This window comes from Corvus moneduloides, chromosome 6 (assembly GCF_009650955.1).
Source record: "Corvus moneduloides isolate bCorMon1 chromosome 6, bCorMon1.pri, whole genome shotgun sequence".
Classification (NCBI taxonomy): Eukaryota; Metazoa; Chordata; class Aves; order Passeriformes; family Corvidae; genus Corvus; species Corvus moneduloides.
In genome coordinates, this window is record NC_045481.1 from 7,758,898 (window position 1) to 7,903,076 (window position 144,179).

General features: G+C 42.3%; 1 protein-coding gene across 1 annotated transcript; it reads left to right on the forward strand.

The window, feature by feature from the left end:
• Positions 1–55,978: 55,978 nt before the first annotated feature.
• On the forward strand, positions 55,979–116,402 carry NUDT14 (nudix hydrolase 14). The gene is made up of 5 exons (XM_032112254.1): positions 55,979–56,271; positions 84,033–84,076; positions 98,392–98,456; positions 103,244–103,481; positions 114,372–116,402. The coding sequence occupies exons 1-5, from the start codon at positions 56,191–56,193 to the stop codon at positions 114,610–114,612; spliced, it is 669 nt and encodes a 222-aa protein (XP_031968145.1). The 5' UTR covers positions 55,979–56,190; the 3' UTR covers positions 114,613–116,402.
• Positions 116,403–144,179: the final 27,777 nt, after the last annotated feature.

The window sequence follows — 144,179 nt, forward strand, 5'->3', positions numbered from 1 at the left end:
TATTATTGTAGAGGAAAATAATATCGATGGAAAAAAAAATCAGGAAGGTCTATGCCAGACACATAAAGCCGAGGTGTTCATGTTTTGCAAATTGTTTCTTCTCCTGCCTACTCATAGATAATGGAGTTTTTGACATCGAGCCACAGAAAAACAGAAAAAAAATGTTGCCTGCCTTGGCCAACCTATTGAAAGAAATCATCTCCTCTTTCCAGTTTGTTTCCATTCCCCTCATTAATCCTTCTTTCCTGCCCAGCTTAACTCTCCCATCCTGTTATCTTCGCTCCAAGACAAGGCTGATGCCTACCATAACAAATTCCTCTGAGAGACCTGGCAAAAAGAGAACATGACAAGAATCTGCAGGCAGATAGAAACCTGAATGGCTACCCTTAAGCTATATTGATATTTCTGTAGTGATATATACAGGGATTGCAGTAAAAACCTAGAGCTTTGGCTCACTAGGGCCAGTTACTTGTTTTTAGATGTGGCTGCTAATTGTTCTTTCAAAGGAAAATGAAAAGTCCCAGTATTACACCAAGCTCTGGTGTACTGCTATAAAGAGGAATTTTTTCTTGACCTTACAAATCAGCAAGATATGTCATGTTATTCTGATATTCTGGTATCCAAATACCTACAGATATTATCAATCAATATCAAATAAGAGAGTCCTACTCAAAACCCAGAGTAACAAATATGTGTATGAGACTATGTAATTGGGTCATATGTTGTCCTTTAAAAATGTTGTTTTCCCTTCATTTTGGAAAGGTTGAAATAAATGATCTGTCTCTGACCTAGCAAAGGGAAATGAAATAAGAACAGCTGGGTAGGTCAAGAAGGAGATGAGTCATGTTACAGTCAACTCATCAGGAAGGGCCAGAAATCTGGACTACAGGAATTAGGACAGCTGAGTGGGAGTAAAGCAATTGCAAGTGTATCAGGCTCTTATCCAAATCCCTTAAAATGGCCTTTGGTTCTCGCAAAGTCAGCAGAAAACTGGCAATACATTTTTGGAAATGCTTGACAAAAGTGGAAAAGAAATTGCTTTTAACACAATGCTCAGTGGAAAATGTCAGTACTTCATTTGAAAATATGGGCTGCTGTCTTAAAATCTGGAAGGTTTTAGCAGAGAAATTGTTGTGGCAAAATATAAATTAATTTAGGTGAAATCAACAATCTATCAGAAATGTCAGAAGATTTCTCAACCTGACTTGATGTAGACTTTTTGGATTTCTAATCCCTGAAATATATTGTACAGTCCTAAATCAATACACTGAAATACTGGCAAGCATCACCAACAATACATATGCTTTCATTTTACTATTAGTGGCATTAATGTTAGAAAGAGCAAACTGTGCTCTTTTATATGTATCTGATTACTTCCATTTACAAATATGGATTTGCTCTAATAGTGTTCTTGTAGAACAGGACACACCCTGCAATGTTTCACACTTTTCCCCCTATAAATCATGCCTAAACTCCTTCCCAAGGCCAAAACTGGCTGTATAACTTTTAATCACTTCCACTATTTCTGCTTCTTATCCACTCACTTGATTCCACAGTGTCCCAAGGTTATGAATGTCCTAGTGATGTCTCAAACCCAAACCAAGCCACTGTGGATGAGTCAAAAAAGCTCTGAGTCCCCAAGACCACAGATAATGCTCTAAATACAACTGTGAAGCAAGAGTAAAAGTAAAAGAACTGAAAAACTTTTTTTAGGTCAATGAAGATCAGGTAAAATTGGAGGCAAGCAAAGGCAGGCAAACAGTTTTTAGATTAAGCACATGGGTTTTTTGCTCTATGATTTTGCCTCAGGTTCATTTTGGAGTTTATAAGTTTTTATTTTTTTAATTATAGCTCCAGTGTATGAGGTTTGATTGGAATTTGGGGGGTTCTTTTCTTTTTTTTTTCCCCTGGGTAAAAAGAATATCAAAATAGGATAAGTGCTCAGACAAACTGGCAGGAAATATTTTCTGAAACCAAGAGGAGCAAAGATGAAGATGAAAGTACCAGCTATTCACATTGTCCTTCTAGTCACTCCGGTGCTGAGGGTAGATGTTTTTTCATGAGGAACAGGAAGGAATGCAAATTCTCTGCAGGACCAAGGACTGGCACTGTGTTGCCCAGTACAAGAACTCCCAGTAGCTCACTGCTAAATAGCTGCATGGTGGGATGTATTCAGGCATCCCACAGCATCAAGAGAGCAATGAGTGCTTCAGAGAGCGACTGTTGTGGAGTCTTCATCCTTGGAGGCACTCCAGACTCAGCCAGGTATGATCCTGAGCAACCTGATTTGGCTTTGAAGTTGCATCTGACTTTGAAGTTGGCTGTGCTGCGAGTGGGCGTGTGACCAGGTGACACTGAGAGGTCCCTTCCACTCTAAGATGTTCTGTGATTCTCTCTAAAGCTGCTCTAATTAGTTCCCTGTGCAGCCAGGGGGACACAAAGCAAGACGGTGATAATGCTTTAGCACAGACTCTGTAGCCAGCAACACCAGTAGTGTCTCTCTTTGCAAGGGTGAAGACAAGATGGGAGCATTGCTGAAGTAATGATGATCTAACGACATAAACAAGGCAGTTGTTTGGAAGGTGAGATAGCATCTCTTTATTAAGACAGCTGATAACGGTGGAAAAACAAAGATAAGGTTTGGGGAATGTGAGCTTTTTTCAGGTCTGCTTTTTTCATGTCAGGTCATCTTCAGTTGATCTTGTAAATAATCATAATTACTGCATTGCTGAACTGTGGAGAGATGGTGATTCTATGCATATAATTACTTGAAAAAGTGAGGAATGTGAGATTAGGCTTTAAAATGTGCATTAAGGAGACATACAGACTGATGGAAAAGGAAATTTGAGTTTGTTTTGAAATAAAATACAGTGTAAAGGGAAATTCTACAAGCTGGATTTTTAACTTAATTTCAAAAGTAATTTTAATTTTCATGTCCTTGGGATACTCCAGTTCACACAGACTGCAAAACTACAGTTTGGTTCATTGGAAATGGTGGTATCTGGTGAAGAGAACCTCTTGTCTGGGACAGCAGAGGACATTTCAGGTCAGAACAAGTTCTTTGCTAGCAGTGGTGGCCTTCAAAGAGCTCCCGAGAGATGCACTTGCCTCATGTCAGCCCTGTGAGTCACTCTTTTACACAAGTAATAAATGCATCCAGATTATATACACTTAATGCAAGAAGCCAGGCCTTTTATCTTGTTTTGTTAGAGATGTCTTATTTCCTCAACTGTTAAACATGAAGACATCTCCCCAGTGCTGCGTGGCAGCCATGTGTATCCTGCATTCAGAGAGCTGTCTGACCCAGTCAGGGCAGTAGTTCAGACAGATCCAAACCTCCCATAGTTTTGCCCTTAGATAACCCCCTAGATTACTTGTGAAAAAGTCCCTGCCATTCAGCAGCAGAATATATTATTTGTTTAGTGTTTGAGGAGAACCCCAAAGCTTCCTTTCCCCTCATTCCGTACAGCTCAGCATCTCTCTTCTGCTGCCTCTCATTCTGTGTGGATTAACTTGAGGGTGAAGTTATCTTGACAGGGTCCTGGGGGGCCTCTTGGGCCTTGTTTCCAAGTGTTGGTATTTTTAAAGAATTCAAGGTTATATGAGGGGTGGGCTATGTATGTCCAAAATAAGGCAGGGATTCTGAGAAAAGTCGAGATGTGCTGGTTGGAAAAGGCACAAAGGACCCACATCCAAAGCCCAGCGGATCAATGGAAGGATGTGCAACGCCCTAATCTGATGGAGCATGGGGCAATGAGATGCTCAGAAGCTGAAGCCTTTGATACCTGAGCCCTGTAGCAAAGATTCCCTGGATGCCACGAAGGTGAATTGAGGTTAGCAGGGAGCAGATAAATACAGGAGGGCGCAGACTTCCATGCACCTGATGAGGGAGCACAGTTTGCTTTCATCTAAGCGGGGCCCTGTGTTTTCTAAACACTTCAGATGCTGCGTTCTTGTTTTGGTTTGGTTTTCATTATTAAAAATGCAGCAAATGAAACCCCCAGAGAAGAAGCTGGAGAGAGAGCTGCTCCCACATTTTCACCTCTAGGTGGATTGCTTGACCCTGCCCACAGTCCCACCTCTAGGGAGTAGCAAAAACATAAATCCCTGTGGGACACGGGAAGATACGGGTTTTACGTACCAGCAGAGTGTGCCTCAGGAAAAGGCATGAAATCATTGCCAAAGAATTCCAGCGTTTATGTGCAGCTCCAAAGTAATCATCTTCTGTTTATTGCCTGGGTAAAACTCTTTATTTCTTGGGGGCTGCATATTTGAGTTCCTACCTATCACAGACAAAACAGGCATTTTGTTCTTGCAGCTGCACTCTATATACTCAGAAGTTCCCTGTGCTCTCTCAGATTTTTCCCTTATTTTCTCTTTATTGGCATAATTTCCCTCACTGAAGAACTATAGCAACATATTTTTTGCACAGGAAACAATGACGTGTACCAGGGCTACCATGAACATCCTGTTATCTGTAAGCAATGCTCCCTATGCTTATTTTTCACTAAGAATATTACCAAATTTTCAGACCAAAATGGCTTGAAAACTCATTAGTTTACACGAAGCTGTCCAGACTCATCAGGCCTGATATTTCTCTGAGTATAAGCCTCTGAAATCCATCCTGAGTGAATTATGTCTGCAGGGCATCAAAGGCCCTGTAGGGAGGGATGGAAGTTCCCTATAACTCTCAGCTCATGATTTAGGCAATGACACCAGTGCCAGGTGCCCTGCCTGAGGAGAGCAGAGTCAGCAGCACAAACCACTCTATTCCCTGTGTACATCTATTGCATGTTCCAGTAATGCACCAGGTGCACGTTTTCTGCAAAGCAACAGCTGATGGAGAACATCTTTTTGACACCTCCAGAGACTCCAAATCTTTAAGAACATCGTCTCTTCAGTATGAGATGAGAAGCAGCATCTCAACTGATGTGATTTTTGACTATCTAGCCTAGCTTGTGACTGTCAGCCCTTGGGTTCCAAGGCAAGGAACACTCAGGCTAGGCACATTGTTCATGTCCTAGACACAGACACCCTCAGTCCTAGAAATGGCAAATGAGTTGAGGATGTTACAGACAGAAAATCTGTTCCTGGGTGCCACAGCATACCTGATCAAGGGTCAGCACAAAACACAGTTGACTGGAGAGATTTACTTGAGCAAGAAACCCTGGTATTTCTTATCACAAGCAAGTTGTGTTTGGATAGAACTTTAAAAACCATCTATGTGGTTAGTGCCTCCTGCACAGCCACAGTATAGTCCATCCCCACACGGGCTCGTGCACACCATTGGCATGACTCTAGCTGTCCGAGAAGTTTGCTGATTAATCTCTGCATGCCAGCTAATGAGAAGCCACTGGCTGGGTGCAGGTGGTGGGTGCATTGGCTCAGACCACAGCACTCAGGATGACTTGGATCAGCCTTTCAGCAGTGTGCTATGGTGGGAACCCTGTAAAACACTTTGGCAAACATGAGTGTGCACTGTGTGAATGTTACAGCCACCAAACCTGTTGTGGGTCCCTGTGACTAACCAGAACTCTACTAAGATTTTAGCAGGAATTAAATTTTGTAGGATCTCCTAGGGGCATGTGGGAAAGGCATCTTTCCTATAATTCCTTAGACCTTGGGGGAAACTGAGACCTAATCCTACGTAGTTATTGTATAGGATTTTGCTAGAAGAAGGTACAGAGGTTTCATACTTGAGCACTAGAGCTAAGGAGAGCTGAGCTAAATATCCAATCTTCCACAGATGCTGACTCACAGGTTCTAAAGATGTGCTGGGGACTGCTGAATGGCACCATCTCTTCTCTGGTTATACCCAGGAGTCTGTCAGGAATGACATGACATCCCCTGTCTGCCCTTCTCTGCCTTCTCCTTCATCCTTCACCTTCCCAGCCCAGTGCTTGCTGCCTGCAGCTGGCAGTCCCAGGAGCTGGGGCACAGCCTCCATGCTTCATGGCTGCACTCCTGGACATGCTCCTGCTTTTAGGGGGCTGCAAAAGGCTGCTGTACCAAATTCATGTCTCTTGCAGTCTCACTCTTCGGCTGTGCCGCTTCCAAAGCACAAAGAAAGGTTTGTTAACACAGCACCAGCTACTGTGATTTTCAAAAATCACACCTTTTGCCTTGTGCTGGGAAATCTGTGGGCATTGGGGTGAGATATATGCACACATACACACGTATTGTGTGTGTGCATGTTATAGAGGTTCTGCATATCTATGTATATATGGATCTGTATCAACTTACATGTATGTGTACATGCACAGGTTAAGCCTTATCTGTAGAACAGGGTAATATGCCCTCTTTTTTTTTGAAAACCAAACATTTATTGCTGACTTGTCAAGCATATTCCTTTTTGTTGTTTTTTTTAACTTGGCCAGTTCTTAGAGTACAATAGTACATTGGCCATCTGTGCAGAGGAGAAGAGGGGTTTAATGAATAGACAAAGCAGGGAATGATTGACTGATTGGGACTGTTTCCCAGTCTCATTCATACCAGCCATACAATGGAATCACTCCCCATTTACACCGCCAGAAGTGAAAGGAGAATCACGTCTGTTTTGAGTTCATTCCTCAGAAGCTCAGATCATCCTCCTGGGCAAAAGACTTTAAAGCACGTGCTGCTGAAGCCAGGCTATCTGGTTTATTCAGAACATGCCCCAGCCTTTTATATGTGCTAGTAAAATTAGCTTCTCCTCGGCCCCTCTGATGGTGTCACGCAGCAGACGTGGCCTTTGTATAGGGCTAGGACAGTTTGTGTCCGGACAAACTTGTTTATGCAACCCAGTATGCCCCTTCCTTTTTTTTGTCCCCATGTATAATGACAAAGTTCTAGGCATGTGGGCAGATCACTTACTTTCCCCTTTTGTCAGAGTACAAATTTACAACAGCCTGTTTGCATACCGTGCTCTGGATTTTAATCAAGTTCACTGTAAGGAGAGATAATAAAAATGAGAACCATGATTACTTCACAGTTGATTTCATTTGAATAAAGAGCTGCTCAATGACAGATGGTTTCTAGAGCTGCTCTATATGTGAGCTGCCATGATGTTGAATAGTAAGGAGAACAAGAAAGTATGCTGCTGTGGTCTTTGGGTCCTTACTTTGTCTTATCTATATTCATGTTTTATTCAGAGAGGAAATTAGACTCCACACCATTTTTTATTCAGAAGAGAAGGTTGGAAAGGGATAATACACAGTATGCAAACCTGCCAGCTTCTCTCGGATCAGGTCCACATCCCTCTACTGTGCCAATACAGCTTTAACAGTATTCTCCACCAGCAAAATGCCTTATTGTGAGTGTAGCTCATATCAGGGGAACTGCGCTTTTGGCAGTGTGACTTGTTCCACCTGCAGCCCAGAGCCAAATGTGTTATCCCAGAACAGCAAAGCAAGGGGTTTTGTTTGTAAAGACCTGTGTGAGGAAGGGGTGTCTCTATGCACTGCCTGATGTGGCTACACCAGTGACTGCAGCACAGAGAGCTGAGTCTGTTTCCACTGGCTTTGAATTTGGCTACTTCTGTGGGTTACTTTTGCCATATGTAGTACAGTGTTTCACAAAACTGCTGAGGACTTTGTTCTCAGAGTTTTACTCTGTGGCAGAAATGCCCCTCTGGCATATATTAAGGGAGTATATATAGCCTGTACAAACCAAAGATGCTTGGTGACATATCCTTGTATGAATGAGTGGTTTTTCATCAGCAATTTACAGCAATTTTAATCCCTCCCTCATTGCATGCTTACCTGATCCCACCTGCATTATTCTGAGCTGAAATGGAAAATTATTGACTTGATGAATTAAAATGCTAAGATTGCTTTGCATTTGGAACAAGTTTTCCAGAAAAGGCAAAAATCTACAGTTTCTAGGAACCAATGAAGAGCTAGGAATGTCAAAATTTGTCAGGAGCGGGAATAGCTTTTCTTAGACCACCTGCTGTGCTTGGAAGACTTGGACAAGTTTTTAAGGACACCACTGAGTTTCACAAAGTTCCAGTCTTCAAAAACAGGTACAGGTTGAAAAGTACTGCTTTGAAATCTGTTAATACACCAGGAAGAGATACCGCTTGAGATGAAAGGTAGCTGGTGCCTGTGGCTTGTTGGTGTCAGAAGGGACTGCTACTAAAAGTGGATTCCCGAAGGGCATTAGCCCATGTGGTTCAGAGGGAAAGAGACAGGTAATTTATCACCTCAGGAACACAGAGGTATTTGCTGAGAATAGTTACTGAGGGATTAGAACATGCCATAAAACCACCGTCTTTACTGCATCCACAAATTTTGCATCCAATAACGATTAAAGCCAAGAGGTAAATATTTCAGCTCCTCGGGCCTCATTAATGGGAGTCTTTCCAGTGGCTTTTAAATGCTTTGAATTGTGCTCACATAGAGCACATTCATCTTGTAAGCTTTTGGACTAAACTTTTTTGGCTGTTGAGTCATGGGTTCAGCTAGTGACCACCTGTGACTCTTGAGATCACTGTGATTACTAGCTTAGGCAAATGCACTTGTCTTCCATTCCTCCTTCCTGTCTCCATTTATCCTACCGGGGTATTCACCTGTTGTGTACTGTCTAAATCCTTGATTAGGAGGTCTCCGGGTCAGGGCTTGTCTTTGTTTCCTTTGTTAGATCTCTTCTACATTAATCCCTTTCACATTGGCAGTATATGAAAGGTGGATTCCTCACAAATTCTTATGAAGTGCCCAATTAATAAGAGCAAGAGCATGTTAAGAGCACAGCATGGAGACAATGCTCCATTCAGATGCTGCATGAAATCTTGATGCTGATACTGTCACTTGAGTGAAGTCTGTCCAGGGCTGGGAAGAATCCCATTATAAGCACTAGGAAAGGATTATTAACAGAGCTGGACATATTTTATTTATTTACTTGGAATCTGGTGGGTGTGTGTATAATAAAATAATAATAACTGCTTTCTTTGTTTTTCACTATGCACCATTTTTACAGATTTTAGAAATTCAGATACAAATTGATCCTGAGTAAAAAAAAGAAAATTTGGTCTAAACATTAGCCCATGAACCTGAGCATAATCTGGGGCTTCATTCTGCTTTACACCTTCTCTAGAAACGTACCACAACACATAATTTTATGGTCATTTGGAGAAACAAGCATCCTCTTCTGGGATAGCTCTGTGTTTCTAAGGGACTCATCAGTTCCCATGTGCCAAAGGATTAGTGAAGGTTGGACATCAGACCCAAAACATGAGTAGAACAGAATATCTAAGAGGATCAGTGATCTAGTGAATAGCAACCTAGGAAACAACATCCCTGCCCACAGCAGTGGGGTTGGAACTAGATGATCTTCCAACTCAAAGCATTCCATGACTCTGACAAGCAGGAATATTGTGGCAGACAGGCACTAAATAAAAGAGGGTTGTATTAGGCTGAGAGATGAGCTGGGAGCAAGATGGCTCTTTGGGGCCGGTGACAACAGGGAATTGGAAAGGGCAAACTGACCATGAGGACAAGCAAGATGAAGGTTCTAGTATTCCTGGTTGAGAGAAAAACCTGGGTTTTACATGAAATGCCAAATTAAATAAGGTGCTGAGCTACAATATTTGCTTTTACAACAGATGGCTACAAATTCCCATAACGAGGCTCACATCCAAGGTGGGTCCGGTGGGCCCTTACTGAGAGGGCTCAGAAACCTGGCTCTGCTTCCAGGATGCTTCCCCTTGCAGGGCTCCAGGCTTCCTTCTTCCCTCAGTCCACATCTCCACACACACAAAGGCCAGAAAGCACAGCCACGCATGGAGTGCCTTGAGTTTCTGACTCTGCCATGGCAGTGCCTCAAACAAACATTCCCACGGTGCACCTCCGGCTGTGGGTGCGAGGTGATGAAGGCATGCCTCTGTGCGCTCCCAAAAGGGCTCCCAAAGATACTGGGTGCTCCTTTTGCCATTCATTGCCCTATAGAGCAGCCTTTAGGCCGCTCTGAATGGTAACAGGTGCTTCTGGCCCCATTGTGCCGTCCCAGCTGTCAGGGATTTCTGGGGACCAGTGAGTGAGATTGTGTAGGAGTTGCTTTAGTGGCTCTTTGCCATTCAGGAATTCTTTTTCGCCAAGGGAATCCTCCAACAGCTGTTTGGGCTGGCTTGGTGACAGCTTTGTGCTGCCGGAGCTGGGCAAAGCAGCCCCAGCTGGGCCAACTATCTGGCTCCTTGCATGTAACTTGCTTATTTAGGCCTGTCGCCCTGTTTTGTAGGTAATCGCTGCTACTGGTGGTGAATGCAGCAAGCTGCTGAAGCCGGTGGCCTTTGCCAAGGAGCAAAATACCGACTGATGTAATTGGAATGTGAGATCTGCAACGCTTGAAAATTCTGCCAGAAAGTAGTTAAATGGAGATGGCATCTCATTAAAGGGAAGAATGGGGTCTCTGTGCATGTGTTCTCTCCTTAGACTGGGCAAAGGAACCCCAGCAAGTTTCTACTGCAAAAGATAAGCATTTGAAAGAGAGGATGGGAAAGAACTGGATCTGTGGGTGCAATGGGTAGGTGCAGAGCTACTGTATTCAAGGATGTCACATCCAGGTGCAGCAAATGAAGGCCTGTCTGAAGGCTTACGAACAAAGATAAGCTTTGCCATGCCATGGTTTTGGTTGTGCATGTGACCTGAATGTCTGTCCTCATGCCTTTGTGCTACTGCCTATTCAGGAGCCACGAGGAGCAAATCATAAGGCCAGCTAGCGACTGTCTCCATATCTACTGAGTCACGATTGGCAACACACGCCCCGAGGATCAGCTGTTTGATTATCCAGAGAGCATGTGGCTTTACTCAGCTGCTCCAGGCAAAAAAAGCCAAGAAGGACAACTGACTGATTGTCAAGGAGTGTGGACAATGAGGCAGGAGCGGGAATCCATGTGACTGGTTTCTGAGTACGGTCCTTCAGCACCCAGTCAAAACAGAATGGGCCTGGGCTGGCTGATGAGCTGCATATGTAAAAATATTTGTCCTTATTCAAAACGGAGTGGGACAACATATACTGTGAATGGAACAATGCATGCAAGCATTTGGAAATCCAAGATGTGCCTTGCAGCTAAATCATATGAAATGACATTATCTCCCCCAGTGTATTGTTGGTTGGGTAATCAGGTCCCAACAAAGCTGCAAAGAAAATAAAAGTGGCACAAAACAAACTCCTTGCTAATGAGCAAGCAATTTGTCTGCTCCTAAATATGTAAATACTGAAGCAGATTAAGCAACAGTAGCTTTAAAATAGGTATTTTTCTGTTCATTTATCTGTATTTTGTAGCCTAATGGATTAAAGTGTAAAGCTGACAGGCTGCTTTAAAGAGATGTTCCTTGGGGGACATTAAAAAGTCTTTATGCATGACACTAGACAAAACACCCACAGCACTGTCTTTGCTCTGAGTGAAAAATCAGCACTTTTTTGTCTGCTTTTTATAACCAGCTGTTAAAGAATACTCTTTATTTTGGTAACTAGACAAAGGAAGGATGTGCAATAGAGTTAGACATCACCTAGGAATTACAGTATTTGCCATTATTTGAAATACATTTCCCTCAGGACCATTCACTTCCCTCACCTCTGTTGCACACTGTTACAGAATTATTTGGCCTGGGTTCATCTGAAATAATGCCTTGAAGGGACTTTCCCAAGGGAGGAGCAGTAAATGTGATCCCAGACTGCTCAGCTATTTCCTTCTGGACCTTAGTGAAGACACTGCCTGCAGTTGGTGCTCCTGAGGGATGCCAGGCTGGATGGGCCAAGCAGGTTTGGACAGCATTCCAAAGCTTATCTAGAAAAGAATGGAGCCCCAACACATCTCCATGTCTGGTGGGGAGCAGGAGGAGGCATGTGGTGTCCAGCCTGTGTGGACTGTTCCGTCCAGCTTCCCACAGGAGGGGAGAGAGGCTGGCTGGGTTTGGAGCCTGGGCTTGCAGGTATTCCAACGCAGGGGTAAACTTCATTTGCACCCAGAGGCAGCACGTGGTGGGGTTGGAGGGAGGGAGGATGGGCTCTCCCTGAGGTGATATCCTCCCTGCAAGGGACTCTCCAGGGTTCTTAAGCGTAGGCTGCAGAAATCTTTTTTATTCGTAGATACATGTTGCTCTTCCTTAAAACAGAACAATTGCCTTTTTTATTTTTCCCCTCTCCCTCCCTCCCTACCTTAAAACCTTCTTCTCCCATGAAGACTTTATCCAAAGATAAAAGATTCCTCATTTTATTAAAAAGAGCCCTTCTGGGTATGAGCCATTGCACCAAATTAAAAATAAACCTGGAAAATATTGGCAATAATAATAATAAAGAGCTTGTATGGTGTTAGAAAACACTCTCTGAACATATTAAAATAGGAAAGCAAGGGAGAGCTTTTCTAAAATGGATCTGCAAGGATCTCTTTGGGCAAAGCCTGAGCATTGCTGGCCCAGCTCCTCCTCCTCCAGTCCTACTCCAGTGCTGTACAGGGTCCTCCCACATCTCCTGGCTCTTCCCCATCACACAGGGACTCCTTTGCCACATGAACTGGCGTGCCAGACCCATCCCATTGCCCCCACACCAGGAAATGTGGTGGTTCTGTGCGTAAATATTGGTGTGCATTTACCCTGCTCCAAAGCTAGAGCATAGCACAGATTAGGAAGAACAGCTCCACACTCCTCTGAAAGTCTGTGTCATCACAAGCTGCTACTGAAGGGAGAGGGACAGCTATTTGTTAACTTTTTGCAGTGCTTTTTGTCAGCTTGAGCATGAGTAATGTCAGCTCACTGATACTTTTCATGCTTTAATAAAACACATCCAACACTTGTGGGAACAGCACGCATCTACATATTTTTCCTTCAGTCTCAACCACCCTAAAGACCAGCAGTACCAAACACTAGGCAGTTACCACGACTGACCTACAGTCACTGGTGATGATGGACCAGATAGGAGAGAGAGAATATTGTTTTCTCAACACCACTTTTGTCTCACACTTTAAACCCCCATCAAAGAATTTCATACATATTTCTCTACGTATTTCAACTTGTTGTAGGGGCTGGACTTGGATTGCCTTTTTAGTTAATTGCTACTTCACTTTATATTTTATCTAAAATACACCAGTTCTAAGAAGTTCTACTCGAACTTTGTCTCAGGTACTGCACAAATGTCAGCTATGTTTTCATTTGCTCCTTTACTTCCTTTTTTTCTTTTGTTAGGATTTTCCTCCAGGCCATTCCTTCTTGAGGTTCAGAATCCTCGAACCTCTGTTCCAGCTCCTGCACTTTCCAGCTCAGCATCCTACTATGATTCATGATGCAGTTCCAAAATGCACACATTCCTTACAGCTGAGATAAGAATCACTGGGGTTTTCTTTGAGGAGCTCGTCTACCTTTGGCCTCACATGAAAATGCTGCCCTTCATAGGAAATAAATTTGCACCGCTTTGATTCACAAATTCATCTCCCCTGTCCTTGTGGACCTAATCCTGTAATTGGATCCAGACACAGAAGCTACATGTACACTGGTAAATTAAACATGGGCAGCAGCACTCCCGGGCACTGCAGCCAGTGGGAAAAGGCAGTGCCTGTGCTAGTGAACTGCCTGGTTAAAGCTGGTCACATGGCAACCACCCACTGGAAGTGGACCCTGGACTGGTCTAAGTGCTGTGCCTGAGAACAGAGTTAGAATGGGCAAATGGCCAGAGAAGTCATGGAGGCCCCATCCCTGGGAGTGTTCAAGGCCAGGCTGGATGTGGTTTTGAGAAACCTGGTCTGGTGGAAGGTGTCCCTGCCCATGGCATGAGATGATCTTTAAGGTCCCTTCCAACCCAAACCATTCTAGGATTCTAGGATTCTACGAAATTCATGTCAGGAATGCTCTAACAGTCTGCTAGTACAGGCACAGCCCGGCACTGCCATGCCATATCTGAATTTACAAGTGCTGCTGCCTGAGTCTCTTGCTACAGAGCCCGTGCTGTGTGAGCAGTCCATAATGATCAGCTCACTACTTTATCTGAGTGAGTGGTAGTTTTGTGGTGCAAACCACGTCTGCTGGATATTACAGCACACCACTGGTGTCTCAACTGCATGTGAAGGTGTATTTGTCTTAAGTATTTTAAGATACACCATGAAGCTTAAGCCATTGCTAAGCCACACATATTATCTGGATGCATAGGTAGGCAGGTAGGCAGGTATGTAGATAGCTAGATAGATTGACAGATCAGGATTCTTCATCCTTTGGCTCTTCTCCAAAGTCTAATTAGAGAAGATGATGTGGAAGGGACTTCAAAGGGATCTCAGTCTCACTGCAGAGCATTGACATAACCCTTACACAAGGCTCCCCATGAGTCCAGGTGCCCCGGGACCTTCTCTCTGACAGTGACCTGCAGTAGGCTTGTAGAGTCCAAAGCAGGGCACGATGCAGTAATCCTCCTGTGGGCATGGCCTCCTCACAGCTTTTGGCAGTCAACAACTCCCTCAACTTCTGCATTAGTAGACTCTAAAGGAATTTTTCATCATGAATGTTTCTGTTCCTTTTCTGAAACCAGTTATATTCTTGGCCTCCGTAACACCCTGGGCAAGGAGTTCCACCAATCCATTAGATGTGGTATGAAGCAGTATTTCTTCTTACTTGAGTTTGCTGCTTGATCATTTCTTTGCATGTGTCTCAGTTCTTCTATTGTAAGACCAGCTGTCTTTATTTACCTTTTCTATGCCATTTGGGATGTAAAACATTTTTTTCTCAGATGTTGCCTTTCATCATCACTTTTTTCCCCCATAAGGTAGATTCCTTTCTACTTGTTCAGCCTTTGCATAGAAGTTATTTCTCCATAAATATCACACCATATTCTGTCACAGTTACAGATGTAATACAGTTCTGCTCTGTGCTATTGAGATGGGGGAGCCAGACTATTTGAATGTACTTGGATTGGAGTAATGGCTTAATAACATCCTTTTTTTTTCCCCTTTATTCTCTTTCCTGTAATTATCAACATCCCATTTGCCTTTTTGATCGCTACTGAGCACTCACTAGTGGTGTGAAATCTCACAGTACTGTCCCCAGTGACCCCAGTTTCCCTTTCCTGATTGGTAATTGGTATATTAGAAGCCCTCATTACCTATGTAATATTCAGATTGTTTTTCTCTGCAGTGCATTACCTTGCTTTTTCCAACACTGAATTCCTTTTCTGTTTTATCATCTGGCCACTCAGTAATGCCAACTTCTTCTGCAATTTTTTGCTGCCAGCAGTAGTTTTGACAGGCAGGACCTACCAGATTTGGTGGAAACACCCAAAGCAGACTCTTTATGGCACCCTTAATTCCTCTCTTTTAAAAAAAGTGAGTTCACAGAGGAGCCCTTCATTTCTCTGCAGACTCTCTCCAACCTACATGCCACTGCTGTTGTCCTAACAGAAATCTTGACGTTGACTTGCCATTCTTCTCCAGTTGAGGTTGAGCTAATGAATTAAATCTCTTACACAAGTTGCTGGGAATGGGACTGGACTTCTCCTACTCCTGAAGCCGTGTTCTATCGCCTCCCTGCAGCAGTTTTCATCTCCACACATCAAAGTACTTGCAAAGATGGGGGAGTATCAATGTCTCCAGGTGACAGCCAGGGAAACTGATACCCCTTTTAGCAGTAACAGTATGCAGTGTTCTAGAGTGGCCTGAATGCTATTTGTTGAATAAATTAGTTAATGAGTAACAGCAATAGTTGCTAATTAACATACTCAATGAATATTTATGCTGGCACCTTGCCAGTTGTACATCTTATACAATGTGTCTTTCACTCTCACTTTCCCCTTATTTATTTCATACTGTGAGCTCCCATCGGAAACGACCTATCCTGGCTCTGCCTCCCCAGCATCTGCCACAAGGAAAGTCAACGTCTTCCCACCCTGCAATGGCCAATTACAACCAAATGTAAGCCTCAAAAATCATCCCCAGCCTCACTCTTTCCCTGCTCCCCATTGCAGCAGTCCAGTCGATCAACGGCTCCTCCACAACACCCCTAGGATTTAAAGGGTCAAATTGTGCAGAGGAAAGAAGATCCCAGCTCATGGAATAAGAAAGAACCAACAAGTGACCTGAAGGATAAATTAGGTGTTGGTGTCACCTCTCCTTTTTAGATGTCCAACACACTTTTGGTCCTGTGAAGAGCATCCTACAGGCACGAAACCCAAAGCCTGATGGCTTTTATCCAGTACTTTCCTTAAGGATTAGACCCTAACCATTAGCTCTGTATTAACCTTGCCAGTTGCTAAAAAGTGAAGGCTGACTTTGAACAGCAAAACAACTAATGCTGGTTGTGAAGAGTCACAGAAAATCTCGCTCTACCAGTGACTGCGATCTGACATTAGCAAATGATGAAATAGCAAATAAAAGTTTCATGATAACAAACGCTAACTCACTCTTACAGGGAAAAAAACCTCACCCTAATAATGTCTATGCAGTAATGGACATTACATTAGTTACTTCCTCTCAGGAAAGACACTGCAATCAGTGTGGATAGTGCTGCTAAGTACATAATTCAGGGTCTAGCAGCACTTAGAAAGCAAAACTGAGCATCAGGAACTATCAGGAAAGAAACAACAACAAAAAAAAAGACACCTGTTCTCATCCCTGTGTTGCTGTGTACACTGATGGTGTGTACCCCTGCAGGCAGGGCTGCTCTCTGTACCCAGAAAAAAACAGAGCAGGGCCAGAAATGTTCACAGGAGATCAAGAGGGGTGATCAAAGCTATGGAAAGTCTTCAAAATAAAGAAGCATGAAATGGGCTGGGACTTCTCAGCTGGGAAAGAGACCACTGGGACAGCAGATGAGAAAGGTGTGTGAAATCAGAAATGGTCTGGAGAATGTGATAAAGATGTATCTCTCATAGTGTGAGGACTGGGGAGACTTTACATGATTGAGTGTCAGGTTTAAATCAAACATGCCCAGTGCATAAGCACTTTGTGACACCCTTTGCCACAGGATGTCATGGAGGCCAAAGGTATAAATGGGTTCAAAAAGCAATTAGAAAATTCTTGAAAGAAAAGTCCATCAAAGGGCCCTAGACTGCAGAGATGAAGATACAGCTCTGGATCAGGAAGTCCCTAAACTCCAGACTGCCAGAAGTTGGAAGGATGAAGTGGAGGAAATATCTCTGTACTTGCCCTGCTCCTGTGCTCTTTTGCTGAGCATTTGCTACAGGCTGGTCAGAGACAGGATACAGTCTAGGTGACCCCTCAGCCTGACTCAGCACTGCCCCTCCTGCAGCCTGGCTCCTTTCCAGCTGGGCTAATTCACATGATGGCTGCTCAGAGGCTGCATTTCTTCATGTCCTGCTGTCATGTGTAACTTGGGTGTCCTGGGTTGCAGTGCATTCTATTGCCATCCTCAGGAGCTGTTGAAATCAGGTGGGGCAGTGTTTCCTTGCCTCCTCCCCCCAGACTATCTTTCTGTTAATGGCCCATCATTGTCCTGCCACCTGACTCAGAGATAACTCCCTCCGGACTATCTTCTGTTAATGAGCCTAATCAACACTTGGCCTCATGACTCATTACCCCATTGTGAGATGCTCCACCCAGAGGGAGGAACCAAGCATTCCACCCTGGATATAATCTGAGATTCTGAACACCAGAGACAACCTTTCCACTGGATTTCCAGAGGACAGGAGCTATACAGCCACACTGGACCTTCTGAGGAGGAGCAGACCATTTCTACAGGCTCACTGCTTCAGAGGACTGCAGCCACCATTCTACCGGACTGCTACCACCACCCTGACTAACAGGGACTCAGGTTGTATCCTGACTCTGTCAGTTTGAACCAGTGTGTTCTGCTTTTTTTTTTTTTTTTTTTTTTTTTTTTTTTTAATTTTATCTCCTATTAAATTGTTATTCTGACTTGGTGCCTTCCGCTGGTTTGTTTTCAAACTAGTACATTGGGTTATCCAGAACACAGGATTTTCTCTGCCAGCCGAGACAGACCCTCACTGGGATCAAGGCAAAGGGACACAAGTTGTCAGACACAATGATCAGGAGCTGAGAAACTTGGTACTACGATGTCAAGGGTCGTGATGGAGCTGCAAAAGAAAAGCAGTGACAAAGAGCTAAAACAGGCCTGCCACAACCTGACCAGCATTCTGGCAGGACCTCATCAGGGCATGGGAAGCTGCACTCGGAATCATTTCTTCTGAGACAGTCCCCATCACAAACCGGTGCTATATGGAGTGGGAATATGGATGTGTAAGGGATTTTGGATCCATGCCATGCCCAGAACTTACACAGTTTCTGCCAGCTTCGGGTATAACAGGGTGTGTATATATATATATATATATATATATATATATATATATATATATATATATATATAAAACAGGTATAACTACCAGGGTATAACAGCTCTGGGTTTTGCTCTGGAGTTCCTCACTAAACAAAGGAGGGGGCGAGTGTTGCTCCAGGCTCTCACCAGGTCCTTCTCTGAGACTTCCCAGCCTTCCCATGGCAGATGCATAGAGCTGCAGGAGGTTCAGATAAGGCCTCACTCCAAAATTAAAAAAAACAAAACACAAAAACCCACCAAAAAACCAAACTGCTTGAGTACCCAGGTAATGAGCAGCACCTGTGCACCTCAAGGCACACAGCACTTCCCAGCCAAGCACACAGAGCTGCTCCCCGTGCTGGAGATGGAGGTGATGCCTGCATTTCAGCATTTTGCAGTATTAGGGTGTAAAAGAGTGCAGAAAATCCCTCCTTTGGCTCACTTTGCAAAACTACAGCGTTTGGGAACACTGTGCTGCAGATAAGTAGTTTAAGTGCATTGTAGCAGGGCGGCTGTTTTTGAATTACTAAAAATCTCAGCACACAAGCTTTGTCTGTGATAAGCCTAATCTTCTCATCATTATCATCCTAGAAATCACGCTGGAGGTCTCTATAATCTGACTTCATTTTGCATTAACCATAATTGTGAGAACTCGCTTTCTGCGTGCATGTTTGGGCAGAGACTGTTTGCCAATGACTTTATACAATTATTTTACTCCCAGAACTATGCCAGAATTAATTTCTTTTCCTTGATTTAAAAAAAAAAAAAAAAAAAGGAATGATCCCAGAGGAAAGAAGAAAATAAGGTGAGAAGAAAGTCCTTGCTGTACAGCATGACTCTGAAGTGTACAACAGTGGCACAAATTGCAAAGTTAGAGATACCAAATAACCAGGCTTCACAGTCAGCTCGGTATGCTCTACTTCAGTGCCCATTGCTGTGACAGCTGAGGTCCCCACACACTCTGCAGACTCTCAGGAGTTTTCCTTACCTCTAGGGACTGATCCTATTCCTTTCAAACCAACATGAGACCTTGTAGGAGGGGTGGGCCAGGGGCAGGGTCTGGGTTGGGAGCTGCAGGGGAAGCTCTCTGGAGTCAGTCAGGAGCTACAGGGATCAAAGAACAGAGCCAGTATTTGCAGCTGCAAAGCAGACCTGATGCTGATCCCAAACCTTTTAGATCCCAGTCTGATATGAGAAAATAAATGTTCATAGTCTTTCAATTAAGCACCTTATCAGCAATGTTAAAGAATCTGGAGTGACGGGCTGCTAAGGAGGAGAGACTCATCAGGAGGGGTTTATAAAGGGGAACACCTAAGAACATGAAACCAAAGGTATTATTATGGCTAATGAAACAAAGGCATTTGATTAATTACTGACATTGCAGAAGTACATTTTTGAAAGTGATTACTATAACTAGAGATGTTGAACGTGATAAGATGCACTAAACAACTTACAATAGGGCAGGGGAAGATTTATGAGATTCCCCCGCACCTTGACTGCAACAAAGTTCATCAAATCCCAGGAGTTCACAGGAAGAGATCTGAAGAGCTGTGAATCTCCTGCAAGGCCCTGGAGAGCCACATTAACTAACCAGGACTGTCAGTGATCCTGATAAAATACTGGGAGTCATCTAGAAGGGGTAGAGAGCAGCAGTGCCCCTGGGCTGGTGGTCTGTTCCCAGTACAGGGGGTATGGTGGTTTGGCCCTGACCAGAATGTCCAGGGAATTTTCTAACAGGGGGCATGTGAAGAAATCGTGGTGCTCAGGCTTTGATGTGCCACTTCTTCCTGGTGGCCCTCATGGAGCAGTTTGGAGGTGGCAGGGGCATTCTGCCATGGAGGGGTAAAACTGGGTTTTCCTGAAGGGCTTACCATGGGAGGAATTCCAGCAGACATGAACTTTTCTGCTGGTGCTTTCAACCATCCTGGCCATGTTGGAGTCATAAAGCTTCCCTCTCCTTTTACTTTGCCTTCCAGCACTTGGCCCTGGACAGTTTCCTTGGGGAACACAATTATTCATGAGCCTCTTCCTCTGCAGGGGAGGGAGTACATCCCACCTCCATTTTCCACTGCAACCCCAAGGAGATGGGGACAAACTGGCCCAGGGAGGGGAAGCCCTCTTGAAGACGGGCTCTTGTAGCATTCTGCTTCTGGATCAGGATATCTCTAAGAGCTGGAGCTACTTGCATTATAGAGACAGGTGACGGAAAATAGGGAATTTTTCATCAACACCTTATACGTTGCCAGTCCCTGCACCTGGGTCAGATTAGTCACTGGTGGCTGGCAGAGCAGGCTGGGGATTATCTGCTCTCTGCTGCCCTGCTGTTATCCTCTTCCTCAGACACAAGCCCCTGGCTGCTCTCTGAGAGCACCAACACAGCCAAAACTCAGGTTACACATTGCATGTTAATTTGTAAGCTAATTTTGCTCTCTGGGCTCTGTTCGTGCTCTGGCTCCAAGTTGCTGCTCACAGTCAGAACTAGCCATGCATATTTAGACAGTGACGGTAAGGAGGGCAGAGCTCAGGACAGGCAGGCAGCTGGGACTTTAACATTTCCACCTGCACTGAGTTGAGGATATTACCTAGAAACACTGCTCCTCTCTGCATTCTGCATGGAAATATGACTTCATTGATTACAGGGGTGCAAACAGTCCCTGAAATGGCAAACAAATGGTGATCACAGAAAGAAAGACTAGTTACATAAAATGAAAAAAAAAGAGTCAGATATAAGAAGGCAAGTTGCAACAGTGAACACTGGGGACTTGTCCAAGGGCCAAGAACTAACCCAGTGTTCGTAGGTGCTCTTGGACTATTGTAATGTAAAGATTTGGAGCCAGATTCTCTGTCAGGGTAAGGAAGCAATGAAGTAAATTGCACTAATGTGATTTACAGCAACAGAGACTCTGCCACTAAAAGCACAGATCCCTCCAGAAGAGCAAGGGGCATCTTCGATGAGTCGCTGCATGACAGCAACTCCTTACGCACTGGAAAAATATCTCAGTGATTTCACTGGCAGATACATGCCCAAAGGGATGTTTCAAAAGGTGAAAAAAAATAACAATATCCTTAAGCTACCTATAACAATTGCTAATTTCCAGCTACTTTCTCTTTTAATCATCGAGACTGGTGTATGTTGACATTGCTCTATCATTGCTGTTAATCAGATTTGACTATCTCTGTTTAACTACCACCTTCATACGCCCCATGGCACTTTCTTGCATTTGTATGACAGCTCCATTACCTTACCCGTGTTGCCCCGCACTGACACCGAGGGTAATTGAACACCTCCAGATAGAGGTGCTAATAAAAAAACCCATTTGCAGATGGCCTGAACGCGGCGGTGTGGGAGGGAGGGAGGGAGATCCCGGGTCCTGCCCTTGCCAGCAGAGGTCACTGCAGAATGGGAGTGTGAACGCTCACCCGGGAACCATTTCAAGCCAAATACCTAAAAGAGTTTCTCTATTCCCAGGTAGAGCCCACACGCATTCAGTATTTAAAAAAAAAAAAAAAAAAAAAAAAAAAAAGAGGCTTGTGAGATCTGAATCCAAACAGTGCCAAAGCCTCCAAGTAGCTCAATGGATCTCCCTGAGCTCAAGTGACCAGACAGAACGTTTTTCCAACCCTCACTTCTCCCAGTCGGCCAGATCACACTGGTTTTAGATGAGGGATTCCCACTATAACCAAAAATGGTACATTTTCTGAACATAGCAATACATTTTAATATCTTTGGTAGCAGATTGGCTACTGTTGATAGCAGATATATTGTGTGAAAATAAAAGGGGGCTTTTTTTTTTTACTTATTCTTGTTCTTTATCTCAGTTTCGGAGGCACTGACATTGAATGCTGTAATCTCAGTGAGATTGAATCCTGATTACCCAGTATGGAAATATTTCTCCCATTCATGCCTCTCGGGTACATAAACACACTGTGAATATGGACCATATGGGCTTCCCAGTGCACCCAGGGTCACACAAGGGTTGCCAGAGTAAGGACTGACGGCTCTTGGCATGGAAGATCAACTGCTGTTCATGCAGTTTTGTGGTGGGAGCTTTCATGATGGTCATCTGAACTGCTGTATAACCCTGATACAAAATCATCTCCCATGAGCTCCTCTCCATCTTCAGATGTTGCAGAGGAGATTTCAGGAAGTCATCCACTCTAGATTTAAAGGAGAAACTGAGAATCCAACTTTACTAAGTGGCAGGTAATTACCTTCAATTTTTTTACTTGCCTTCTGTTCTGGATGTATCTAGCATCAACAACCAACCACTAGATTTTATTATGGGTTTATTTTCTGCTTGGAACATCTGTTGTATTTTCCCCATGCTCATACTTGTAGACCACAAGCAAGTCACCCCTCAGCCTTCCTTCAAACAGAAGAATTCCACTGAGTTCTCAGTCTCCTACCATAAAGTTTTCCAGATCTCAGGCTGCTCATGTACCTTTCCCTGATGCCCTTCCAACCTGTCAACATCTCTTTTGAAGTGTGGACTTGAAAACAGGGCAGAGAGTTCCCCTGGTTGCCTGGTGCTGTTGTGCACAGAAATAAATCCAGGTCGTGGCTCGTCCTGTGCATATTCAGGACATTCTGCACAGCAGCATCACACGAGGAGATGACATTCACCTGGTTGCTGACCGTCACCCCTACATCTTTCCAGCTCCCCTGTGGTGCAATGGATGGAGCCCTCTCCCAAGGGATCTTTGACCTCCCAGCACTGTAATGAAAGGCCAGCCTGGAGCTCAGGGAAGAAAATGGCTCCCCTGATCCTTGGACCATTTGGCTTAGGACCAACCCCAGGTTTAAGTTAGAGCCCCAAGGGAGACTCCCCAGCTGCAGCAGCACAAAAAGGATGGAGCTGGGAGCAAGGGTGGAGCCTGCATTCCTCAATCTAAAAGGAGACTTTTAGTCTATTCCTCACCTCCCTTTCTTTGAAATGTCTCTCAAGAGATGGTTAGAGAACAAAGGCAAGGAATGAATAAAACACACATTATCAGTAGTTTGCATGAGTCCTGCAGGGAAAGGTGGCAAGCTCCCTCCTTTTCTCCTCCCTTTCTAGTTCCTTGCTCACCACAGTGACTCTCCCAGCTCTGGCTTGGAGTGGCTTTCTGGCTTGGCATCCTCCTTGCTATTCTTTGCAGATCTCTCCTCAGAGACACCGGAGATGCTGGCTCCCTCCTCAGAGGGCCTCACTCCTTTGCTGCTGCTTATTGACATCCCAGTTAAAATTGCCCCCATTGGAATGACACAAATGGCAGTAGCAGAGGAAAACACACAAGAATGGGGACAAAATGCTACACAATGATAAATGAAAAGCCATAACTGCTGTGGGGTGGTGCACACCACTGACTCACTGGGGAGCAAAGCAGAGCCCTATCACTCACTGCCATCAGGAAAACCTGGAAGGACTAATCTTATACCTTTGAACAATGACATTTTAAAAATGAATATATTCTTTCTTTTCTGTCTCTTGAAGCATATTTTTGAGAACTACATTGTCCAGTGCTGTGCCACAATCTTTTTAATAGAATTTTAATGGAAATTACTTCCTTTCCAACCCATAGAGCTTTACACACAGTTTCTCCAAGTGTTACACCATTACTGCCACGCAATGGAAAACCAACCCCTACAGATCATACAAATTGCTCAGAGTTACTTGAATAGGCCAGAAAATCTTTCAGATGCATTCTTTTATTAGCTATTAGGGGGGTTGTGCCTTTTCCAAGCAAGTTCTACAGAAGATGAGCATTTGCAGTCTGCAATACGTCAGCATAGCTTCATGAATGATGTAAAGCCAAATCTGAATAATGCCACTGCTGTTAATTTGCATGGCTGCTTAATGTCATCACAGAAAAACTGGATAGGGATGGACTGTCAGTTGTTTTTTGTGGTGCATGAACTGGGTTCCAAACAAGAAGTGGTAGTTTTGCATGCAATAGATAGCAGATCTATGGAATTGCTTGCCAAAGGATGTTGAGGATGATAAAAGTTTGTAAGGGTTCAACCAGTGACTGGACAAGTTCACAGCAGAGCAATGCACTGAGGTTACTAAAGAGAGAAAACACACCTTGCTCAGGGAGTTCCTGACCTGAGAACAGCTGATGCTAGTAGAGGAATGTATCTTAGAGGTTCTGCTCTTCTTTCCTCTTCCCAAGGCATCTGTTTATGATAGCAGTCCAAAGCTGGATGCCAAGCTAGAGGGACCTGGACATGACCTGGTACAGCTGCTCTTCTGGTCTTATGTTTGTGGTACAGACACTGCTGATAAGGAGGCTGTAGCTCATGGAATCAGAGAATGGTTTGGGTTGGAAAGGACCTAAAGGATCACCTCGTTCCAAACACCCTGCTGTGGGCAGGGACACCTTCAACTAGACCAGGTCAGTCAAACCCATTTCCTGAAGTGTTTAGCTTTTAAGAGAAATATGACTTGGATATTTGTATTTATTTCGACCATTGCAGTATGCTTTGGGTTATACATGGCTTTCAAGAAGCAGTTATGGCACTTTCACTTATATTTTCTGTGGATAAGTTGTGTCTTCTTTATTCACATTCTCACAAGAAAATCAAAACAGTAAAAAAAAATTAAAAATAAAGAAATCAAGTACACGTGTTATTTTGACCCAAAACAAGTCCATGACAGCTTAGTACACACAGACATTTCAACAGGCATGTTGGCTTTATAATCCCTTTTTTTTGGCGTCAGCATAAGTGATGAAAGGTAGCCATGTGTCCAGATAACTCCATATGAGTGATTAGAAAACCTGGTCATTTTTCCCATGGCACAGGCCCCTACCTGCATTTTCAAAGACAGCTTTCATCCCAGATGCTTGATGAATGCCAGCTTGTTGCAGTATTAGCAGTAATGTCATATACCTGTGAATGTGCAGCCCAGCCCTGCAAGAAGCAAGTGCCAGGGAAGAGGATGAAAAGCAGACCCTAAAAGCCTGAATACTCCAGATGGGCAAGCTGTCCCCAGGGAATGGCTCTCCTCTTGTTTCTATCAGCAAGCAGAGGGAAACAGTTAAAAGAAACAGGCCTTGTTTGCATTAATATTTAGAGTGTTTTGCCCAAAATGTAGCTAAATAATGAATCTGAAGGTACTAAACACTGTTGTGTGAAGCTGGAGCTCAGAGGAAACAGAGGAAGAGAGGTGGCAGGAAGGCATCTTGGGGGAGCAGAGACTCTACTTGGCCCTGTGTGCCATCAAGGTCTTTCTGGAGGATTCCACAGAGATCAGACTGTGACACCATGACAAACCTGACAGCAACCTCAGGAGGAAACACTGATGCTAAATTAAGAGCCTCTGGAGAACTTTCAGTGAAGCAGGTAAGGGCTGCAGCTCAGCTGACAAAATCCAGCAAGGGCTTGTCTATCCAGCAAGCCAGAATCATGTGCTGAACCAACCACTGAAAGCAGGAAAGGCATCACTTCCCTGAAGGGATGGACATCACCTGGACTTCCCTAACACTGCTCAACAGGACAGTGGAGGAATAAGCTCTAAATCAACATCACTGTATCGGATGTTCAAACTGCAGGTGGAGAAATGAGCTCCAGAGCTACTGACAAGATGTTGCTGGGGGTGGGAAGCAGCGATTCTCACTGAGCAGCCACAGATTAGATCTAGATGCAGACGCAGATATTGTTGGTTTATTAATGCTCCTGCTCTCAAACTGGGTGGCAAGTCCCCCGGGGGGCTGGAGTGCAGAAGGTTGAATAGTTTACCTCTGTGAGGGAGAAAGCAAGGCTGAGGCAAATTCCCCGCACTTCTTCCCTCTGTGTTACTGCTTGGATCAACCAGAGTGGCTCTTCCAGGATGCCAAGCCCCACAGGCCACATCCGATGCCCACATGGAGCCCCTGGCTCTGCACAGCCTGTCCTTCCCCAGCCAGGGACATGCCCAGCTGCTCCCACCATGGCCCTGGAATTGGCCTGGCTACATTCCCAACCCTGCGCCAAACAATCCGCAGCTATTCCTCCTGCTCTCCCAAATTAGGGTATTTTCCCTGAGGACTGCTGTGTGACTGTCAGCTTTTCCAAGCTGAGGCTATGCAAGCTTTGCATTTCCTCTTCTTTCCTCATACACTAACCCAAGCTTTGTCTGTAGGAAGCCTTCTCTCCTAAAAGCACCTGGTGAATATCCTAGTATTCCTAGGCTTCCAGGCTAGGGCTCAGGCTGGTGGCAGCCATTATACCTGACGAAATCATCAGGCATGCCAGTGCCAGCTGACAGGCTGCAATATCAGGGTACACAACAGCAATTTATAATAATGAATAATGTATGAAAACTGACCAAAGATTAAGGTTCCATGTCTGATGCTTAGGTGTTCCCACTGCAGAGAAAAGGTGATCTACACTAATAAGCAATCCTGATCCTCCTGATTCTCTGTCACATGTTTTATTTCTGTTCATGCAGGTATTTGAGTTCATTCCTCTGGTGAAAGAGGTGGGTCCTGGCTCTTGCTCAGGAGGGTGTACTGCCACAGCAGTGTCCTTGTCTGTGCCCAGGGCAGAGGCAGAGAGCCAGTCCTTGCCACCTGGACACTTCTGGACAAGGAGTATGGACACCCATTTGTCAGTGGTGTCCCAATCCTCCTTCAATTTCTGGATCATCTGGGAGAGCATCAGTGCAGAAGAGGTGTGAGAGTGGGTCAGAATAAAGGGATTTTTTTTGGTTCCAGGGACTGGATGCTGGCTGAGGTCCTGCCAGAGCCCATGGGTCTTCTATCATGGCCAAATGATTGGGCAGGAGGTGCCACTGGGATTATCTGATGGGAAACTGAGGCCAGAGGTGGGCTTAGTGACCAATGAACAGCCCAGTTCACCAGGGGCACAGCATTGGAAGTGCGTAAGTCTTATAATAAGAAAGATCACCCAATGATGGGGGAAAGGGAGGAAGATATTCTGCCTTAGCCTCTCCTGAAGATCACCACAAATTTGAGTCCTGAGTGTAGGCTGGAAGAAGGCTCTTAATTTTGTGATGAGGAATGCAGAGTGGATTTGATGCTGGAGAACTCACCACTGGAAAGCTGGTGACTTTCCATAAACAACCCCAATCAGCCAAGCCTGACGCCGCTTCACAAAGATCTGAATTTCATTCTAAGCAGATATATTTGTTTTGGAAAGGTGTCTGTAAAGCTGAATGTGGTGCAAGTATGCTGCTGGCGGTGAATTTTCTGGCACAGTCCCTCTTGGCATGCAGCAAAGTTACCAGTCCAGCCCCCCATTCATGCTGGGCCTGAATCACCAGCATGTTGCTGCAGCTTTGTGCTGGTACCATTCCAGAAAAATGAGTGAGAGGCTCCAGAGAGTTCCTGAGCAATGCCATGTCCTGCCTGCATGGCAAAGTCCGTGGCAAAGCTGCCTGCCAGTGGCTGGTTCTTTGCAGGACTATTGCTGCAGGCATGTCAGCATCATCTCAGTGTCATTTGCCACCTGCCTGCCTGTGCCTCGTTTCCCCTCCTGGTCCTACACCAGGTTGGGTGGGCAGGGAGCAGACAGTGAAAGGGATAAGTGGCTCCTGTGCTTTCTCCACAAAGCAGGAACTGTGTCCCAGCTGTGCTGCAGAGTGGTGATGACAGGGAGGCCACAGTGGAAATCGAGGAGAGCCACAGAACCCTGATAAGGTTGGCATCTGACCCGTGCTCAAGGTTAGCAGAGCCCTGCCTTGCTAGAGGAAAGAGTCAAGTGGCTTCGAGTTAGAGGTGTGCCTTGTACACACAGGCAAAGAATCATTTTGAAGCTAAAACCCTCAAAAAAGGCTTGTAATAATGGGATTTAGCTCTCACCACTGTCACAACTTCCACGTGTCACCCAAAAATGTTATTTCTCCATGTTTCAGTTCCTTCCCTGTGGAACAGAGAAATCTTCCATCTCCTGCCCTTTGCTGCTCCTGCCTATTTAAACTACAACTTGTTCAGGCCAAGCATCATTTCTCACAAGGTGTACACACAACAACATATTCCAGTGCATATCACATACACCTAGGAATAAAAACAAAAACTTAGGACTCCTGTGAAACTGACAGGTCTGGATAAGGGACATGCTCGCCCTGCAGGCTGTGTCTACCAAGTGGCTGCATATGTGGCCAGCACTTTGAGAGACATTAACGTGATGTTTCCTTATGCCCTCAGTCTCTTGGACTTCGTGTGCTGCCAGACATCCATGGCTACAGCAAGTCTCCCTAATCACTGGCTGCTGGCAAATACACAATCAGTCACCAGCCACTTTTGAAGTGTGCCAGACACATCGTGGAATATGTGCTCCTCTCAACCCATCTGCACAACAGGCTACAGATGCCAGCTGCTTTTCTTGGAGTGACATGGATGGGAGAGAAAGAAGGGGAAAGGAGAAAACGGAGTAACTGAAAACCACATTCTCCACACTTCTTTTAACCCATTTCCCTCTTGCCTACATACTACTTGCAAATTGTTGTCCCAATTTTTCTGTCCTTTTCATTTTTCCATTGATTAATTACGCTGTCATTGAGACAATGAGGTTTTAATCATATGACAATAAAATAGATGTTCCTAAACTGACACTGCAGTTTTCTTTGGGAATATTCCCAATTTAAACAAGGATAAGAGAGAAAAGAGCACTGGGGATAATAAGCTTAACCTTCTTGTCCCTTATACTTTCCCAACACTGCTCTGACTTCACTGACCATGATGACAGTACTATCCTGTTGCAACACTATTAACAGGGTGATGATTTCACCAGGATTCTTGTGCAGGACCATGCATATTTTGTGCCAAAATTTTAGAAAGAAAATTTACTGAAAATTTTTATCCTCCTGGTGAAAATCTACATGCAAATCCTCTTTTAAAAGAAATGTAGCTGGGTATGATTCTGAACATGAAGGCACGTGAGCATGGCTGAATCACCGGAATGAATCCCAGTTCAATGGGATTGAACTAATAATGCTACACAAAGTGCATTGGAACACTTGGATATAGGAAAAAAAGAGGAAAGAGTTCTCACTGTGTGCAACTTTTCCTTTCAAGAACAAAATGAATGAAAGCAAGCAAAGGTTAATTATTCCATGTGCCTTCAGATGAAAGGTGCTTGATGAGCACAAGAAGTCATCCTGGGAATTTGGTATTTTTTAGAGCACAACTGTTTGTGAAATTCTCAATTTGGGCAGCATCTCCCACATTAAGCTCCCCAGCTTATCTGGGGGCCCTGCAGACCCTCCCCTCATGTGTAATGAATAAATCAGGATTGTTAACAGCAGAAGCCACATTTCTTCTAAGTCTGTCTGCACAGACACACCATATGAATGGAACCATTTTCAATTCACAACTCTTATTAATTTGGTGACAGAGGGGCAGAACACAAGACTGCTGGGTACAATGGGCTAATTGGATAAAAGGCATGTGAAAACACCATACCTATAATGTACCTTGTTAGCATATGCAAATGACATAATTATACAGGCTGATAGCAGTTGGGCACAGTAATACATAGTCCATGTGAACTGTCCACAAATACTTTTGAGATCAAGAAATAAAAGTAAATTCTTTAAACATCCTAATTGGTTGCCAAAAGGAAATTCATTCCAACTAGAACTTAATTCAGTGTAAAGTAACGTAACTCATTTGATCTCAACAAAGATCAAAAAACACGTATCCAGACAATCTTGGATTACAACACGTTGTTTGTATATATTTACTACATAAAGTTATTATGCAAAAAACAGTCTTAGTGAGATGAAGGCTCCGTGAAATCATTCATTACTATTTCTTATGTGTTATTTGTGAGTCAAACATTGTCCTGTTCGTGCAAGAAGACACAATGTCTTCCTAAAATCTGGGTTTGCATGCAGGATTTCTGCCAGCCAAACGGATAGTCAGATGTTTCTCATTCCCTCAATTGCACTCAGTGATTTTGCACTTCAAATTTAGGCCAGCCTCTCACCTCTGAAACTATTAATGTACCTCAGAGACATTTTCTAGGGAATTATTTAGGTAGACAACATTTTTTCTACTTGGTTTGCCATGAAATGACAAGCACTGTTAAACCAAAGGTTAATCATTGATTGAGTTTAATGACACTAAAAGAAACAGGTCATGTGAGAAAGCAATTGCACTTTCATTTTTGCTGTCACAGGTCATTTATAGCTTTTGATTCAAATTCCACCCCACGCAAAGAGTTGCTAACAACATCCTACTTCAAATTCTAATGTACTACAACTGCAGAGCAAGCATGTGAGCTGGCAGTAATCAGGTCATTTGTAAAGCATACACAGATTCTTTCATTCATCCTGGCCATTAAACTGCTTGAAAAGATTATTTTATTGTTCCACATTAAGAGGCAGTGCTTTTGACAACTTGCTTTACAGAGAAGAGCCCCTTTTTATTTGTGTGCAAGAGTGTTCTGCCATTTTTGTGTATTTAAGAACCTCATACTCATCATCACCTCCAATTCTTCCCAATTTGGTGCGGACACAAAACAAAACAAAGCAAAACAACAACAAAAAAAACCAAACTGACAACAAAAAGGGAAAATAGCTTGAAAATAGATCGTTTGCTTTCTCTGTGAGCAATAGCTCTTGTGCACCAAAATACACAAGGAGCTGAAAAGTCAACTGTAAGACTTTATGGTTCTTTCAAGGATTGTTACATCAGCAGGGAGCTGCCCAGACAGCAACAGAAACTCCTGATCTCATCCTCCTTTGTACCCTGCCATATCCATTTGGTTCCAGGTCATGATTCTTCCTTTACACCACCACCAAGCAGATCAGAATCAAATCTTCCACCTGCTGAGGGAGAGTTAATGGGCATTGTTAATCCAATATTCATCTATGCTTTGTCCCACTAGACAAAATAATTAGCCCTCTAATGAAAAGAGGACCCTTTAAAAACTTAGATATGGGCAGGAAATAAGCAATAGAAGTAGACCATGTGGCTTTATAAATCCTCTGTACCCTTTCTTTTCTTCTTTTTCATCCATGTAATAAGAAAAAGAAGGGCCTAGTTCTCTAAATTTTTGGGCACTTACATCAGAACCCACATACCTGATGCATAAATAATTTTACGATGCATAAAGATAATTTTATGATACATAAAGAATTTTCAAAACTGACCTTGTTTGAAAGAAGAAAACCATAAAGACAGTGATATAAGCTTGACTTAAAAAGCCAGGATTTTTGTTAGAAAAAGCACTTACAGGCAAAGGGGAACTGTACTTTCAAAAAGCTAATGGTGGGACAAAAGACATGAGATTGCCTTTATTTGTAGATTGTACATGAATTCAGGGGTGAGTCTTGCTCTTTGGAACTAGGCTGTTGCCAGATGCAAAGCTGCAGAGAACAGTTTGTCTCTGAGGCATAGCACTGCTTCTTCCTGCAATGGGCAAACGACTCCAGGTGTGATTTGATGAAAAAGGGCTGTTGGTATAGACCAACTCCAGAGTATCACCAGAGCTCATACCAAAAAATTGGCTTTAAAATGGTAGTAGAAGTGATATAACAAAAGGAATGCCTTGAAGCATTGAAGTATTTCTCTTTTCAAAGAATGCTGCGAGGATTTTTCAAATCTATAAAACACGAGGAGACTGCTCGTTCTGCAATAGCGACAAGATTTTTTTTTCCCTTTAAATCTGGTTCAGGAATGACCATAAAAAGTGTGCATTAAAAATTCTCATTTTCAGTGTGGCAGAGCTGGACCATTGCCATGGACTTTTTGAAGAGTCACTTCACATCCACATCTATTTTCACCCTTTCAACCCAATTCTACATTGTTACTGCTGAGTGGTGGAGCTGCCTTTGAAAACATACAAAGCAGGTGATTTTCAATTGTGTAAAGCCATGTTTGACTTTAGGCATTTGAATTCATGGGAATAGCCTTTCAAAGTGCCTAGTCCAAAGCATAGTGAAGTCAGTGGAAAATCTCCAGGTGACTTAACTGGACCTTGGATCCGGTCCAAACCGTGGAGCCTCGAAGTCTGGAAGTCTCAACTGGGCTTGAAGTTAACCCTGATTGTTCAAAAAGGGAATAAGAATTTTGCTAGGTCAACCTCCTCCACACATGCTGTGTCCTATTTTGCAATGGCTTGAGAGTCTCCTTGAAGGCTGCAGGCATTCAGGACCTTGGAAAATGACCCCCCATCTTAGGATAAACCTTCTCACAAAAGCCACTGCAGTAGGTATGCAGTGGATTCATTACATTGTCTCAATCCATCTCTGCCGAAATTCATCCAGCTGTGCAGTCTAGTCATCTTTAGCCACAAGTTGTGGTTGCAATTCATCTGCTAAACTTAGCAAGCCACATGGAAATTCACTTCTAGGAGACTATTCCCTCCAGGGATTGGCTATGAAAAAGAAAGGAATAAATACAAAAATACAAAAATTTAAATTAAAAATGTGATCTGACTTCCAAAACAATTCTTTATCCATAAAGTTCCCACCCAAGGAACCAGTTAAATGTTTCAAGGGACTATATTGTTTAAAGAAACCGTAAATGCCACACAGTTAAAAGAGAGAGATGCAGCTAGATTTAGTTAAACAATTGACTAATAACTCAGTCAACATTATTCTTACCCTAGGTAGTAGTTATCAGCTTAGACAGCTGTTACAGTCTTTCACTGTAATACTTAAAAGGCAAACCACTAAATTCAATACCATATTGTTTGTGTAGTAGTGTTTGTTTAAAGGTAAATCACTCATAAAAGTGTAATTTCCTGCTGATACATAATGGTGGATAGCGGCAGGAAGCCAGTCGGAGCAGACAGACCCTGAGATATGCAGTGCTAAATCTCCAGCAGTAGCTACCCCAGTTCTGAAATGACTGTGTTTTTACACCCAGTCACACCTAAATTAGCATCAGCATATTAGGCCTTCTTGCAGACGCCTCTTTTCTCTTTGTGCAACAGCACATGATAAGAAAAAGTGCTACAATTGACACAATAAAGTCATGTTTCTCCAAGTAAAGATTCCCTTCCTGTCGGGGAGACCCTGCTGGGCAAAATTCCCTCCCCAGTCTGTTTTTCTTACCGATTTTCTACAGAATCATGCTTATACTTTGGGAATCCTTCTGCTTGCTTTCGGCTAATGCACTACCTCACAGGATTCTATCATTTTTGGAACTGCTAATTGAAACTCCCAAATCCACAGCATTTTGCTCTCTGGCTTCTGAGTGTCAGTGGCACAGAGAGAGAGCAACTGCTGCAGGCTTTGGGAGAGCTGCTCTAGATTCATGCCAGTATAACCAACACCCCAATTAACTTGCCAGCATGTGCTGAGCCTTCACCCACTGGCCCCTCAGCCTGTATAGGGCCTGGCAGTATGAAAGCCATGGGGATGCTCCCAGAGATTAAGCCTGAGACACTGACACTGTATCGATCATGGGATACGAAACGTGCCCCGAGAGAAATCACTTTTTGTTTCCATCTTGGTCCTTGGAGCTGAATGCTTTTTGTCCAAGTTCACCTGCCTAAATCTCAGGCTGCTGAGTCCAAGACAGCTCACTATATGATTAAATTATAATCAATGATTAGAGAGACAGAAGGTGATTCATGCTGTGCACTCCATGTACCTTTTTTTGGCAGAATGAATCAGCATCCATCTTTCCGATAGTCCCTAGTGCCCAGTGTGGGTGGATATATATTTTACTTTCCTGCATTTCTCTAAAGAGATTTCCTGGGATGCCATCAGTATGCCTTGATGGCCTGCTGCCAGAGCACTCCCCATGTGCCATAAGAATGCACTGGATAAAATCTCAGCCTGTAGCTCAAGCCCACGCAGAGTGGGGAGGAAAGGACTCTCACTGCCTCTCTCACCCTTTCTCTGCCAAAGCCTAATTGCCCAGAGAGATTAAGAGAAGAAGAAGAACATGTGTCCTCTGCTCACTCTTACCCATCTATACTTGAAAACCTGGACCCAGACAAACCTGGATCCAAGCCATAGCATTCAGAGGAAGTTCTGACAGAGTGAGGATGTTGAGCCTCATTTTGCAGGAGGGGCAGTTGCTGTGCAATTTGTACCAACACTTTCTTGTTCCTTTGGATGGGAGAGACTTTTGACATGTATATACACAGGTATTTTTACAGAATTCCTTTCAGCAGTCCATAGAAAGGAAATAGGAGTCCTGCAAAGATTACAGAAGAGTGAATTACTATGCTAAATTTAAATTCATAAAACATTAATAGAAGGCTAAATTGGAAATCAGTTCCATCTTCCTCCATCTGCCAAGCTCTACTTTCTCAGCAGCAAAGCACGTAGCTCAGGGAAATTCTCCCATCTCCCTCCATTAGGGTTTGATGTTATCAGCATTTTCCTGTCATATACAAAAAAATTATCTTTAATTAGCTCAGCTTACAGCTACACTACCCAGACTTGGAAACTTGTTTTGGGATATGAGGAACTAGTTGTCTTCTCAAGTGTCTTATGAATCATCAGCAGCAATAAATACATCAAAGTCCTGTCGCTCAGGACTGTTGTCTGGCATAACCGAGGCCAATGCTTATCTCTGGAGATGGAGCTCCAGTGCCCATGCCATGCCCACAGTCCCTCATCCAGTCCCCTTCAGCCATCCCTTCCCCATGGCTATCAGCACTGAGAGGAACAAGAACAAAAAGCTACCTTGCCTTCCAGTGACAGCAAGTGTATCCCAAATTATCACCTAGATAGAAGCCTAAAAATGCTGCTTTCTTCACCTACTTTTAGTTTGGGTTTTTCTTTGTTTTGTTTTGTTTTAAAACTCAAATGCATTTAGGAACATGAGTTTCCAGTGCAGTGGGAGCTGCTCACATTCCCTGAAGTTCAAATTGTTAGAAATGAAGGGGGATTCATTTCCTGGTAAGCTGGATAAAATCCCTTTGCAGGTTGCATTAGTTCACAACTAAATATAGCACTTGTCAATGCTTTCCTCACCCAGAGGAAGAGAAGATTGTCTATTGGTTTCCTCTTCATTAAACAGTGGTTAAAATAAAATGTCTTTGTTTAATTGAATGCCTCTGCAGACCTACTCAGGGTCCACTCCTGTTTCTTCAAACAAAAAGATAACAAAGGAAACATGGATCTGCCATATAACCTCGTCATTTGCTTGGAAGGGAGGAAGAGCTACACGCCAGTCACAGGCTTCCCTCAGTGCTTCAAGGACAGAAGGAGCAGCTGCCAGTCTAGGGGCAGCAGGATGGAGGAGGTTCACACACTCTATAAAAGCAGAATAGCATTTGAAGAGAAATTGCAATCAGCAGGGGAATGATTTGGAAAAGGCTGTGAGTGGCACAATTTTGTCATGGCAATTCTCTTTGCTGGACCATCAGGTTTCTGCTGTGGTAGGTGGTTCATCACCCAAAAATTTATCTTGGAGCCAAGAGAGATTTTACAATGACCCCAGTGTTTGTGAAGACACCGTAATTTGGCATCACTTGTGCAAAATGTACCTATTTGATATAAGGATTGAGCTACTGACCTGAGTAAAGGATGGGCTAAATGTTTGTTCTTTCAAAAACAAATATTACTTCTTATAATAATATTTATAATAATATTGCAGGTTTGTACTGAAAACCCTGAGTGAGAACAAGACCTCTTCATACTTACAGAGGTAGACTCTGCCCCTCCAAACTTGCATTTGAAATCAATTAGAGAGATGTTGTATGGCAAAAATAAAAGAAATGGAAAGGGAAGGATTAGGTCGTCATAAATCACACTAGAGGTCAGTGGCTGTGCCTGAATGCTGATTTTAGGATGCTAATGATAGAAGGTAGGAATATAGGGAAACAGTTAAAGAAATCCCCCAGGTATTAATAGTTGATGAAATACAGGGTTTCTGAATAACACTGTGTTATTCATAATAACAGAATTCAGAACTAGACACTCTGAACAATAACATACATAGAGCCATGGTTTTGCAGTCTGTACTCCAAAAAGCACAGGAATCTCAGACTTTTATTTTTTTTAATTGATCATGAATTTTTTCTCCCTTCAGTTATATTTGGGTCTACTTTGTGGGAAGCCACTGAGTTGTACCAGAATGGAACTCAGAAGAGAGCAGACCAACAGCAACTCCCCTGCCATGCAGTTGCAGGGAGACTCTGCCTGCTTTGCTGCTGTAAGACATTTGCCAGCCTGTAAATTACTTCAATGGAGCCTGAATCTCCTCATCCCTTTCTCCCCACCTTGAATGGGACAGCACAGGCAAAGCCCCATGCTGATCTCTGGCTGTGGCCATGCACTCACAGCTCATGATCTCGTGATCATTCAGTCTGACCTTTGGAGTAACCCAAGTTGAAGAAATTCATGCAGAAGTTCCTGCTCAACCCTGTGGTCTCAATTTGTGGTTGCTGGTGGTTTAAAAAGTATGGCTTGCTCCAGTCTCCTGATGATGGAGAATCACCACATCCCTGGTCAGGTATTGCTGTTGTTTGCTACACTCAGTGAGTCAATTTAACACAAATCCTCTCAAGCCTCACAGGCCTCCTATCCACTTGCAAACCTGGAAATCAAGACATCTTGCAAACTCTGTTTCAATACAATACAAATAAAAATCTCATGTTGGGTCTATTATTCAGCCTAAAGCATCCACCAGAATATGTGGATATTCTCTAAAAAGTGTCACTGAAGACAGGAAAAACTACTTTCTACCTCCATCACAAATTTACAAGTTGATGTATTAGCCAACCCAGATGTTGTTTAAGCCGGTCTTGGCCTCAGAGAGATGGTCTAACTTTGCTAAGAGGCTCCTAAGGACATTGAAACTGAATTTCTTTTCCTATTTGAAAACATCTCTCACTGAAACACTCTTTGAGGGAAATCACAAATGCAGGAAACATCAGCTACAGTACCGCATGTTTGTCCGTATAGAAGGAATGTGATGATATCATTTTGGAATGTGCTTTCTTTCTCAGGTTTTTGTTGTGGTGGTAGGAATGTCACTTTCTTAAGAAGTAAAGCACATTCTTGGCCGTTGTCTCCCTCCCCCTCCTTCCGAATTTTGCCTACAAATCAATATTCCCATCTCCTGCCATGTGTTTTTCCCAACCTGTCAGATACCGTTCTCATGTTAGTAGTACAACCATCTGATGTCAGGCATCCCAACAGGCAATTATAAATAGTAATTTACTATTAGCTTAGAAGGTTTATTTCCACAGATATAAGCTTCAAGATGTTTTTTGCTATTTTAACTTGAAAGCGCTATGTATTTGCATTTGGCAGAGAGGATGTGACCATTTAAAATATGTCCATTTCTGCCATGCTGTAGTAAAACCCCAAGACAAACCTTTGCTGTCTGAAATGATCTGTAAACACCTCTTTCTATCAATTTCCAGAGGAGCCCAAAGGCACATGTTGTCCTGTTCTCTGCAAGTCTGACTGGGTACCTCTGACAGGTCTGCCTGAGAGTGCCCATACCCCAGTGGATATTTCCTTATAGCCAGAGTCAGTGCAGATGAAGCGGGCCGAGTATGATGATCTACTTTGCTATGATTTTCTGGTGAACTGTCTCATTTTCCCCCATTTATACCTAATCCATGTGCTACGTACTGCTACGACATCCCCTATTACATCATGATTTTAAACTTCTACTTCCAATTGTTGTTAAGACTAACTTAAGGATAAGCAAGATCCTAAACCATTTCCTCAATGCCCCTAAGGGATTGAGGTGCTGGAGAACACACCTGCACTTCCAAGAGGCAAACCCTGCCTCATCATGCCAGATTGCTGTCCTTCCATCTCATGGAGCAATGAAAATTCAAAATTAACCAGGAAACAAACAGTCAGACAGAAAAATCTGAGTATTTAACACTATTCTTCTCACCTGAAGAGGTCTCTCATTGTGGATTTCAGTGTGCTTTGCAGGTGATTGGGAAAGGAATGATTCTTTCAGCAAACAACACAGGGGAAACTCTACATGGTTGGAAGGTCCCCTTGTCCACAAAGCCATGATGAGAACAGCTTTCTGAGAAGACAAGTCTTCTGCCTCAGGAGTTTGTCCTGCAGGAGTTCCAGACCTCTTCAAGTAGCAAGGGGATCCTTGCTGGTTGGAAGGACAAAATGAACTTCTTGTCCACCCCAGCAGCCAGACACACAGTATTTAAATTTTGATATTGAGAAGGGCAATACATATCAAACCAGTGAATTGCAAGAATCCTACTGATCCCAAAAACCAATATGTTTTCTGAAAAAGTGTGTGCTTCAGCAATGAACATCTGGTAAAGAAAACAGTAGAAGAACAGCAGGGCATTGCCAACATGGCAGGCAATTCAAAAGCAAAAGTGTTGCATCCCGTGTAAATGAAGCTGATTCCAGAAAGCTGTCTTGGAATCTTCTTGTCCTAGCATATCTCATGTCTCAGAGATGACATGGTGTGATTTCTGGGTCTTTATTCTCAGAGAATAGCAACGTTAACCTCAGTCACACTGCAATTTCTGATCAGGATCATAATGTTAATAGCAATGAAGCAGTTTTAGTGAAACCCAGCTCACTCATCTAATGTTCTGTCTGATCTCCAGGGTCATTTGCAATGAACACTACTGTGGTTTTTTTATCACAGAAGTCCTTTTATTGAAGAATGTTTGACAAAATGCTAAGGGTCTGTAATTCGCCAGAGAATCAAAATTATCTGTATAATCAAGGAGACTGCAAGATCAAATATTGACTTTGCATAAGCAAAGTCATTGCTACAAAAGAATTAAGAAACCTGGCTGGGCAGATGTAATCATGCAAGCATCAGCCAATACATTTTTGTAAGTCTCTATACTGGCTACAAAATGCTTATGCAAAACCAGAGGCTTCCTACTGACTTAAATCAGGATTGTGTGTGGGTGTAAGGGTGTGCCTCTGCTGGAGCAGCTTAGATGTCAGAGGCCAGAAACCCAACTCAACAAGTCTCTGTATTCTTTAACAATTAGATAAACCAGTAATAAGCTCATAATTGCAATTCCACAAGGTAATTTCATGTGCCTGGGAGATGACAATATGCATAGAATTAAAAGAAGAAAGCTTTTCATCCCTGCAAACCATATTGCTGAATTCTGCGATCTTTGCTATTTGCAGCACACAGAAGAAGGGAGCGCAGGGGTCGCCCTGCACAGGGTGGAGGTACCAGGAGAGGAAGAGGGAATCCCCAAGGCTGTACATTCACTGAGTTCAGTTCAACAGAAAGTATGGAAATGTAGATCTCTCCTATGCTACCTCTTCTTAGCAATTTTCATCTTTCTGGTTGTGTGCAAGAGGAAATGTCCTGGGATTAGGTTCTTAGATCTAGTATAACAAATAGGGTATGAAAAATCCCCTTTACTCTGACCATCTTTGAAATAACAAAGCAGCTCAATTTCTGAATTATTATATTTAAGCTGTCTTTCAACTTTCCTTTTTCCCCTGACAGCTTTAAATCTCTCTGTGGGTGGAGGTCTAATGTCAGCACATGCAATTCTATACTTTAATCATTTTTTAACTACAAGATCAAAGCAAGTAGGTTTTTATTACTCCAGTGTCCGATACTTCAACTTAACTATTGAGTATCAGGCAACAGCTCTTCTCAATGCACCACATTAAAATCAATCTTTCCAGCTACACTTCCCTTCCACCAAGAAAAGTATTAAAGAAAAAAATACCTTATTAATCATATGAAAATAACAAACTTGTTTCTACGTTTACTCTGGGGGTGTGCAAGCAGCATACTGCCTAAGAAGAAACCCCATGGCAAACATCATTAATATTCTCATCTTATTTTCATTTCTAACACTTTTCTTCACTTTCCCTGCTTCCACACAGGAACCCAGAGAAATTAATACCTGGCCCGTGGCCAGCCTGTCTGGGCGAGCAGTCCCCTGGGGTATTATTCCTCTGGCCATGGCAGTGCAGAGCCGACCACACGAGAAGAATGAAGGCATCTTTCATCCCCCGGTGTCAACCCCTCCCTAATTGTGCCCGAATGCCATCTATGGTCTCTCTCCACTACCCTGTCTGTGGGAATTCTTCCCATTCATTTGCTGGTGTCTCACTCTCATGGCTGGGTATCACAGGAATAGTTTTCTGGACTGGCCGCACACTTTCTCCTCCCATTGATACCGCCAGCTTTGCCTTTGGGACACTAACTTCAAGACAAGGCAGAAAGTTGGTAATTCCCTCATACTTCTGGAGAAAAGGTGTCACTCACATTATACATGACCTATTAAAATACTCCCTACTGCTCACAGGGGAGCGACATACTCCTGTTTAGCCCAGAGGAATCTTAACAGTGTCTTACTGCGATTACAACAGAAGCTCTGAGCCAACCTTTCTGCACATGAACCACTTTGGGCACCTGGGCAGCCCCACTGACCCTCACCATTCATCTGCTCTGCACGGACACGGATCTGCCAGCCAGCATTTCCAACAGAGCCGCGCACACACAATGCCTGCACTTTGTTATCCTTCCAAATACTTCTCTGTCACAAGCTGTTCCAATTAAGAAGGCATGCAATAATATCCCTAATTACATTTTACTTTGATGAGAGATCTAGGCATTTTTTTGAAAATGCATGTTGTATAGGGTTAGGAGAATCTTCATTTCAATTCTTTGCATATCTTGGCACAAGCTGTGTCTCCGCCCTCGGCGGGCTCCAGGCCCTGCGGGGCACGTGCATCCCTTCTGCTCCTGCAGCCCAGGCTCTGGATGCCAGACACCAGCAGAGCAACACGGGGCTAGTTTTTGCTGACTAACCCAAACACTACATCTGTGAGCTCCGACAGCTCCAACACAAGAATTAAAAAAGACCCTGAGCAGTCCGGGGGTCTGGATGGAAGGGTCCAGCTGTAAAATGCTTCCTTGGAGCTGTCAGGCTCAAGCAAGTGCTTGGAAGGAGATTTATATTTTGTTGATTACAATGGTAATAAGCCACAAACACAAATTCAAAGAGTAAGAGTGAACCAAACCCATGTTTTCTTTGAGTGAGATAAAATCTCTACCTTTTACACGCCTATCTATTGATGTGTTCCTGGATAAATTGGGTAATTTTAATCAACTGAAAGTACCTGCCTTTTATATCGGACTTGGTGCTAAAAACAAAGAAAATCAGACAGCAAAAATGCCATGCTGGCTGAGTGCATTTTTCTTCTTTGCTGAGGAATTGGTGTTTGCACTGCTTGCCTCTCAATCAATACACATTAGGGTGTAATTGGTGACTATAAAAATATTCCCCCTCAAGGTGTTCAGTGTCAATTAGCATCACTCGGCTAATTCTCTGGCCAAACAGGTACAAGCGTTTATACATTCTGCTTCTCTGATGCAGGCTCCATAGGTAAATTTCTTTCTATTAGTGAAGCAGCTACAGGGAATGTAATTATCCCTAAAATTAGGAAGGAAAAGAAGAAAACCTAAAAACAAATGTGTTGATACAGAACTAAAGTTAAGCACAAGGAAATTAGATTTTTCACTGTAATTGTTTAATACTATTCTAGTATGAAATATTTGTCTCTGTTATTTCAACTATTATGTCAAAACCATGTCCATTTAACACACATATTTGTAAGTATGGATGGAGGTATATATATTGTATTTGTCTGTGTATACCTCAAGAGTGGTGTTTTTGTTGGCTCTTAGGATTATTTGGTCAGCTCAGGTCCCTTGATCGTACTAAAGAAGAATTTTAGGTCAAGAATTTATATTTACAGTGAACCAAATATCTGAGCAAATGGGTGTTTCATTAAAGCTAACTTTTAATCTCCATCCAGGCCCAAGTTTCAAACACTCCTTACTGGATATCCTCTCTGCCCAAGGGTTTTGCCATCTCACTCTCTCTTTCAACACCACCCTGTTGTTTGGCTAGCGAGACACGTCGCTTCTCTATCTCGACCAAGGATTTTGCCAAGTCCTGTTGCTTCCACTTCTGTAGCATATTTAGAATTCCTCCAGCCCTCTCTAACTCAAAATTCTTGGCCCTGCACAACTGTTTTATTTTGGCTGCTAGAAGCCCAAACTAACCTCACCAGATTTTGGCTGGTAACACAGATCTTTTTAACCATGTCTGTTTTTCCCTGGGCACATCCTTGTTTACTGAGTCTGGTGGTGGTGGAACCAGTACAGTAAAACTCAGCACTCAAAGACACCGAGGAAAATCCATGCTGAATCTTTAAAACAAATAGAAGTGCCACAAAACAGAGCTGAGGACATAGCTTAGCCTAAGTCTCAAATTTTCTTTGTTGGGGTTTTTATTTTTGAGTATAGGTGTATATTTCTACTGACTACAGCTTCTTTTTAATGTTTCCAAATTGCAAGCATACAATGCACAGTTTTCATTTTTTCTGCCCAGTTTGCACACAGGTGATTGCCCACAAGCAACTCTCTCTGGATAAGGGCAAACATGATGGAGAGACTCTGTGATTCTCTCACAACATCTGACTGAACTGGGCTATTACAGCTAATAATGTCTGTTAATGTATTAGTGGACTGCTGGCTAATGTACACTGGGTAGATAAATGCAGATGTCAGCATTGGTGATGGCAGTGATAAAAATGCAACAGTACAAACAGTCTTCTGCTGCAAATCACTTTTTCCTTTATTACCTTTCCCAAGCAAAATTCAGCTTTGATTCTAGTAGCAAACTCTTAAGCAAAGCTCAGATAACATTTATCCCAGACCATTTTTATCACTATTATCTTCCTTCTCTGATAGGTTAGATAGAGCACCAACTTCAACAGTTTTCCTATATACAAGGTGCACAAGGTTGCCATTGTTGAAGAGTTGCACCAGTGCCTTACTAAAAGACAGAGTTCATCTTTCACTTTTTTTTATTTTTTAGAGCTTTTTATAAAACCCATTTTCACTGCACTTGGAAAATGTGACTGTACAATGGGAAAGGGCAGGCCCTCCTTTTTTTTTTCTTGCCTGAACACAATGGCAGGATAAGGGAGGCACCGCTCATTACAAGGAATACACTTTAATCAAGTTGCCCAGCACCAAGTGTTTGTCTTCCAGCACTTTAGATGCCAATGTTTATTTTCTCTCTGGGAGAAGATACAGACAACACTTTAATTTTAATAGAAATCTTTCAGAATGAAGAAAACAGATGACCTAATTTGGAGGATCTACTTCTTTGCTTGGGTTGCAAATAAAAGCAAAGTTGACTGACAGGCTCCCATACAGCATTGCTGGAGGAAATTTAACACTTTCCTGCTCAGTTAGCTGGGAAGTGTGAGATGGATTGCAATGCTGTTTGATTCCACTTTCCCTGCTCTAGCAACAGTGTCATTACTATCACATCCTGCTTCGCTTGAGTGGGAACTGCAAAATGTGCTGCTGTGACGAAAGCTCCACTTAGAAAGGTGGAAATCTGATTTTATTAAACACATGTGGACGCCTGTTAAAATTACTTCTGCAGCTAAAGCCAAGACTTCAGTTTCACAACAGTCTCATTCTCTGGTATGAATCCATTGTTTCCAGGTTTAAGGATATCAAAGCAAATCTTCTGATGTGTTTCTTTAACCTACAGTACTGGGTGTCTAAGTAGACAAAGACAACAAATCATAATCATAAGAAAGACCCATCTTTCACCTAAATAATTCATTTCAAGTCTCCAAGTTTGTGAAGAAAAACACAAAATCATTAAAGACTCCTAGTGCAGGGAAACTAAAATGTTTATTTATTGTGAATCCTCATGGCCAATTTCTAGGACCTGGAACTCAAATGCTACATTTTATATGCTGTTTGCTAACAGCAGATAACAACATTTGAGGGCTTCAAGCATCTTGTCCTGTCTGTATGTAGCATCCAGTAACAGCAGAAACTTATTTATTCTCTGTGACCAGGTAGAAATAACAGCCTAAGACTCTGTTCTGTTCTAGGATTCATCTCCTTCAAAGCCAGGTCTCCCACTCTTTTCTCCCAGCAGCACTGAACTCCCAAATTCAAGGGAGGGAAGGACAAAAGGAAGGGTGAAGATGCAGAAACATGAAGCTTAAGTCCTCTTTTCCCGACATCACCTTGAATACCAAGGGAGCAGCCCTGTTGTCACAGAGCCGCAGGCACAAATGGTGCCAGTTCTGCAGTTTGTCCTCCTGAGGCTCCCTGCTGGGAACACAGGAGGGACACCAGGTAACAGGAGACAGGAGGGAGCGGAGGACTGGAACCAGTGTGTTTTCTGCCATGCACTTCTCCCCAGATAAATCCCTACTTGCCTTGCTCACAGTCTGTAACAGATGAAACTCGGTTGAATCTATCAACTTGTCTACGAACTACCAGAAAATATCATATTAACCATCAGCAACCATGCGATGGTTTCCCTTGGAACTTGTGCTCCCATGGTGAGTGATGCCCACTGTTGGAAACACACTTCTTAATTTTCATTTAAGCTTGCCTTCCTGTGGCTTCTTACTGCAAATTCTGGCTATTGCAATGCCATACAGCATCCCCCTGCAAGAGTGAATTGGGCAAAACTGAGGCACTCCATGATACTGGTTTTTTTGGGTTTTTTTAATTTTGTGAGAAGATCTTGGGACCTGCTCTTGTGCCTGCCTGCACTAGAGCATACAGTAAGCATTACTGACAGCAAAGAGCTGCTTTGGAGGACCAGGATACTGTGCAATGCAGCTAATGTACAAAAATAAATGGTCTGCTGCAAGGATCTTGCAGTGATATCTGGCTGGACACTAAACACCTTGAGGGGGGGCATTGACTGATGACAAGCATGGGACTCAATCTTTGTCCCAGATCCATCCATGAATGGTTCGGTCCTAATTTTCACAAAATCATTGTTTATTCTACTGGCCCACTAATTGCTACTATTAAAGCAAATGGTACCATGTATGGTCTTGCAGAGTATCAACACCTCCAGCTGCCCAGCACTTAGGTGTGTAGCAAGGCGCTGCATGCAAACACCTCCACCCAGAAGACAGGCATTTCTTTGGTTATTGCTCTGCTTTACCTTTGCCATCTCTTAGGGCAGCTCCCCTCCATGGGCACTATCCATAGATACCAGCTGCCTTCCTGTTTTAGCCAGCAGCTGCTGCCAGCTCTGCGCTATTCATTCGGCAGAGCTCTCACTCCTGTGCAGGTTGTTAGAGTTTATGGACATTTTCCTGTGTTGGAAGGACCAGGAATGAAGGTGCTTTCATGTGCTTTTGGCCCACATCACCTCTGTGTCACATGGAATATCCAGTTCCCTGAAACCACATTCCCTGTTTGCTGCTGACATTGGGGAACCATCTGGATTCCAGGGTACAAGATGTGATTTGCTATGCACTTTTCCTCCCAGACACTGTAAACCACCTTGGGGTTTATTTCACCATTTATTTTAGTATTACCAAGAGGATGTTGGATTAATATTATCTCTACCAAAACCAGCAACACTGTCAGCAGAGAGTTTGTCCCATAAACTGGATGGGAGCCTGACATGCAGGACTCCTGCATGAACAATGGATTGTTCTGGAGCATAATCTGTAGAAATCCTGCTATATCTCACCCACAGAGAGGTGTCAGGGATCCCAAGCTGGGGCTAAGGAGTAACTGCTGGCACCCAGGATAGATTCCTGAAGACTTCACTACACACAGCGCAGCCACTAGGCTTATCAACTCCAGCATAAGGGTTTCATATAGATCAAAACAGTTCAAAGCAAACATCTTGCCATTCATCAGTCATGCTCTTTTCTCTTTTTTTTTTTTTTTCTTGTTATGAGAAAATGAGCAGAAAACAAGTGGAGAAATATAAATTTATTGTCCATAGACTGGAAATCTTTTTTTCCGGTCAGCTCCATTCCTGAGTCAGCTATCCATGTACACTGCCAAAGGAAGTAATGGAAGTTGTCTATACAAAAGAAAGGGGGCACAAATCAACTAGAGAGAAAATTGGGTTTATCTTGAGCCACTGGCAAAAACAAAGCTATCAACCATGTGAAACAAGACAGGGCTCACTGCAGAACTGCAGAGCCCCTGTACTGTATTGATGATATCTAAGTTGCACGACTGCTTTGCCACTCTTTTGCCTTTAATCCAAATAGTGTCAGCCTTCAGATTGCTTCTCAGCCTATCTGTCTGCCTGCAGACACTACTGCACTGATTTCCATCTGGTGCATGTTTTAAAAGTTTTCCTCACAACCTTAAGGATTAACTGCCTTTTTTTTTTCTTTTTTTTTACCGAACTTCAGATCCTGAAGCATGCTGAGGAAAACAATCACAGCAAAGAAGCCCCAAATCTCCTACAAACTCTCCCCTGATCAGTGGGCATTCAAAGATCTACCAGCAGCTGTTAATGTTGCGTTATGGATGATTAGCAGGACTTCCTGTATCTAATGAACATGGCTCTTTCAGTGAGGAGACACAGTACAATGCTGTCCCAGGAACATAAAAATGATGTAACATTCAGTCAGGAATGCATTTACTACACGGCCCGGAATGGTGAATTGATCTCATGCTTCTGTAACAAAGATCTCATCTGTAGTCCCCATGCACTGCCAGCACTGGCACAGCTTCAGAACGAGCCCGACGATCCTGCTCCCTAAAGGAACTGATTAGGAGGGATGTTCTAGGAGCTATTTGATACAGGCAGCACAATCCAGAATGCCATTTATAGAGCAAAAATAAAATAATACAGCAATCTTTAAGTATTTTTAAGTCTAAGTCTGCCAACGGCATCTTCTAACTGATAGTGAAAATAAGTTTTAAGCATCCCTATAACCATGATATTCCTGGATTTGAAGCAGCTAGAGTGGGTGGACAGATGTTCTGGTGTGAGCATGGCAGATAACAGATAAATATTCTGTTTGGTTTTTGCTGTTCTCCTCTTGATTTTAACTGGAAATTTAAATGTAGACCCATTTAAAATCCCACTGCTCATATCTCTACATCTTGTTGCACACACCGGGGATCCAGGATACCCAGGTGTATGTGAAATAAAATGTAAAGTTGTGAGATGACCTATATGGTGAAGGGAACAAGGATGATGTAAGTAACACAGGCAACTTGTAAGAAAGGCTTTCAGAATCTTTTGCCAAATATCCAACTTGTGGCAACAGTGCAAGCAAGGGGGTGAAAATGTACTTGGAGTTTTGCTTCATCAATGCCATAAAATAAACCCAAGTTAAAATGGGTGTTGTCCAATCCAATTGTCAAACATTGTTGCTGCAATAAAAAGACAAATGTTTATTGGCTTAACTTTGAAACTGCAGTAAATGCTCTTCTATTCAATTAGATAAACAAATACAGGACAGAGTATATAGTAGGGCCCTTTCAAGTAAATTATGCTTTCTAAGTCACGTGTAAAAGAAAAATGACTTTAATGTTTATATTTCTGTAAAATAAAAAACCATCAAGGCTCTCCTCCTGCTATATTCTAAATATAAAAAAATAAAGAATGTTTAAATGATGTCCATTTTATCACAAAGTCAGCAAAGCAAAGAAGCATAGCCAGGCTGACAATCCAGCTTTTCTTCTCACCATTACAAGATAGAAGGAGAAAAAAAATCTCTATTCTGTTCTCATTTACAGTAGCACAAATCCCCAGGAACTGCACTGAATTCAGTATGTTATTCTGGATTTACGGCACACTGAAAGAGATTAGAATTCAGTCACACATGAATGAAGAACAGAACATCCACATTCATTCTAAACATATTTTCCTTTCTTGTGTACACAGAGCAGCAATGCTGTCCTTAGCAATGACAGATTATGTGCTATTGGTTTACCTGCTTGCCCAGAGGTATTTATATAGGTACCAGGCAGGTTGCCTTCGTGAAGGAAGCACTTTGTTCATATCCTCTCCAGCAAATGCATCCCAATTTATGTCCAGAGAGAACTGCCTCCTCTACAGCATCAGGGCATCAGGCAAGGGGCTAAAACATACAGCATTATGCATCCAGTGATGAAAACCACCTGTTTGTGAGTCTGTTGTACTGTCTCTGCCAAACACTGGCTCTAAGTCCTGACAATTTTGCATGCAGATACATTAGCATACGTGTACTGTCTGTCTTTAAAATACAAGTAGAAAACTGTAGTAGTTGTTGGAGAGCACTGTGGTTAAAACAATATGTAATTCCTGGTCTTGATTGAGTAGGGCATTTTCTTCCTGCAGGTTGCTTAGTTATGAGAATCTCAGATCTAGTCTCAGCAAAAAGATAACACAGTGAATAGATCCCATCAGTTCAAAAGCAGTGATATCCTCTGCACAGCACAAGCCAGCTTCATACCCTAACACCCCATGCCTTGTCCGTCATGTTCAGCCGAAGTGCAAACTCCTCACACACGAGCAGGGAGCCAGACAAACACTGCCTTTCCTTTGGGCTTGACACCTGTCAACATTAAACACATCCACCTCTCCTGCTCCGCAGGCTTTCTAATGAAGTGGCTGCAGGCAAGGAAGAGGCATTAAGAGAGGGAGCATTGCAAAAGTAAAATGAAAATAGGCTGCTCTGGGAGATTGACAGAGATTAGGGTTGGATATTCCTGGGCTCAGTTTGACTGTGAGCATAGTAATGCCCACATCTCCAACTGAAAAGCTCTGGAAACCTTCTCTGCAGCCTCCAAGAACACAGTACAAAATAATAATTCCAGCAAGATAATCACAAATAGGAAAGAGGAGGAAGGGTTGCTTTTTGTGGTTATTTTTTTTTTCTGAATTATAACTAAAGAATTGAAAAGTATGCAGAACATTTATTAAAAATAAATAGTCAAGGTTTCAAAGTCAGGCACTTTGAAAAGTTAGGAAAGATCAGTGCCAACAGTTTTGAGAGTCCAGTATAAAATGCCTAGGATTTTGTTTTTCAGAACTTTGATTTTTGTGGAGATCCAATCTCTTCCAGACCCAATCTTTTAAAGACTCAAATTCTAACTTTCCAGCTAGCCCTCAACAACAAATCAGCTCAACTATCTGCAGGTTACTTGCTAAATCATTTCAACTCACTCAGTCCAACCCTTATACTGCTTCCTGACTTCAAGTCAAGAATGAAATCTTGCTGCTCCGTATCTCCAGCCCACATCCCATGTTGCCACAGCACTCCCAGAATCATTGTCTCTGCTGTCCTTCAACCACATATTTTTTGAAGAAAAGTTATAACTCCTTGAATTAAGTTGTGGTGTGCTTACCCTGTCCTTCCTCTGAGCTCTTCTCCAACTCACTTCCAACCACAAGAATCCCACTAGAGCATTTAGGCTGTTTTGTTCTGCGATTTGATACCAATGAGCACAATAAAGCTCTGGGTTCCTAAGCACTGGCACAATAGAAATAAACATGAAAATAATATAATATACCTAACGAAGAGAAGGCAGGAAAATGGCCTGCTGTGTCTCTTTACTCTTCTATCACATAAAACACATATACATATATTTATTTATATTTAAATACGTTGAAATAGAAACCAGGTACCTGCTCCTTACATCTGGTGAAAAAAACCCTCTCTGACTATATTTTTATTTTGGAATGTCTCAATTTACCAAACAAAAACATTTCATCCAGACTAGTATTCAATTAAATTCCTTTGAAAAACAGGCAAGCTTCCACTGGAGCTATGCCAGCCCCAGCTTCTGAGCAGCCCAGATGGTAGTTTCCTGAGGACCAGGGCTTCCAGCTTCCACAGCTTCAACAAATCTTGCTAGACAAATTGCCTGAAGATTGAGGACCCATGGGCTTATAATGCCCCCAGTCCAGGGCAGAGTACCAGGCACAGCACAGTGTCGTGGTGACTGGGGAGCCCAGAGACACCAGGGTCATGGCTACAGCCATGGCCAACACTCCCGTATCCAACAACTCCGGCTCCAGTCCTTTTTACAGGCAATTTCAAACTGCTGGAACAACAAGATTCCCTGAGAAATCAAAATACTTTCTCCTTCCAGCTCTATTGCATACATATGTGGCAAACAAAAGAAGATTCTTCTTGATCTTTTGCTCTCCTTCAGCTGCTCCTTATTACTGTACGTTCATCTTGTTTGTTCTTTTGTGAAAATTATTTTCCTGCTTTTTAGTGAAAGACGCCATTTTTCTACCTGTATTTGAACAGTTTCCAGCATAATGAGATCCAGATATTGGCTGTATATGGTTCTGTAATACAAACAACACGGTGTTATCATTTTCTTTTTTCTCTCATTAGAGAGAAGTTTATTGAAAAATCAAAGCCTTCCCTCTAATCATTTTCACTCTGTTAGCTGTAGGCAACATTTCTTGGGTAGTAATTAAAATAATATAAAAGTATCTAAATTTTGCATGCATATTGTTTCTTATTTTTTCATATACTGTGTGTTTGTTCTTCCCCCAACTGAAAAGCTAAAAATGAGAATTTACTTCCCAAGTTCTCACCTCCCCTCCTCTACTTTATACCATATTGCAACTTGTCATATTATATTGTGAATAACTTAAGAACTATTTGACATATTAGTTACACATTTATGTTGAAGAGCTTTTTTCCTTCACTATTTTTAGAGAGACCAATTTTACATGTCATGATATCCATATCTATATTTATCCTGAATATGTTTAAATTTTTTTTCTTACCATATTTAGTTCAAGGCTTTTACTGATGATAGGCACTAAAAAAAGAGCTACTTATCAGACCTTCATTTCACAAGGCAGATGGACAAATTTCAGCTCTTCTGGGAAATCACACTATTCTAACTAGACACAGGTGAGTTTCCTACTACCATAAGACAGTTCTTGACTTTGCAAAGTAAAGACCAAGATGGTTGTTCTCATTAAGAGAGATACACTTTTTCTGAAAACAAGGTGGAGCTAATCAAAACATCTAAGGGAAACAAACTGAAATATTCCTCTAACTCGCTGCGGTGCACATCAGCAATACCACACACCATGCCTGTCTTGATTATGCTGTCAGTCCTTACAAACCAAATTCAGGAATAATTGCTCCAAGTTCTTCAGACTGAGGCTATTCATGGATTAAAGCAGCCCTGAACCAATTGACTGTGAATAAAATTGTTGGAACATAATGTTACGTACTGCAGTGTGGACCTCTAATTTTATATTTTGTAATTGAAAAAAAAAGTCGTCTCAGGAAAGTTACAACTAAAATCAAAACAAATTTCTCTAGGACTCTATTTACAATGCCAAAAGAATTGCATAAGCATGATTCCTGACTTTCATGAATGTAACCAGGGTGGTTATGCCCCAGAACCGAATAATAATTAAAAGTTAGATATTGGCAGCTTCAGGCTTGCTTTTCCCCAGGAGCCTAAGGGGTAAGCTTTAGAAGGCAAACTTCACAACAGCCACTTCATTACAGAAAGAACATGCATCTGATCCCCAGAAAGGTACTCAAAACTCACGTCTCTGTGGCCATGCAAGGATGGCCCACATGAAGAGAATACGATTTCATGCTGTCAACCATAAGGATTCCCAACATGAGTTTACAAAATACACTTCATTTTGGACACTTTCATCCATCCTTCTCACTAAGTCTGTACAACAAAGGTGTCCAACTCTCTTAAAACCCCTATGTGACCTCAACAAAAACTGCATGTGGCCCAGGGAGCTGAGGGGGAGGAGGAAGTTCTGGGAGCAGTTTCTAGGCAGAAGACAACGGCTTTGAAGGCATCCCAGCTGGATGGGGCTGATGTGGGTACACAGCTGGATCCTGGGTCAGCCAGCGCCTCTTGGCTTCAGCAGCCTCTGCCAGCATTCTTCTGCCCAGAGCTGGGGATTCAGGTTACCTGTCACCCCAACAGCAAAGCCTTTCTACCAAACATGTGGCATCACCTCAGCACCTCGGTTTAACAGCTCACAAACCATTACGTTTGCCATCATTTACATTTCCATCATTTAGATTTCCTGGCTTTTTTCTGTGCAACCATGAGGATTAGAAATATTTTTTAAAAATGAAATTTGAGAACTGCAAGTCAACATGTAAGTCTAGTTGTTGAGGCTTTCATACTTGTAGTATCTCAGTAACTACTGTACTCACAAGTATCAAAACCAATGCTACTCCACAATATATTAAGGAGTCCTCTAGAGATGAAAGGCTCAGGGCCTGATGATTTTTTGTTCATGAGCCATGGCACGTCAAAGAACAAAGTGAGCCTGGCAGGGATTGACAGAGATTAAAAGTACACGCAGACACGTACACATACAAAAATCACGATGGAAAACGTGCTGCCTAACTCTGCATGAGTGAACCCAACAGCTCAGACACCTTGCTGAGCTCCAGTGGGAAGAGGGAAGTACTGCAAGGGACATTCCTGGGTGTCCACTCATCACAAGCCTGCAAGCAAGCGGAGTGAGAGGATGTGCTTGGCTCCCGGAGCCACCGCGAGCAGAAGGGCAGCAGCATCGGGCTTGCGACTGAAACATGTCCCAAACAAAACAGCAATAAACCAAACTGCTAATGAGGATGCAACCTGACCCTCTGCAGAGTGCATGCCCAAGGACCGCGTGGCTGTAAGGGGAAGGGAAGGACAGCATCGGCAGAAACTTCAAGCTCGAGGGGATTTTTTAAAAGAACAACAACAAAAAAATGTTTGGGTACTTTGCTGGTAATAAAAGTTACTCACGAAGTAACACAGAGCAAACACTGCTTTGAAGGAAAGAGAAGTTTGTGAAACAAAGAACTTTACCCTGCAGAAAGAATTCCTTTTTAACACTAATGTTAACATTTCATTTTTTTGTAAGAAACGCCAGTGAATCTTCCCTTAAGACTCTTCAGCTCTAGATAGAACACTTCTCTTTTTTTTCCCTCTCTGCCTGCTGACATACTCTTCTTTCCAGGAAAGAAACAAATTTCTATTCACACTTTCTGCTTTTCTTTATTAGGTTGTTTATCACACTCTTACACAAACCGTTCTCAGAGCTATTACATCCTAGGGAAAAAACATCTAGATTTTACTATTTTACTGCAGGAGACAAGCAGCTCCAGGAGACTGAAAAACCCATAAGCAAACTACTCATGACAGCATTCACAACCTTGTATCTGTTTCTTTTCTTTTAAATAACAAGAATACAATCCAGAAGCCACTGCTAAGGGAGAAAAATGAAGGTATTTAATGTAGTGAAAGGCAAACTGTCATTCTGACACATTCTTGGTTTTCTGGAAGTCAAATTAACAGTCATACTTGGCAAGGAAGATGTGATGGCATAAGGCACTTGGTTTGTGGAAGGACATCAGCGGTAGCTATTTCGATTAGAAGTGCAATGATAAACCTGGATACTGGTCTGCAAAAAAACTGTGACAGACAAGAGTAATCCAGGATGTAAGAAGTTGGGAACTGAGGAACAAGGGAGAGGATTGTAGAAATATAAATGACACTTACTGGAATAGTGCTAATCATACCTAAAAGATTCTGCAGGCAGTTAAACACGGGCTTAAACTTAAGCACTGGAACCATCTCATTGAAGGTAATAGGCATGAACACAGTCCTTTAATATGTTGGAATTATGGATGTCTGTTTTCCCAAGTTTCTGGAGGAATACCACCACTAGCATTTCTGCTTTAAAAAGGAGCAAATACACAGGGATGCCAAGGAGCACACAACAGAGTAGCTGGGGCAGTTTACTGAGCACACATGCCATGTCCTTTGGAACCAAGATGGGAACAGCGCTCTCCTGACCCCTGAGCTGAGGGGCTGAGCAGCATCTCTGCATTGTATCATCTCCTACTTCTTGCTGTGAATTCAGTGCACTTAGAGCCAGGTTGGTGTCACTGTGCCAGTCTGCCACAAAAGCAATGAAAGGGAATGGGAAAGCAGGAGTGTGTTTCACCCATACAAAAGTAAGTTGTTTCCCTTCGTTATTGTCCCTTTGAATAAATGGCAGTTGAGAGAAATTTCCTTCTTGGGATTGTTCCTGGACTAGCAAATGCAAAGCCACTTGCTGCACAGGGTATCTAAGCCTTAATAAAGAATTGTAATGAAATTCAAGTCCAAGTGCTGAACGATAGTCCCACTATGCAGGACATATTTTTCCTATTTATTTTCTTGCTTGGATTTCACCTGTAAAACGGGAACACTAAGGCAGCTCCTCAATCTCAGCCTGTTAAATCCTCAGTTCAGCTGGCATACTCACAAAGAAGATTTTCCAACAAAGGAATCAACAGCTTTCCATTGCAGTTGCAACACCAGAGCATCCTGAAATGTGTTTTCCTGTGACACTGTGCTCAACTGTTCCAGCTACATTAACGACATCGGGTCTGTCACATATCACAATCCCAAAAGCTTCCCACCTAAGCCTAGGAATGGAATAAGCAATCCATCACACAGTATGACACGTTCCCCAAAACACACACACACTCAAAACCTGAAAGTGGTGTCAGAATGTTTATTGAAGAGGGCAATCTGACTGGCTGAACCGACCTGGGTAGCCGGTAACTTTTAACATAAGCAAACAGAGATACTGTAAACCTGCTGTGCATGGAAACTGTGTTTATACTTAAATTGGACTTGGAAGACTGAAATAACTTACTAGAAAAATATAGCTTAAGTTCCCAGGAGCTCTGAACGACCTTGAGATCACTCCGAAAAAACCAGAAATATGTAGACATATACAGTGATACAAACAGAGTTACACAAATATTTTCAAAGTCAGCTAATAAAATGCATTTCCTTGCCTACTTTTTATGATAGCTTTGCACACATACTCTTAAAACCACACTTTTCAGCCCCACCAAGCATTTTTTTTGCCACTTGCGTTATCAGAACTGATGGTAAGCATTCTGCAACGTATGTGCTGCCTCATTTACTTCTTAGTGAGTTTTGTAATTGCTGGATTTGTTCCTTTTAGCTAGACTGCTAAAATTCTTACTACTGCATGACAGGACAACAAACTTTCTTAGTAAAGCAGTGGAAGTACAGAGCGAGACAAAAGGAGAAACAGATACATGAAATTTCAGATTATTCTCAATGCAGTCAATATATTGACAAAATAATTTGATTTATATAGCAACTAAAATAGCTGTATATAGGCACATCTGCATGGAAAGTGACCACAAATCACAGAGGTAACAACCACCACAAATTGTGAGCTCTGTTGCTCATAAACATAGAAAATCATTATCAGGAGTATTAAAGCACCCAGGGGAATGTAACCTAATAACTGCATAACTGTCATCAAACTCCTATGAAAATCAAGAAATGCCTAAATCTGATAGTGCTTTGCTTAAAAAAATAATGGAGTAAAAGGGGAGAGGATAACTATTTTGTAAAGCCAGGGGAGTCTAACTGAGCTCTGTTTATTCCCCTGCTGGAAGCTGACCCTCAAAAGAAAAGTTAGAGAAGCATCAAGTAATGGACTGCAGGTTATCCATGAATCTGTATTTGCACCTGCATTTTCCACACCACTCACACAATCCCCATGCACCACGCATACAGGCAGAAGGGACTGTGTTTTTCACAGCAAGGTGCTCATTCTGTAAAGCCTGCTGATGCCCAGGAATGGCATAAGCTGGGAGCACGTAGATTGCATCAAGGCTTTAGAGGAGGGGGGCAGGTTTCAGTTCAGTGCCGGCATACCCCATAAATTTTGGTGTGAAGTGTGGGAATAACACCCTCTGAGAACATCCACCAAGCTCCTGAGAAAACAGGATCGCAAATAGGTGTTTCTTGAGAATAATTCTACTCCCTGACGGGAGGTTGTAGTGAGTGCCGTGCCTGCAGTGAGAGAACAAGAAAAAATGGCCTTGAGATCAGAGAGCAGACATTCAGAAAATATATTAGAAACACTTTTTCACTGTTAGAATGGTCAGGCATCGGAACAGGCTGCCCAGCGAGATGGTGAAGGCACCAGTTCAAAAAGTGTCTGGATCTGGCACCGGGCTATATGGTTTAGTGGTTTAAGGGTTACAGGGGCAGTGCTGGGTGGACGCTTGAACCGCATCGTCTTAAAGGTCTCTTCCAACCGTGGTGATTCTGCGAAATAAAGGAGGCGAGGCTCCTGTGTCCCCGTTTCGGGGGTGAAACGCAGCATTCCGTGATTCCGGCTCCCTCTGAGGGGCAGAGGCCGCAGGAGCCGTCAGCTCCGGAGCCGCTCCCGGCCCGTCCGCCGGCGGCTGCGCGCGCCTCTCCCCTTCCTCCTCCTTCTCCTTCTGCTGCGGCCGCTGCCCCCCCGGCAGGGATGGAGGCTATCGAGGAGCTGGCGGTCCAGCCCTGCACCTCCTCCCTCTACCTGCGGCCTTTCCGCCTCTCTTACCGGCAGGTGAGTGGCGCCGCCGGACCGCCCGCCGTGCCCCGTCCCTCCGGGGCCCGTCACCCCCCGCCTGCGCCATTTTGGGGCAGCGCCGGTGTCGCCTCATGGCGCGGCCCGCCCCGCTCCGCCCGCAGCGCCCCCGGGGCGGCCGCGCTGCCCCTCGCACCCCCTCGGCCCGCCCTGAGGTGGTGCTCGAGGGGGGCAGTGCAGGTGGCCCGACAGGCCGTGGGGTCACTGCCTTGGGGTGCCACTGCCTTGGGGTGCCACCGGTTCCCTGCGTCCCCGCGGGTGGCCCCTGTGCCTGCCGCCCACGCGGGGCTGGAGCTGTCGCTTTCAGCCCGTGCTGGTCTTTGGGGTCACCTCTGGATTTGGGCCTTGCTTTGGTGTGGATTGTTCACATCTCGAGGCCTTTGCTGGCCAGACCTCAGCAGGCCATGACTTAACATCCACGAATGTTTTAGAGGTGTGGGGCATCTCTTAGGAGGAGAGATTGTGGGAGCTGGCCTGTTCAGTCTAGGGAAGAGAAGACTGAGAGGGGATCTCATTAATGAATATAAATATCTCAAACGTGGGTGTCAAAGAGGATGCTGTCAGACTCTTCTCAGTGATGCCCAGTGACAGGATGAGGAGCAGTGGCCATAAAATAAAACACAAGTTTCATTTCAACATAAGGAAGAACTTTATGTTGAGGAGCAGGAACAGGCTGCCCGGGGAGGTCACAGAGTCTCCCTCTCTGGAGACATTCCAAACCCACCTGGACTCATTGCTGTGATACCTGCTCCAGGTGATCCTGCCATGAGAGGGGATTTGGACTGGGTGATCTCCAGAGGTCCCTTCCCACCCTGACTATTCTGTGATTCTCTGAATAGCCTCAACGCCTGCAGGTCGGAAGCAGGGAAGGACATCCTGTCCCTTATCATGTTTATATCAACATGAGTCACCTTTCACAGGATCACTGAGAACTGGTACCTCCAACAGCGGCAGGAATGCAAGCTGTGAAAGGAAAGTCACTTCTCACAGCACAGAGCACTGCATGTTCCTTGGATGGTTTCCTTGGGCCTGGTTGGTGGCTGGTCCAGGGTGAGCTTTTACCCAGGCACAGTGGTGGAAGGGGAAATGAAGGAGAGTTTGGACAGACCTAGAAATGGATGCTGCAAAACACATCTCATTCCTTCTTTGCTTTGCTTCTAAACACATCAGTTGGAAATGCAGAAGACGATCTATTGAGTGCCAACAGTGAGATAAAGTACAGAAAATGAAAAGCAAAGGCTCGAATAAGTTTCATTAAAGCAGATAAGCTGATTTTTAACATTTTTTAAAATGCATTTTGTACATGGTTTTTCTAAGGAAAGCTCTCATCTCATTCGTTGGGATAAATAAACCATTTTGATTCATGAACAGCTGAGAGCTTTACACTGAATTATGTCTTTCTAGGTATCAGAAATAAATCTGAAAAACATTATTTCATGTTTTGAATTTTTGCTGCTTTAGCTTACAAGTGATGGGTCTTGCTACTTAATTTCATTTCATTTCTGAGTCATGTTCTATTTACATGAAAAACGAGATTTAATTAAAATGTACAAAACGGTATTGCAAAATTACATTTAATTGAATAGATGTGCCTTAGATGTGATGAGTATTGTAAAGAAGAAATAAGGGTATGTTTGGTCATGTGCTGTGAATTGACAGAGACCAGCATTGCCACTAGATGAAGTAGACTTGCCCTTCTTCCTGCTTCCCCTCCTTGCACAAGTGTCTGTGCAGCAACTGAGTGAGCTGGACCAGGGTCAAACCTAATCTAGCCAAAAAAAGAAGACAGTTTTAACCTAAACAAGACCAGTGATTCAATTCATTATGCTGACGGAAGGGAGGTGGTAATGTGGTAGTTAGGGATGAGTGTTTGGGGCCTGGTGAGGGCAGAGATTGTTTCTCTTGGCTGCAGCACTGTCTTAAAATGAACTTGAAAATGTAGTTTCTATGGCATCTGTGCAGAGGCTGGCTTGGGTCCAGCCTACTGAGAGCACGAGCTCAATGTGAGCACGACTGTCTGTACCTGACCTGAGAGACAGGCCCTACGTTTATTAAAACACATTTTGCATTTAAAAACTGAACTTACTAACCAGAGGAAATACTAAATATTTTCAGTCATTTGACTAATTGTTTCAAAAGCATTTAGGTCTGCTGAAAACCCCATTAAACAGTCAAGTCTGTAATATCCAAGAGAGTTAGATGCCTGTTCTGCTTAAGAATTTTTGAAAATTCTACCACTCCTCTAAAACTGACAATTGTTTCCAAAATCTAGCCCTTGATCTTAATGCTTTTATGCAGAGTAGGTCTTCCCTTGTCCAACTATTTTAATTCACTAGCTGGAAAAAGAAAAGAAACTTTTCTTCTTCCCAGTTCCTAATTGCTGTATCTTACAGTAACATTAATTTCCCCCTTCCATGAATTCCTGCACTTGCTTGCTGAACTTGACCCAAAATCTAATAAAAAAGTCCTTCTGAATAACAGAATAATCTAATGGGGAAAACCTGAATAATGGCATTTGTTGCACTGTGAAAACTGAAACTAGTTTGGATACTTAAATTATGCAATATGTGGCATTATGCTGCAATTGGAAGGCTTGGGGTGGTCTTATAGGTACATTTTGTGACGCTGTGACACATCTTTCCTAATTCATTGTAGTCCAAAGAAGATTCACTGATGCATTTTTTGGTGTTTATATAACATTAATGAAGGATAATTGGGGCCTCGAAGACTGAGAGTTTGAAATCTGTTTTCAAAGAGGTATATTCCTAAAATAGGTATTGATTGTTTAACATATATCCACTGTCCAAGGACATATAGAGAGTGATTTTTTAAATTCATTTGGGTTTTTTCACAGCTACTACTTTTCTGTACAAATAGGAAATTGAAAAATATTTTACGTACAGCGTAGGATTTTGAGATTATTTCTAAGCATTCATGAATGCTTAAGTAACGGCATTGATTTCTAGACATTTAATATCAAAAGTATGCTGCTTGTGTGGAGATAATTTGAATCCCACTACTATAGCTAATACAGTAAGGTCTTTAACATAAACATAAATTTAGATAAATTTAGATACGTGATGTACATCTCAGTGTACTCTGCTAGCCTGATTTTATACATTCAACCTGCACCCTACTGGGTTATAAACCACTGTTGTTCTAGCAGCTTTACAGACCATTCAAAATCTGCAAGACACCAGAAGAGGATCCATTTGGGGGCTGAAATCTAAACAAAATGTTGAGTAGATTAGCTCAGTTGGTCAGAGCATGGTGCTAATAACACCAAGGCCACAGGCTCAATCTCTGTATAGGCCATTCACTCAAGAGTTGGATCAATGAACCTCATCGGTCCCTTCCTGCTCAGGATATTCTGTGATTCTGGGAATGCTCTTGTAAACCCACACAGGTTACACATCTCGAGAAGGCTGTTGTCACGCCTGATGAGGAGTGGAGCCACAGACTCAGAGCATTGTCTAGCTGCTCTCAGAGGCATTTACACATTTACAGTTGCAGGCCCAAGGATTGGATTAATGTTTTGGCCAACTGAATATTCTCCTTGAACATACTGAGTATGTCTTCCCCACCCTGGGAGTTGTGGACAAGCACAAGAACAGAGTTGTGTCTATGTAGAACCCAGTCAGGCAGTTACTGTCATGTTAGAGCGATCCCCAACAGTGTCCTTGTAGGTTTGCGCTCGAGTGCCAAGTTCCCTTGTAAGAGCTCGACTCATCCTTTAAATTTTATTTGGTTCCATATAGAAATACTCTTCTAAAGATCATGAGAAAAATCTCAGTTTCTGGCTCTTCAGCTGAAGTGATGGTTGTTAGAAATCACAGCAGTTCCTGAAGTTACAGCAATTTATGCCCATGGTAGATTCTCTTCTTCCCAGAGGGGGTCATGAGATCTTTTCATATGAGGTCTTTCATCATCTTCTTCTTCTTCCCACCTGTATTTTAAATGAAAGTGATGATCTCTGAATTTCTCCTGTAAAGCATAAAAGTAGGTGTATACCCTTCTGAAAGACTTCCAGGTTTCGGACCTTGCCGATTGAGGCACCCTGCAGCTTGGTGTTGGGCATCCAAGCTGTGGAGAATAGCCTGGCTTGCTGGACAAATCACTGTACCAGTCACTCATTTAAATGATTACTTCTGTCTTTGTGTAATGTAAAGATAGAAATGGAAGTGCAGCCAAGGAGGTGTGGAATTCAGGAAGCTGTAGTCGGATTTTGGTGAGGGCCAATGTGGAGGGGTAAGGTGCGGATTACAATTACATTCTTCCAAATAGGCATCTGACAGAACCTCAAAAGAGACCTCAGCTTCTGATTGGGATTTTCAGCTGTCAGCCCTGCTCCAGGTGGGGCCCTCAGTCAAATAAGCCATGTTTGAAGTGAGGTATTTTGGAGTTGAGAGATGGACAAGGTACCTCACTTAGCCTAAGGAATATTCTCTTCATTTTGTCAGTAGCAGCCCAGTGTTCCTATATATTTTGGTTCTGCTTGGTACTGAGAGAAGAAAATTAGTTTTTCTCACATATAGGATAGCATCTGTCTAGCTTTTATGTGTACTTGCCCCCAAAGTGCAAATTGATTTGTTATCTAAATTGGCTTTTTTTTAAAACATATATCACCTCCTGAAGAATTGGCCTCTTTACCAGGAACTCCATGGTAAATCTCTTTTCACTTTTTCCTATTGAAGTTTTTCTGCTTTTCATAAATAATTTATTCAAGAGACCAGAGGGATGGCTAATGAGAGATTAACTCAATGCCCAAGGGCTAGGGCATTTCCCTGGGATGTGGTAGAGTCAGGCTGCAAGATCTCACTTCAATTAATATTGCTTCCCACATCACAGGAGAGTGTGCTCACTGCTGGGAAACACATTTGTGTGTAAATCTTCAGCTCTCTTTTGTGTATGCTAGCCAGGCATTAGCCAATATATTAGACAAAAAAAAACACCCCAAAAACCAAGTTTAAGAACTCTGCTGAGACTCCCAAGTCATGAAGTCGACTCTGAGTAGTAACAGTTAAGGAGAGTCATCAGGATTTTGAGCAGCGTTAAGTATCCAAAAGGGATTTGGCTACAACGAAATCTTCTTAATCAGCACCTGAGCAGGGAGGGATTTCAGTGGTTCTGCACGTTGGATTTGGACCTGTTCACAGGATTTTGACAGAGCTATGGTGGATCTTTCTGTAGCAATTTAAGAAGTTACTGCCTGCAATTTTTTCACTGTGCTAGTGGTTCTTACCCTCTGGGAATCAGCAGAAGATGGCTTTGCTCCAGCTCTCACTCTGTTGTTCCAATTCAATCCCACTGCCATCAGCCCTTTAAGCCAAATCACTGAGCTTTATACAGAACTAAGTGAATTGCCTTTGCATATTGTTTTTGGTGACCTCTGTGCTTGAGACAGCACCCTTCAAAGGGGAGGCAGAACATCCATCAGCTGGGGGGAAGCATCTAGCTGGGGGAATAATACCTTGAGCTGTTACAGAAACTTTTGTCCAGAGTTCACATATCAAAGCCTTTGTGGATCTCGCCCAGACTCCTATAGCTTTGTTTTTGAAGGTTGTTCTGGCAGGGGAGCTCTTGCCACTGTTTCCTTGCATTGTATAAACATATATGTGCATTCTGCCCAGGAACTTTTAGAAGTTTGCCACCAGACTAGAACCAACTGTCAGTAATTTTCCCAGTGTGTTTGTATGTGAGTGAGTTTGTGTTTTGAATCTGTGGAGTGGTGAATGGGCATCTGTTTCAATGATGCGGGTGGGATAAACCTCAAAAACTCCATGCATATCGACTGAACCATGCAGTCAGCAGTGGTAAGTAGGAACTATTTGCTCTTTTCTGAGCTTCACATTCCTTCCACATTTCAGAGTAGGTCAATGCCTTAGCATCACATTTCCTCTATTGATTTAATGCTTAGAATAATTTATTTTAAAGTTAAACATGAAAAAGGCTCCCTTCAAGTTCATTTGAAAGCATGATGTTTTTCATTCACTGTTAAGGGAATTAAATTATTATATCTTTCAGTTTTGCAGTCATTCTAAAGTCATTTTCAAGGCTGCTGTAGATTTTAACACCTCTTGAACTTTGTAATGGGTAGAAAATGTGCTTCATGAGCAGGGTGCAATTCATCAGTGAAGAAGGAATTTCTTATTTCTAATCTCAGATTTGCTGCTACTTTCTTTTGTGACCATGAGGAACCACTGTGTCTTATAATTTTAACTGTCTTGGAGATATCATCAAGATTAAAATATGTGTATACATGGAGAAAGAAGTGAGGCCTGCATCATTAATGTCATGAAAACTTTGAAGATGAAAAAGCAAAGCAGGGCAGTGTAACAATAATATTAACAATCTTACTTTGCATTTAGAAATTTTTTTATATGGTAATAGCAACATGAATGTGCCCAGCTGCCTGAAATATTCTCTGGAACTTCCGTCTGCTTTTTTATAGACATAAAACATTCTTTTCTGTTTTGACAGTTAAAAATTATGCTGTTGAGGGAGTAAACAGATTTTTAAGTTACCTGTTCAAACAAGTAAGTCTTCTGTTGAATCTTCAAAAGGTTCCAGTAGTAGGAAATATGTTACCAAGTAACAAATTTATTTGCAGTTCATTTTTTTCAAGCAGTAGTGCAGTGAAAGGAGATGCCATTTTTTCCTGTGAAGTTTTTCTCATTTTCTTCAGCTTGTCAAGTCTGTTATGTCAGTGTTGAGTATTAGTCTTAAATGGAAACATACAGCTTCTAGCTCAGGGAGTCCCTGAGCTGCAAATTTTAGGAGTCTGAGAGTATTTTAACAATATATTCTTCCTTGGGCATCTTGCCTTCTGTCAGAGGTAGATCCTGGATGAGACTGATTTTTGATGTGACTGCTGCTGTGTTAACAGTGAATGCAGTTGAGGTGCAGTATAATTCTTTCATATGGGTGAAAGAAAAGAAAGAAAAGCTTTTGCAGAGACAGCATTAGGGAGTTAAGTACTGAGGGAACAAAATTTCCTCTGAGAGAAATGGTGTTCTCTGCAATTAGAGCACAGATTTAATAAAAGGAACTAAGGAATCTAGGCATATCTGTTTCTGGCTCTGCCGTATGCTTTGAATTCAACTCTGAAAATTTATACAAGTTATTTTTGTATCAGACATTTATGAATTACTGAGGGGGAAAATGAGAAGCATTAGTTAATAAGAGCAGTAGTTGAAAAGAACACTAGTACTTGTTTTTGTTTCAGTGAAATTATGTTGCGTTAGTCTTAATTTCTTTATCCAGCGTGCTTTGACAAGTGAATGTAAGCTTTGAAGTAAACGCATGAAAAGTAGTTGACAGTGACAAAACTTCGTATTTTTAGGTCAGTCATATTACAATTTAACACACTTCTGACAGCAAATGTCACTTAGTGGAAAGAATAAGGCCTTATTGAGCACCTCTTGTAGCTGAAATGGGTCTGCACTTGCATAAACGATCGGTAAAATCTCATTTAATGCCATCAGACTACTTGGGTTACTGCACAGTAACTGTGAAGTTAAGACTGAGTTTGGGAGGAGGTATGTAAGTTGTAGTGAGCTTAAACCAGTACTTCTCAAGTTCTGGTATGCAGCTCACTGAGGGCCATTGGAATACTTGCAGGTCATCCATATGAGGCAGCTAAGAAAAGCAGATCAATTATCAGCAGGGTTAATGTGCTACCAAGGCCTGCAGCTTCACTGGAAGATGTTTCCAAGTCTGCAGATGAAGAAGTTGAAAACCATCCGCTCTGACAATACCACTCCAGTAGCCTCATCTGCAAGGACTTGTCTACACAGGACTTTCCTGATTAACTCCATGTCTCATTCTACAACAAAGAGTCTGGGTCTGTTTACGTTAAACCATTTTCAAAGTATGATTGCACTTTGAATTCATACCCTACCTTAATCCATGTTAACTTTCCAGTGTGTGCCCTAAGGGAGCAGTAAACTAAACAGGATGACTGTGTCCACACTGGGGTTTAATGAAGTTTAAGTAGCAGAATTCAAGTTCATCAAGGTATTTATTTCAGATTAATTTTCTTGATGTCCTGGTATAGACAAGCCCTAAGAATAAAAGTGGTTTAGTTCTAAGTGAATGAACCATGTTATAAAATTCATCACTGAGGTTTTATTATACTTCTGTGTGTGAAATACAACTACTGTAGGGTATAAAGTAGGCTTTTTTGGTCTTGTTTGGTACAATCTTTTTTGTAGGAATTGCAGTTAGACCTGAGAAATAAAATAGTGCTCATGTTCTTCCAACAATTAAATGCTGTATTTGTTTTTCAGTTTGGATCAAAATTCACATGATTGCTTAAATAGCAGAAACTTTCCCCATACAAAAAATCTGTCATCTGAATCACAATCTCAGCTATGACATTATGTGTATTTGATATGTTTTAAAGCAGATGAACACTAAAATTTTAAGTGTTTGTAGCAAATCTGAATATCATGGAAATTAGACATTTTCTGTAAATGGCAGTATTCTTTAAAATGTCAGGGTTTGATGTTCTATAGGGGATGAAACTATCCTACTCTATTCCTGAAAATGTGTATTTTAAATAATTTTATCTCAACTGCTGCCATATTTAAAATAAGTTTGTATTTTCAGCTGTAACTCATAAAAGGTCAGCTCCCATGCTTTGAAAACTCTATACAAGTTGATACTGCATAAATAAGCATGTTTTACACAGCAGGCATACAATGTTATCTGCCCCTCTGACTTGCATTCAGATTAATTATTCTTCATTATTTTAAACTAAAGAATTTAGCTTTTTGGCACTGTCCTTCAGACATTGATCAAAATCTTGTTAATACAGTAACACTAAAGTTTACTGAAGTTTAAACAAAGTAAAGCTCAGTTTTTCTTAGTGGTCAGCTCATGTCACACTAAAGCCCTGATCACTGATCAAAACAGCATTAATTATTTGTTTCACGTTGCAGTTGCTGTGTCAAAATCCTTTAAATACCTCTTGGAGCAGAGAGGGAATCTTACGGCCTGTGACAGAGCAGCTGGTGTGGACATGGGCTGATGCCCCAGTTGACAGGTTGTTGGATTAGAAAGAATATCAAAGGCAGTGAGTAAGATTAGGGATAAGTGAACATCTGACAGCAGTTTGCAGCAGGGGAGAACAGATGATAAACAATGGGAGCGGGGTGCGTGGGGGGGGTGAGAGGTGAGAAGGCCATGGGAAAAGTGTGGCGGCAATCACTAAAGCTCCAGGTTGCTGAGCCTCATGAATAGAACAGGAAATGGGATTTGCTGGGACAGATGTGCTGAGTGGTGATGAATACATTATAGGGAAATGAGGCTAAACTCCTGAAGGTGAGACATGTTCTTTCTCTGAAAATAGAAAATATGGGAAAAGAAAAGTTTACGCCTCTGGAGAAGTAAACATTCTTGAAAATGAATACAGAAAGAAGTAATGCTAATGCTAATTTTAATTAAATTATTATTCCACAGGGAGTGTTCATGATGTACTTCCAGCATAACAATCTTACAGTACTATTGCATTATAGGATTGAAAATGTTTGTTTTAGTCATAAGATTGCACAAATGTTGGAATAGTTTGAATGATGGAACAGCCTGGAATGGAGGCTCTGACTGGGTAATGCTTAGAAGCATATTCTGTATCTGGCATGTATTATATAGCACTCACGTAACATATGTTTGATCCTGCCACTGTTAAGAGACTTGTACTGACTGATCTTGTGAGGTCCTTCCAGCATTAACATTTTTTCTATTCTGTAAAGTGATTGAATGCTTGTAGAAAATCATACATAACTCTTCCTGTTCCTTAGGGTATTGTTTCTTTACTTCTTGGACTTCCTTAGTGTATATTCTTGATGGATCCTTTTCCAATATTTATGATATAATTATGTCAGAAAGCCAACAGAAACTTTTTGTATGTTTACTCACAGGGCTGTATCTCAGTTCTCTGACTTAGATTTTCTTATGAGATTTTTTTTCCAAATTTTTAAAAGAAAAACTCGTTAAAAAACATCTCGCACTAATGCAGAAAGTATCATTGTTAATGTTCGGAGAAAGTACCAATAAGGTTTGTGTACAAGACATCTAGAAATTTATTCCACAATGTATTCTCACAGTTTGAGTTACAAATACAAGTTTGGTAAAATAATGTAGAAACACAAACTGTGAGAGTCACCAACTGAAAACATAAAGCTCAATGTTGTAAGGACAAAGGTGACATAGCTGTAATGGGAATGCCCACCATCTGTCCTTCTTGACCTCAAATCCCTCATATGTGCTGCCCCTGTCCTCAAGTTGAGGAGACATGAGGCCGGCCTCCTTTAGTTCCTGTTTGCTCCCGGCCATGTGTACTGCAACTGTAGCTCTCGTTTTTAAAAGAACAAGGGATTGTAACTAGAATCTGGGGTTAATGTGTCACATAGCCCTGCTTCATGGAATTAGCTGTTCATGTTTGAGAAATCCTATGTTCGGTATCTTGACCACAGTGACATCACTTGAATACAGCAGCTGAAGAGTCTGTAGAGCTCTGGAATTACAGATGCTCCACAAAATTAGTGATCAGTGAAATTTGTCCTTCAGTTGGCCATAATCAAAGAAACAAAATTTTGGTGAGCTCAGCAAATCAGAGACAAAAAATCTGCTCTACTGATTCTGATTAGCTTAAATACTGTCCTAATACTGCTTGTTTTCCATAAAATTGTAATTTCTGCATTTGCAGGAAACTATAGCCAAAGAATTTATCATTTGTTACAGGCAGTTCTCATTTTAAAGATCATTTACTGTTGGCTTGCATAGTTCTTTACTTTATATCCCGGTATTGAAACTGTTACAGGGTCACTGTCATGAAGGTTTCAGAAATACTGCAGTAACACATAGAACTGTATATAAATCACTAATCAATTAGTCACCAATTAATTCCATTTACTGAATGCCAGCAGTATATGGTATTTAAGTAACAGGTGCATTTCTCACTAGTAGTGCTGTCTATTAGAATGGATGACAGATTAGAAGGTGTTCACAAGTTACTTGAATCTTTCTGTGTATTACTTTTTCCCAATGGGAAGATGATAAGATGACTGCGCCTATGGGAATCAGTTTTCAGTTGAGTCTATCAAAATAGAGAGGTAAAAGTGAAATTAAGAAAAGAGCAGAATCTGGAGCTAGTTGCATCTGTCACTTTGAACTGATTTTTGGGAGGGGGTGGGAAGAAAGGAGAGGATGAAAAGGCCTGAGGATCTTTGTGAGGAGGGTCTGTGAGAAAGTCTTAGGAGAAAAATCTAAAGACTGTTCCTAAGCCTTGGCTTCTGTTAGCCCCCTGCTGCTGTTCTTCATCAAGTTGTTTTAATGGCTTTCAAAGCAAGTGAGTGGAAAATGGTTTCTCTGGAACTTTAAGGAGACTGAACTGAAAACTGTCATTGCTGTATGAGTAAAACACATCAAAGATTGATGGAAGAATTGCTTGTTAAACACATTGTAGATTTAATTAAAAAAATGGGTGATATCATAAAAGAGACATCAGATCGTCATAACTACCTAAAGGTGAAAGTTTAATGGCTTGTCATCTGCTCAGGAACCTGTGTTAAGTATCTCTTTCATGGCTTTTGTGACCTCCTATATGTCTGCAAGATTTTTTTTCCAGGAGCGTTGTGGTTTTTTTCATAATGTACAGATGGAAAAGTACCAAAGCATAAAAATGTAGGTGGTCGTACCTGTGCTTTTTAATTTTCTGTCTGTCTTTAGGGATGCCTTTTTCTGGTATTTTTAACTAACAAGTGCTTCAAATTCTTATCTATTTCTGAAATAGTTGTTTTTCTTTGTGTTGCAGTGCATAATATTTGTTCTGTGTGTTCAGTGTGTGCAAAGTGCATTTGTGTATCATCTAGTAATTGCATGTTTCTTCTGGAACCTGTTCTCTCATTTTCTTCTCCTCTCCCCACTGTCATTTTCCTCCACAGTCCTCCCAGTCAGTAAATAGTGTGTTATTTCCTGTTGTGTTGTAGATCTAATACAAAAAAGTGAAGAAAAAAAAAGCGTGCAGTGAAAACAGCATTTCCACTGAGACTGTGAGCCTCATTCTTTTAAACCAAATGCTTTTTCTGATCTCATGCTGCATATGATCAAGGTGCACATTTAGTAAGCAAATACAAACAATTCTTTTTAAAGACTAGAAGAATTCCTCAGTAAGTTGATAAAACACAATATCCATCTTCAGATTTCAAAAATAGTGTTGTTGTTCCAGTTTTAATTCACCAGCTCTTTTCAGAGTAAAACAGCTACATCTGTGCTTGATTCTGACTCTAGATCTGATTCTATGAAATGTAGAAATTTGTTTTTCCCAAGAGCCTAACGTGTGATGACTGCAATTACTGGATTTTCTGCAAATGATGAGGCTTAGAAATGGTATGTTTCATCAAAAAGCATGACATTATTTGAGTGAAATCTCTTAAGATTTTCGTGATGTACGAGATCATTTAAATAGAGAGTAAGAATATTGACTATGCAATCAAGTACATAGAATTTGGTCACTTGATGTTATCGTTTTAAGGATTCTTTTCAATGATAGTTGTCATTTTAGATCATGTTTTAATTAGCTGCAATGGTTATTTGTGAACTTAGAATGAATGTAGCATTTTGGTTTGCTGCGTAACAAGATTCTAGCCAATAAGTGGGTCTGGCCAGATATTAAGATCCTTGGCATGAATTTTTGTAAATTTCTGAAATTCCAACCTTGCTGAATAAAATGGTATTTTAGCTCCTCTCATTGACGAGCCCAGGTCATCCCTTACATTGTTTCTGTTCAGTCCTAGTTTAAGTAAATTGGAAAGCAATTTGAGTAACTTGTTTTTTTACTTAGTAGGTAAAGTGATTGGAGTAGCAGCAGTTCAGTGCTTTTTAACCAGAAATTATATATTCTGACAAACTGAGCTGGAGGTCAAGATGTGGAAGAAATAGGGGAAAACAGTAAATTTGTATATTGACTATAATATTATAAATAATTTTTAAAAATTTAGGCTATGGTGCTGTATAGCTCTTGTATATATTCTTATCCAGAACTGCTGAAATAAACTATCACTGTTGGCTTTGTTTAGTTTCATTTTGGCTTCAAGACCTACCTTTGTTATCATTATGCCACTTAAACTTGTTGAGCTTTTGAAGCAGCAGGATTAGAAGAAAAATTGGCTTTCAAAAATCAAATCTTCTGGCAAATCTGTCTTAGAATTTCATATGTGTGTCTGCACTTAGTACTCTGCTTTCAGCATTTCTGACACTTGAAAATATTGGACACAGGCAATTTCTGGCTTACTTTGCAAAGCTGTGTTGCTCTTCAGAGTGATATTACCATAGCACTGCAGTTTGTACAGCTTAAAATTTTATCTGTAACTCATCTGATTTGTACTGTTCAGATAAATTAACAAACAATGTGAGATTATTTCGTGTAGTGATAGGACAAGGGAGAGTGGCCTTAAACTGAAAGAAGATAGATTTAGATTAGCTATTAGGAGGAAACTCTTGGCTGTGAGAGTGGTTAGGCACTGACACAGGTTTCCCAGAGAAGTTGTGGGTGGATGCCTCATCCCTGGAAATGTTCAAGGCCAGGGTGGATGGTGCTTTGAGCAGCCTGGTCTGGTGGAAGGTGTCCCAGCCCATGGCAGAGGTTTTAGAACTTGATGAACTTGAAGGTCTCTTCCAGCCCAAGTCATTCTGTGAATATTGGCCTCCTATTCAGTGAAACCAATCACTAATAATTAGTACAGAAATTACTACTGTAGTATTTTACAGGATAGTTCCCCCAAATTTGAAATGTAAATGTCTCTCTGATTGTTTCGGTAAACCACCCTTATTTCTTGTCAAGGAGAGGTCTTGTCTGGAGAACCCTGTTTCTTTTTACCTTACTGCTTTCTCTTTGATCTGTCTAGGAGTTCAAACCTCTTGGCAGAACTCTCACAGGACTCATGGGAACATATGAGCCTCCCTAGAGCATTACAGTGCACTCCATAGAGAAAGATTAATTTGTTAAAGTAATAATATAAATGTCAAGATTTAAGTGTAAGAATTACGTTGGGGGGTGGAAGAGTAGAGATGGAATCACACCCAGGGGCTGAAAAAAGTCAGGAAAGCTATTTCACTAAACGGAAAAACTGTTGGTATATTTGCTTTTGAAGTATTTCTCAAAAAACTTAGATGAATGCCAGTTGGCATTATGTTTTCCCTGCCCTCTGTCTGTACATTTCTTTTGCAGCCCATAGGATAAAGCAGTGTCATGCCTTCCAGTCCTGCAGTAAGTGGGATGACAAACCACACCCAACAGTTGTGCCTTGGGGAGAGCATGAAAGGGAAGAGAAACAACTTTCTGCAGTGGTATGTTTTGTATACTTTTTAGGGAGAAAAGTGTGTCTTGCTCTTGCAAGGGAGGGTGTGTAATTGCCTGTAGTAGTTGTGGATGTTGCATCTTCATTCTCAGACCAGCCCTGCTGACCCTGTGGAGTGAACCTGTGACCTTCATTCTTTGTCTAAGATTCAGGCTCTTCTGTATATGCTGGGTTCATGCCATTGCATGCTCAGAATAAAGTCTTAGAGCTTAAAGTGTCTTGCTGTTCTATTGAAGGAGCCAACAGAAGTGGCTAGTAAATAGTTTTAACATGCTCACAGTATTCAGAACTGCTGAGGAGACATGTTCAAAATCCTGGGACCCTGTCTATGAACATACTTGGAGGAAGCGGTAACTTTGAGTTCCTGTGAGATTTGGTGTATAGGATGTGTCCTTCCCTGCTCTTACTTCCCCATGGAGACACGGCAGTGCTACACCTGGCTTTGTTGCCAACTTTGATGAAACTCAGGGTGTCCCAAGTGCTGCCTACTAACCTTGGTCAATCTTGTCAATGCTGGTTCTTTGTTGGCAGGTACCAGCCTGGAGTGTGAGGCAAGGTGTACAGTTCATCGAGCTGTATTTTCTGCATTGATTTGATTGCTGCATCACAAGTATTTTGTCCTTTGTAAGTTATATATACAAATGAATAGATTTATTAACTATTTTAAAATCATACTCACGTGATCTTTGATATTGCTTATCAGGTGCTTTAGGAAGACCAAGTAACTTTGCAGTTATGCATGATGGATTGTTTTTTTGAGTTGTTTGGGGTTTTTTAAAATCCAGTTTTAATGATACAACAGTCTATGGACAGGGTTTTTCTTATCAGCATTCTGCTTCAGGTGACACTTCAGTCAGTAGTTGGATTGGTTTTTTTTGATTAGAACAGCGTTCATCAACTGCATAGTTTTTGAATGCAGATTTTTTATCTATTTAAATATGGAGTAGACCAGTTTTGTGGTGGAAGAGGGATAGTTTTATTTTCCTGCTGGCTCTTTGTCAGCCAGAAAAGATTTTAATCAGATCCTATATAAGTTGCAGTGGATTGTTAGAATGACTAAAGAGGTAATGAGAAATATTAGACAATTGATAGTGGTGATGAGCTTTTGGCTGAAATACCAGTGGCAACTTAAACTGTGGTTTTATGGTGTTGTTAGTGTTGTTTTCCTGAATGACATAGCAAAATTAATGATGAAAGGACAGTTTCTTTCCTTCCTCTCTTGGATGAGGGTCATGACCCAGGGTAGCAAAGGAGAAGAAATTATGCTTGTAGGCGTAGTGGTTGCCTTGGGACTGATGATTTTAAGATTCATTTTCTCCTTCTACCTACTATACTTGTGTTTGCTTCTCTCCTTGCTGTGCCTGCAGAGATGAGGTAAAAGCCCTAAATCCCAGCAAAGTCGGGGTGAATCTCTCTCTGAGTCAGAGATCCTACATGAGGCTGTGCTATACCAATAACTGGCCAGGGACTCATGAATTGTGGGAATGTGGTGTGGACCAAAGCAGTGTTTGTCCTGTGTGTAGCATTTTGAGAGTCCTCTTCCTAAAGGGTTGAAAGGTTATTTTGACTAATGAGTGCACAGGATGAGTACAGGAAGGGGCTCAAGAATATTCAGTGAGAATTCTCATCGACTGTGGGGTCTCGAACTTGCAATGGGTACTTTATATTGAATTTCACTCTGTCTTGAAGCAGCTACTACAGACAGACATGATTGATCTAGGTATGTTATGATGAGTGCAGAATTATTGCCCCTGCCTGTCATTAAATATCACTAGTCTGAAATTTCAGTCAGGCCCTTTATCTTGGTAACTCATCAAAAGAAGAAGCTGCCAGTGGACAAGAAAAGATGAAAACAGGTTTCTTGGAGATGTTTTTGATTTTTTTGGTATCTCTGAAAAAAAAAAAAAATTTTCTTATAGTTATGTGTGTCTTAGTAAAATTTAGAAGTTTGGAAAATGTTGTCTTTAATAACTTAGGAGTTTAAGTGTCATTTTCCAAAGGAATTTTCAGAAATCAGTCTCAATTTCACCATTGCTCCATCAGGTAGTAGAACAGAACTAATTCTGTAATCCTAGACAAATATTACAGTTTAAGTCCCACCACAGAAATTACATTATTCAGTAAAAATGTTTAGATGCAACTGGGGGCTTCTGGCATTTGGCTGAAATTGCAGTGGTCCAGAGTAAAGACTAAATTCAATTCTTACATCATTCTAGTGAGGGTCTTAAAGGTGAAGGTTATTGAATGCTAAAAAGTGCTTTCTTAAATCTCATCTTTTCAAGTTATTCATTAATTACTATAAACTGGGAGTAGGGCTATGAACCCATGTCAATGTTCCCAAGATTCATTTATTACTGAACTACAAAGGCCATGCTTGTTTGTTTGTTTGTTTGTTTCCAACTAAATGAATATGCAACAATTTATACAAATAGGGAAAACTCCAGAAAAAGAAATGAAGCACAGAACACCCAGGAGTTCTCAGCAGCCTTTGGTTGAGGTATTGCCCTGGCTTTTATTCTCTGAGCTGGAGCCAGCAGATTTGCCTTCTGGATCTACGTTTCTCAGCCTCCTATTACAGTTACTGCAAATTGTGTGAGAGTTTTTCTTAAACGATAACAGAAAAGTACTGGTGAAAGATTAGAGAAAAGGCCTTTCCTGGGGAGGTTTTCAGCAAGTATGGGTACAAGTGTGAGATGTGCAATACATCTGTTTGAAGGTACAGCACTTATTTACAGTAAAGTATTTGGCTGTCACATTGGCTGAAGGCACAGTTTCCAAATTATGTTATCTCTGTTAAAACTTCTTTTGTTATTAGGAATATATTTTTATCTATGTCCAGACAAAGTTTCAGGTTTTAAGTTTTACTACAGTGTTCCGGAAAAAGTAGTGAAAGTAATTTTGTAAATATGGAAGATGTATGTTCCTTTTATTCCTGCAAAATAAGAAAGTGTGTCAGAGACTTCAAAGGGAAAGCACAGTTTACTGAAAATGGCAAAATACATGCAGCAAAATTCAATCATATAACAGGAATTTATGTAGAAGAACAGTTGAATATTCACTTTAAATTTTATCATTTGTATGCAGTGATAGAGGAGTCCGGAGACTCTACCTGTTAGCAATTGGTTCCTTTGTACAGAACTGGATTTAAGTTAATACTAGGAAATCCCCTCATCTGTATCTCAACTTATAACCTTAAATTATATACTGACTTGGCAGTGAAATGATGTGAGAAAAGTCGTAAATTTGACCTTTGTGCATATTATGTTTCTTCATGTCCTTATTCTTTGTAGTATAGATTTCAGTGCACTGCTGTGGATTTGCCTTGGAATAAAGCATGTTTGATCTGTACATGCAATTGTTCTTGATAATGATGTGTATTAAAAACAGAAAAATGAGGTGAGAAAGGAGATTTGATTTAATTTAATGTGCTTAATTCTAGTGTTTTATAAATTTCATTCAAAGGTAAGCGATCTTAATGATAGCTGAATGCCAAGGTAAACTGCAACAACTCCATTGTTGAAAAGTACACACAAAAAAACAAACTGTGACCTGAAAAGTAAACTTCCAGAGGATTATAGAAGAAAGTTTACTTACACATCAGGTATCTTAGTTGTAATTGTTCTGGCAGTTGATGTACATAAAATGAACAAAGTGGCTTGGCCCAGTATTGCATTAACAGTTGAATAAATTAATACATTCTCCATTGTTTATTTTACCTCCCAAAGTGTGAAAAAATTGCACCTTTGAACAGTAAACTCTATTGCTGTAACCATCTGTTTGCAGTTTCATTACACACTCCTACCAGAATAACCCTCTCTTTGAAGAGAAAATTGATATGGGTTGTAAAAATTACAGTCTATGACCTTAGGTTTTATGTCTCCTGAGGTATCTCTGGTGTGGTCTCCACTGGTATATGTTAAGGTTCCTTCAAGAAGTACCTTTATGTCTTCCAGCTAATTTCAGATAAGAAGCCCATGCATCCAAGAGTTGGGTGTCACACAGAACTGAGTGCTCCAGTCTCTTGTTCAAGCCTTAAAATGAATGTAGTGAGACCACAGCAACTTCGTCCTGCCCTGCCCAGAACTGCTGTGTCTGCTGGGGCTGGCATGATATCCTTTAGTGTAAAGGATGTTTTGTCCCCATGGACTTCACTAGCTCAGTCTTACTTCTGAAACTGTTAATATTGTCAGTTAAAGCCAATTAGCAGCACTGCTATTTTGCTTCAGGTAGAATGTTCGCTTTTAATACTGTTAAAAAGTCATCAGTTTGTATATTTTTGTATGCGTGTTCCACAAAGGCACTAAAGTCAGTCATCTCTAACTGAAATACTTGAATAGGGAAGTTAAAAACTGAAAAATGCCATTATTTGTAATCATGATGCTTTTAAAATAAACACTCTGGATAGTTTAGTAATGAAATATTACAAGCTTTGTTTAAAAAGCAAACACTCCCCCCCTCCTCTTGAGCTTAAACAGTGGCTTGTTTAAAAAACCCAGTAAAATTCCATAACACTTAAACTCTTTTGAAGTAGTTTTTCAACATCAGCAAGTAATTCTGCAAATTGCTTTTGAAGATGAGGCTTCATTTACTCCAGCGTGTGCAGCCTGATGGAGTGGATTAGTGGGTGTGGACTGAAATGGTAATTTAGGCTTTTTTGTGTGCATGTTTCTCTCTGTAGAACACTCCCTATCAGACACATCTCTGTCCTCTTGGAGTAGTTGTGAGTAGACCAAGGCTGTTCTGTTTAATAGTCACTGCTGAGAACTTGCAATCTGAAAATGACATTACATTCATGTTGACTAATAATTTTTCATTATTAATTTTTCACTTTCATCCTACTAAATAATTTTTTCATCAGGTTGGTTTTTTTTTCTGGAGCGAAAAACCCCTTTTTCAATCAGGTCAGTTCCCAGAATCAGCCCACACAAATCTCAGTGGTGGGGTAAGGGTAGAGCAAAGATGTGCAGCTCAAGTAGGAAAAGGGGCAGCCTGGGTTTTGTTTGACTTACACTGTTTCAGGACTGCACCCCAGGACACAGTGACTTCAACTTTGCATTTGAATTAGTAGTTAATGTGATAAGATAGCCCAGCATAGAACAGTTCTCTAATACTGATGTATACATTCAAAAGGGAAAAAAAACATTGCTCAACTAATGCAAATTGAAATTATTTTATCGATTTTAATGCGTTTTTTTAACTGAGTTGCTTGGTTTTATGCCAGCTGAAAGTACTTCCTTTCACTTTGAAAGATAATGTGGAACTTTCTAAGAAGGCTGTAATTATATAAAAAGAAGACAGTATTCTCCTTACTTGCTACAAATCAAACCTTTCAAGTAGACAAAAAGAATTATGATAAGTCATTATTTCAAACAGATTTCAGATGCAAAGTAGTCTATTCAGGACATGGTTTTTCTTTTAGATGAAAAAGCTGAATATTAAATGTTCTTGAATTTTTGACTGTTCATTTGCATTGGTTTTTTTTTGTGGATGAAGATTTTTAGATACAGCATGGCAATTCTTTAGCTTCTATAAACAAAAATCCACCCCACTGACTCATTAATCCAAAAATTTTTTTCAACAGGAAACAATGAAGCTTTTAAAGTGTATTGAATAGGTACTTTATTATCATTTGGAAAACTTCAGAAGTCCAAACTTGCTTTAGCTGTCTATCTCAGTTTGATTTCTGTTCTTCATACAGATTTCACAGCCTTGTGCTTACTACCAATGCTTTATTTCTTTAAAAAAATTCCAAACTGTATTTTGGGGGCGATTTTTTGTTTTTAAATTAATTCACATAATTTCTGTCATGTACTGAAAATACTGTGAAAAATGTTCAGACAGTGCAAGGTAATTTGGTATCTAATTGTCTCTGATAGTGAAGTGAGAAGAATAAAGTCCTGAGTTTGTCCTGGATGTGCAGTTTTTGTGGGCACATCATTGTGGGCACTGAAAACATTTTGTATTGATTCTATAGAACAGTGAGTTCCAGCATCAATAATTTAGCTGACAAGAAATGGTTTACATTAGGTTATCAATCCTCATATGTTGCCACTGAAAACCGCTACAGATGTGACATCAGGCTCCATTAGGCTAAAAAAAGAAATGTAACAAGGAAACCTCAACTGATAGCAGCACTTCTTCAGTAGTGAGTGGAGAAAGGAAGGGAAAGGTTCGTGTACAGAGGGATGGGGACATAACTTTTATGACTTCACCATAGGGGAAGTCCACTCTGTTTAGCCCAGGATCTGTGACTTGAGAAGCAGCAGATAATACACATCTTTGCTGTTGTAGAACCATATAGTTTCATAAAGCAAAAAATTCTGAATTACTGAGTTACTTTTATTGAAAATTTATCCCTTGACAGCTTTCACTGGTCATAAAAAGGTGAATATGGCTGAAAAGCATTAAGCTGAGACCACTTAAGGAAATAAAGGTGGCAGGAGGCAGCAGGAGCTGGTTGTGTTGGTGCAGATTTTTGTCTTCATGAGTCAGTTACTTGACTTTCCAGGCACACTGCTCATCTGGATTAACCTGACAAAAGCCCATCTGATAAAATGACAAGTTCAGTGTTCTCTTGCTATGAAGATCTGGGCAACAAGTAGATGCTTCAACAGGAGAATGAATGGTGAATTTCCAGACAGAGGCATTGCTCTGCACATTGATACTAAACTGTGTGAATACATTTGTAGATTGATTGAATATGAAAATAAGTGCAATAGAAAAACAAGCTTTACTTTTTTTGAAAGAAAAGCATAACCCTCAAACCTTTAAAAAAGTTTTTTGAGTGCAGAAAAAAAAGCAAAAAATTGATTATTCCTCCAGGGAGTTTTACTGCTTTGGTCCATGTGAATCATTAAACAGGGACCTCACACTTGCTTGGCTTTGGTGCCTCTGGTTTAAGACCGTTATTTGCCAATTAATTCTCTTATCTGTTTTTCTGTACCTGTAGTATAGTTATTTTATTACATGAAGAATGCTCATTATCCCTTTGCATTAAGGACATCAGCTGCTTTTGTGCCTTAGGAGTGTGGAAACAGAGTAAATGGAGCAATAAGGACAGAGTTATTTTTATAATTGCTTCAACTTCTCCAGTTGGATTTTTTCACAAATATGGAACATTTGCTTCTTGGGTGACTGCTTTAAACCCAGTCCAACTGGTAGAGACTGGGGAATCATGACTGTTGTTTGTCTTTTTAACCCTCATAACTTGTGCATGTAGCTTATCTAAATCATAATGTATTTGTAATTTTTCTTAACTGCCTCTGTTTGTTTACATCAGCTTTTGTCTGAGCTCTAACTGAATTGTAAGATCATTGAACAGGAACTGTTCCCACTACGTGTGTTTAGTGCCTTTCACAATGGGTCGCCAAACCTCATGTTGTCTCTCCTGTAATGTAAACAAAAAGAAGTTAATCATTGTCATGGACAGATTTTTTTTTTTTCTTTTTCTTTTAGTGGTATATGTGAAGTTAGTTTGCTTATTTTGGACATATGTCTCCTGCATTATAAGTGATCTGCCTGCACAGTGTGTTACCTTTCTCCTCAAAAATATGTAATACAAGGTACTAAACCCTTTTACTGAGGTGGTTTTGGTGTAACTTTACAGTTCTTGGCCACTTAGACTTTTTCTGTCCAAGCAGAAGTTTTCTGTTGATAAACATGGGAGATGACATAAGGCAGTGCCTTTAATTTGGTCACTTTTAAAATTATTGAATACTTGTGTAAGGCAAATAATATAGGAGAAGCTTTAAGTAGATTTTGGGTAAAGATTGTTTCTCCTTCAGTCATGTGTTCTCTGTCCAGAGCTTATTTCAAGGAGTCATTGAATAAGTGACAATCCAATGTAAATTTTGTTTTGTGGAATTATCTGAACTCCCAAAAGAGCAACTACAGGAAATCTGTTACTGTAAACCTGTGTGTGGAGGATTTATTTTATACCCCCTTGTGGGATGTTGTGAAAAAATCTTTACGCAGAGTTAAAGAAAACATTTTTTAAAGCTGTTTTGTGAGTGTTCTTTCACCTGTTACACCAACAGGTTTTCTGTTTACTCTTCAGAATAAAACTTTTAATAAAATCTAAGAAGAATATGCCTTTAACTGCACATGTTTAAAACATACGTGTAATGCAGTTTGTATGTAGCGCTTTCAGAAGCTCTCAGTTAATTATTTTATACATAAGCAAGGCAAACCTTTCTGTGCAGCTGCAGGACTTGAGTATTGGTTCATTGAGGGGAGACAGATCAGTGCACAGAAAAACCTCAGCCTTTTTCCCAGGTAGCCAGCTATGTCATAGTGCTTCTGTATTATGAGAAATAGTGAGTATTTGTTTCACATTCACCGTCTCTGTGTCATTCATGGTTTTACAGACTTCTGCAGTGTCAGCCCTTAGCGTGGGTGTCACCATACCAAGGTTACCATAAGCTGCATGGCATGGACTGCAGCACCACTGTCCTTTCTCTTCCTCGCCTTGAAACTCAGTAGCATCTTGTAACTGGGGTACCACAGCTCTAATTCAATTAAATTATTTATAAAAAGGAACTCGTTCCTAGAATAATCCTTGAGGAAAGGCCTACATCTCTCTCTCACAGGGAAATTGTGAGTCCCAGGAGGGCTGTACACCACAGCCAGACTGAGGGGGTTGGTTTGTTTGGGTTGGGGGTTTTTTGAAAGCCCAGGATGGTATCAGTCTAACAGTGATGAGTACTGGTACCTGTGCAGACACATTACCTCATGTGAGAGCTGGTTCAAGAGCTTCTCAGGTGGCAGACTGCGCATGGGCACTGCCCTCAGGGAGAAGAAGGAGGAAGGCGTTCAAGCTGCCCCAAATGAAACGTAGAAACTCCCAGTGACTTGTGTCAGAGCCTGTCCAGGATCTGTGACATGTGGAGCATACCCCGTGTCACCATACAGTGCCAGTGAATGTTTCTTTCTACATCATTAGCACAGCAAGTCCGTTTTCTCTTCTTTATTGGCCTGACTGGGCTAAGTCTTAGGCGAGTTCCTCTAGCAAGCAAGAGTTACCCTTTAGGTATTCTGGCAGTGATTTGACCTTGTTGTTCAGATATTATATTGCCTCAGGTGGTGGAGGAAAGCAAAAGACAGCAGTATCCATGGCACAGTCATCCTTAAGGCATTTTAGCCAGAGGATATGTGGGAAAAAGAGTGGTATTTTGATAGGCTGCAGACAAGTCCAACTTACCCATACCCGACGGTGTGAAGAGACTCCTGCCTGTAATTATGGCACTGAGCAGGTGCAGGAAGAGTCTTAGGAAAATGATTTCAAGGGTGGTAGCAGGACAGAGAATGTGAAGATCAAGTATGGGTGACATTAACAGCTCTGCAGAGGCAGGAGTCACATCTGCTGAACTTGCATCCACCGTCAACACTTGTCTAGCAGAGAGCATCTGGCTGTGCCTGGTTGTCCTAGAATCACTTGTACCAAAACACATTGAGTCTCCTTGTGCAGACTGTCAAGCTGGGGGTGAGCTGCTGTTACTCTGATTAAGTTATCAATGCCATTACCAAATCAGTCCTACAGACAAGATGGTCTTGTGACACACTTTGCGCATTCAGGTAGTACAGAAATGGCTGTTTGCGCTTGCTTTTTGGAGTTGGGGGAGGATCGTGTTCAATTTGGTTGCCTTTTTGAGGCACTGTCTTTTGCCACTCTTCAGCTGCCTTTTGTCAAAGGCTTAGAAGAGTGTTCTGGAGAAGCATTGCTGTGTGCTTTCTCTGTTCTTAAATTTTAGAGACAGGTTGCCAGGCAAGATGGACATCTTGTCTGACCTGGTATGGCTTTCTTATGCAATTAGTACTTATGTAAGTGATCTGTCTTCTGTGTAATGTGACACGGAGTTGTCTCACATGCTGCCTCTCCTGGAATACAGCTTTATTAATTTACACATACTATATGCACTAGTTGAGTGTTGCAACATCACAGAACCTGATCACTGAGCACAGAACTAGAGTGTGATTACTTTGTGATTAAAGATTTACCAAATCGATTATGTGTTACGCTAGGTTATTGCAGTATCAGAACTACTATTCTGAACAGATTAAAACTAGTATAAAATACTTCCGACATATTTGTCTTTATAAACATCACAGGGCACATCTCCTGTTTGAAGAATAATTTTTTTAATCTTTCTCAAATGTCATAATATAATCCTTTCTCGTTCCTGTCATCAGTGTTTAAATCTCCCAGCAATCAGTTACACTCAGTTCTTACTTCATTGAGAGATACTGTGATTGTTCCTTATTAGACATTTGAGAATGTACTACTTATAATAATGCAATTACATATGCTTATTAAAATGAAAAAATGTTAAGGGTTTGAGGGAGCCTTTGTGTTTCTCAAAGATACTTCTCTTTTGTGGGAGTCATGTTGACCACTGATACCTTTAATATTCCAGCTATCTGTAACTGTGGTGATAGCAGAGCTTTGTCAAAGACCAGGATATATAGACTGGAGCAGTTTAACAAGTAATCATAGCCACTTGGCTTTTAAAAGCATGAATCTTGATCAGTTCAGCAAGTAATACTTTTGTCTTAAAGATAAGATAGAGATACTACATACAGCTTGATATAGTTGGTTAGAAGCTGGCTGGAATTAATGTTCTGTAAAGTATGTAAAGCAGCATAAGAACCATTGGTAACTGTTTACATGCTATTAATAATTAGCAACCTTCCTACCAGTCTGTTAGGAAAGAACCATGCATTGGGCACAATAGAAACCCAACTCTATACGGTTGGGTTCAAATTACATTTGACTTCGACAGTAGGGCATGAATGGGGCTCATTTGAGTTTCTGCCACTGTAAACAAAGAGATGTTGGAATGTTTCATTGGTTTATTGATTTATTTATTTGGACAGGTGCAACTTGATCATATGAAATAATTTTTTTATTCAAATACAGGCAGAAAATATCTTAATAAGCATTGTCCGTCCGGTCAGAGTATATGATACTAACCAATGTCTTGACTCAAATTAATTTAGCCGGTGGCTGGTTTTGAATTTGAGTCTTAGACTAATCAAATCTTGTTCTAGAGAAAGTGCTTTATCTGGACTTAAAAAATAGAAAATACAGATTTTATTTTCTGATTAATTTCTTTTTAGGTACTAAGTTCCTTCTTTTACTTTCTGCTAAAAATTATGTGCATGTCTGTGGGGTAGATTCTGTTAATGGTAATGGACCTCATCCTTGGGAAGAGGTCATTCAGTTCTGATGGATCCCATCTGTATGAGGATGATTCTCTAGGGTGTAATTTTCCTCAGCTATTTGAAACCCTCTCTTAAGTGCTCCAAAGCAATCAGGTTCTATAATTTGCAAAATGATGGAAGAGGAAAGAGCCAGGAAGACTGTTGGTGGGATGGTATGTTAGAATGCAGTATCACAGGACTAACAGCCTAAATTATGCAAGGAAAGACTTGATTCAGGCTTTTTTTGCCATCTCCATCAGCTGGACACCTACATTTCTCCAGAGTGGACACTAAAAAGGGAGAATGGATGATGGTAGCACATCTTACAATTTGGAGCAGGGGAAGGTTGAGACTAGAGAAACAATACGAAGTTACATGCAGAAGACATTACCCTTGGTCCTCAGTTTTCCAACTCTTTTGTGTTAAATGGAAAATTGCTCAGCAATCTGCTAACAAATCCCACAAATACCTTGCTTACAGGTAGAAATAAACCTACAGAAAGATTGAGCTGACCTTGCACATTTAGTACCTTAAATCATCTTACCATACAACACAGCCCATGTTGCAGCTGTGTGTTGTATCATAGTCCTATCTAAGTTGTTCCTCTGTCTCTCACCAGGTGGAATGAATTGGATATACACTCAGCTTTGGAAGCAATGGCTTTGATATTTCAGTTCACACTGAGATTTTGCTGTCTTTATTTCTCTTTCAACATTATATTGCATTTAAACAATATCAGGACTTCTCCTGTAATGCACACATTCAATTCCTGTCAGTGCTAACAGAAGGCATGTGCATACACCAATGGAAGCACGGATTAGAGTTTCTCTTGAGGTGAACAACTGTTTATAATTAGAGTTGTGGGAATGAAGAAAAACCCAGCTAGCAAGCAAACAGTCCCTCTTCCAAAAAGCTTGGTAAACTCATAAAGCTCAGGGGCTTAATCTCTGAACCAGAGTGCTTGTTATCTAATCCCCACCAGCTGTTGTGTACTTGGTAGCCATGACATCTGTAATAGAGCTGAAGTGCCTGTCTATATTGGTTGGCACCTTTACCCACCAACTGAACTTGATTCTTCTCTCATTGCTCACATTTACCTGCTTTAAATCATTAACCAGTTGCTCAGGGTTTGATCATCCATTTAACCATACTTTATAATAGAAGTCAAGTGCTGCTTTTCACGTTAAGCATATTTTAGGTATGTAGCTCTTCAACAGGTCTCGTTTTTGTGTTGCTAATAAGAAAAAGGTATCAACCACAAGAATTTCCTCTGGTTTCATACTGATTCCTAACATAGACTTAAAACTGACCTGGGAGTGAAATCTCTTGAGTTGTATTTGAGCTGAAAAATACCATCATGCTTCCAGTAAACAGAGTAAAGAATTATATGCATCTCCATTAACTGGTGTGTGTGAATTGCTATAGGTAACTGTAGACCATAGAATGAAAATGGAAGCAAAGTGTATACGTGCTCATTATAGCTGTGAAAGAATGCTTGTTTTCAGAGATCACTGTCAGCTGTGCTGTAGTGGATACTGTTCTTTTTAAACTGGCAGAGGACAGGAATTGGCCCAGCTTGAGAAAATCAGCCATTTTATGTCTCCCAGTTCTTGAATGAGTGCTGTGACTCAAGCCTGCTGCGAGACAGTGCCCTCAGCACCACTAGCAGTGCAGGGGAACAGCTGCTGTGTAGAGTGGGAGTGTGACCCTTCATGTTAGGTGTGGATAAACTCCTATTTTGAGCCTTGTGAGGGGTTAGAGGGAAGGTGTCTTGTTCCTGGATCCCACATGAGTTTAGTTAGGAAGTAAGTGCTGAACTGTTCTCAAGGTAAGACCATTTCTGGACATGGAAGAACATATCTGTGGGTTGTTTTACTGATTAAAACATAGCTGTTTATGGCTTCCTGGCACCTTGAATGGGCAGCTGAAGTTGATGCTGGGCCTGAAGACTACAATAAACTTACGTTAGCTGTCATCATAATATTGTGGGTCTAAGATTTTAAACTGTCCTAAGACAGTTCTCAGTGTCTGTAATACTGTCAAAGTCCAGAATACTGGCATCTTCAATAAAACCAGCTGTACTAAATTTTCAAAGAAATACCTCTTAAGTTTTGTTAAATTCCATTAAAGTAATTTTTCACTTGGAGTTGATTTGACTGATTTTTAATTTTTTCCCCCCAGAATGGCACTAAGAAGTTCTGGGATTTTATGAGGACACATGACAGGTAACAATGGCATCACATTATTTCCCACTGTCTTTGTGTTCTGTTTTATATTGTATTCTCTTTCATTGGTCAGATGTTGTTGATGTTGTCTTTCCTCCAGTTTCCTCTTCAATTCTCACTTCTTGTGTAATACTTGCAGGTAGTTGTCTACTGTTTTAGATGGAATTAGCAGAAATTTTAAAATCTCCTTGTGGCTTATTATGTTTTCAGTAAGTTTTGTCTGTGCTTGACTATTCAGATACTAAGAGTTTTAACACATAATTTATTGTACATTTTAATGATTACATAGAGGATGGAACTGAAAGTTTGGATTGTATGAAATCCGCTTTTTTGAGTGGGAATATATTACCTGAAGGAAGGACTTTCTTCTGTCTTTCCAAATGTATTTCTCTGATCAGGAAAGAAAAGCAATTAACTCCCAACTTCAAAGATCAGTTCATACAAGATTATAACAAATAAGGTATATATTAAACCGACCAAGTCTCAGTGTTATTACAAACTAAAATATTTATGTGTCTTTCAAAAAGCATTAATATTTAATCTGTTTGCTGAAAATTCAGGTACTAGAATACAAAAATAAAAAGCAAGGCTGACAATACTTTTCCAAGAAAAAGCTTTTCTAAATCTATTAAATGTAAAAAATGTAGCAAGACACTAAAATAAATTGTGACATGAACATAACCACATCAAGAGATGTGTTTTTTGTGTGCATTAAATAACTAAAATCAGTTACATTTAGGGAAATTCTTCTCTGTTGGAACCCTCTAAGTCCTTACATGAGTCTTTTTGTGACATGAGTCTTTAGATGTGTGTGGGTACCTGGGAGGAATATAAAATTCTAGCAACACTTTTTATCTATATAAAGATTATGAAGGTAAAATTTTCAGGAGGACTGGGAAAGTATTAGCTAGATTAAAAATGCCTGTACTGCTTGAGAATGAGGACAGAAGAGGGAGTGATATTTCAATACTGAACTTCACACTTGCTTTTGGAATTTGCCTGGAAGACAGTTCTGTCTTTGCACTTTGTCTGTCCATATGGGCGTGTGCCTGAATTTATGATAGCAGATTCAAAGGCTGAAATCATAATTGATTGCTGGAAATTTAATATATGCCCATTCAGGCAAGTGAATCCAGCCTCAAGTCACAGTGCTGAGAAGATGACTTCCAGATGAATTTGTATGACTATTTTTGTTTAAACTTTAGTTTATCACTTTGTGATAATGTGTGAATATATGCAACTAACTGAGTGGGGTAAGTATTAAAGGATCAGTTTTCCATGAACTTCTTGGGAACAGTATTTCTGAACGACTTTTGTGGACATTTTTAAAATAGTTGAGAACATAACTTTATAAAAAGGCTATGGCCACATGTCATGCCAGTCATCTCTGGTCACATAACATTTGTTAGCTTCAGATGTACAACAGCTGCCACCCGAACTTATTAGTGACTACTGTTGAACTGCAGAATGTCTAACACTCTTTCACAAGGAAATTCATTGCAGCTTCTGACACCAAAGGTAGTAATGTGAACTTTCTGCATAGGAAATCCATGGGTTTACGTAAATTTTATTTGTGACTAGGAAGGCAATTATTATCATACATTAGTCAGATTCAAAATCCCTTATAATTCATTAAAGCCCTATATTTTGCTGTATGTTAATAGCTGTGATGCTTGTTATATGGAAAAGTCATGTTAACTAGTTGCTGAAGATTCTAGAGCAATTCATACTGAGAGAGCTCTTAGTGGTTCATTACTGTTAATGAAGGATAAATATTGAAGAAGAGGAGAGGTTTCTGGGACATATGTTCTGTTGGTCAGGATTTCCCAGTGTGTATGTCTGCTTGAGGAAGATTGTAGGTGTTTTCCAGAATTAAGATCCCTTTTCCATAACACTTTTCCATAAGTGTTCATAACTTACTACTTATGAAAATGCTGTAAGACTGTTAAATGCTCCAAGATTTTATAACAGGTATGTTTACCTGAGCTGAGCATGTTGGAATTCCAGATCAGTAAAGAACACATGTATATATTATATATTTACATAGAATTGATATGTATAATAAATTCAGTGATGATGAATAGAAAAGCAACTGTGTAATCATACAAAACCAGACATTGTGTCTAACCCATGTCTTTATTTGTCATCCTCTTTCAGCAGCACAAGTAAACATGCTTAAGACTGACTTCCTTGCTGCATGATAGTGAACTGACAGCTTGTGTGTTGGGTTCCTTTGGGACCCCAGTGTTCTGTCTCATTTCAAATTAGGTCAATATAAGCCAATATGTAATAGATTTGCATCAGAAGATACAGGAAAATATTTTCCAAGAGAGATGAAGTTATTGTTGTATAAATGTATCCTTTCCAACTGTTTGGATGAACAGCTGGTTAAAGTATACAAAGACAAAAACACAAAGACTGCAGTAGTCACTTCATTTGCCTTGGGTGTGAGTCATCTTTTAAAATCTCACTATGTGTTGCAGTAGGGCAAGATCATTTAACCATATGCAGGCTGGTGTAACTCTAGCACAAGTTAAAATAGCAGAATTGGTATTACTTTTCCTTTCCGTTCCATTCCATTATTGCAGATCTGGGCATGAGTCTACAGTATGTGGTTCCTGAGCTTTCTTAAGACCAAGATCATTTAGAACTAGAGTTACCAGTCCTGAAGTCACCTCTGTAATTTATGTTGAACAAATAGTTGCTTATTCCAAATCCCCCCCAGCCACTTAAAGATAAAAATAGTTATGTGCAATTTATTACTAGTCGCACAATAAACTGTGGCCAAGGCAAACCTTCAGAACCTTAGCTGTCAAAAGTCAACTGAGTGTCAGGATAGACAAAAGAAGCAGTATTTCTTACCATATTTAGGTTTAAATTGTAACAGAAGGAAGCTCCAGGACACAAGGACATACCCATGGACAGTAGTTTGGTCCTGGAATGATTCGCCCAGAGAGACTGAGGAATCTCCATCCTTAGAGAAGTCCAAACCTTGACTGGACAAAGCTCTGAGAAATCAGGCCTAACTTAGAGGTTAGTGTGACTTTTAACAGGAGATTGGATCAGATGATCTCTAAAAGTTGCTTACATCCTGAAGGTTTCTATGATTTTACAAGCATATTAAATTTTTAATGAGTGTTACAGTTCCCATCAGAAAACTGTCAAAAATTTGCAAACTTGTCAAGAAATCTGCCAATTTCTAAGCCATTTTTCTGTTGGAAAATAATGAGCTTACTATTGTTCTTGTCCTATGGAGGCAGATTTAAGTTAATCTTTCTCTGAAACATGCAGATGAACATTATCAGAGCTCACTGGAAGGTTTTATTATGTTGTTAGAAACAACAGTGAAGTTTACTAAAAATGACTGAAGAGAAGCAAAAATCCTTGATTACCTCTTCTCCATGGTAATTATAGAACAAGTTTATTGAGGTGGTGCTCCTAAGTGCTACATAATTCTGGTCTGTTGTGTTAGGCACACAGCAAAAGATGCTTTCTGCAGTTCTGCACTGCTTTCTTTTCTAATTAAGTATGATTTTCCCTTTAATACTCAAATGATGTGTTTGGTCACACATATCCTGATGAAAATCAAGCAGAGTGCAAGCAATGGAAATTTAGATGCAAGGTGTATTTCAAGATTCTTTTTAGACTTGGGTCTGTCAGAACTGGTTAGCAATTTGTGGGGGTGTGATTTGCGGGCTGAAGAGCTGTTAATTTTTTTTAAGGATTTGGCTTTTAAAAATAAAAGTCTTTATCAGAACATTTTCCTTCTGCAAATTTGTGGTGATTTTCTGTTAGAAATAGAAACATACTAAATTTTACAGAGTAACCATTGATACCTGTAACAAAAAATTATTCTCTAAAACCAGACTCAGGTTACAGTTATATTCTCCCTCATCCTAATTTTGCTATATTTAGTACAGTAAGAGCCTGAAATGTAATACTTAAGTTCTACATTCATCTACTTTATAAAGCAATAGACCACGTTCGTTTCAGGTTTCAGCAGCTCCCCTTAAACAGATTCAAGGCTTTTAAAAGGCATAATTTGGGAACAGATGAAGGTCAGTGTACAGTCATGTGCTCTCTTCTGTGCTTTGAGTAACAATGCTTGAGAACAGGGACACAACTGTACCTTTTCCTAGTTGACAAAACAATTTTATGTCTACTTCTCTATTGGAAAGTATGAAAAATGCACTGTAAAGTTCACTACATTTAAAGGAAAACAAATTTGAGGAGACTGAAGTGTGCAAGGTAGTTAAGTGAGTTCCTCTCACCTCTGAAAATATCATGTGATGAGTAAAAAGCATTTGGACTGAAAAACTTGCAGCTCTACATGTGCATCATACCCCATTCATGCTGTGGTTTTACCCTCAAAATCATGTCACAGTGACTCAGCAATAGTTCCTGACTTAAAAATTGTTCATGAAAAAACCATTAGGTTTATTCTTATATTCCTGCCTTGCAAGATTTGCTTTTTTTTTTTTTTTAAGTAGAGAGATTAATTTGTTTCACATTTAAAAGAAATTAATTCCTAATCTAATTTGCTTCCTTGGAAAAAATGACTTTACAATTTATCTATTACAAAGACAACTGAAAAATGTATTTTTCTATCAGGAGTGAGTTTACAGGGTGAAGGAAACCAAGGCACTCTACACCTCAGCTTGTTCTATCCTGCAGGTACCAGTCCTGGGGACAAACAGGAGGAGGCTCTCAAGGCAGGTTAAAAATGAGCATAACTTAGAAGGAGGAGATGAAGGTATCCAGGCTCTGTGCTCTGCAGTTACCTGGCCGAGGGCAGAAATCCCTGGCTGAGGGGAGTAAGGAATGCAGCCCAACAGCTGCGCCAGGAGGTGGCTGCATCCCGGCTCTGGCCACGAGAGCCGGCCGGGGATGGGTCACCAGAGCCGGGCGAGTGGCCTGCAGGAGCCACGGTTGCTATTCTGGCTCGGTGGCTGTAGCAGGCAGCTATGGAGACAGAGTGGAAGTCATGTGCCCTGACCACATTATAGGAGTGGATTAAATTCCTTCTCCTATTTCATATGCCAGATCATTTGGGCTTTATGGAAACTTAATCCTGTATGTATTTTTCTGGTTTATGTCCTAGTGTATTATAAGACACCATGAAATTTAACTCAGATGCTTCCTTTGCACAAGAATTATCACAGTAGTTTTAAAATACAGCTTTTTAACATCCTTATAGGTAAAAAAAAAAAGTTTTTCTTGGGTGGCATCTTGGGTGGCATATGCCTTTTACTTGCAGTGATGTGCTGTTGTTCTGCAAACCTTGTCTATCTTTGTAATGTCTCCTCCAGGGTGTCGATGATGTGGAATTTTCTTGATTATCTTCAAAGATAGTGTGGAGGATAATGCAGTGTTTAAAATCGACTGGAGATAGTTAAACAAACAAAAATGATGGAAAGTTTAGGGAAATAACAGCTGAGAGAAGGTAATGAGGGCTGGGCATGTTCATGCAGAGGGTAGCACAACTGAGGAGAGAAATTACCATTTATCACAAAATGTGAAGGAACGTTACAGAGCAGGCCAGAATCATTTAATTTCGTCAGTAATCAATGGCAGAATGAGAAATTATGTGTGGTGGGGAAAGTATTTTTAAAATTAAACACTAAGAAACTTTTTTTACCAATAAGCAATAAGACAGTCCAGGAAGGCATGTTTTGTAATCACTGTCATTGAAAACGCTCAGGTCTAGGCGTGATATCTGTCTATCAAGGATGCTGTCAGGATAATGATAATTTTCGTGGTATTAGAAGGAAAAAATGTAGTAGCCTATTAGTTTTCTTCAACCCAAGTAATTACAGTATTTGTTTGCATACGATATTTGCAAACAAAATGCACTTAATGGTGTGTTTTTCGTTGTTCATTTTTGGCGTTTTTTGAAGTGAAGACTTGACAGATCCTCTGCTTTTGTGCCAGGAATTCTGCAGGCGTATTTACTGTCTTTTAAAATGAGTTACTCTGTTGTTACCTTAGGATCCAATCTAAATAAAAGCATAGGAAAGAGAGAAATGTTAATGTATTTGATGCTGTAAAGTTATCAGAGAGAAACATGAAATCATAAGCCAAATTTTCAGATTCTCATTTCATCTTTTTAAGCATGTGATATGAAAGCACCCTATAGCATATAATAATCTCTTCTCTGCTGTATCACTGAAACAGGGTAAAATGGCAATAAAATCTTTATTGAGGGCATTGCTTCATTGGGAACTTAAATATTTGCCTAATTTTAAGAATAGAATCCTTTAAAACTCTTACAGCTGAGCAGGTACACAAGAATTTTGGCTGGTTAATCATAAATTTCTGAATAAAGGTTTCTGGTATCCAGATTAGAAGCATCTTGGGTTTTTTACAAGTTTAGGGATTTAATTTTCTAGTGTTTCCAATAATATGCAAAATAAATGAATGTGTTTGTTCTCTTATATTCTCTGAAATCAGAGTCTTCCCTCTGCTTTCGTGTGATTTTGAACTAAACCTGTTCTGTGTGAAGGGTGCCAAGAGTTTGTACATGGGTTAGAGACAGTAGCATGATCATGGCCTGCATTTGGGATTGGTAAAAATAATCTTAGGAAAGCTAGGAAATGTTCTGCAATTGGAGTGTCTGTATTTTATTATTTTAGCTGAAAATATCTCTTGCAAAAGTGGAAATTATTTACACATTATTCTAGAGGTAGGAAAATCTGGGAAAATGTGAACAGCTACCAGTTTCTCACTGATGGTAGTGAGACTGTGCAGTTATACCTGGCAAAAGGTTGTGTTAAGCACATCATACTTGGATTTTGGTGGGTAATAAACAAAGCTGCTGGTTTTCCTTACCTTAGTGCAGAACACTTGAACTGTTTGTTTTGTGAGCTGTCCTTGAAACCTGGTGTTGTTTTAAAACTTTGACTTTTGCCATTTCAGAATGGAATGGAGTCGTCCTTAGGCCTTTTAGGTGGATTATTCATTGGTCTTACTATGTGACAGTGTTTATAAATGGCAGTTTCACAAATAATTAGGAATTGGAACAAAAGCCCATCAGGCTCTGACATCTGTTGCACATAATGCCCATAAAGCTGTATTCAATCAGATAAGTTAGCATAAAACCTGAATTTATTTATTAAAATATTTTGTTGAAAGAATCCCATTGAGATGCAATGTGTCATTTCCAAGGGTATCCTGGGATACTGGCCAAGATATGACACTTAAGGAATGTTATTGAGAGCAGCATGCTTTGATGTCTCATTTATTTTGCAGTTGAATTTTCTTTTTATTTTTTTCTTTGTTATACGAAAATAGGTTGCTGAGAGAATTGTTTATTCCAGAGAAGTTGTCCTGATAGTATTCTCTGGTTGGCAGTACAAATTGCTACTTTACAAGTAGGTATAAATTGTGTTTTGAAAGTGCATGTATATGGGTTTACTACCGCTTCTTAGTCCATTTTTACGCTGGTCTGATGATTAACCAAACATATGCTTCCTGCTTTATGGTGTCATGAACAACTTCCTGCTGCAGTTCAGTTTACTGAAACCAACCTTCCTTTTGATTTTGTCTAAAGTAACATTTATTTTCTTAAGCATAAGTGGCTCACCACTTTTTTCTGGGTTTATTTAGTATTAAATATTTACGTTGTATTGGAGAAAGCATTCAAATTTCATCAGAATACAGAAGTCTTTTAGACATCTCTAATTATCTATTGCCAAATCCACTTTATCTGTGATTAGTATGAAAGGGTGAATGTTTTTGTCAGGAGCTTATAGCTTTGCTTTTGTAATAGGCTGCATTTTAAGCAGCCAATTGGATTGGTGTTGGCTTTTGAAAGATGCAAAATGCTTTGAAGGAAGACTTAAATGAGCCAGTAAAGATTGTGCAAGCACACACATTTAATCTCAGGACTATCTGCATTGTAGTTAAAGCTCTGGGAAACTAAAGGAATTGCTCTGGAGAATAATCAAAGGGCACAGCTTTATTACATCTCTGTTCCAAAAACGAAGGGGCTGTTTTCTCTGGCTTAAGGACCTGGGTGCTGTGCTGATAAAAGGAAGAACACAGCGCTTTGGAGACCACATTAGAAGTTTTCAGGATGTGTCCAGCTGTGAAATGGATGGTTAATTTGAATACAGAAGTGACACAGGATCTATATACAATTTTTTCTTATGGACATCAAAAATAATTTTGAAATAAGATGAAGTAGGCCCTCTTGAAGGTCGACTCCTCCCAAAGAATTGCTTTGGAGTGTTGGCTCTCTAACAAGTTTAGGTGGTTTTTGATTATCACTTTAAAATTGAAAGCACAGTCATTTTAGATTCAAACAAGAAAAGGACACATGTTTACAAACGTGAACGTGGTTTTGTGGAGACCTTACAGCACCTTCCAGGATCTGAAGGGGGCCCACAGAGAAGCCAGAGAGAGACTCTCTGTCAGGAGCTGTCGTGATAGGACAAGGAGTAATGGGTACAGATTGAAAGAGGGAAAATTTAGGTTAGCTATTAGGAGGAAATTTTTTACTGTGAGCGTGGTGAGACACTGGAACAGGTTGCCCAGGGAGGTTGTAGGTGCCCCAACCCTGGAAGTGTTCAAAGCCAGGTTGGATAATACCTTGAGCAACCTGGTCTGGTGAGATGTGTCCCTGCCCATGGCAGAGGGGGTTGGGAGTAGAGGATCTTTAAGGCCCATTCCAACCCCTTAGCATTTTATGAACGTACTTTAATCCTGATCTGGGGTGTTTCTCGAACGTAATAGTTTAAAAAGACTAGATGGAATTATAGTCTTGACATGGCAAACTATGAATAATCAATTTGTCAACCTTCTATGAACAAAGAAAGCCAAATTAATATAAGATCAAGAAGAAAAATTTATACTTCAAAGCTAAAACAATTATGGGACTTCTAAATTATTTATTTATATATTTTCTTACTAACTTTTCATCTAGTATGATTCATAAATCTTGACATTTTCTCCTTTATGAGCATTGTGGGCAAAAATATGAAATATATGTTTTATATTCACATGCTCTCCAGCAGAGATGAATGCATCTCTAAATACTTCTGTGGTTGCACACTACATTTGATTATTTTCTTCTGATTGTATCAAAGGGATTTTTAAAACCAAATATCTGTTGAGAGTCAAAGGGGATTGATTAAATCACTTACTTGCTTTTATTCCTGCATGCTATTTTTGTGTCTCCTTTTGGAATCTGCCATTTCTTTGTCTTCTTTGAGAATGAAAACTGAAATACTGCAGGCTCTGTATTAGTGGTATTGAAGGGGTTTTGATAGTTTGTTTTGGTTTGTTTATTGTGTTTTTTTAAAAATCATACATCATTAGTTCCTAAAGTCTCCCCCATGGAGCTGAGATTATTGTTTGTAGGCAGCACTTACTGGTATTACAGGCTTTAAACTAATTTTGAGATACTTTTTAACCTTTAAAAGTAGGTGAAAGTAGCTGAGGTTAATAGCTGAGAAGTCCTGGCTTTCAACATTGTCAGTCTTTTTTTTAGGTGCTTTATCTTCCATTATTCATTTCTGATCAGAGTTTGTGTGTGTCACACATATGCCCATGCTTGACACAAGCAGCTCCTGAGTTGCTCTTACAAGGATTTAAGAAAGGTCAACTTCTTTGCCTGTGTTACCTCATCAATTACTTAACATATTAGCATTTTAGTTATTAGTACAAGATTGTCATTGAAAGTCCTCATCTCCAGCCTTGAGAGTCTTAGCTCAATGACAGAAGTACAGGAGAGCCTTGTCCTTGTCTTTGTGATTGCTATACTGTGGGGATTTTCTAAAATTATTTTTTAGTTTTACAAATTCACATTTGTAAAGTCAGCATTAAAGCCACACCTAAGAATAAAGAAAGACTGAATCAATCTTTATTTATTAAAGGATTTTGAAAATTTGTCTCATGAAAAGCAGTTAGTAAGTGTCAGCAGTTGCATGTGGATTAACTATAGCCCAGGTTAACAACTGTCAAATCATGAAGACAGATTACCAAATTGATGACTACAAGGCAAAATTGCATGACTACCTGAAAAAAATAAACTATAACAAAAAGCAAAAAAACCCCAAACCTTTGGATAAAAAAAATAACCCCAAAAAACCACCAAAAAATCGACAAAGCCCCCTAATCCCAAAAACCTTCTTTCAAGTATTGGAGCTCTAGAAGTACATATTTAAGAAGCTGTGGCAAAGTTTATTTGCTGATCTCAGTTGCTAGGATGTATTTCAAAAGAATTAACTTTGCATGGTCCATATGTGTGTGTGCACATTTTAACAGGATGTCAGTTTTCATCTGTCCCCTACCTCAGAACTGCTGTGGTCAAATGCTGCATGTCTTGCGTTGCTCCATGAAACACCACCTTCCTTTCTCAGGTTTGAGAGTGTGAAGTTGTAGTATTTCTAACTAAATGTCTGCTGAGCTGGAATATCACAAAGCATCGGTTACTGTGATTTCAATAAATACAAAGCTGTACTGTGTTGGGGGAAGGAAAAATGTGGAAAGTAGTTTTCTATGGCACACAATGGAGTCATTTTCTGAACTCTTCTAAGAGGTGTTTTCAGCTGTAGAGGTTGTATTCCGGTGCATATTTTCTCTTTTGATAAGGGTCTTAGAGGAGGAATTAAGGTTCTGCACTCTTTATGTTGCAGTATCCTTGGGTCAGCTGTCTGTAATTTCTGCACATTGACTTAGACAGTTTAGGGAAGTCAAATATCCATCAGAGGATCCTAATACCTATTTCAGTCAGGGCTTTTTTGAAGTTTAAATGGTTAAATGCTACATGACAGCCTTGACTGAATAGTTGGAATCCCTTTCAGAAAACATTGTGTTATGGGCCAAGACCAGACACACTTCAACTGCAAACTTTGAGTACGACAACAGCTTAAGTACAGGTTAAATACTCTTTGTATGTGACATTTTAGGTTCACATCTTTCTTAAAATGTTTTTAAGCTACTCTTAATGTTCCTGTATTTATAGAAAGAACAATATTCTACGTCATTGCACAGTAAGCTGTTTACATGCATGATTTCTTTGGGAAAAACTACTGTAATTATAGTAGTGATTTATTTCATCTGTAAAGGGAAGCTACTGCAGCTACTGCAGTGAGAAGTTGAGCTACTGCATTGGGAAGTTGAGCATGAGGCTGGGCTGAAGGCTGAGTAGGTCTGTGGTCTTCAGCAGCTCCGAAGTGTGTCTGCACACACCCTGTCATCTCTTACTAAGTTCTTTTTCTGTTTGGTTGTCGTCCCTAATGCAGCTACTGGCAGATGTGTGGAGGAGCCAAGTCTCCTTCATTGATCAGTGGCATTTACATTCCTGACCTCTCCTTTTACACCTCTGATTTCCCTCAGAGTCAGCTGCGGGAGGATTAGCCAGCAAAGATACACATCTGTGGAATATGGTAAAAGTGGTAATCTGCCACACAAAATGTAAAGATTAGCGGGTCTAAGCTGAGACAGTGTTTCCTTAGTGCAGAGGTGTTATAGCTTGTTTTAAGGCATGGATGGAAGCTTGGGATTTATCATGATCCTTTTATATCAGGGTATTCTTTTCCTTTGTAAAATATAAAAAAAAAAGTGGTCTTGTGCTGCTGTTTGAGACATGGGTGTGTGAAGCCTTTTGCTGCATTAGGACCTTTGATATCCATTTTAGGTCAAATTCTTGTCTAGGATTACTATCTCTTTTAGGAAATGTGGCTGAGCTTTTTTTCTTTTCTAGTGCTTCTGTATGTTTTTTCCCAAATGTGCAGCTTTGGCTTAATTTCTTTTCTGTATCTTTTAGTTGCAGAGATTCTCATGAAAGTCCTTGTGGATGTTTTAATTTTTTACGTTATGTGTTTACTCCTCACTTTAAAGCTATGTATATAATACCCTAAAATAGGTCTGGTTGTAATCTTTTGAAGGGAATTGCCTTGAAACATCAAATACCTCTGTAATACCCCATGGTATGGTACCACTGAAAGATGTACTTGGACCTACTAATGGATTTGTAGTAGTTTTTTTTGGTAGCCTGTATCATCCATAAAAATAGCAATCTCAAACTAATTTTGTAGTGAATTCGTTGTATGGTGGTTTAAAACTCTGGAAGATAAGTACTTTCCTCATAGGCCAGACCAAACATCTGAACCCACACATTTGGGTCATTATAAGGAAACCCATTGAAAATGGGAGTGAAGCTCCTCCACTTAGCTCAGTTGAACTGTCTTGCTCTAACTTTGTGTAATACTCAGATAACTGTCCTGAATGCAGCCCTCAGTGGGTTTTCAGAAGTTACAGACCTGGTGACCTGTGGAAATATTTCATGTTATGTTGTTTCTTGTGAACAAAGAAACAGCAAATGGCATTCCCTGTGTTACACCCCTCCTAAGAAGGTAAAATTCTGAACTTTCTCCTCCATGACTCTCCAGCTCTGACAGGAAATAATAGAACTTGTGTGTTGTGGTTTGTTAAAAAATGTAAATTTCTGTTCAAAATTGTTTGTCAGTCTCTCAGAAAATTAGAAGTAATTAAATAGAAAGTTCTACAGATTTGTGCCATTTCTGTACCCTCTCATCTCAAGATGGTGTGAGAAGCAGACAATTGTAATAACTTGCTGCTACTCCTTTCCAGCTAATTTGATCTTGTTCCTTAATTCTGACAGATTGTTTTTAATTTTCCCATCTGTTCCATAAAAATCTCAAGTGATTGACTCCTAGGAAAAAATAATGTCTAATAGCTGAGCCATTTTTAATGAGTTAGTATGAGTTATTTAATGAGACGTGCTGAAGAAGGCAAGCCAAAGGAAAGATTGGGCCTGGGGTGGTGGATGTAAAGAAAGGTAAAGGGCAACCATCTGCTTCAGGAAGCTTCCACTCTCCTCTTCATCAGCAGTTTTAGGCTGCTGCTCTCTCCAGTTTCAGGCAGTGCCCATGGACAAAACAACAAAGGTTCAGTAGCAGTAATTCCTTTTTCCCTTTTATTTAGTGCAGTGTCTGCCCTCAGACAGTACCGTTTTGGGGAGAGGAACAGTCGTGAAAAGGAAAAAAAAACTCAAAGAATAAAAGAATAATATTTAAGTAACCTTAAAAATGTTGTGGTCTGTGGTTTAACTTCATTTCTTCCAGCAACCTACACAGACTCCCAGGTATTTCGGAAAGAACCCCAGTGCCAGTAAACAGAGTGAATGTTCTCCTCCGGCCTCTCCGAAGGCTAAAACCTTTGCTTTAAAATTGCCTGCAAATGGCATATCCCAGGGCAGGAAGCCATCAATATGCAGTACAGGTCTTTGAGAATAGCAACCATGAATATAAATGCTAACATCTGGACTTCTCCCTTCTGTTTTGGTTTTTATGTATTATTATAATAAACATTAACAATCTTTTTAATAATCATCAGATAGCATTTTCTTTGGCAGCTTGAGACTTCATTATTAAATCAAATAGTGAGAATAAATATACAGTTCTTTTACAAGGAAAGTTGAAAGTTTGACTCAATCCTGCAAATATGCCATTGTGAGTCTAATCTATTGTAGAGTTCATAGAATAATGAATTAACGTCTCGATTGCATACAGTGAGGCAGAACAAATGAGAGAATGCAGCCATGGTAATGAGCAAAATATACACTTGGGGTTTTTTTGGCAGTGGGCTACCAGCTAAGGAGGAAAACTTTTGTCTGCATTTTCTTAAACTAGTAAAACCTGAGAGTGTGTTAAGCAAGCAGAGAACATCAGTACTCTACACATCCAGAGCATGTCCAAATACTCAGGCTGTCAGGTGTCCCCATGACATTTATTGCAAGCAACCATGAACCACTGAATGTAACAGTTGAAGTTACTAGTTTAAATTTGTACAAAATCGTACTTGGATGGTGTCTGGTTTGAAACCTGAGCTCAGCAAGTAGCTACAGATAGGAGATGCTCTGTGCTTATACAGAACTCACTGGCTCTGATTGAGACTAGACTGTGCCTGAGGTTTTGACTATCCTAATTTGAGACTGATATAAGGGAACATATGTTTTCATTTGCTATCTAGTATCAATATTCTTAGACTGAAAGAGAGGGTAGTGGTGGTGTTCCTGTTGGGAAGAAGGAATTGATTGGTGCTTATTTTCATACCACAAGACAAAAGTGACTTAATTTTGAGTAAATTCTCATGGGCTTTGGGAACATGACCCATTATCTATCCCTCTAGATGGATTTTGGACAAGGACCTTGTTGGGTTGTGGCTTTAGTAATAAATCTTACATGTATTTATAGAGTTGCAATTAAATTCACAAGATGTAAGTTTAATAGTTCTGCATTAATCCTTCATAAAGCGTTAATCTTTTGGTTTTTTATTTTCCTCCTCAGTGTGTCAATCCTGATCTTTAATACTTCTCGGCAGTGCTTTGTTGTGGTGAAGCAGTTCCGCCCAGGTAATCCTCTTTTTTAGATTTACTTTTGCTCTCTAGTGAAGCAAGCTTTTAAGGGTTTAGCAGTTAAAAGTTGGTGCATCTGTGGTGATAAAATCTTTGTTCTATATTCTGTTTCTTTGTATGATAGCCCATCCTTTTCAGTCAGTCAGAATTTCTAACCAGGGAAATTTCCATTACAGATGAAACAAATGATCAGGGTAGTCTTATATTTTGCTTTTGGGCTGGTTATTGTCCTCTTTTGGATGAAATTACAAACAGCTCTACAATGATCGTGCAAGAAATTGCTTTAATTTGAAGTTCCTTCTTGACCTACTTGTACAGAAGCACAGTATTTTTCTTTTTGTTTTGTCTGAAATATTCTTTTTATTTTTACTGTCTTGTTGTGCATTGTATAGTTGGGAATTTAAAATGAGGGAGATTCAGGACTGTATGCTTTTTCCTCAGTATGTGGACAGCTTCATTTTACCAGTTATTAATTTAGGTTAATATACTTATTTGGTTTTTTTCTGAGTTTTTGTATCAGTTATTTTAACTCAAAGCAGTATTTACTTTCTGGAAGTTAAAAAGGAAATGCATATTCTCTGCATGTTAATTAAAAGAAATCAGAAGGTATTTCACTGACTGTTGCTAAGAGACCGTTTCGAGACTGCTCGTGGTAGACTTTAGAGGAAACTTTCTAGGGTAGTGTCACACTGCCCCTTCTTACCGACAGTGATTACAGCCTCTGCAGTGCTGTGCAGCAGTGTTACACTGACAGTGCATCCTTCTCATGAAGTGTTAATTGCCTTGTGTAAAGTGTTTGTTTATCTGTTCAGCACTAATCCACTGTCTTTTATTTGCCAGCGAATAAAGGGTTCCTGTAGCTGTTGCTCTCTTTGAGGCAGTTTTCGGGAGAAGCCTTCGTATGTGTACACATATATATTAATTTATATATATATGTGCTGAGCAGCAACACATTCATTGCATTATCTGTATGGAAGTGTCAAATCAGCCTCAAAAGAGTGGACTGTTTGTGGAGTTAAACCATTCCAGAGGCTGGAGCTGCTCAGGCACCTGGCCGTAGGCACAGTGGTCAGTCAGACACCCCACAGCAGCTCAGTCATCACAATCATGCCCTGACATTACTCACGTCCCTATATTTATAATTATATCTCCATTCCATGGTTATTGTCTGCCCTGGTGCCTGTTCCACAAAGCAAAGACAAAGGCTGAGGCTTTTCTCATTGCCAGATCCTACCAAGATCCCACCAGGAAGGCGATCACTCGTTGCTGTGAGTGAACAGCTGCCGCTCGCTCTCCAGGCACGTCCCCTGCACGTGTGCTGGTGCCATGTGTGCTCGTCCTTCCCTAGGCTGTGCTGTCAGGAGCAGCTTTTCCCACTGATGTCTGTGGTGCTTGTAAAGGCACTCATCCCTCCCTGCCCTTACATTCCCACCCCATTCCCTTTGGCAGCAGCAGCCCTTATGCAGCCACAGCAGAATGGCTGCAGACGGGAGGTCTGAGGATCAGGCAGCTGAAGGAGTTCATGCTGATTTGAGGGGTGGCAGGAGCACACAACCAGTGAGGCAAACAGTGTGCTCTGAGCTTAGATCATCTTGAATGATCATGAAATCACACATTTGGGAGGAGCAGAGAGAAGAAAGTTAAACGTGTATCTCTGTATATGTTCCTCACCCATGACTAATTTGCAAAGGTATTCGTCAATGCTTATTTTGGTAGGCAATTGACCACACATTTTCAAATATAATAAAATGATATATTCCTGGGAAGGGCTGGAATTAGGACCTATGAGCATGTACTCTGGTTTATTCACTGTAAGTATAATGACCTTTCAATGGATTGTGATGTTTGTTTTTCCACTGACTTAAAGTAAACAGTATCAAAGATTTGAATCATAAGCCCTGTTCTGTTTCAGGACGTACGGAACACCAGTGCAGTCAGAAGTTAGAGAGGAGCCAGCACCTTCCCCAGACAGCCAGACCCCATTGGCTCCTTAGTCCCTACTGCTGTTTTCTTCTGTTTAGGGGTAGCAAACAAGTCCCTATATGTATCACCCACAAAGGCTGCTTTGAGTAACAGTAGTGATCTTATTTGCTCAGTTTGGTTGAGCCATCTATCCTTTGTCCCACCTTACAGAAAGGAAGGTGAGAACATCAGTTCTACTGGAGTTTCCGCTCTGAGGCTTCTTACAGCTGAGTGGCTCCAGGGTAATTAGTTCGATGTGGATTCCACCACTTCCTTAGGAAGCCTTTTCCAATGCCTGCCAACCCTTTCTTTTGTCATTCTTCCTGATGTGCAACCAGAAGCTCCTCTGGGCACAGGTTGATTCCTCGCCATGCTGCCTCTCATGGCCGTGTCCATCTGGCGATGAAGGAGATTGCCCAGCAATGAGGAAGTGGCAGTTCCTGGCCAAGGAAGCATAGGAAGACAAGGGAACAGTGGGACAAGTGGCTGGGTGACTGTGCTGGAGCTTCTGGATTCTGCTTTCCAAACTCTTTCTGGATTTGCTGCAAGATGACAACCTGTGATGAGGAAGAGGAGAGGTTTCCCTCTGAAGAGTGTGCATTAGCCAGTAGGTCACACACTGCTTTTCCATCCGGTTTTTTATCACCCTGTGCATCACTTGTGCAGTCAGATTTGCACCTTCAAGAGAGATATGGGAGATTCTCTGTTCCCTGATATTAGCAGGCAGCTTGGCTTTCTAGGCTTTGCTTATCTTAGAGAGAGAAATTGAGTTTGAGCCTTTGCAAGCCAGGTGATACTAAATTCATAATCAGACTCCTTGGTGAATGCTCTAATACTTGGGCTCTTAAAGAAGTGGCTGGTACTGCTTCTTTTCTTCCTTATCTACAGAGAAAAGCTGTTCCTGGGCTTGAAGTGTGGGCATATCACAGGACTTTGCTCTGAAGAGGACTGCTGGATTACGTCCTTCTGGGAGTGTAGGTTTTGATCTGCGTAGAGCCCAGTTGTGCTGAGGGAGAAGGAGAACGGCAGGTGCCTGATGGAATGACAGGATGGATTTCAGGGATACAAAAGACTTTTACACTTTTAGGTCACATATTTCATATTTCTGTACCCCACACTCTTACCTGCATTCTGTTTTAATGCCCAAAGCCTTTAATGAGATGTGTGTGTTGTTCCTTTGTTTAATTATCTGATACGGGTATGTCAGTACTGAAAAAGAAATAAAACTTTCAGAGGATTTGGCTCGTCACAGAGAAATCTTAGATGTGGTTGTCATTTATGGTAATTTTCCTAGCTTTTAGAAGTTTTTGGAATAATGACAATAGACACCCTTCAAGGAGCTGTCCCTTAGAGCTGGCAGGGAATAATTTTTTTTCTGGCTTCATGCTGTGCTTTAAAAAGAAAACTGAGCTCTAATTCATGTCTCTCAAGTAAGAAATGGAAACTCCTATCTGTACCTGTTTGAATCTCAAAGACCTGGATGTACCCATGACAAGCAGCTTTGAAAGTTTTGACTTCTGGGGAAAGATTAGATTTTGGATATTGGACTGATCTGACATCTCCCTTTCAAGTGCTGGTCTTGCTATTCTACACTTCTGAGGTGTCAAAACAAGCATTGCAGAAGGAGCCCAGGCACAGATTTCTGGGGTGTAGACTCTGCCTCAGAGACCAAGTGCTTAAGAAGTCACTGTGGTACTTCACTGTTATGCAACATTTCTCTAGAGACCTTTTTTTAAGAAATACCGAGCTAATCCAGTACCTGGAAGGACAAAAAGTTTCCTATTAAACCTGAGTTCTTTTATATCAATTCTGCAAGATTTAGAATGGGAAATAAAAGAGAAACTAATTTGAAAACCATGTTATGTGTATGTGAAATATGCATGTAAAATATTTTAATGGAATAAAAACAGGTTCAAAGTTTAAAATAGTTTCATTCAAGATGGTTTATAACACTCTCTTGGAAACCTTTCATGAAAAGCAAGGGGACAGACATAAGGAAATTTCAAGGAACAAACAAGTGGAATTATACCTGTATATTAAATTTAAAACTATCTAGAGTTGTCTGTCAGTAGGGATTCTTCGTGTGTTGACATCCAGTCCTGCAGTTCTCACTCAGGCAAAACTTCTGTTGACATCAGTGGGAGGTTTTGCTTAAATAAGGACTAAAATCTGACATTGGCACTTTCTTTAGGAGTGCATTACAGTGGCAGCTGTTTGTAGATTAATTCAAGAAGTCTTTTTCAGACTCCACACAGGAATCTGTGCAAGGAACTATATGTTCAAAAGAGGATTTTTTTTTTTCCAAACAAACATACATGCTTTTCATACCCTTTCTAAATAACAGCTGAGTTGACAGGCTGAAAGACTCATCATTGTGCACATGGTACTTTATGTGCAACCCAACTTTCATGCAAGATAACTGCATAGTTTAAATTAAGTCCTGATACCCGCATTGCCCAACAAATGGAAGCTGTATGGTGCTTCTGGCACTTAAATTTCTTGGATGAACTAGCTCCCCTTTTCAATTTTTTTTTATTTTAAGGTGTGCAGGAATTCATTTCAGATGATGTTAGTACCAATAAGGGTTTAAAGAATAATTTTATGGATGTGGCAAGAGAACCTTTGTTCTTTAAAATGCCAGTTTTGTGTGTCATTATTTTAGCAGATAACACAGCCAAATTCCTCGTTACTCTCAAGTACTCTCATGGTTGTGAATTTTCAGGCAAAATTTGTCTACCACCCTTTATTCTACTTAATATGAATAAACTAACATTCTGCCCCTTGTATCTTTCTCCTTTGTGTTTTGGGGTTTTTTTTTAAAGCTGTTTACATGTGTGAAGTAGAAAGGCATCATCCTCAAGTCTTTCAGAATCAGGACAAGGAGAGCTTCGCTTCCCTGGAGAATCCCTTACCTGCTGTGGTTGGAGTCACCTATGAACTCTGTGCTGGCATTGTGGACAAGCCAGGCCTTTCTTTAGAAGAAATTGCTTGTGAGGAAGTCTTGGAAGAGTGTGGCTATCGCGTTTCCATTGCAGACCTCAGGAGGATCACTTCGTACAGGTAAATAGCAGCAAGTTAAAACACCTTGCATTTCATTGTTGCACAGATTGCTGAAGTGGCCTGAATGTTCCCTCTTCCCTAATTTAAGCAGTGTGTTGGAGGAACATGGACATCTGAAGGTACAAGAAAGGTATAATTTTTAGCAAGTGAGAGGAGTATTTACAGAAATGTCAGGAATTTTAAATATCATATAATCAGTATGTTAATTATGGGATTGAATTTCCGGGAAGAATCGTACTATTGTGACTTATTCCAAAGACTATTAGAGCAGGGAAAAGTTGCATTGGGCTCTTCAGAGCAGTTTGTTACAGCACTAGAAAACAACCCATCCTAACTATGGTAGGTGTTTTCCGTCTCTGATTCTTATTGTTCAGATTAACAGTAGAAACTGCCCAAGATGCTCTCTGATTAAGCTTTAACATGATTTTGCAGAAGCATGAGAACCTGTGCCACTACATCTCTTCATAGTATTTAGTGTGTAATTAAAGCTTCTTTGAATTGGATAATAATTATTGTTATATATGAAGATTTTGCTGATTTGACTGAGAAAATTATTACACTGTATTTTTGCAGGGTTTCAAATAGTTATTGAAATAGTTTTTAACATGTTTTAAAATATTCATTAGGAGTAAAGGGGAAAATTAATATGTAAGTGGAAAAATAAAAAATGTGAGTTGTTGGTGAAAAAAAAACCCTCAACAGAAACTTTGCACACGGCTTTAATCCTATTATATCTCATTCCCACCTTTTAGTATTGTTATCCAAAATGTATGTATGTTTGTATTTTACAGAGAAAGCAGCAGGTTTTTTACTTTCTTTATTTTACTTGACATCTCCATTGAACTAGGCCCTGTCATTGGTTTTTAATTTGGGAATTGAATACAAATCCACAGCTGTCAATCCTGGCAAATGTTATTTCCTGCTGGATTAACAAGCAGTGCTTCTGTTGAGGGGAGGGGGTGAATCACAGGAGCTGTCTTTTACAACTCATTGAAACCAGATTAAGGGTTTGTTCTACTGAAAGAAAAAGTGTCTTCCAGATTTATGAGCAAAAGCTGTCTATAGAATTTCATAGGCTGGGTGACACTGACAGGCTGCTGCATGCAGATATATAAATATGTGTATGTATGTATGTGCATACAAATGCAAAACAGGAAAAGTAGAATACAATTTCTGTAGCTGTAGGAGGTTGTAACTTCAGTGTAGAAGTTTAACTCAATATTAACGATTTTTATCTGCCTAAAACTCTTATGTTGTGGTCTTGATAAATGTCTTTGTTTGTTACAGGTGGTTGTTCATTCCGTTGCCATTTTTTTTTTTAATTGCACTGACTTGTGAAGAGTGTATACAATTTGGGTTTTCTTTGCTGAGACCCTTGCAAAGGGCTCGTAATCCTCCATTGTCCATGTGGACACAGCTTTCTGCCCATGGAGATCCATGCTGAAGTCAGAAGGGCCTGTATAATATTTACATTTTTAAATTAATGTGAAAAGTCGAAGCCTCAAAGATGATATTTTACAGTTTTTTGTTCGATTTCCCATGCTCTATATTAGGATTTTATTCTCAATGTTTTGGTATTCCCATTAGGAGTGTCCTGTTCTTTCTCCCACCAAGGATTGGCATATCTTTCTGATTCTTGAGGATTTGATGCAAAGACAGGAAGTAATCGGTTGCTTTATGGTCTCCTAAGGACATTTTTTCTGTAATGGCTTTATTACATATAAGAATTCCTGGGCATTTTCCAAGTGTAGCAGGTTTTTCCAAACGGTCAATGCTGCTGTTTCATGCTGTGGCTGTCAATACAAAGCACAGGCATAAAGCATTGCATTAATGCATATGCATGCCATTACAATTACAGTGCATCCTGCACTTCTGCTCTTATCTGCCATCCCAGCAATCTGTGTAATAGTTGCTCTGCATTATTTATTGACCCAGTGCCTCAGGTCAGAGTTTTGGGGGGCTCTCTCTAGATGGCTCCTCTTCCGAAGATCAGCCCGAGCCGGACTGACACCAGTTGTGACAAATGTGCAACTGTGCTTTCTCTCAAATCTGATCATTCCATGGCGTGTCTTGGAGGGTTTTGGCATTCTGTCTGAAGTATCTTACCTGTCTGTACCACAAGCAACTTTTCCCTCATGTCTTGCCTAAATTTCTCTTTCTCTACTTCAAGACTGATACTTACTACTCTGTCCCCAGTGGACATGAAGTACTTCTGCACCTTCCACCTATTTGTTAAAACATGTTCCCTTAATTTTAATTTTGGCCTATGCAAAACTATTTTAGTTGATTTAGTCTTTCTCTTTAGATCATGTTTTCTAGATATCTGATCATTCCTTCTGCTGTCCTCTGCCTTCTCTCCATCTGGTCTGCATATTTCTTAAAAACTTAGTGCCCAAAGTGGATCACAGTACTTTAGTGGGGGCTTTCCTAGGTAGAGTGGAAGCATTATCTTCCCTAATCTCACAGATCATTCTTTATACTCTGGAGTTTGTTGTTTGTCTTTTTTGCAGAGGCATTACATTACTAATATAATTTGTCTTCCACAAGGCCTCCCCTATCTCAGAACTAGGAATTGAACTTGATGATCCTTGTGGGTCCCTTCCAACTCAGAATATTCTCTGATTCTGCATTGTCATTCACGTCCTGTCCATATTCTGTGTCATCACAGCCTTTGATTTGAAAGCAGGGAGTTGTCTTGTATTCCTAATGACACCCCTTTCTGGAATCATGGTCATGAGAAGGAAATTGCCTACCTGGAATAAAAGCAGGAGTTGAGCTAGACCTGACAGAAGGACACAAAAAGCTGAAAACACATCAAATGTAAAGGGAGAGATGGTTTTGGCTGGGGTGGTCAGTACAGTTCTGTGCCTAATGGATTAAGAAAGATAGCAGATAGACAATTCATAGGGAGAACTTAGACTATGGGGAAAGATGGAATAGAAAAACCTTGAGTGGAAAAAGAGGAAGAAGAGATGAAGGAACAATGCAGAGAAAAATCATAGACTGGGAACTAAATGGACCTGGGGAAAGTACATTGATTGTGGTGGAGAATAATTCTCTGTAAGGAAATGAGGAAAGTACTCAGGCTGTATTCAACTTTGCTCTGTTCTCAAGCAGTGGGAACTGTAAGGGTTAGAGGCAATCTGAAGATACCAGGGGCTTTCCTCATTTATTATCAGGGCCTGTAGCAGTGGTTTTGGGGGATTTTTTTAGTGTTTCTCACCTAATCTGGAAAGTGTGAGCCCAGTCCTGCCACGGGTAATTCCTACACATGCAGGTAACCCACTGGACCCCATTATTAAGCTCTGTTGAAGCTCCAGTGACTTAATACTCATCACATAGAAGTCAGGCGCTGAATTAAGCAGATCTCAGACTTAATTACCTTGAATGATCCACAGAGGAGCTGTGGAGTCAATGAGGAATCAGGAAGGAAGGCAGGAGCTGGGGAATTTACGCCATTTGAGTAAGAATCTTTGGAACAAGTTGTTCCAGCAGCAGGAGGACAGTACGGTGTGGGTGAGTGAAGGAGGCTAGACTGGGGGCAGGTAACGAGAAACACAAACATATTTAGAGGGACTTGACTGGAGGAGGACAGAGGAATCACACTTCGAAAGTCAGAAATATCTGTTCCTATTATAGAAAAATGCCAGACAGGAGGTGAATTGAAATGCAGATGGTGCATGTTGCTTTGTACATAGAGGAGTGATCATTCTGAAAAGAATCTGTATTGTTTGCAGCCTGTGTGGTGGGTTTCTTCTCATCATCACTACACAAATTTCTACTTTTGTGCTTGGCATTCAGTAACTTCATTTTGGTATTGCAAAAAGTTCGGTTTAAATTATGGCAGCAGCTAATTTACTTTTGGAGGCTTCCAGAAATTTTGGTGGACGCTGGTGTCTTGAGTTCTTGTCAGTTGTATGTATGGCATCAGTCAAAAATAGCATAGGTGGTAGATGTGAGGGGTGTAAAGGAATCATTTTGCTCAATAATAAAATAACAAAATGAAGCTAATCCTATCATAGTATAATTACGAACTGAGGGTTCATGAAGGCTGAAGGGTGCAAGTTAAATTGTCCATTAGTAAAAGCTCTAAAAGAAATCTGTGAGCTTCCCTTAATGTTTGGGGTTTTTTTCACAAATGCAAAATTTTTTAGGTAAACAATTTACCTTGGACTTACTCATGTATCAGATATAGCAATTTTTCTATCTGCCATGATCTCCCAGCAGTTTTCAGATTGAATCCCATGTGCTGAAATTCATCTGTGAGTTAGTTTCTTAGGATGAAGTACTTCCAGCTATCTTCCTTGAGACTTGTTTTCTTACAAGACACAGGCAGGGAAATAAGTTGTTGATGATGATGATGATGATGATGTTATTGCTATTGCAAAGTATTTTCTTTTAGTTCTTGAAGCTGTTGGTTTTCTTGAAGAATAATTGGACTTCAATAACACCTCAGAACATCAGAGTTTCTGGTTCAACTTCCTTTTCCCTTCATTACATCCTTTTATCCCAGAGACTGTAAAAAACTCTTGGCTCTGACCCGGATACAATAGGAGCTGTAGGTTCTCAGCCCTGCTGCAAAGAAATCAGATGGATTAGTTTAAAGGCCTGGCTGTATTAAAATAGGTACTTACTTTAATCTTCCTACATTTGATTTTTTTCCCAAAGTGTACAAGACGAGCATTCAGAGAATTAATATTGGATGTTCCAATTACTGTGCCATGGCTTTTAGCCTCTGTGCAATGAGGTAAAAATGGTTTGTATTCACAGGTTTTTATGTAGAAGGAATAATAGCCCTGAAAATGTTGGAGTACATTATAATTAGAAAGATCACCTGCTATTACACCTGTTGGGTGATGGCATAATGTAATATAATTTTATGTTAATTACTTCTGTGCTTTTTTCCCTGCACCTGCTGCTTATGATGTCAGAACTGTACAAAGGTCCTAAGAAGTGACAATAGGAGCTGCATGTCACTGATCATCAGTTTACATGTTGCATGCCCAACTGGATCTTGATTTAAGCATAAATAACAGAGATTTGTGTCACATTTATTTGTAAACATGAATTATGTATTCACTCTGTACCCAAATTCTGCATCCAGATGGCTTATGTCTTATAAAAGGATATGTTTCTTTCAGGAATTTGCACATTAACTATGTAAGATTAAAACAAAAAAAATACATATATTTCTGTGTTGATAGGAATGCTGATTGTTTATAGATTGTGTATTTCTTTAATATTAACACATTACAAGAAATTTAGCCTTTAATTGCTGTCTGTCAGACGTCTGAACTAAAGTAATAAGTCTTCACAAGGATAAGGCAATTTATTTGTTCCCCATGTTGCAGCAGAGGAGTAGAATATAAAGTATTGTTTCTTTTCTCATACATGCTTGTTTCTTCAAATTAGAAGTTTAATATTTATGCACATGATACTTATGAATGAGATAATTGGTTGGCATAGGCAAGCACCCAGACATGAGAAAAAGGCAAAGCTAATCTGAAATGCAAGCTTTGAATTTTGACCCTGATTACCAACATGTTTGTGTGTGGACATGCAAACGTGTGTGCACACTCAGTGTGAAGAAAAAACTCACTGACTGTTGGCAATCTCAATCTCATTTGTGGCTTCAGACACTACTAAACCCTTTTTTTAAGCCATAAGATGCCGTTTCTCCACCTCTGATAAAAAATGTATGTACTGTATCTTTATGCTTGTGAACTTAGATAGGACGAGTGAAAAGTCCCATTTTGTGAGCTAGATTTCATGTGCTGTGTACTTCCTCATGCATTTGATAAAAGGGAAGAGTTAAAGGCTTTTTGGTAGCTGCTATTGCCGTTTTCAAAAACAGATTGGAGTGACAGTCTGTCTCCTGTGTTTCCCCTGGTCTGAGAAGGAAGTAGATGGAAATACTGTAATTAAAACCTGGTGCTGCCAGCCAGTCCCACCCCTGGACGGGAGGTGAGACGTGCTTCACAGTCATTCTGCAGAAGCTCCTTCTCTGGTGTGATGTTGCCTAAAAGTGTGTTGCCCAAGGCTTTAAAAGCCATAGCATGATTTAATCTCACTGTTCAAGTGTTTTATTCAAAATGAAATACGGGAAGGCAGCATACAATCTTGTTTTGATGTGTTAAACTTACATGTAAGTTACTATTGTGATGAAAACCATACGGCTTTGGTATCCTTACTTTGACATGCTTACATTCCTAGACGTGCTGTTGTCAAAGGTAATGGAGGTTTCTAACTGTCTGAAGTAATGCAGAAAGTTCAGTGCTAATAGTGTTTCAGGGTTTAAAATCTCTCTGTTGAAATTACAGGCCTTGTGAGCTTAAGCCCTGATGACTTGACAAGGAGTATTTGTCAGCCATGTAGCTGTTAATTGGAGTGACCATAAACTCCTCGGAGGAAACTGATCCTCATGATAAAGAGGCAAGGAAAACCGAGCTGTGTTTTGTGCAGATCATTTGCATTTGTCCCACAGTGGCAAATAAGTCAAGCACCGTGCAGACACATCAGAATACAGCTGGAACAGTCAGCTAGGTCAAGCCAGGCTTAGTAGGTCTGGGTCAGTGTGAGCCGTGATATGCCGGGTTTGGGCAGCACGGTGCTAAACTCTGGACTGACACCGAAGCCTGAAGTCTCACCGTGGACTGGTGCTGAGTTCAGACCTGCTCACCCTCCCCCCACCCAAGCCTCTCTTGTCCCAGGAAGGCACCTTTATCAGGAAGGTGGCTTTCCCAGGGTGAAACTCATCACTTGCAGCTCGGGTGTGCTGACCCCTGTGATTTCCACAGATGCAAAGCTAATGAATATAGCTGTAATCTGTTAATAGGTGACTCATTTCAGACCATGGCAAAAGTGTTTATTTGTAGTGGGAAATACTGGGGTAAGGAAAAGCGTATGTTACAGATGTGGGACAGAGGAAGATGGTAGCAAAAAGAGGAGTATAAATATGAGTAAAGGCACATCAAAATTCCTTAAGCATCATACTCAGAAAGTGCAGGTAATTATGAAAAAGCACAGGAAATTCCTAGTGACAGATAAACCTGAAAGCACACTGCAAACGTAATATTTCCTGTAGCCTATGCACCAGTCAGACCCACCTTCTCCCTCTCTGCTCTCTTCCTCCTCTGCACCAGTACCCAAAATCATTGCAATGTACAATGTTTTGCAAGGTTATATGGAAAAACACTTTATTACTTCAACCAGAACAGCTTCAAAGCAACAAACCTAACTTCTGATTTCTATAAAAGCCAAAGGTACTAAGACAGACAAAATGTGAATAGCATTGATTTTTGTGCAATTTTCTAAGGACAAGCAGGATACATTAGCAGTCTGGAAATGTCGTGAAAGACAGCAGTAAGCAATACTGGAGAATATTTAATTTAATAAAGGGCAGTCCATATGGATCTATGCAAAAATGATCAACTGGCAGTGTAAGCCAGAGCATTTAGAGAATGAAATACCAAGTGAAAAAAGGTACGATATTTGCCTCTTGCAAGAATTAAAGTATATTTCTGTATCTTTCAACTTCTTTCTGAAACCATTGAAATGGTCTTTTAGAATCACAGACTAGTAGAATATACTGAGCTGGAAGGGACCTACATGGATCATCAAGTACAGCTCCTGACCCTGCACAGGACACTGCAAGGGTTGCACCATGTGCCCGAGAGTGTTGTCCAAAGGCTTGAGCCCTGTCAGGCTTGGGGCTGTGACCACTGCCCTGGGGTGCCTGTTCCAGTGCCCCACCACCCTCTGGATGAAGAACATTTTTCTAACATCCAACCTAAACCTCTCCTGACTCAGCTTCATGCTGTTTCCTCAGGTCCTGTCACTGACCATGAGAGTGAAGAGATCACTGTCTGTCCCTCTGCTGCCCCTCGTGAGGATGTTGAAAACCCCATTGAGGTCTCCCCTCAGTCTTCTCTTCTCCAAGCTGAACAGACCAAGTGACCTCAGCTGCTCCTCATAAGGATTCCCCACCAGACCCTTCACTATTCTTGTGGTCTCCTCTGGATGCTCTCTAATAGCCCAACATCTTTATAATATTGTGGCACCCAAAACTGCCCCCAGCACTTGAGGTGAGGCTGCCCCAGAGCAGAGCAGAGCAGGACAATCCCCTCCCTTGCCCAGCTGGCGATGCTGTGCCTGATGCACCCCAGGACACCACTGACCCTCCTGGCTGCCAGGGCACTGCTGACTCATGTTCAACTTGCCATCGACCAAGACCTCCCTTCCCACAGTGCTGCTCTCCAGCCTCTCATTCCCCAGTCTGTCCATACATCCAGGGTTGCCAACCACTGCAGGTGCAAAATCCAGCACTTGGCCTTGTTAAACTTCGTATGGTTGGTGATTGCTGATTTTTAATTTGTTGAGGTCTCTCTGCAGGGCCTCTCCACCCTTGGGGGAGTCAACAGCTCCTCCCAGTTTAGTATCATCAAATCGGGAGGAACTGTCAACGCCCTTGAGGGAGATTAGTTAGACAACAAATTAAAGCAGTGAAGATGTTTATAAATAACATCCTGCAACAGTCTGCAAAGTCACCATCTCAATAGTGAAGGGATTCTAGGTAGGCTTAGAAATGTTAGATTTGCTGGTTTGGGGAGAAAAGAGTAGAACAGAATATCGCAAGTAGTAGTACCAGCATTCTTTAATTTTAAAGAAGTTTTTGGAAGTTGGAAGTTTGGATTGTTTTTATCACTTTGTAACGAATATCTTGTGGCAAAGTTGCACCAGAGAAGAGTAAGTTAGGTAATCAAGTAACAGAGAATGATCATGTGGGCGTGTCCTCCTTTGAATATATATTGTTACAACTTTTGTTGGTTTGTGTGGCTAATTATAAGCCAATAGATGTGAAGAAATGCCATAACTTTGGATATTGTAACAAAGGAAAGGCATTGTATCCAGGACTTTCATCTTTTCAAGGATATTCAGTGTAGTAGCTACTCTTGATATATTTAGTTCATAAGAACAGAGTATCATATGAGTAAGTACAATGAAATAACACCATATGGAAACCACTCCCTGCTGTTTGAGCTGTGGTGGCAAGAACCTAAATTTTATGGTGTAGCGCCTTGGAAATTGGTTTTCCTTTACTTTAGAGAAAAGATGTGTGAACTCCTGATTTCCACGGCTGTAGTTTTTCGTAAGTAAATGGGCACAGGTGCTGTAGAAGGAGATTATGCTATAAATAATCAAGCCAGAACTTCTCATAGAAGGGCTTCTTAAATAAAGTCTCTGGTTTTGTATGTAACCTTTGAAAAATATCAAGTAGACATGGAAATACTCAGGATCATTTTCATTCTCCATGTGGGGCACCCCAGATGAAGGTGTCAGACTTGACACTCATCATAACTAACAAGACATTAAATATATTATACACAGCCCTGTGTTTTTCATGGAACCTGTGATGACCAGCAAACTGCATTCTTTGTCTTGAAAATTTTACAGTTGGTTAAAATGTGTATCAAAAACCCCAGTCCTGACACTGGAATAAAGTGATGAGCACAGAATAAAAGAGGTCCAGTATCAGCCCTTAGCGTTCCTGAAAATGCCAAAGGTGGTTAAGTTTCTTTTCACAGAGGTACAGGAATGATCCTGGAGGGGTGAAACGTCTTGTCCAAACTCACAGAATGTATCAGAAGTAATTTTAGGAAAAGAATTCACTGGTTTGCTCCCTATTCAGTATTTTTTAAAAGTCTATATTGATGTAAGAAACCAACTTCAATAGTCACTATTAGAAACAAACTTCAATAGTCACTATTAATTCCCCAAACAAAATAATTGCCACTGTTCTTAGAAAATTGAGAGACAAATGATTAATTCCTGCTATGGGGTGTGATGTGTGCTGGATTAACTGAAAGATTTAGTTGCCTAATGGTTGGGTAAATCTGGATATACGCTCTAAGATCATAACACTGCGACAAATCTGAGAATCCTCTATATGTGTAATAATATGGAAGCTAATTTTTCATCTTGCCCTAATGCCTCATTCATAGTTTCAGTGAACTTTGGATCCAGATTTAATGTGAAAAATCGCCTGTAATCATGTGAAATGAAGAAATTGCGATTACAATGTGAATATTTTCTTGGAAGGACTAAATGAGTGGATTATGTACTTATCCCTTATTTAATAATACCTAAATTAAATAGTCCTAAGGAAATAGAGGATTAACAAATAAGAAGTATAATACACAGCAAGCGGTCTAGCTGAAGAAAGACTACATAATCTGAAATATCCTCAACTAAATCCACTGGAGCAAATTTAGCAGGGAGACTGAATTACTTTGGACATGTGCGTGCTTACAGTGGTCCATTTGGGTCAAGGCTAAAGTTCAGGAAGGATAGAGAGCGAGTCTCAGACTGCCTTTCTCTTCTTTACCTATCCAGTCCATGAGTGGAGGACTCCAGCTGTGAATGGACATAATCCTTTTAAGAGTAAAAAATCTAAATATTTGTGTAAAAACAAGCAAACAAATGTAGCACGAAAGCACAGAGATACACTGGGGAGCTTCTTCCTGTTGTTTGTGCATCTCTGTGAGTCATCCTGCACTTCTGCTCTCCCTGAGGTCAGCTGAAAGAACTTCTGTTGACTTCAGTGTATGTAGAACAACAGTTCACCAATACAAAACCTTTTTTCTTTTTGTATTTTCTCCCAAACTCGCATTTTTCCAAAGCTGCAGAATATCTTTGAAGATGGATCCATTTTATGTGGAACTGTATTCAAAAGTGTTGGTATTTCTGCATGAAAGTTGCAATCATTTTCTGTCTCAATAATTCTGTCTCAATCGATTTCTGTCTTGCACATTAAGGACCCGGGGTTCCATTCCTAGCTCCTTGATGCCTTCTGGCTATCTAAAACAGTGTTTTCTCTCTGCTTTTTTCTAGGTCTGGAGTTGGTTTGACAGGTTCTAGGCAGACATTGTTTTATGCAGAAGTAAATGACCAGATGAGAACCAGTGGAGGAGGAGGCCAGCCAGAGGAAGGAGAGTTGATTGAAGTTGTGGAAATACCTTTAGAAGAATCCATGAAGTTTGCTTATGATGAGACTTTCCCGAAGACAATGGGTGTCATCTTCAGCTTCATGTGGTTCCACAACAACATAGCACCTAAACTACCCAAAAAGTAAAGCACCATGATTAAAGGAAAGCTTTTCTGCTGGTACTGTGCATGCAGAAAGCTGTAAATCTGCCTGCCTCAATCAATTCAACTTCTCACAGAGCAAATCTTTCTTTAAATAAATTTGGAAGTAAAATCTGAGTTAAAATCTTTACACAATTTCGATTATTAACAAAACACTTACTGGCATCACTGGGAACACTTGGAGAGGCAAATGTTGATTCTTGTGCAAAGGTGAAGGGAGTGTGTCCAGTTCTCCTTTTTCACAGCACTGTGTTGAAGAGCTGCCCAGGCCCTCAGTGCAGCTGCCTCAGGAGCCTAGTCTGTACGTACTAGCAACTGTGTGTTCATTGTGATTTTTGACATTTTTTTGAAGAAAGCAGCAAACCTTAACATCCACAGATACCTTATCAATGTTCCTGAGTTCAGCACAGCTTTCAGAGAACAGCTTTCTGTGGTGTGTGGCTCCTGTGCAGAGGAGGCGTTTGCATTTCTGAACATGCAAACCTTTATTTTATAAGCAAACAGGTCTGTAAATCCTTCTGCTAACATGTCACTTTGACAATGGAGCAGCTGTAAGATTATGTGCTCCTGTTTGTTGCCATTACAATGCTGGGCAGCAGTGATGGTGATGGAGGGGTGAAGGATGGGGGCTTCTGCTGGAACACATGCTTCTTTGTTTGCTTTATGGGCAATACTTGATAAATCAGATCAAACTTTGTCCTCTAGAGCAGGACCAGAGAGGCCGAATTCTTTTAATTTGACTATGAGGTGACTAACACAAGGGATTTCTCTGAGGTTTTCTGTGGTCTAAGTTTCCTTATCACCCAAATGGGAGTAATGGGACTTACCCCTCCGATAACACTTCATGGAATCTAATAATTGGAAGTGCTTTATTGTGATTTTATCATGATTTATGCAGTTTACATGGAAGCCTGTGCAACCTGCACAGATGTACTGAGCAACACAATTTGATTTAATAAAGTGGTCTAATTAGGACATATAGTACTTGTTCTATCAGCATAGTTTGGATGTGGACTGTTTGTCATGTGAAACTATTGAGAGCATGAATGAAAGAGAATCAAGTCTGCCAATTTAATTATGCACTGGGTTATGTTATTCACTGACTTAATCAACATGCCCCCATTGTATGTGCCTCCAAGAGTACTGAGGTGCTAAGTGTGTTTAGAAGAGGACTGCAAATATGCAAACTTGAACTTAACAGCTGGAATAAGTGCAGCAGAGGTGTCTGATGGTGTCCAGTGGCTGATTTTAAAGCACTGCATATCTAAATAGGTGTATAAATGAAACAGGGTTTTAAAAAAAGCTTTTAGAATTGCTGCTTGCTGGTTCTCCTACTAATAGGGAGGAAAGGTCCTTGGAAAGCCTCTGTCTGTGGAGCCAGACTTTGTGAAAGTTCAGACACAGCTGTGTTGAGCTGGGCCTGGTCCATGGTGAGTCAAGGGCTGAGTTATTGTGAGAAGCAAATAAATTCTGTCTGTCTGATGTATTTACATTGGAAGGTGTTTTAAGGTGGGGTCTCCACTGCTCTGTCTAGTACAGTGTGTCCTGATTGCTGCTGAGGCCTTTATGAACTACTACAGTCCATAGAATAAATAATGCCTTTTATTCCAGGCTGTAGTTACCAAAGTTTCTATTTGATTCCGTCAAAATTACTGGTCACACAGCAGCTTGTTATCTGTTAGAGTCAAGCTAATAAATGTGTGGGCATACATGTCAAAAGCCTTTTCTCTGTATAATGCAGTAATTGAGAAAAATAAAATATTTTGCCCCCTTCAAGGTGCTGTGACTGTGCCTCTTAACGTTACCAAACCTCCTCAAGGGCAGTTCCAGGCTTGCCAAAATCTGGCCCCAGCTCCTGCTGCTGGTCAGCAGGAGGCTGTTCCCCATCGCTCACCAGGGTGGGGGACTTGCAGGAGGTGTCTGCTGGGGCTGTGCAGGGTGACACCGAGGAGCCACCGCCACCAGAGCAGCAGCAGAGGCTTCTCAGGGGTGGGGTGTGAGCTGGAGGTCACGGTGTGGGAAGAGGGGGATGTGTGGTGGTGTGGAGGGAGTGTGGGGAGGGACTCCACAGGGATGGCAGGGTGGCATCAGTGCTCTGCTTGCTCTGAGGTGACCTCACCAACGCAACCTACAGGCTTCAGAGTGCTTTTAGGCAGTTGATACCCATGGATAATGATGATGGAGGGCAGTGGCATGAGCTGGGCAGTCCCTCAGCACTTGTCCATGATCTAGGCAGCCAGACAAGAAGCATTGTCCCCACCTCCCAGTCTGCTCCTCCCCAGGGGTCTACTGGGCACACACCAACAAAATCCTGGGGGATGCCGTGGCTCTGAGGCCTTTACACTCTCCAAGGGGTGCTGGATTCCATCCCTGTGCTCTGCCTCACCATCCTCGCAGTGTGCAATTCTCAAACACGCAGAACAGTCACCGGACTACTTTAATTTTCTTCCACAGTTTGGGACTTTTCCACAGAAACAGCAGTATAGTGAAAGCTGTGCATAAAGCAGTGGGGGATCTGGTGTTTGAATTTGTAATACTAGATATAAATGTGTCTTCAACCTTCTATTTCTTCCATGTTGATTTTGGTGGGAGTTTTTATAAGCAATTATGAAGGTTTGAAAATGTGGGACAAAGGGCTTGATCATGTTGGGGTTTTTTTTTTCCAAAACTGTAGATGATTCATATTTATAAAAATAAAGCTGGAACAATTCAGATGTCACTTCACTCATCAGGGCTCATGTCAGGGATCATAAGTAGAGCAAATCCAATATACATCGGCCAAGCCAGGCAGGAAAAAAATTCTTCTAATGGAATCTTGAAACCACATCTGCGTTTTAGATGAATCCTTTGGATGTGCCACCACACATACATCCATGGAGGGTGGGCAGTTAGCATAAAGCACGGTCCTCATTTGCTGCTAATGAATACTGGCTCCAGCCTGCAGAACTCTGATCTGATCTCATCCCACCATCCCCATGAGATCAGCATCTTTTATTGAGTACAATTGAGTGGTCCACATTTATAACACAAGTCTTAGAATCTCTGCCTTCTTTATGATTTGACTTTGAGATGTAGAAATAATCTAATGAACCTGAAGTTATGACTCAAGACTTCTAATGAAGCCTGGAATGATAAAATCTTCAATGCAGTGTCGCTGTCGGGCTCACTATCGGGTGGCATAAGAGAAGGCACCAGCACCTCGCAAGTCCATGGACCTCGTCTGTTACTGCTCTTTGCGACCCTATTTGTAAAGTGGCTGCAAGCCCTGAACTACTCCCAGCTCTCAAGAGCAGTGATATGATTAAAACCTCTTCTCCAAAAGGCTGCCAGTGTAAATAAGCGAGCTGAATGACCCCGTGGGGTTGGTGGGGTGCGGGATTCCCTGGGCGCGGGGATGCTCTCGCGCCGCTGGAAGCGCTCCCTGGCAGGCGGCCGCTCGCCTTTCCCCCTCCCTCATTACCATCCCTCGCTGCCAGCCATAAAAGCAGCGCTCCCGACTCCCCGCAGGGCCAGGGCCGGGGCCAGGCCAAGGGCAACCGAGATAATTGCTCCTGAAATACACGTGCCGACCGCGCAGGGCGGCCCGCTGGACAAATAGGGGTTTTGCTAAATTAGGACAATTGCCGAGCACGCTCCATCCCCTCGCCGGGGCTCTATACATAGATGAAAGGCACACCCAGTTGTGCAATCTGTTGCAATGGCACACCTGGTGCTGTCTGCAAGTCTATTCACAACCGTCAGCAGGTGCGACGTGGCCTTTGTGGCCATAAAAGTCTGTCTGGGCCGCCCCTGCTGTGCTCCCCGCGCTCTGGCAGGGGAGGCTGTCACAGATTAATGCGGTTGTTTGAAGCTGTTGGGAGCCACCGCCTGAAGCTCGGAGAGGCTTCAGGGGGATCAGAGCAAGGCCTGTGCACACAGGATGGATTTGCAGCTTCTGTCTTGGTGGCTGCGCCGGAGTGGAGGCAACAGGCAGGGCAGTGCTGCTGCCTGAGCAGGGACAGGGGACGAGAGCAACCTGATCACAGGGGAGCTGTCCCTGCCCATGGCAGGGGGGTTGGAATCAGGTGATCTTTAAGGTCTCTTCCAGCACAATGATTCTATGATACAGCAGGTTCCCGGTTCTGCTCCCCCAGGAGCTGCCCAGTGGCCCTGGCATCAGGTACCAAAGATTTGCAATTGAGCCCCTATTTGGGCTCAGCCTCTCCAAAAAGGGTTTTGCTTGCTTTGCTTTGGGGTGCCACATCTCACAGAGCACAGCATTAAGGTGGAGCTCTGAGACCCCAGCCCCAATCCAGACTTGACTTTAATTTAAGGAAGGATGCCATGGACTTTGAAGTAGGTTTTAAGCAGGAGTTTTCATTCCCCCTGGGTCATGCAAGATTTTGCTAGATACGAACAAAAAAAAAAAGATGCTCGAATCCCACCCTGCTACAAAAGGTACTTCTCAATTTGTCTAATCCTTCAGAGCCACTCTCACTTTTTAATTGGCAATGCATTTTTACGAGGACTTAAATGCTCTCGAGATGAATCATGAGGGAAGAGAGGAGAATTCATAGCAGCTAAATGGCCCAGATTTGTGGCTCTTGGAGCTCTCTGGCCTGCCTCAGGACTGGCTTCAGTGCATTTCTCGTAATTGGAAATACAATTGGATACATATTAAACCCTGCCAACCACGCGCAGTATTGCTCTGCTGCTGAAGTGCTCCATATCCTGTGCTGGCTTCAGTCTCTAATAAAACATTCAAAAGCAGTGACGCTCAGAGAAACCCCTTTTGGACCCTTGGTTACGAGGAAAATGGGTTGGGAATGGGCAATGTGGGAGTGTCTGTCAACCATCATCATTAACAGTGGCCCTCATGCCCCAGCCTCGTTAACAGAAAAATCCCTGGGCTCCTCCTGTGCCCACCTGTGCATCAGTTCTCAGGGTATGGGTTGATGGGTAGAGCATTCAACAGTAAGATAGCCATGATTTGATCCTTTTATGACAGCAAAATGCTGTTGTGTGTGGGAAACCCCTGGGGTTGAAGCCCCACCTGTGAGAGTGACCCCTCCAAATGATGCCATCCGAGTGCATGTCCATGATGCAATGAACACAGCCTGGTTTTAACCCTGTTGCCTGGGACTTGCAGAGAGAGGCTTGGAAAAAAAAGATCGGTTTGTTAATACCCCTGACAATAACCCCAGAAGGACATCTCACCTGGCCCAAGGTGCCATGGAAACATGTCTGATGAGCCTTACCCCAGTGCTTTGAGGTGTCTGGCACAGCACTGGCCTTTTCCAAAGTCCTCAAGAGGTGATGGTGGGCACAGATGATGCTGTGCTGTCTGTGGCACAGCCCAGCCACCTCCTCTGAAGTCCCCCCAGGGGCTGCAGGCAGGGGTTGGGGCCATGAAAATCTCTGTGCTCCGGCCTGCCAGTCCCCTCCAGAGCTCCAGCTGCTCCCATGGGCCTGGGGATGAGGACAGCTTTGGGACCAGAGTCACTAATCGGGTTTCCAATGTGCCTGGCCAGTGGAGGTGGCGGTAAATAAAAGGTGCCTCAATCTCCTGCCCAGCGTGTGGGTCCCTCCAGAGCCCTGCCCTGTTTTGTGGGGAGGGGCTGTTGGGGTAACACTTGCTCATGCAGCAATTGCTAAAATAACTGTTCAAGGCACAATCATGCTCTTGAGAGTGCTAGAAACAATTTAAGAAATGTTCTTGGGGCGAGTGGCGGGTGCTGTGCAAACAGCTCCCCAGGGTTTGTGCGAGGGGCCCCGGCTGCTGGCCCGCCTGGCCCCGCAGGAATGCACTCACACCGGATAACCCACACACTCCTTTTGTAACCTCCTTCCTTTGGTCCTTCAGGCTACCCCGCTCCCACCCTGGCATTTGGTTGTCCTCCTTTTGCAATAAAATCAGGACAACAAAACCAGAGTTATTGCAAGCCCACGCCATGCTCTCTCCAGCGCCTCTTTTCTTGTCACTATGAGAGTGAGAGACTTCAGGAGGACTTCAGCACTCCCCATGGGTCTCCCCAGAGGCAAAACTTGGGTTTTGCTGCTCCCCAGATTCCGAGTTTCAGCAGGCTCTCAGTGGAAACTCGCTGGCCTGGCTGGGTTTGTGCCACAGCCCAAGCACTGCTGACCCCAGAGCTAGAGCTGCAGCAGGGGTGTGAAGGCTTGAGTTACAGCAATCCATCAGCTGCTCATCCTCTTGCCAGCCCCACTGCTCTTCTGCTATCAATCATGTGGGAGCCCCAGGGTGGGTTGGCAGCCCAGTTGCTCCCACTGTGGCAGGTTAGCAGGGTGTCAGCAGCACAGGGGAGCCCTGAGCCTTCAGGGCCTGAATGCAGCCACCAGAGCTGGGACCTTCCAAAACAAATCTCCTTGGTCTTTGGGACTGGCATCAGGATCTGTCCCATCTCTTCCTGTCATTTTTGGGGTAGTTGAGGGGCCAGCATCAGGGCAAAGCAGCCAAAATCACATTCAAGGTTTGTGCTTAGTCATGGAAATGCTTGAGAAAATCCCATTTGCTGCAGTGAGCAACCTTTTGTCTGATATTTATGCAGTATCTGTTAGAGAGCGGGGAGAGGAGTTTGCAACAGGCTGCCAGGGAAAAAAGGGAACAGGGTTAGGCTGGTGTGGGATGTGTATGAACATTGCACAGCCTCAGGCTGGCCTCCAAAGCAGCCACCACCCTTTACATCCCCGACCATCTGATTTTGTAAGGGTGGAGACTGTCCCATCTGCAGCAGCAGCATCATGCTGAGCAGCTTTTGGGCTGCCCAGAGCCAGAGCAGAGCACAGCCAAGCCAGGTACCAGCTTTGTACCCAATGTTCTCGCCTGCTGCATCTTCCCAGTCATGCTGCCAGCTTCATTTTTCCAATGGCTTTATTTTGCCTCTAATGTCCTTGTTCGGGGTAATTTTTTTACTACAATTTTTTCTTTGTTTTATTGCTTTTCCACGCAGCCTGATCCCAGCCTCTCAGATGAGCACAGCCAAAATCACACCAATACATCACCATAATCAGATCTGATTGCAGGGGCTCTCTGGGAGCCAAGGCACTGAGCGAGGGCTAACGGATTTATTGATCACAGCAGAGTGACAGCTCTCTCTAGCACAGGATTTAGCTCCTAGGTGGGCTCTAATATGTACATGTGTTTTTTCTCACTGGCAAAAGCAATGTGTAAATATTCTGCTGTTAATGATACAGGTCTGTTCCTGGTTAATAAATGGAGAAACAAAAAGATTGAAGAGAATGTCTTGCCTTCTAAAGCCTCATGACTGATCCTAATGCCCTGTCCTTTTTCTATCAATCAAGGCTGATTGGCAAAGCTTTTTAATTCAAGTCTCTAAGCAGGATGATCAGCATTTACTTAGCTAGTGTTGATTTCCACTTGACCAGGCTGCTCTGGAGTAAGGTATCACCTTATAGTGCAAACCCTCTTACAAGGGATAAAGAAACTGAGACCACCTCCATCCTCCTCGTTAATGATCCTCCTGAGCAGCTCTTGGTGTGGGTTGGGGAATGGGGTCCCACAGGAGGTGGGCAGGCTCCCAGTGAGGACCGTGGCTCCGAGGGCAGAGGGAAGAGCACAGGGCACTCCTGTGGCCCCAGCCCAGCTGTGGTGCTGGCTCGTGGCAGCCCAGCCCCGGCCCCCCCGAATCCCCAGCGCTGGTTCCAGGCATGGTGCGTGGCCTGGGACTGAGTCCCAGAGCTGCTGCAATATAAAACAAACCTGGCAGCAGGAGCCTGCAGCCTGTGGCACATCCCCCCTGGCTATTTTTAGCTGCTTTTCCAGAGAAACAAGGCTTATGCAACCTGCCTGCAAGTGCAAGGGCTCTGGCTACTGCTCACCGTGGCACCTCCACCTCTTGGATGGGATAGTTGCTCCAGGATGAGTTTAACAATGCTACTGGAGAGGGAAAGCCTATGGAGCTGCAACACAAGCAACCCACAGAGCTGGACCATGAGCTCTGCCACTTGCAGGGTGATGAATTCCTCCCAGTGTTTCTTCTGTCACCTGTATCTGAGCACCCAGCCTGGGCTGCCCGGCAAGGAGAGCAGGGAGACGGAAACATGGAATGCAACTAGGCTAACATTTTAAAAAATGACTCAATTTTATGGACTGAAGTTGTTTGCTTACAGAATATTGTTCTGTAAGGTCCTGTTTCTGAACAAGGTGGAAGCTGAGAGTGGTGGTTTGGCATTGCAGGGATGATGCTCCCAGGGCTGGTTTTGCCTCACTGGCTTCATAAAGCACATCCAGAATGTGCAGAGAGCACTGCAGATTTTACACAGAGCATTTTCACTTGATACAAGAAAGAGGAACTTTTTTCCTCAGGTACTATATCTAGATCTTTTATGTGGAATAAGAGTTTGTTTTGTCTCTTCAAGAAAAGTAGAGACTGCTGAGCCCCTGGGAGCAGGGGAGCCTGGAGCTAGGCAGGACCACTGTAGATGTTTCAAAGGGGTTCAGGACCCATCTCCAGCCAAGACTTCCATGGCATGAGGAAGCCTTCAGTGCCTGGGAAAAGCCCACAAGGCTGTTGGGGCAGTAGTCTGATGCCTTGTGACATTCCCTACTGCTACAGCCATGCTCCAGCTGCAAACATCCATCCTATTTGTACTTCAAAACAAAAGCAAAGCTCTTGTCTGCAGGACAGCAATCAAAGGCAGCTTGGGCCATTTCTCAGCCCCTCTAGTTTTGCCAGGAAGCAGCACACACTGCTGTGAAACTCCAGACTGAGCCATAGGGGTGAGACAGGAGTTAACAGGAGCCATCTGTGCAGGTTAGGAACCATTTCCTTCCCTTTAACCAGTTTTGGAACAGCTGGGTTGTTCTGAGATACAAGGAAGAGTGCCTGCCTCTTTGTGCCACCTGGAGATGTCAAATCCCACACAGCAGCATCCAATATGGAGCAGCTCAACAGTATTTCAGGTCATTAAACTGATGCAGTGCTCAGCCCTCCCACCAGACATTTGTGCACAGATCACAGGTGCTCTAGATCCAATAAATTCTCCTAAAATTTCTGAAAAGTGAAAAGTTTCTGCTGCCAAACAATAAAAATATTAGACAATTGTTCCAAGCCTCTGTGTACACTGATATTCCTGCTAGGCTACAAAACACATTATTAAGCACAGAAAGGATATTGCGCTAATGCTACAAAAGCAATAAAACCAGCCTGAGTTTGAGTACTCAGAAAGCTGCTTATCTGCTCCTTTGGACTAAGAAGACTCAATGCCTTTCAGGTATTAAAAGGGCTGAATTATATCTCAGTCTAAACTTGGAAGTCAGAGAAGCCACAGACCTCTCCAAGACCTATGAAGGAAGTAAAGCCCTTTAAACCCCAGCTCAGCTTTTCAGAAAGAGCATTTGACTCTAGGAGGGATCCCTCGTTTGTTTGTTTGCTTGTTTGTCTCCAACCAAGCTTATTCTCAAGCGATTTGCACTGACACCCAGCATGGACTTGGACTTCTCCAGAGCTTCAAGAAAGGTCCCATTCCAAAGGATTGTGCCATCCCAGGTGAGGACAGATGGACATCCAGGGAGGGACTCAATGCCAACCCCGTGCTTGATTCCCTCCCATCATCAAGCCACCAAACAGCCTTTTACAAGGGACATTGTTTTCACCTGAAAATATGGAGACTGGGAGGCTCCGTCTCCAACCTAATGACCAACCTAGTGCAGCCCTGGAATCTTAGAGGTCCCGGCATCAGAGCCAATCCTTCCACTGGCAAGCTGCAAAAGCTTTGTAAATCAAGTGTGTGTTTGTGGAACACCAGCCCTGGGTAACAGCCGAGGTCCTGAAGGTTAAGGGATGATATGGGAATACAGCAGACCTCAAGGATCCTGGATATATTTTCTATTTGCAGATTTATGTGCCTGTCCTGGCATGTGTTTTTTGTCATGCATGCAGCATGAGCCCTGGATTTGACACTTTAAATCGAGGAACAAAGGACTGTAGCAGTAGAGGGGGCTAAATTGAATTGAATTAATTTGTTTATCCTGCAAATCAACATCTGCTCAGACGTATTTCTTTCAACTCTGAAGTTGTCATAACGGAATATTTTGCCTTCTGCTCAGTCTAATTATAGATGCATGAGCCAAAAGCTCTTAATTTTGCTCACAGCCATCAGTGGGAGCTTTTCTGTAACACAACTAAACCAAGGCTCTTTCTCGGGAAGGTGTTTTCCCCAGGGAGTTGTGTGTTGGTACCCATCTATGGGGACATTTTTGCACTGAATTCATTGAAAAGCTGCTTTTCAGCACTGATGGAAACCATTACAGAAGAAGACACAGCATCCCGAAGGGTCAGTTCTGCTCAAGCAGGGATGGGAGGAAGTGCTTGGAGGCACACAGCTCTGTCATCATCACTCTGCAGTGCCCAGGAGGAGATGGACTTGTGCCACAGCACAAAACAGAGCACCCCCCACCTCTGAGGGCCCCAGAAAGGATCATAACTCCGTAAGTGTCCAGCATGAAAACCTTTTCTCTATCCTCATATCATCATAGGATCCTAGAATGGTTTGTGTTGGAAGGGACCTTCACGATCAGCCAGTTCCAACCCCCTGCCATGGACAGGGACACCTTCCTCTAGATCAAGCTGCTCCAAGCCCTATCCTATCAATTCCAGGGATATGGCATCCACAGACTTTCCTGGCAACCTGTGCCAGTGCCTCACCACTCTCACAGGGAAGAATATGCCAGGGTGGCTCCTGCAGGATGGAGGTGCCCAGGCTGGGGCAACCACGGGGCTGGCGAATCCCCCCAGCCCACACAGACATGGCCAGAGGTTCAATGGCATCAGCCTGAGGAGCCTGAGCCAGGTGCAGCCTTGTCCCCACACCTTTGACTCCAGCAAGTGTGTGACCTTAGGAATCACAGTTGCATTTCTGATCACTTCAAACTACATATAACCTTTTTCTGCCACCACCTAAAGAAGTCCAGGTATCCCACTCTGTAATAATAGAGAATTGTGGTTTAATCCTCTCAGGAAATATGAGGCATCGCCACTTCAAAAGGTCTCTGAAAGCAGAGGGGAATTTTCAGCTACTCGCTGATGGAAATTACATGGTTTTATTTGCCAAATCAGGGCCAAACCAGGTTGGATGCAAATAAATACAGCTCTGTTGTTTCCAGAGAAGGGTCTCTGTTGACTTACTCTACACAGAAAGATAGAATGACTTTTCTTTGCCTTGATTGTTTTGGCACAGCTCCGGGTGCAACAGCTTACTAAGAACTGTCAACACCAAAATCCAGATCTGCTATTGAGTAAAATGAGCACTCACAGTGTTTCCAGGACTTCTGGCCACAGACCCCACAAGAAAAAGGACATGAGGATAGAAATGTGAAGAGAAACTACTCTTCCCTCCCTCCAGAGCCATACCTGTCTCTGAGGTCCCTGCAGGACCTTTTTTCCGCTCAGGAGAATGTCTCCAGCATCTGCCAGTGGTTGCTGCCAGTGCAGTCCTGCCCTGAGGCTCCTCAAGATGTTGTCTGCCTGCCTATTGCTGCCGCTGCTTATCAGCAGCCCTGGCTTGAGCAGTGCATGGCCATTATTTCCTCTGTAGAGTTGCAGAGTTGGGTAAAACAAGAAGCTTTTTCCAGTGTTTGATATTCACAGCTGGGGATTGCAAAGTAATTAGCTCCCCTATCTGAAGTCATCTTCAGAGAACCAACTGGGGCTTCTTTAAGTAAGGCTCATTTAAAAAGACCATCATTAGCAGCACTGGGCCTCACACCATTTAAAGTTTTTTTCAGAGAGGCTTGAGGAGGTGAAGAGTTTTTGCCCTTAAGTCACAGATTTGAGTGTTTTTCTCTCCTTTAGAAATATGGCCTGGAAAACACAGCTGCTGAGGGCAATCCCAGTGCAGGGTCTGTATTGGCTTACACAGAGGAGGGGTCAGGATGGATGTTTAACTTCTCTCCATGTGCCTAAAGCACCTTCCTTACCAGCTGTCTCTGGATCCTCTGTCAGAGTGGTTGCCTCAGAGGCTTCACACTTGGGTATGATATATTGGACCAGAACTTACAGCAAAAGTTTAATATTGCCACTTAAATATAAAGACAATACTAAAAAATAAAATCCCCTGAAACCAGCCCACCCATTCACACCAGGTAGCTCAGTTGCAGTTTCATCCTCCAGAAACCTTGGAAGGGCTCAAGACCCTGAGTGAGAGCAAATGCAGGAGCAGTCCAGATCCTGTAAAATGTGGAATAAGCAGCTGGAGGGCAGTTAGTGCTGTAGTTAACAATACAGCAGATTCTGCCTGGTAAATGGGCACGAGAGACCCAGGACAAAGAGACATGGAAAACCTCCTTGTTCCTCCAGACACCGGAAAATCCATTTCTCTGACCAGTGCCTGGGTGGTCTGTTCAGTTGGATTTTAAGTTCTAGTGAACAAGGATAAAAGGTATGAAGTTGAGCAGGAATGTGCCTGGTGAAACCCTGGCCTATGCCAGACAATTCACAAGTTTTTATGGGGCCAGGATTTGGCTCTCTGCCAGCTGGCCTGTGTCTGTACTCCTGTGTTAGGAGAGTAGCAGTGGCTGGATGTAACTGGTGTGCCCCAAATATCTGCAGGACTTTCTCTGCAAGTGACACAGGCTTTCTCCAAGATGAAAGGCTGGGGAAACCAAGGTAGCACTTAATCAGTATCCTCTCCCAGAGACTGAGCAGGAATTTGGAGCACTTGAATAGTCCATCCTCAAAGAATCCTTTCCAGGTCTGACTCTGATCCTGGTGCATGCTGAGACAGGACTATGTGAATTCGTAATCAGTGCTGTAGACATGATTTAAGGCCCTATAATATGTATCTCACTATCACATCACAATGCTTTGCATTGAGGAGCTCCAAGTACTGTGTTTTCGTGCATATAGCCTGCATCTCAGATAATTCACTCCACTGTAAAAGAACTGTCCTTTCAAACAATTCCTTAGCTAATCTGCATCCCCAGATAACCCAGGGGTCATCCCAGAGTATCAGTTATGTGTGTGGAACCATGGGGACAGGGTGGCAAGTATCCAGTCTCCTCCTTCCTTGAAGCCTCCACCATCCCTTCCTGCTCCCACCTCCTTCCACAAAATGCCAACTTTTCTGCAGTCCCCATCTCCCTTCCCGTGTGCAGCAGATGTGAGATGGCACAACAGAGCCGACAGCATCTCAAGCTGCTCACAGTTACCTTCTGGTCCAGTTTTGTTTCTACGTGTAACTGGTGCTGAGCAGGGCTCATTGCAGGGACTCCAAGGGACAGTCAGTGTGGTGGCAGCCTGCAGCTGCCAGCAGCTCATATGGGGAGGGTGGAAAGATGGGAAAAGTCACAAGCTGGGCCCTAAAACTGTGCTGAAAAACTAAATAACTAATTCTTTCTCTACTGCTCATGTTGCCCTCTCAGAGCTAACTCTGTCCAGACGGTCTTCCTGAGTCTTTTTTTCTTGTTTCCATTCAGGATGCAAACAGTAAAGCCTTCCTGATGCCAATTTCCACTCCAGCCTACAGAAGCCTGGCAGAGAAACTGAGCATTTACAGGGATGCTTCCTGCAGCCAGGAGCCTAAAATTAGACTTTTAATGCCACTGCCAGCACCTGAGAGGTGACCTGGTTTTCAGAAGTGGGGGGAAATGTCAAAGCCTGGTCCATGTAAGGCTCAGTGCTCCATGACAGCAGCTGAGTCTGCAGCTGCTCCAGATCAGCTGCTTAAAGCCTGGTCTGTGCCAGTCAGACAGGCCTGCAGCACAGAAAACCCAACTGTCCTCTCCTTAGGGGACCTACCTGCAGAGCTGTGTCATCTGTGGCAGATTTATACACCCACCTTGCCTCCTCCAACCCCTTCTCGCTCACAAAAATGTCCGATCATCCCTTTTAAGTTCTGCTGTTGAACAATATGGCACACACGTTTGTTCTGCTGGCGAGGTAATGGCATCATGTATTTGCAAACATCAGCTCATGGGCATTTCCCCAGCTATGGGGTCTATTTAAAACCATAAAATGTATTTCAAGACTTCCAAATGAGCCAAAGGAATAGCTCCCTGGCCAGCAGCAGTGATGCTGCTGGGTATACACAAGGCCAGCCAGCTTTGGCAAGACAGTGACACATAAAACCTCTTTTATAACAAAAAAACAGTGAGTGTATCAACCCCTCTGCACATGCTGCACCTTGGGGCCTGTGTTTGTTTTTGGCCAAGGTCATCACATGAATTATGTCCTCATTGCAGGGTTTGTTAGAAAGGTCTTTGAAAGCAGATGGGATTGTGAAACACTCCTTTAATACACCTAATGCATTGCAAATAGCAGTGAAAAAACTGACAGCAGGCTGGAATGCTGAGAAAATTGCTTTGCTAAACTAAAGTGTTTAAAATAAACTTTAATGTTATTGATTTTAACCCATGTCGGGAAGCTGAAGCAAGAAACATTCTTTCTAGTGTAAATGAGTTCTGCTTCAAGTCTCTGTGAAATTGAAAAAAGCCACAACAGAGGGAGTAAGAATTAATCTGTGAAAAACTGGAGATGTGCGAGCACGTCAGGAGAAAATAAACACAGGCTGGGCATCCCTTACTTGCTCTGGTTTTATTATTTTCTTTCACCAAGAAATATGAGCATCCTGGCTTATACTAGGTGCCCCAGCTGGATGAGGCATGCGGGCAGCGAAAGCCCACTATCCACTGTCCTTTGGGCAGGGAGAGTTCATGTAAAGCTTGTGCCAGGCAGAACCAAAGGGCCATTGCCTGTCCTGGAACTAAGCCAGGACCCTTCCAGAAAACACCTCGTTTGGTTTCCATTGCAAAGTCACCTCCACGTCTTTGGTAGCTCCTGTAAATGCCACAGGGAGGTGGTGTCCCATGGCTCAGTCACTGAATCTGAGCTGGCACAAGCACTGTTCGCCCACCAGGGAAGGGCAGTGGGAAAGGGGGGGGATTCTGTGATCACATCAAATTGTCTGTTCAAGCTGTGAAATGAGAAATCAGCACTTTCTGGAGCAATGCCTGCAGACAGCTGCTAAGCCCCTGGCCTTCATCTCATCCCATCTCATCCCCATCTCGCTGGGGATGTGGGAGTTGTCTTTGCACCACTACAGTGAGGGAGGAACAGCAGTGACAATCTCGGTCGGTGGCTGAGGTAAGTGTGGGGGTGAGGGTTAGACCGAGCTGTACCGGGGGTTCCCCAAGCCGGGAACAGCCCCGGGCCCCGGCAGATCCAGCAGCGAACCAGGCGAAGAGGGGGCGGTGCCGGGAGCACCCGAGGGAGATTCAAACGCCCCGGGGAGCGGCGAGCGGGCAAAACCGGACAGAAACCGGGCAAACGGCTAGCGGGCAAATGGTAAGGAATTGGGCTGATGGGAAATCGAGCGTGGCACATGGCCCAGCAGCTGGCCCCGCAGTCGGTGCGGCGGTCTGTAGGGCAGCTCGCAGGGCAGTTCACCCAGCAGTCCGAGCACGCAGGGCAAGCCAGAAGGGCTCCTCTCTGACCACCCTGCAACAGCCAAGAGAGGCAGCAAACAGACTCCCGGTGTGGAAGGATGAGCATGCAGAGCTCCTTTCAGCCCATCCCATTGGCGTTCTCAGTGTAAGCTAGCACAGCGCAGCTGCCCCATGGGTGCATGGCTGACGGCTGTGCCACGCTGGCATGAGCAGTGTGCCTGGTGGGTCAGGCCCATTGAACACCAGTCCTGCCAAGCAGAGTGGAGGGGCAGCCAGACCCATCCCTGGGCACTGGGAAACCCCCTGTGCTACCTCTCTGTGTCCTTTGGATCATCCCTCCTGCCCCAGAAGCTGGCACTGATGGAAGCTGCCAGGGCTTCTCCACCCGTGGCTGTTTCTTGTATAAGCAGGTAGTCACTTGCCTTCAGGGGTGACAGTAGAACATATTACACTCTCCCAGGAGCTTTTCTACTTTTCGACCTTCCTCTGATCCCATACGCCCTTTCTGGCTGGGCAAGTTCCATTTCTGCTTAGGGACTGTGTTGTGCCCATCCACTTCCATTCAATGGTGACCCAAGCTAAACACACAACGTTTGAAGAGCCAAAGAAACTCTTTCAAAATGAGAGCTGGGAAATGCAGCCTGCTGCCCAGGCCGTGTCACGGAGCTGGCTGGGAGTGGGGTCTTTGAAGTGACCTCGCATTTGAGGCTACAATGCCCCATCCTGCCTCATGTCCCAGTCTCCTTGCAGGGGCCCTGAACTGAGCAGAGGGTCAGATTTGAAAAGGCTGCTTGCTCGCTTCTTTTTCCTGGAAATCTCCCAGCCAGCTGCTGCTGCGGCCTTGTCTTGTTTGGCTTACAAGGTCTGATAGGATCAGAGCCCAAGATAGTACCCAGATAGGCCAAAATGACTGGTGTCATCTGCTCCTTGCTTGTAGGAACAAGCTCCCTAAGCCCTGATGGTGACAGGTCTGTGGGGTCCTCCTGGCCATAACACCCTTCTCTGCAGAGAGGATGTTGCTGACACATCTTCTAGACCCCTCCTTTCAAAAGAGTGGAGAATAACCCTGCATTTATCTCCGGGCTTTAATAGGCATTGTAATGCAAAGCAGCTGCTCAGCCCCTGAGGGATCTGTGCTCTCCTTTTGGCTCAGTCTCGGCACATGAAAGAAAGATAAAACCAAAATCTCCTGATGAAACATCCCTGCTGGACTGAGGAACTGGGGAGCCATGATGGGAGTGCAGAACACCCAGCCCCAGCCCCAGCCCCATCTTGGGTTGGACAGCACAGTGGTGTTATCCTGTATTGTGACTTGATCTCTCTCTGCCATAACCCTACTCCACTTTCCTGCAGCAGCTGAGGCTTTGGTGCTTTGCTTTTTGCACGAATCAATACAACCCTGCTGGATAGTAAATCCTACCTCAGGTCTGAGCTTTTAAAAATGCATGTGAGTGTGCATCATTTCTGTGAGTCTGTTTCAATCAACAATGCCCCTGGTGTTGGATTACAGGGATATTTGATGGGTAAATAATAATAATAATAACAATAATAATAATAATAATAATAATAATATAAAAATAAACTTTTTTAGGATAATGACTAGTCTGTGGGTGGTCACTGCAGTCAGGACCCCACACGACAACATCCCCCCATCCTGTCCCATCCTAGGGTGTGCTGGTGGCTGTGGGACTACCTCCGTTTGGAATCAAAGTGCCAACTGTGGGCCAAAAATGGCAGAGCACAGCATAAAAAAGAGGGTGCAATTTGGCCCTGGAGATATATTTTTAGACTTTCTATTTTGGACTACTCATCTCTAGCATAACATCTGTTGGATCATTTTATAGCTGTGATTGTTTACTGGTGACCGGCTGACACTGACACTGCAGGGATTTGATAATAGTAGCTTTTCTGTGTATCTGTGGATACGTGTTACTGGAAAACACTAGGGATGGGTGAATGAGCTGTATTTAAGCACCACAGCAAAGAGAATAAATTTTTAAATCAATCATTTTCTTGCTACTTCTAGGATCGTCTTGTCTGCAAAAGACAAAAGAAGGGATCTCTAGGCTTATGTTTGCTGTTCAGAGATTACCTTGAATTTGACCCTTCTGCTCAGTTTACTCTGTTGAAGCTGCTGAAATTGTCATGTCCTAATGCCACAGAGTCAATTAATCCCAACTTCGCAGTTGCAACTCTGTCCAGGGACTCCATGGTTTCTGCACTGTCAGTTCCTGTGAAAGTCTTATCTGCAGGGCACATCACAGAAAGGAGAGTGAGGGGGTTTTAAATTATAAAATTGTGGTTTATTACAACAAAAAGGAGGGATAAAGAGAGAGAAAGGAAGAGAGGATGGGCAGTTTCCATGAGAGGAGAATCAATTTGGGCAGAATTTCCAGCAAGGCACATTTAGAGGCGGTGTGTAATTGAGATTACATTGATTTTCCTCCATTTACTGTAAGGTAACTGCGAGTGAAACTGTAACAGGAAACTTAGAAATGCTCTTCACAGAAGCTATATTTAGGCAGACACACTGACATGATACCACTGAATAAAATAAACATGCAGGAGACAACCAGTCCTGAGAGACTTTCAGCTCCATCCGCCTGACATGAGCTGGGGGAATGCATTATTCCCAAGCCATCTATGTGACCTTTACTGAAGGAACCTATAGAAGCAAGCAGGCTGCTGGGCACCTTGGGTAAACTGGGAGGCATCTCCCTTAAACACAAGGGGTTTGCCCTTCCCTGCTAAAACAAAATGCCTGCTAGCTGGCTGGAGCACAGCTCCTCTGGCTGCTGTTCCCTTTTATAACAGGATAATTTATGGCTTGTTGTCAGCAGAAAGAGCAACAATTTGTTTGCTGCGCAGGCTGGAAGAGATGAGTTTTCTCAGAAGTCTGGGTGATTTTTGGAATTAGGGGGCAGCTGCTTCTTTAAAGTCTCTGGCATGGTCTCCTGTGTGAAATTAAGCCGTGCATGAGGTACAGCTGCCTGGTCTCACTGATGCTATCAGAGGGCACACAAGGGCCTGATTTTTTGATGGGGCACCCAAAGCTTTACCCAATTGCCTACGCCAAATTCCCTATTGCTTCTCTACCCCTGGCAAGGGACACCATTTCCCAAAAAGCATAGTTCCCAAAGTCCCAGGGAAAGAGAGCAACCCTGTGCCCCAAGAACTCTGATGAATTTTAGGTCCTGTTATGATCCAGACCAATCGTGGAAAAGTCACTTAACTCCCTGTAAGAGGGAGTGATGATACTTTCCCTCCTCCCGGTCTACACATGACACACACTGCGTAAATATTTAGTATTTGAGCCTACTAATGCTTGCCGGAGCAGCACGGGTGAATATCAGATCTGCAAACATTAAATCCAGGAATGCAGCTGAGAACGCTGTTTATTTTTATCAGCTAAGTGCACACCTTCTCCCCTTGGCTGCAAAGACTGCTCTGTGATGGGAAGCAAAAGCATAAAATATCTGAAAAAATTTCAAGTTATTTCTCCTGGCACAATGGCCACATTGCAGTTACCTTCCACAGGCTCCTCCACTAAAACAGCTCTCAATCAATAGTCTGCTTCTGCATCTGGAGGAAAGGTGCAGCAGCAAATCCCACTGGTGATACAGCAGCCCGATCTCTGTATCCAGCATACCCACTTAGGTGGCACCAGACCCCTGGCAAGGCTATAGGGTGACTGATGCAATAAAGGTAGAGAAATTCAGTAGAAATGAAGCCCCCATGAGTTCCAGCTCATCATGTGAGATAAGATGGGCAGGGTGCAAATAGCCTGAATTTCTGATTAGAACCAATTCAGCACAGTGGGGTGGTGGACTACAATAAGGACTTGCACAATCCAGATTCTGGAACCCTATGTTTTATTGAGAATATGGGAAACCAGGGATAAATGCACTAACTCTCCCTACTGAGGGTATCTTCACTAACTACATAGTAACTACTTATCTATTGGTGGGGAATAAGTGCACTATCTACATAATAACTACTTAAACATGAACTACTCCTAATATATACAGATTATCTCATCAGGCGAGAGCCCCCGCAGGCTCAGCTCTGTGTGTCGGGATTCGTCTCCAGGACTTTTCCTTGCCACAGCATTGTTTCCTTTATCGTTTGCAGTCTCATCCATGTTGCTGCTGGAGTATTTCTCCCGGCCACTGCTCACTGGCCCAAAAAAGAGGAAAAAGCACCACACCAAGAGCAGGAGCAGGACTGCAGCAGCAGCCCAGAATGGCCACTGCTTCAAGGCATCCCAGAGTGTGATTCCCCAGGAGTGCCACTCTGCTCCTGGGTTGCGTGCTCCAGCTCCTGCAGCAGCCGAATCCTCTCCCGCTCCTGGCACTTGGCATGCACTTCCATGTGCAGGCGTGTCTCCTTCTCCAGCCCGTCCCTGACCACCTGCGGGTACCGGTAAGGCTGTGCACAAGCCACACCAGGAAGATGATGGCCACCATGGCCTACAGGACAAGGGAAACAAGGGGCGAGGGAGGCTCTGAGGGATATAGGAGGAGGAGGGGAAGTGGGGATAGGAGCCTCAGGGAAGTGGGGGCAGGAAGGAGAGAGAGCCAGGCAGCTGGCAGGCACCAAAGCCCAACTGCTGCCACAGCCACAGCAGCAGCTGCTGTGTGCTGTGCCCAAAGAGCTCCTGTGAGGGACTGGGCACTGGGTGCCAGGGGGAAGCACTATCTCAGATGCCCAAGTTTGTGCTCCGGCTCTCGTCCAGCTCAGTCTCCAGCGAGTGTGCACACTCGACATTTGCCCAGGCTGGACTGGGGCAGCATTGCCTGCTGCTGCTATTATGAGCTGCCCCTCATTTTGGTGTCCCTTGTGATGGCACTGGTACAAGAGACATCATAGGCTGACCAGCCCTGCCCTTTGTCCCACCCCAGCTCAGCCCCTCACAATGGCCCTGAGCAACCACAGCCTTGACACCCACAAAATGCAGATCCACTGCTCCAGATTGGCCCCCAGGGCTTCCCTTTATGAAACAGGACTCCCAAACTTCTGTCACGGATAAAACTGGACAATGTGACCCAGAGATGCTGTGCTCCTTTATATCCCCTGTAATGAGATGGGATCAGTTCCCTTGGTGCTGATGCCTGCGCTTGTGAGGGTGCTCTTGGGGCCTTGGATACATGGCCTGAGGTCTGATACAAGGCCTCATGTTTGATACAAGGCCCCATGTTTGATACAAGGCCCCAAGTTTCATACAAGCCTCAGCAAGGCCACTGGCGAAGGCAAAGAGCCATCTCAGACACCTCTTTGGGAAAGTGGTGCTGTTTGTTCAGCACCAGAAGCTTGATGCAAGGAACCCTCTGATTAGGAGCCCACAGGAGCTGGTGGCACCTGGATATCTTGAAACAGGAGAAAGGACATGCTCCAGTGGTAGCACCGTCAGGAGATGACGTGATGGGGCATGATGCTGCAGGAGGGAATTGGAGCCTGCAGAAGGGTGAAACAAGCATGAGGAGTTGCGGACACCACACAAGCCGTCGAGTGCCATCTGCTGCTGTCTGGAGATGATGTGAGCTCTGCAAAGGGCACGACACTTAGGGGTCTACCTAATATGGAAGAAAAAGCAGGAATGAGCTCAGTGGTGCTGCATCTGCTCTCCCAAGCTAAGGACGAGGAAGGAAGGGGTCTGGCAATTGTATAGATCCACCAGCTGGCTCAGCACAGTCCCAGCGCAGACATCAGCCCTGCCCCAGCTCTGCTTAGGAACATCTTTCCCGGTGGTGTTTTTCTCGCCACCAGAGTTTAATAATGTTTTGTGAGGTTTTTGGAGACAGGTGTCTGCTGCCCTTTCTCTCCTCACTGCAGAGCTGTGGGGTGACATTTTTTGCTGCTGCCTGGCTGGCTGGTTGTCTTAGCCCTCCTTGGCACCCTGCAGGGCTTTTAGCAGTGGAGAGAGCAGAGCATTGCTGGCAAATGGCTTCCAGGTGCAAAGGAGGATCTATAGCTCCCAAAATAAGTGGATTGTGCCATTTTAGTCCCCGTGGACCAAACCCAGCTCCATACAGAGTGATTCTGAAGCTGCTTCAGCAGTGTTCACTGCTTGCACAATTCTTCTTTGCCTTCTCTGGATGGATGGCGCTGCTGCACCAGGATGTGACCTATGGGCCACCAAGGGAACCTCAATGGAAAAAGGGTGTTTGAGACACAGATACCTTCTCTCCTCCAGCACAGCCCACAGCTCCCCAAATCATGCCTTAAATCATGGCAGGGTTTTGCCCGAAGACAGAGGAGACATCCAGGAGCAGCCAAGCAGTGAAAATCCTCACATCCATGCCTGACTCAAGGAAATGCAACTCCTTACTTTGGTTTCCTTCCTGCTTGACCGGCCCATAAATGCAAAGTGAGGTCCAGCTCTGGTGTCCATGCCTTGACTAGGGGCATGGTGAGCTCTACCTACAGGGCTGAGGCTGCTGGGTTGCTTTACTCTCAGGCAATGCTTGATGTGCAATTTTTGAACAAGTGCTCCAGTGATTATTTCATTACAGCATCATGTGAGTTTGGCCCCTCCTGTCATTCCCTTAAGAAAGACTGACTCAGTGAGGAGAGCAGGTTCATTTGTCAGTGGTGTAACAGCTGCAGTTAAACACAGTTCCCATTCCCACTGTGCAGCTGACCAGCTTGTTCACAGGCCTGCCCTGATCACCAGCCACGATGCCATTGCCTGGTCTGTGCAGCACCTAGCACTGAAAACAGCGATTTCTGAAATATGGGTGCATCACAGAAACAATGTGACAGTTTCTGGATGGAAAATTCTTTGATTTCTTATGCCAGAACCCACCTTGTGCATTGCAAACACTTTTCTTCCTCATTGAGAGGGAAAGCAAACAGAAAAATTGCTTTTTTTCCTACCTAGATGGGTCTTTGGATACTGTGAGCTACTTCACAGTGTAATTTCCCTGGCCCCACCAGCAGCAGGACAGGTCTGGGCAGAATCCATCCCCAGTGCTGGAGATGGGGGATACCAGAGGAGCAGTGCTGGGGCTTGGTATGGGGGCAGGGGTGGAGGGACCGGCACGTGCCACCTCTGCCAGCAGCACCTGCTCACGTGTGAGTCAACTGCAGGGCGGGAAGCTCTTGAGAGAACATAAGAAGGAAAGCAGATATTTAAGAAATTAGTCACAAACATAATGGCTTAATCAAGAGCCTGTTGGAGGCATTTGGGTTCCATTTCACCAGGGCTGTTCCAGCCACCTGGGCCAAGATGTGAGGATCAGGGGTCTTGTTCAACATCGTGGCTGGTTCTTGACATTCCTGCACCCCTCCACACCTCATCCTGTGCCAGCACCGGGGAAAATCCCTCCTGACACATACCTGCCCATGCAGCGTGTCTGTGAGCCAGCCTAGGAAACTGATCCAGCTGGAAAATAACACAGGGAAGGAGAAAAAACCCCTACATTTTCCCCACAACCAACTCTGATCTCTGACATTGTCCTCACCAGACTCCAGTACCCTTCCAGGTGCATGACCAAGAGAATGGAGCAATTTGCAAGGAGAGAAGAGTGGGAAGGGATTTTTGGCTGAAACTCAGCATGGCCAGAGCTAATGAGCTCAGAGAGGCAGGTTGTCACACCACCCTGCACCAAGCTGATACCTGGGTCACTATGGTCATCCATGTGGGCATCACCTTGAGGCCTCCAAAGGCTCCAAAAGAGACAACACAGGGACGGCCTCCCCTCCCTTGCACTGCCTGATGCTCCTTTAGCTGCTGCTGTAGATCATAACTTCAGGTCATATTTGTCTTCATAATGACGACCTGGGTACCTTGACAAACCAAGGAAACAGAGGGATGAGATGCTGAAAAGCATTTGATGTTTATGCTGTTCACATTTGGCAACTTCAGTGCAAAACGAACATTGAAGGTAAACCAAGTGCAAGTACTGAATGGGGAAGGAAGGATTATTGCATGAACAAAAAAAATTCAGAGGGAATCATGTGAACATAAGAATTCAGAAGCTGAAAGGAGTTGTAATAATAGCTGTCTACTTCATTTCAGGTTCTGTCTGGAATATATTTTAGTAATAGATAGGAACAGAGGCACACTGCTATTAGTCGGTTTAGTCGAAACATTTCTGCTGAGACATTTTTGCTGTAAGAAACTAGAAATTTTACTATAAAAGCGTGCTTCTCTATTCCATAAAAGAAACTAGTTTTTCCTGAGGAAAGCCAAAATGTTTCACTGCAGCTAAAACTTCTTTTTGTCAAAAAATATCTCAGTTGGAAAAGGGCAAGAAGAGATAAGGAGAGGATTTTCTTAGTCTGCTCTAGCCATTAATCACTTTGTGGCTTCATATCTTGATTTCATGACCTCTAATAAAAAGTTAAGCTACAGAACGAGTCCCTGCATGATGAAATTATTTTTTTCTGTCTCTACAAAGCGCTTCAGTAGATGTTTGGCACAATGCAGGAAGTTCTGATAAGAGATACTGTCAATAAATTCCCAGCTGCATTAGGATGTAAATATAAAAGACAAGTATTACCAAAAAAAACCCCAAACAAGAGTAACAATTTATGTTAAGAGCATTCAGAATAAAAAAAAAAAAAAAGTAGTTGGTGTAAACAAAACTAGAGGTTTGAATTAGATCTCTAGTTTGGTTTGTCCAACTACTTCGATCTGGCTCAGGAAATAAAGGCAGAATCTGGCTTTTTCAGTGTACACCTACCATTTCATTATCAGGACTATGAAAATGTGCTATCAAACTTAAATTGTTACTTCTCATCTGTTGCCTGAATGCAAACCCTTTGCACAAAGAAGCAAGACTATGTGGCTACATTTTCCTTACAGTAAAACGAATGGGAACAAGGAGGGAATAAAAGCCACCAGCAAAACCTACTCCTTCTGTTTAAAATTATAGATGTAAGCAAAGAGCCCAGGGAGCAGCCCATATTAGGCAAAGTGCACTCTTTTCTTGTAAAAAGTTTGAAGAATTGAAGGTCTGCTCTCCCCACTTACGACCGTCAGCATGCTTGTGTACTGGGAATGAAAACAAGAGAAGATGTGAGGATACGGAGTGGAAGGAGGGGCTGTCAGCTCCCGGCTGCAGGGACTGAGCGGAGGATGGGGCGATGAGACCTGCACAGGGGGAAATCATGGGGCCACTCGGGCTCCAGCATGGTCCTCATGGCTGAGCTGGCGTCAGCATCACTGGTGCACCCACTCTGCAACAAAGGGAGGACCTTCTGGCCAGGGGGGGTGCAGGGAGAGCCCCATCCCAGGGGCTTGCCCACGTTGCCCACCTCTGTGCTGCTGGTGTCAGTGATGGACCATGCTCAGCCCCATGCCTCACGTCGCTTTGCTTGGCAGCTCAGCAAAGAGTCCCTTGTGCTCCTGAAGCACCACCAGACAGACTGTGCCCACCCAAGACAGAGCACTCTGCCTGTGATGACAAAACCAAAGTTTGTTTTAGCTCTGGGAGCCTCACTGTACCAGACAGCACTGGGTAGCCTAGCAAGGACATGGCAAGAAATCCAACCTGTCCGAAGCACCATGTAATGCTACACCTGCATCAGGCTCCCAGGTATGATTTCTGCCAGCTCTGCAGCTGAAAATGTGCTTTCTGGTATCTGGTCTCTATCAAGCTTCAGGGATCAGATTGGTTTATGAACCTGCTTATATTAAGAGCAAACAATTTATCACTGTGGATTTTCTGTGGAGTTGACTCGCTGTTCCTCTGGTTCCACAGCTACCTACTCCTGAGAGCTCAAACCTCAACCCATGGCTTCTGGGAGCTGTGCAGCATGTGGTGACTCTGTGGGTACCTCTCCCTCCTTCTGCCCTCAAGGCACAACTCAGATCTCGCATTTTTAACCTCTCTTTTTAATTTTCTGCCATGCAAGGTGGATCACAAACATCACATAAAGGGTTCTGGTATATAATATGAGTGAGAATGGTGCACTCTCTATGCTTTACACAATATCCTTCTTTACATGCCATGGCTTTTGGGTTGGTTACACCACTATCAATAAGGTGTGTTTTTTTCCAGATAGACTCCACATGGCATACCGTATGTTTAAAATTGCTGCATCAACAAATCAAAGTAAACAACCTTCTCTCCCCTGTGAGATGATGAAAAACATAAATTATGTAGTCTTTAAACAAATGGTAAAGAGTTTCCTTATTAGGCTTCAGGGTCCTGTGTGTGTATATGCCCATTGTAAAATCCTTGTCATTCCTGGGTCTGTAGGTCTGTATAATGTTCCTCACAGGTTCAATTGAGTGGTCAGCATACCAGACTTGGGCTGGGGGATTTGACATTGACCCACACACACACACATCCATGCGCATATATATATATGTGTGTGTGTGTGTGTGTATGTGTATATATATATATAAAAACTACAGTGAAAAGTGAAAATCTCTGCTGTTTCTTTTGCAAAAATATTCTTGATGGTGAAAACTTGCCTTGCTTTCAGGAGCATTTTTTCTTCCATTTCCCTTCTGTATTATTTTCGCCATTTCTTGGCTTGCATCTTACATTCAACATTTTGCTTTACCAGGTAAGAAAAACACATCATCCCTGGCTGGGGACACAACTCTGTCCTTCTCATCCATGTGAGCTCTAGTCCACCTCCATGTCCCTCAAACAATGGACACAGCCACATCCTCACCCACTGCTTTTCCCAGCCCACCACTTTTTCCTGGCCACAGCCACCAAAGCACCTGGAAATCAGGAAAGATCTTGGTTGAAAACTGAAAAAGGACATGGAAAACACTGACTAAAATTGTATCAGCTGCTTTGCTCAGTCTCCCCATGGCCAGCTGGGCTGTGGGAGATATCTGGGTGAGCTTCTGAGGGGCAGTGGATGGGAAGAGCCCTGTGGGGATGTGCTCACTTCCCCAGGCTGGCCATGGCTGTGACCATCACCTACCTGAGAGCACCTGCAAGTGTGAGAGTCTCAGCACCAACCGTTCCCTTCATAAATAATTTTGCTTAAGCAAATAGCACCAAGTTCATTGTACTCATTATGGGAATTATCTTGAATAAGGCAAATAGTGAGGTTATCAGAGAGATATGTCTTATCTAAGGCAAATGGCATTTTTTAGGGGGGTCATCACTGTTGACTAATTAAACATGTTCCTGATGGGATGTCTGGCATGTACTTATCCATGGAAATGCCTCACTTTTTCTGGGTAGCCTTTGAGAACCAAAGCACGTCCTGGTCTCTTGCCCAACTTCTATTTCCCATGCAGTTACCTGTTATCTCAAAGCAAATGTGCAACAGAGGAAGAGAACCAACAAGAACTCTCCAAACTGGGGTGCTGGACCACAGCTGGGCCTCCAAGTATTGCAGCAACACAAGTAAGAATTGTGTGTAGCCAAATGGACTCAATATCTCAACATCCTGGCCATTCTCCACCTCCTTTCTATAGAAGCTTTCAGGCCACCATTCTGCCATGTCTCATCTGAGATGTAACTGACATTAAAGATAGAAAATCTTTCAAGTTACCTTAACTGGGTCAATGGACAGCCATCCCAGGATCAACCCATGAAACTGCAATCTGAGGATGATTTTTTCCCCTCCCCCTCTTACTTCTCACGGACTGGTAAGGAACAGTTTCTATCTTTGAAACTATAAATAGGACTGGAAAACCCTGTACTGCACAGGTAAATCAGCAGCACTAAGGATGTCTTCAGCTACACCAACACCTCAATTTTCATGACTCATTCAGACCAGTTGCTATTTGCAGTAGCTGAGCGGGTTGCCAGCATTGAGGAGCCCACCTGCATGACTCCCTGAGAGACCTGGTGACATTGCCTCTTTTGAAAAGCTGAAAAAATGAGAAACTAGGATATTAAGATCGAAATTGCTACTTTCCCAAATACTAGGAGTGCTCAGCTTGAGATTTTTCTGAATGTTCCATATTTCATAGCACCAAGCAGATATTGTGTTTTGAACATAAAGACTTTGCACTGCCTGTGAGCACTCAGACATCGGGACATCTGCAGGGTGCCCTTACATCCCTGCCGAAGCACAGCCAAGTCAGTGGATGTCACCCACCTCTCCCCGCTCTTCCCGCCCTTAGTGCACCTGTACACGCCCGTTCAGCAGACCCATGAAGGGACAGGAGAGACAAGAGAGCAAAAAGCAAATGACCCATGCCCAGGGACTTCACCTCAGCTCTTCATGTGGAAGGCACTCAGATGCTACAAAGTGTGGTTGCAATGTATCACAGTAAAATAAATGTCTCATGCTGGGCATAGAGAAAATGAGGAATACACCAAAAAAGTGCATGTGAGTAATTTGCCACATACTTTGTGCAGCTTGCATGAGGGAGGTGCAGGGAGGAGATAATTTCTCCAGCCTGGTGTTGGAACACCCTCCTCACACCATCTGTTCTCCCTCATCTAACCCACCACCTGCTTTCTTCAGCAGTCACTGAAAGAGCCCCCCAGAGCCCTGTGTGCTCCCAGTGGGTCCCCAGCCCCTCCTGGAGTGTAAAGACTGAGAGCTGGAGGGAAGTAGCACAGAGCACAGCATGTGAGGAGTGTCCCACCTTCTCTTGCAGCTGGAATCACCTTGTGTCCAGGAGCAAAAGAGAAAGAAATCACCTCTGTCAACTGGCACAGAGCAGGGTTTGACCCTGTACCCCCTTTGGCTGCCTGTCCCCAGGCTGTGGCAGAAACCAGGGAGCACATGGCACATGGACACCAAGTTGTTCACCATGCCATAGGAACACTGGCCATGTGGGAGACATCCCAGCTGATGAATATAGCCTTGGCCAGATGGAACAGTGTCTTGATTAAAACAAGTCTTTGAGTTTAGTTAAGGAGATTGTTTTCAATTAAATGTGCATTTCCTAAGGTGATGAGTAATTTGAAGGTGATTTTTGGCTTTGATGTCTCAGCACATACTTCAGTTGACTTCTTTAAATCCCTGCTCTTTAAGTGCACCAAGGTAAGACTATCCACAGTTTCTTCCCTGCTTCTGGCACTATCAGTCTTTCCCGGTGCCACAAAATTTTTATCTGATTACTCCTAATCAGATGTCCCTACCCAAGGCAGGGGGGTTGGAACAGGATGAACTTTAAGGTCTCTTCCAACTCAAACAGTTCTGTTATTCTATGATTCTAATTTTACTTGTCCCACCTGGTGAGAATTCCCTGGAGTACCAGCCCTCATGTCCTCATCCTTGGCTTTGAAGCAGAAAGGCTAATTATCTGGAAAAGTGAAAAAACTTATTTACTGTGAAAAAACAAGCAAAGAAACAAAGCAGCTCATGCAAGGAAAGCTAGAGATAAGCATTTAAAAATCCTAAACACCTGACATTTTACCTGAGTTGAGATTTTTCTGCCTCTGCTAATTCAACGCACTTTGACATAACATTAGGGACCTGACTCCTGTTCCATTTATCTCACTGAAATAAATAAAAAAGAATAAATCCATTCTATTCCGAGGAACGAAACCATTGTTAAAAGGGCTGGAGGTCACCAGTAGGCGTATCAAATCCAGGCAAATTTACATGGTGTAGGAGTCCCCAGCTTTTGAGCCACAGTGTAGCTATTAAGTGAAGTATCAGGGGTTCATTATTTTAATTTGGCACTCGATACAAGGTAGCAGGTGACTGGGGAGCACGTTCAAGCAATCACTGTGAGTCAGATTTAACTCATGCTTTCTTTGAGGGCTGCTTACCATTATCTCCCCCAGAAACCTTTCCAGGCATCAGGGTCGGGGAAACATGCACCAAAACGTTCCCTCCCCGTGGGTGTAGGGATGGAGAGTGAGATGGAGCAGGACGTCAATGCCTGCACACCCGCAGCCGCAGCCACACCCAGCCGAACCAGGCTGGGCTCTGCAGGAAGCAGCCCCTCCGTGCACCAGCAGGGCTCCAAAGCCCCATTTCAGCATCTCCTACCCAGGAGGGAATCCGCTGCCCATCTCTGCCCTCCCAGGACTGCTCATGCTGGAGCAGGACCAATAAAGAGATGCTGTTTACATCTCCACTTCCTCACTCTAAATCTCAGGAGAGTTATGGGGTATATTTTGCTTTCATGTGCTGTGTTCCTGAGGTGCATCCTACATTTCCTGCTCTTGCTTTTGCCTGTGCATGCATTGCCTCTGTGCATACTGCCTTAGCTTTATCCCAGCTAAGCTTTTTTATCTGGACTCTACTGTTTATTGCTTAATACA

What these genes read in the sequence shown, in the direction of transcription:
- NUDT14 (XM_032112254.1), top strand. Translation starts at nt 56,191, where the DNA reads ATGGAGGCTATCGAGGAGCTGGCGGTCCAGCCCTGCACCTCCTCCCTC. An exon ending in TCCGCCTCTCTTACCGGCAG is followed by an intron (nt 56,272 to 84,032) that starts GTGAGTGGCGCC and finishes TTTTCCCCCCAG; the next exon opens with AATGGCACTAAGAAGTTCTG. An exon ending in GGTGAAGCAGTTCCGCCCAG is followed by an intron (nt 98,457 to 103,243) that starts GTAATCCTCTTT and finishes TTTTTTTTAAAG; the next exon opens with CTGTTTACATGTGTGAAGTA.